The 141,411-nt window shown below is 40.5% G+C and overlaps 8 protein-coding genes and 1 long non-coding RNA gene across 15 annotated transcripts in view; 7 read left to right on the top strand and 2 right to left on the bottom strand.

Moving 5' to 3' along the window:
- The first annotated feature begins 4,265 nt into the window (after positions 1 to 4,265).
- slc22a5 (solute carrier family 22 member 5) lies at positions 4,266 to 10,899 on the top strand. Its single transcript, XM_029448178.1, has 10 exons — positions 4,266 to 4,872; positions 5,020 to 5,123; positions 6,831 to 6,985; positions 7,103 to 7,274; positions 7,393 to 7,519; positions 7,945 to 8,033; positions 8,197 to 8,411; positions 9,598 to 9,780; positions 9,923 to 10,058; positions 10,459 to 10,899. The coding sequence occupies exons 1-10, from the start codon at positions 4,483 to 4,485 to the stop codon at positions 10,523 to 10,525; spliced, it is 1,638 nt and encodes a 545-aa protein (XP_029304038.1). The 5' UTR covers positions 4,266 to 4,482; the 3' UTR covers positions 10,526 to 10,899.
- A 2,272-nt stretch (positions 10,900 to 13,171) lies between these two features.
- Positions 13,172 to 19,185, top strand: LOC115018796 (solute carrier family 22 member 4-like). Its single transcript, XM_029448012.1, has 10 exons — positions 13,172 to 13,579; positions 14,224 to 14,327; positions 14,414 to 14,568; positions 14,848 to 15,019; positions 16,653 to 16,779; positions 16,976 to 17,076; positions 17,191 to 17,405; positions 17,556 to 17,738; positions 18,357 to 18,492; positions 18,976 to 19,185. Exons 1-10 carry the CDS (start codon positions 13,172 to 13,174, stop codon positions 19,058 to 19,060), a joined length of 1,686 nt encoding a protein of 561 aa, XP_029303872.1. The 3' UTR covers positions 19,061 to 19,185.
- Positions 19,186 to 20,688: 1,503 nt separating this feature from the next.
- On the top strand, positions 20,689 to 36,376 carry LOC115019335 (uncharacterized). The gene is made up of 2 exons (XR_003833471.1): positions 20,689 to 21,021; positions 35,611 to 36,376. It is a non-coding gene; the product is annotated as an uncharacterized LOC115019335 (long non-coding RNA).
- Positions 36,377 to 43,191: 6,815 nt separating this feature from the next.
- Positions 43,192 to 47,219, bottom strand: LOC115018757 (interferon regulatory factor 1-like). Of its 3 annotated transcripts, none has more exons than XM_029447962.1 (10): positions 47,041 to 47,219; positions 46,282 to 46,383; positions 45,859 to 45,958; positions 45,605 to 45,772; positions 45,457 to 45,497; positions 45,096 to 45,228; positions 44,853 to 44,957; positions 44,682 to 44,719; positions 44,405 to 44,522; positions 43,192 to 43,897 (listed from the first exon to the last, which is right to left on the bottom strand). In XM_029447962.1, the coding sequence occupies exons 2-10, from the start codon at positions 46,366 to 46,368 to the stop codon at positions 43,791 to 43,793; spliced, it is 897 nt and encodes a 298-aa protein (XP_029303822.1). In that variant the 5' UTR covers positions 46,369 to 46,383; positions 47,041 to 47,219; the 3' UTR covers positions 43,192 to 43,790. The 3 variants fall into 3 exon arrangements, with proteins under 3 accessions (XP_029303822.1, XP_029303823.1, XP_029303821.1); XM_029447963.1 differs by having other exon boundaries at positions 45,889 to 45,958; positions 46,282 to 46,374; XM_029447961.1 differs by having other exon boundaries at positions 46,282 to 46,374; positions 47,041 to 47,218.
- Positions 47,220 to 49,329: 2,110 nt separating this feature from the next.
- irf1b (interferon regulatory factor 1b) lies at positions 49,330 to 53,432 on the bottom strand. Of its 2 annotated transcripts, XM_029447959.1 has the most exons (10): positions 53,271 to 53,431; positions 52,543 to 52,644; positions 51,882 to 51,981; positions 51,628 to 51,795; positions 51,476 to 51,516; positions 51,115 to 51,247; positions 50,872 to 50,976; positions 50,701 to 50,738; positions 50,424 to 50,541; positions 49,330 to 50,065 (listed from the first exon to the last, which is right to left on the bottom strand). In XM_029447959.1, the coding sequence occupies exons 2-10, from the start codon at positions 52,627 to 52,629 to the stop codon at positions 49,959 to 49,961; spliced, it is 897 nt and encodes a 298-aa protein (XP_029303819.1). In that variant the 5' UTR covers positions 52,630 to 52,644; positions 53,271 to 53,431; the 3' UTR covers positions 49,330 to 49,958. The 2 variants fall into 2 exon arrangements, with proteins under 2 accessions (XP_029303819.1, XP_029303820.1); XM_029447960.1 differs by lacking the exon at positions 50,424 to 50,541 and having other exon boundaries at positions 53,271 to 53,432.
- Positions 53,433 to 60,441: 7,009 nt separating this feature from the next.
- Positions 60,442 to 90,482, top strand: acsl6 (acyl-CoA synthetase long chain family member 6). The gene is made up of 22 exons (XM_029447762.1): positions 60,442 to 60,468; positions 60,597 to 60,721; positions 71,603 to 71,823; positions 74,113 to 74,227; positions 77,169 to 77,233; positions 78,375 to 78,476; positions 78,825 to 78,924; positions 79,502 to 79,680; positions 80,814 to 80,846; positions 81,513 to 81,564; positions 83,086 to 83,159; positions 83,393 to 83,470; positions 85,955 to 86,089; positions 86,526 to 86,660; positions 87,122 to 87,217; positions 87,588 to 87,660; positions 88,758 to 88,846; positions 88,974 to 89,090; positions 89,240 to 89,383; positions 89,585 to 89,686; positions 89,781 to 89,852; positions 90,164 to 90,482. The coding sequence occupies exons 2-22, from the start codon at positions 60,676 to 60,678 to the stop codon at positions 90,302 to 90,304; spliced, it is 2,169 nt and encodes a 722-aa protein (XP_029303622.1). The 5' UTR covers positions 60,442 to 60,468; positions 60,597 to 60,675; the 3' UTR covers positions 90,305 to 90,482.
- Positions 90,483 to 93,316: 2,834 nt separating this feature from the next.
- LOC115019010 (uncharacterized) lies at positions 93,317 to 96,676 on the top strand. Of its 4 annotated transcripts, none has more exons than XM_029448319.1 (8): positions 93,317 to 93,634; positions 93,866 to 93,930; positions 94,251 to 94,638; positions 94,723 to 94,862; positions 95,045 to 95,084; positions 95,279 to 95,334; positions 95,436 to 95,462; positions 95,585 to 96,676. In XM_029448319.1, exons 1-8 carry the CDS (start codon positions 93,544 to 93,546, stop codon positions 95,978 to 95,980), a joined length of 1,203 nt encoding a protein of 400 aa, XP_029304179.1. In that variant the 5' UTR covers positions 93,317 to 93,543; the 3' UTR covers positions 95,981 to 96,676. The 4 variants fall into 4 exon arrangements, with proteins under 4 accessions (XP_029304179.1, XP_029304181.1, XP_029304180.1 ...); XM_029448321.1 differs by having other exon boundaries at positions 94,723 to 94,854; positions 95,585 to 95,784; XM_029448320.1 differs by having other exon boundaries at positions 93,318 to 93,634; positions 94,723 to 94,854; positions 95,431 to 95,462.
- A 322-nt stretch (positions 96,677 to 96,998) lies between these two features.
- fnip1 (folliculin interacting protein 1) lies at positions 96,999 to 134,204 on the top strand. The gene is given in 20 exon segments (XM_029448109.1): positions 96,999 to 97,175; positions 109,242 to 109,371; positions 113,254 to 113,391; positions 113,617 to 113,717; positions 114,039 to 114,113; positions 114,381 to 114,472; positions 115,408 to 115,491; positions 117,494 to 117,565; positions 119,017 to 119,152; positions 119,820 to 120,021; positions 120,471 to 120,556; positions 124,983 to 125,129; positions 126,672 to 126,841; positions 127,686 to 127,696; positions 127,698 to 128,423; positions 128,425 to 129,428; positions 130,519 to 130,684; positions 130,890 to 131,090; positions 131,195 to 131,310; positions 131,838 to 134,204. Coding segments are annotated over 20 exon segments (3,828 nt in total). The 5' UTR covers positions 96,999 to 97,083; the 3' UTR covers positions 131,917 to 134,204.
- Positions 134,205 to 136,581: 2,377 nt separating this feature from the next.
- The window catches only part of rapgef6 (Rap guanine nucleotide exchange factor (GEF) 6), a 103,420-nt gene continuing 98,590 nt past the window's right edge, over positions 136,582 to 141,411 (top strand). Inside the window, exon 1 of the mRNA XM_029448110.1 lies at positions 136,582 to 136,656. Coding sequence (XP_029303970.1) covers positions 136,582 to 136,656 — 75 coding nt within the window. The remainder of the gene's footprint in view (positions 136,657 to 141,411) is intronic.

Raw genomic sequence — 141,411 nt, 5'->3', positions numbered from 1 at the left:
TTCCAAATCCAAATTAAATAAAACTGATCAAATTTCGTTTTTTTGGCCTCATATGAACTGGTATGAGATAGTTTTTTTAGTCATACAAAATGAAACTAATGAGTGGCCTTAGGCTTTGAAGCTCCAGCTGATCCAGAGAGATCAGCCAGCAAAGACAAACAGACAGCAAATATAGATTTCCAAATGCCTTACCTGCAAGAATCAGACAAAAGATCTGCACACTGTATTAAAAGCTCCCAGCAATTGTAACTAACAGGGATCTACTAATGCCTGACGAAGATCTCTGTTAGATCAGAACGTTAACATTGCTGTCAGCTTTTGATGAAGTGTGCAGATCTTTTGTCTGCTTCTTTCCTTGGTTTGATCTCTTGTATATTGTCTTGTACTGTCGTATTCTCCATATGCTCATCTTATGTTTGTCCTACTTACAGCGATTAGGACCAGAGTACACTCTGGTCATGTCAGCTTGTACTCTTGTATCAGCTGGATGTGCGTAGTGACACAGCCGATTGTATTCTTGTATCTCTATATGTGTCAGTTTGTAGTCTTGTATCGGCTGTATCAGTCACCCACTTGATGACTATATAGTCTAATTGTATTCTCTGTTCGTTGAACTTCACTGCAGACTACTTCACACTCTGTTGTTTGTTGTTCCAATATTGCAAGAATAAAGAGCTCCCTTCTTTAACTAAAGTATCTTTATTTCAGTATAATAGATTAACTTCTCACCACCCTTTGGTTTAGTTTGTATTGGCTGAATTCCACGATTCTCAAATACACTGCACCCTTTTTTCTCTGATAGCAACTGTCCTTGGACAGTTGCTATCAGATATCAGATACTTGTGTCACGTGTGTGACAGGAAAGAGAAATTATATTGATCTCTGCCATCTTTACCTCAACAGCTGAAATGATAAAATAACTTCAATGGGAAACAGTTTCTCCATTAACCCACCAGCAGCTCACTAATTGATACGTTTTATTTTGTTTGTTTAATCTGTACAAAAGCCAAAAGATAAAAATGAGAAGAGGTAAGAGTGGTGATGTTATGTCAAAGACGTCTATGTGTTGTGTTGCAGAGATATCTACTAGGTAGCATGCTAACTGACTAGCTGCGCTCCGTCCAGTCTTGTAATACCACTTGTTCCTCTAGAGGTGACAGTGAGTCACTGTAGCATCAGTGTGCCCTCAGTACAGAGAGAAGAAGTACAGGAGGCTGTTTCGCCTAGCCTTCAGTTAGCAGTTAGCTCGAGTTCAGCCGCAGCATGGGGGAACTGCAGACTCCCTGTTGCCGCTGTTACACAGCCGCCCGCTGTGGTTGCCGGCACTGGGGTCTTGTTCTGGCTGAGCTCAAGTTTCGGAGGCGCCTGCTGAGTGCCGGCTCGGCCGACCTCTGTCCTCCCTCGGTGGGCTGCTCTCCTGGCTGCGCTGCCACCGGAAGGATGAGACAAATATACGGTCGTTTTCCAGTTTGTGCCACCTTTGATTTAGTGTGTTTTCTTGCCCACTAACTGACTGACAGGTATTACAAAGGAGTAAAAAGCAATACACAATATATACATTAGAATACAATAAATATGCCAAACTACTACAACTAAAACATTACAGATCATATGGACCCAGTTTAGAGGTGAAAACTGTCCCCAATTTCTTTGGAGCAGGTGGCTCGGAAATGATACGTTGCACCTTTTAAAGCCTTTTACTATGTAAAGCATGACCAGTGTTCTCTGAGTCAGACTATTATAATGTGAAGTTGATAGCAAGCTGTGAAAGCCCAAGTTAATGATTATACAGGCTGGTTTCCTACTTTGTTGTGAAACTGAGGGATGTGCTGTCATTAATTGCTTTATAACTTCAGAGATAACAAACAAATGTATTGTACAAATAAATATGTATTTCATGCACAGCGATTGGTCCGTGCACTATGTGGATGATGTTATATCATCATAGTGACGGCGTGTAGAAAGAAACAGTTTTTGTGTCGGGTTGTTTTGGTGTCCTGTGCTCTGTAGCGCCTACCAGAGGGTAAAAGTTGGAACAAGTTGTGTCCAGGGAGTGATGGGTATGCAGGGATGGTTCCTGCATGTTTCCTGACTTTTGACCCTTTACTTCAATTAATTAGTGTAAAGGTTAGATAAACATCTCCACTGGAAGACCTGAGGTCAGTCCCTTGTATGGGTAAGCACTTGCTTTGCTACAGTGCTGCTGAAACCCATTCTGATGTCATGTGATTATCATAATAAATCATTTAAGCTTATTATGAACTTGTGGAAACCTGTTCTTTCTACAGTGACTAACTTACTCCAATATTAGTAGCATGTGAGCGTATGGCTTTACATCTGGCAACTAGTTCTTTGCATGCTCTTGTGAGAGTGTGTGTGTGGGGGGGAGATGAACAAAAACCCGTCTCACTGGTGCACACCTTCACTCACTGGGGGTTTCCACAGAATCCCAAACAAACTGGCAGCTAAGAAAAGGTTCCAAACATCTGGCTCTAACAGCATAAAAGGAGAATGTAGCCTACCTAAATATGTTCCATATATTTTTGCACTTTATCCAATATGTCTATCCTGTGCAATAAATATGGACCGTGTTTGGCCCTCGACGTATGTGGCCCTCTCTGTGATTGTGTGATTGAGTTTGACACCCCTGCTCTACTGGTTGCTTTGCGCAGTTTCTCCTCTGCTGTTTTGCGAAGGGCAGGGCTCCGCCCCCTACACACACACACACACACACACACACACACGGTCAGAGACTGAGCAGAGAAAAGGAGAGGGGAGAACTAAAACAAAATCCGCTGCTAAATGTTTTACTTTAAAATGACACAGTATAATTATGTATTACTTGTTAATCATGTTAATAATTGTCTGCGAGCCATATCGCATCATCGAAAGAGCCATAGGTTTCTGACCCCTGCTCTAGACTATTGATGAGTCCTTTATGAAAAACATTATGCGTCTACACTGATCAAAGATGATTACTTAATCTGGTGATGCATTAATGTTTAATGATCGTTATGTGAGGAAACTAAATATCAAAGACTTGCAAAACATTTCTGATTGTCTCCCTGAAAGGTAGTTCATGCAAGTACTCATTAAACTGATTAAGGAGAGACACTACAGGTGTAAATCTCCATTATACGTCCCCAGTTGATTACTTACATTAGGACAAATATGTTTAGTTTTCTGAGATGTTGTGTTTAAATATGCGTATGAGACATTATCATATGTGCTAATGTGCATACCTTTCTGGAACAGAATTGTAACATTGGATGACGCCAGGTTCAATACTTGTTTTATTTTGTTGACATATTATTTTTCAGATGGAATTTTACTCCTTAAATAAAAAGAGATACTCTCATTAGCCATAAAGAAATCAATTGTCTCCATGTTTTTGGGAATAAAATGTGATATAAATCCGACTGTGAATTATATATGAATAAACCCCTCTGTTGGATCCTTCAGAAAATAGATGAGAATGAAATTGAAAAGTTTGTTGTACGAACTGTAAATGTTACTGAAGTGGAGATTTCTGGCTCAGAATGAGAAAACGGCCTTTAAAGATAATGTAATTTAAAGAGTACATACATTTGGCAAGACATTACACTATTAAACTTCCCCAGTTATGTACATGAAGACAATTATCTTTTTGTATTACAAGTTTTCTGAAATGTTATGTTTAAATATGCAAATGAGGCATTATCTAATGCTAACTTTTAGTGAGTTTAGGAGAAATCTACAGACGCAAATAGACGAAGTTAGTCAAATAAAGACCTAAATGTATATTGTGTTTCTTTCAACTAGTCTGAAAGAAGACATGCTATGGAAGCAACATAGCCCAAACTCTCAAAATCGACCAGTGCATGACAAATAATGTGTAATAAGTGTCTCGCCTTAATAGTGTCACTCTGTGGCCTGAGGAGGAACACCTTCACTTATTTATGATACCATTTAAATCCTTGTACAAGATTGCTATAATTTCTACTGAACCTTTACACAAAGGCATGTTTGCTTCTGCAGTGGCTTGAAAACAGTCCAATTGGAGTCCTAATGCTACTTAGCAACATTTAGAGTACAGGCACGTGTACTTCTTTGGGGTATTTAAAAGTGTGGAATGCTGTTTAGAGAAAATACCCCTCTGGCCAGAGTGGTGCGGGGGCTGGGTGCATAGATTGGCTACTTTGCAGCTTTTGATCATTTAACTTTCAGTTAATCAAATCAAATGAATGAGTCATTGCAGATAAATAGTATCCCTGAGAGACGGTGGATCAAGCAGTCTTAAAGCACTTTCTCAGGACAGGAAACTTACGTTTTTCTATTGTGACTCCGTCCCACTGGGGGACCAGCTCTCTCTGCTCCACAGAGAGCTCAAACACTCTGGTACTAAGCTCAAGGGGATACCAAGGCTCATACACTGAAGATTTCACAGATTTGTTTTTGTCCCTTAAGAGAAAGGAGGTCTTTTTATATTTTATTTTATAAGAAATGGGAGACTATGATGAAGACACTGCCTTCCTTGGACAGACTGGTCCTTATTTCTGGACCACATTCTTCCTCCTAAACACAGTTTTTGTCTCAACCGGATTCAACGGGCTTTACATGGTCTTTATTGGGGCAACTCCGAAACATCACTGCCTCATTCCGGACATTAACTTAACTGAGGAGTGGACAAATGCCATTATTCCTTTTACAATGGTGAATGGGGAGAAGGTGCAGAGCCAGTGCAGCAGATACAAGCTGGATGTGGTGAGAAATCTCTCCTCTGAAGGACATATTCCTGGAAGGGATCTCAACCTCACTAACCTGGAGCAGGAGGGATGTTCAGATGGATGGAACTACAGCAAAGACATCTACCAATCCAACATAGTCACGGAGGTTAGTATGAATGGGCCTGTGTGTGTGTGTGTGTGTGTGTGTGTGTGTGTGTGTGTGTGTGTGTGTGTGTGTGTGTGTGTGTGTGTTTCAGTTTGCCTTATTCTGTTTGTTTTTTTAGATATGTATTTAAATCACGTCTTTTCCCAGTGGGACCTCGTTTGTGACAATCAGTGGAAGGTTCCCTTCGCATCCTCGACTCTCTTTGTGGGATACCTCTTTGGGTCCCTAATCTCAGGCCATCTTTCTGACAGGTATGTCGTCCTTCTTTATCAGTAAAATCCCCCTAACTGTGTTCATGTGATTGTGCAATATGAATCTTAAATGTATTTTCTTTTGTGATTTACTACATACTTGAGATATTTTATCTAAGGGGTTTTTATCATGTATGAAATGTTGGTAAATGCTTATAAAAAAATGGAGGATTTCACACTGTAATGAATGTTGCTGGAGACTTTTATTGTCATTTTAATGACAACAGCCCCCTCTACTGTTGAGGTTGATCTCCCCCACAAGAAGATCATCGTGACTGACATTGAAGTCTCCTTCTTTTAATTCATCACCAGTCTAACTGATAGTTTCCCAAATATCAAAACACCTTTGTCTTTATTAAACTGTCTGGGATGACAGAAAGACATTCAGTCAGGAGGCCTCCACAATGTGACCCTGAGGGCACATTTATGTAATAATGATGGTGGATGGTGTTATGTAAAATCCATTGAACATCATTTATCGAAAGATGTAGACCACACAACCATGTCATTAGTGGTACTTTAACTGCTCTTTTGTTATGGTTATTTATTTAAAATTATAATTTAAATGCTAAAATACTAAATACAGAGAGTATATGATGTTAGCTGTGGTAAGGGTTGTGACAGTTGTGTGCCTTTGATTGTAGAAAAGCTTGGGGCTTAGGACACACACAGCCGTGTTTAACTATTTAGCTCATTTGCAGCTGTGAAAACTTTCCTCCCCCACCCCACCCCTCCCCCCAACGGTTGAGAAAGAGGGGGTGAGGGCCTTTGAGGATTGACAGCTTTTTGATTATTGTGTCACATTGGGTGATTTTAAAGACAAAACCAAAGCAATTGAAGAGTATACCTGTATGTTCCGGAAAGACGTACAAATGTACCCATTTCTGTTAGAAAAACTCGTTTTTAAACAAGTCTCTCCTAACATTCCCTTTTTTATTTTAAAGCAACAACCCAGTTTATAGTGTGTAGTTGTGGTACTGTGGCCATCTGCAAGGACATGCTTGAGTGGGAAGGGTGGAGAGGTCAAGGGCACAGTGTCCCGTTACGGCGCTACACAATGAAAGAAGACTTGAGGAGTGGCATGAACGCCACAACAAACAATCCAAATTAAACAAAGCACTATTTGAACTTATTGAAAGTTATTATATAGCCCTGCAATGGGTTTATGTTTGGCAAAAGGAGGTTGTCTTTACTAACCTTCAACTAGCCTTCGTGTAATTCACGGATCCTTTTCTGCCGTGCGAAGTCCACTTACAAACTATTAAACTATTTATTTATTATTTAGTATTGTCTTGGATAGCAGTACGTCACAGTTGTACCTGATCAAAAGTCATGCAGCATTTTATTTGGCTGTTGCATTAACCTAGGACATAGGACAGCGTAGACCTTTTCACATGTGTCCTCCAGTTTTAAGAGACCGAAAGAACTGAACAAAGTGAATCATATGTGTTTGGCTGCTGTCTACTCACAGACATCAGCAGATACCTGCTGGTCCTTGGTATCTACTTGGTACTCTGGTCTTCAGCAAGTGAAACAAACACTCGGTTGGATTGAAGTTCGGTGGCTAGTAACGAAAATGAAACATAGAAAACTCCTCAGTTGTTGTTTATGACTGCTGTATTGTCCTCCAATTAGGGACAAAGCAATCATAAAAATAGCGCATATTTATCATATTTTGTCTGTGACGTACAATTCTCTTCCGTTCAGGTTCGGGAGGAAGAAGGTTGTTTTCATCTCTCTCGTGGCCCAGTGTGTCTCCGTCATGCTTCAGTCCTTCTCTCATTCATGGAAGATGTTCTGCATCATGTACCTCTTTGTCGGAGCCTCCCAGATATCCATCTATATATCTGCATTTGTTCTAGGTATGAATTTGGTCTTTTATGCAGAAATGATTGCTCATGCATGAATAGATCATTTGGCGTATCTCTTTTTAATCTCATGCTCTTCATTCATAACATTTATGATTTTATCTCGGGCAGGAACGGAGGTTTTGAGTAAAACGATGCGAGTGCTCTTCACAACTCTCGGGGCCTTCCTTTTCTATTGTATTGGGTACATGACACTACCCTGGATTGCATACGGCATCCGAGAATGGAGGACTCTGCTTGCCGTTCTGTCCGCAACTTCCATTGTCTACGTCCCACTGTGGTGGTACGTCACTCATAACTCATCGATAAAGTCATATCTTGAGCATGAACACAACATGTGATACTTAAAAAAATAACTTATTTTTGTCGACATTCATAGTAAATGTGTATTGACTGTGTAGGTTCATCCCAGAGTCTCCTCGGTGGCTGATCACTCAGGGAAGAGTGGAGGAGGCTGAGGCCATCGTGAGAGATGCTGCAAGGAAAAATAAGGTGGAAGCACCTGCTGTAATCTTTAAAGAATCTGAGGTGAGGTTCACATCACGCCTTTATATTACCATATCGCCCCCGAAATGAGTCTTTTCAGACATGGATGCATTAAATACAGTGTCAGCACATGTGTTCCTCTTCTAGTTCATGTATGCTAGTTGTTGTTATGTCTGCTTCTGCCTAGCCTGAGTCAATGCTGCTTCAGAAGTAAAGGAAAGTGACGGCGACATTTCTCCGTCAAGTTAACACAAACCAATATTCCACATTACTGTTTGAGACAAAGATGCTGTTCCTGTTTCTTGACATCTTATTAGAAATTGTTTTCTTAACCGTATGGGTATGTAATCCCATAACCTAAACCTATTTAAATTAATGGGATCTGCTCATAACATGTTTGAGATATTCTGTGTGCATGTCTGTAAAATGCAACCACATGAATTCTCTTGCATTGATTTCTGCTACAGGCATCTACCCAAATCAAGAAATACACCATGCTTGATATCCTAAAATCCAAGAACATCAGATGTATAACATTGATGTGTTTCCTTTTGTGGTGAGTGTTTATTGTTTTTTCATCATTCTGACATTAGATGTTGCTATCCTTTTACACGCATATGTGTGTAGTGTATTAGTAAACCAAGATATAACAATGTACAGTGTAAACCTGCATGTCATGTGTTTACTTGATAATATAAATAGCTGTTTTCTTTTTTCAGGATGGCAATAAACATTGGTTATTTTGGATTATCCCTGAACACCTCCAACCTGAGCGGCGACCCCTTCATGAACTGTTTTTTATCAGCTTTGACTGAAGTCCCTGCTTATGTTGTTTCTACTTGGCTGCTCGGGAGATGTCCAAGAAGAGCCCTTCTGTCATCGTTCCTGGTCATCGGAGGAGGAGTTCTTCTTCTAATCCAGGTCATCCCTGAAAGTAAGATTTACTAGGATTATATATTTAACACACACACTGTGTCTTATCACATAGTGAACATAGTTTATACTGCAGATACAGTTATAGGCAGGAAACACAGCCATGTGTGATGAGCATTCCCAAGTACACGGCTGCATTTAAAATAAGATAAGAGCGAACTATAAGTATCCCAAAGGGGCAAAAATGTCGAGCAGCAGCTGTAGTACAAACTTGGAAAGGGTGCAAATATGTATAGGGTGAGTTCACCTAAATTACAAAAGCATGCAGGTTTTTTAAAATAAATTTGCTCATGTTTCCTCCTCAATACAATGAAGATGAGTGGAATTTAGTTTGTGGCGTTCACAGGTGGTGGAATGTAACTTAGTACATTTACTCAAGTACTATACTTAAGTGAAAATTCAAGGTACTTGTACTTAACTTGATTATTTCCATTTTCTGCAACTTTATACTTTTACTCCACTGCATCGCAGCTTTAGTTACTTTTCAGAATACAATTTTCCATCCCCTTCCTGTCCAGTGAAAGACGCATCTGAAGATGTGTTGCTTTTGAATGTTTGTGATAAACTGAAGGATGAAGTGTTCCTTTAAGCGTTTAGAAAATGTGCCTACGTCTTTAGCTAAATAAACTATTTAAAACTCCTCTTGGATAATCTGTAAAATGCAATCACATAGTTGAAAACCGGGCTGTATATTAGAGGGTGCAAGCTGAAAGGCAAAATACTCAGAAATTTGATTGCAGACGGTTTTATCACATTTATTATCGTCTAAGTGTGGTGTTAGAAGAATGGAAGTGTGATGATTACATAAGTGGCCGTTTGGTGATAAATCTGTTAAAAGGTTACTGTGTTACTAATGTTTCTCTCTCAAGGCAAAGAAAGTTCTGAAATGTACTTTTCCTGTTGTCATGTTTCTAATTTTCTTTACTAAACCAGTTTAGATATATATTTTAAAGAACATACAGTGTGCTCTGTGAAATGATAAAAATGGATGGTATGAAGCTACATATTTAGCAACTCGACCCTTCCACCAAATAAACTTACGTAGCAATATGGGAGTGTAAAATGTTTCCTTGTGTGTGTTCTATAATGTCATGTCACACTGTAGATCATTTCATCCTCTGATCAATGACTTTGATTTCATTCACAACTCGCTTCAAATATCCTCTCTGTGTCTGTCTCCTCCTCAGACCTTCAGTATCTTGCTGTGGTGCTGGAAATGACTGGAAAGTTTGGCTTCACCATGGCCTTCAGCATCGTCTACATCTACACCGCTGAGATTTACCCCACTGTACTCAGGAATGTCGGCATGGGAATGTGCTCCTCTGCTGCACGCATTGGCAGCATCACAGCTCCTTATGTCATCTATTTAGGTAAGAAGATGTTGAGGACATTATCGCACATGGTCACTGCATTGATAAACTATGTGCATCTAAAAGAATAAGAAAAAAGTCTGCACAGGATAATATCAGTGATGTGTGTAAATGTAGAATTTTGCTCCTTTGTTATTTCCAGGTACTTATAACAAGGCGCTGCCTTATCTCCTCATGGGAAGTCTCACAATTGCCTCCTCTGTTGTGAACTTCTTCCTTCCTGAGACCCTCAATAGAGATCTTCCAGAAACAGTGGAGCAGATGCAAGAATGTCAGGGGTAGGTGCATTTCACTTAGGTCACTGTAGTTCACAATTACAAAATAGTTTTACAATGTACATGATTAAATAAGACTTAGATTAACTCAGTCACAGAAGGGGGAAAGGCCCTCACAGGGAACGAAAAACCTGTTCTCAGAACTCGTAAAATGGTCAAGATTAGTTGACGTACTGATATGACATATCTACTCATTTTTTGCTTGCTCCACAGTAAGTCATGGTTCTCTTCTGACACAGGGAATTCAAATAATATGAGCCCAGTTTTAACCACTCAAAAATGAAAACTTACAGCACAATGAAAGAAAAGAAGACGAGTAAAACATGTTTGTATGTCAACTGCCTTTTATGTATCTGTGGAAGCTGTGTTGTTATTTATACCACGATGTTTCTTTCCATTACAGGTTGTGTATTGGTCTCAAAAAGAGGAAATATGTAGAAGATAAAGGAAGGAAGAAGACACTTATATAACATGAGGTCAGATCTGATCTGCAGACTCTGACTCCGTAGTTTTCCTCAACGGCCTTACTACACTTTTAAGACAGAAAGACAGAAAAAACATTTCTCTTGCTTCTGAATCTGAAATCTGAAACTAAAATCCAAAACATGCAGTTGGATCCAAAATATTTTTAAAACCCTTTATTTTTCTACTCAGTTGTTAATTCAAGAATCCTTTTTGAAATGGTGCAAAGCAAAAATGGTTAGATCTTAACATGTTGTATGCAATTGAAATTGTCTGATTGGTCTCAAATCTTTTGTCACATGAAATATGAACATATGAATCCACCCAACACACAGCAGTTGTTTTTGTTTTTTAACAAATAAAGGATCCTCGTTTCTCAATGTGTTTATCGTTGTTTCTCCGAGTGAAAAGACGTCAATGAGCGGGCTGTAGTTTCCATTTTTGGAAACATATGAGAAGAACAATACCACTCTCATGCCTGTAAGGTAGATATAAGGCTGCAGCCAGCAGTCAGTTAGCTTAGCTTAGTATAAAGACTGGAAACAACTTGAAACACCAAGCCTGGCTCTGTCCAACAAAATCCATCCACCAGCACCTCTGGAGCGAACTGATTAACACATTTCATCTTACGTGTTTAACAAATAATGTAGCTCCCTCCAGTAATGAACACGAGGCCGAGGTCATGTTTTAAAATACGGGGTTTTATTTCTATCCATAACATCCTAGTCAACCTGTGAGAACTGGGTTAAAACAGAAAACATAGAAGTGAACAATATATCAATGCCGCTAAATCACACAAACGGCACACATCTAAGACTTAGCACATGGCCCGAGCTAACACATACAATAATGTAGCACGTGGCATGTAGCATTCATATACACACATAACATTCAACTCAAACGCAGTTGCCCAAACATTATACAAACATACCTCGTAGGCTGCTTGTCATTTGGAGGGGCTGATGTCTTAAACTACATTTATTGAGCTTCATACTCGAAGAGATCGCTGTGCTGCTTCGGTCTGGAGCCGCGATCACCAAGTGCATCGATTAAATAAACAGTGTTACACAAACACGGCAGATTAGCTCCGCCTCTATGAACTTGTACTTTAAAGGTAGGAACCAAAATTAAAGTACAATACAACTACATAAGCAGGGAAAACTTGAAGACAGTTATAAATAATACAATACAATTAACCAGATGTACAAATGAATCAAAGTCTAAAAACTACAGTGAATAATCCAGCGTTGGTGACTTTCTCAGACTCGACCATGCACAAAGGGAACTTTCTCCGTTTTCTGTGGAAAAAATGATAATCAGTGCCGCAAGACATTATTAATAAATCCATGTGTTGTACGTACTGTAAGACACACAAACTAGCACTGTTACCTTGTGTTGATGCAGTTGTGTATGTCCTAAACGTATAATAATGTCAGATTCCCATTGCAATGACTCTAAACTGCGACGACCAAACCAGATAGTAAAAGGAAACGGATTATTCACGAATCTTATTGTGTACGAAATGAAGGCATCTGCATGCATTCTAATCAAGTTTGTCTTGAAAATAACGTTGTAATTATATCTGCGACCAAATCGATATCTTCTCCTCCTTCAGCCATTGTCTACATCTACACAAATTTGCTCGTTCAAGTTTGCTAGCCCTGTATAGCTCTGCCTCTCAATAGTGCGTATCCAATCAAAAGACGTGCACGTTCTGACGTTATCGTATGCCTGCTAGCTGGCCCCAGTGTCGCCAACTTGAAATCTGATTGGTTAACGCCACAGTTTTGTTTCCGTTCACTTTAAACTACAGGCGCCCGCACTGTTGATTCTGAAGGCCTCAGGGCAGATCTCTTGGACCCTGGCAACACATCATGGCTGAAATATGATTGGATAAAAGCTCTAACATAAAGGCCAGACCTCCAAATCTCCATCTGAGGCTGGAAGCAGCGCAACCAAGAGGAAAGCTATGAAATGAAGAGAATAGACTATGGGGAATAATTTAATACATATTTATGGTAAAAAATAGATCAAAATTAAATTTATATTCTGATGATGTTTAGGCCAGCAGAGAAGGCCTTGCTGGCTCTGACGGTCAAGCTTGTTTGATTATTTTTTATGACAAATAAACTGTATTAAGAAATTAATCTAATTCATGAGTACCAGTCTAGCAACACTTTATTACTTTTTACCATTTATTTTTATTAAAACCATACTTTTAGCTATTTCAACCATTTACCCATTACAGTATGTTTAACTAATTATTTCAACTGATAATGTATTCATACAACACATTGTCCTTATACAATGAGAAGAAGGTGACATAGTTTTGTAATATTGTATCATTGCATGTCTATGCCAGGATGTGTGATATGGTGTTGAATTCCAGCCTGTACTAACATATCCTTAAAAATGTAAGCACATTTGAACAATTATCACAGGTACCTGCAGTCGATAAACCAAACCTACATTGCTGTGTAACTGATTAACTTCAGGTTTCAGGTTATGCTGCCATAAAAACCCTGAACTCAGCTTAATGGCTTATAAGTATGTCACAGAGCAGTAGAGGAGACACTAGCTTGTGTCTATCAGTATCGACGTAGTGTCTGCTTAACTTTTTTTCTTTTTTATAAACCAATAATTTAGGGAAGGTAATGGCTAGCTCAGAAATTAGAGATTATGACAGCATCACATCTTTTCTTGGATCTTGGGGACCCTTTCAGCGAAGGATTTTTTTAGCAATTGCTGTCAGCATCCTCCCGAATGGGTTCATTGGCGCCTATATAGTATTTGTAGGTGTCACCCCACCTCACAAGTGCTATATCCCTGAGAACGACAGTATCAGTGAGATGTGGAGAAATGTTACGATCCCATTGGAAATGGTTGATGGCGTAACGAAGCACAGCTCTTGCTCAAGGCTCAACCTGGAAATTGTCAGGAACTACTCTCAAGACAACATCATCCCAAATGTGGACGTGAACGTGAGCGACATTCCTTTGGAGAGCTGTCTGGATGGATGGACATACAGCAAAGAGATCTACCAGTCAACCATTGTCACAGAGGTGAATGATCAATTAACTTCCCCGTTAACATGTTCTCATGGTTTCCACAAAGAAATGCTTTTTAGTAGACTTTGAATGTCTTGTTTTCAGGGAGCAAAATGTTACTATAATGAATTGTTTGCATAGTTAGTATTTTATTATCTCGTTCTATTATTTAGTGTCGGCTGTGTAGGAGAGCTTGATTTGATATTATGGTTGCAACAGCTGTTAAAACTCTAGTTATAATGTAACGAACGTGTTTAATACTGTACGTGGAAATTAAACATCACTGAATTGCTCAATCTATTTGACTATGAAAGGTGCTAATACTAATGGTTTTATTACTTCTAGGAGTTATAGTACCGTCTATGTGATTGCTACGACTGCTGCTACTTCTGGCACGAAAAGTATTACCTGTGTGGTTGTTGGAACTATTACTATCAATACTGATAACATTACTGGTACTAATAATAAGACTGACTGCAGCTGTTAGTTCTAGTACTGGACTGTGGATATTTTTACTATTATATAATATTAGTTTCGTAATTTACAGCTTTAAAAATGTGGTTGTAGGTTTCACAAAAACGAGACCCACATGAGACGGATGTTACGAATATTTACAATGTCAGTAGGTACGACTTAAAGACAATGTGTTGATGTTGCAGTGGGACTTGGTTTGTGAGAATGGATACAAATCTCCACTGGCGACCTCTATCCATTACATCGGTGTGCTAGTGGGAGCGTTTTTCTCCGGCCAGATGTCCGACAGGTCTGTACTGTACACGGCATTGGCGGAACATTTTAACTGTGAGAGATAAAGCAGTTACTCAACTATAAACTGTATTTCATACACAGGTATGGAAGGAAGCCAGCTCTCTTTCTCATGATGATTCTTCAGACCGTTGCAACTACAGCGCAGATATTCTCCCCAAGCTGGGAGATCTTCACCTTTATTTTCTTCTTCGTGGGTGCAGGGGGATACTCCAACTATACCATTGGATTTGTGCTGGGTATGTTTTCTAGTGAGGATTTCGAACTTGTAATATTTGATACTCATGCTTGATGTGTTTGGGTGCTGTATGTCTTAATGATCCATCTGAGCTGGTAGGTCAAACAGAAAAAAAGAATCCTGTTACCACAAATATTCTGCTTCGACATGTATTCGGGGCCCAAGTGAAAAAAAGAACACATGGATTAAATGACTTAGTTATTGATCTTACACAAGAGCTCAGAAACCTGGGTCTCAGGTTTAAATTGATAAGTTCTCGTTTCATTTGTGACACCGACAGGTACAGAAATTCTAAGCCCAAAATCCCGAGTGGTCTTCTGCTCCCTTGGGGTCTTCATGAGCTCAGCTTTGGGCTACATGGCATTACCAGCTGCTGCTTATTTCCTCCGTGAGTGGCGGATGCTGATGATTCCCATGGCTGCTTGTGGCCTGATCTACATCCCTATATGGTGGTAAGAATTAAGCCATTTTAAATCATTTCTATATTCAAGACTTGCAGAGTTGCGTCGTGTAACAGCGGTCTTAACCCCCACTTGTGAATGAAATAGCAAGTGACCGTTACATATGATGTAGTGAGAGCTGTCCACGAGTCTGTAGTCATAGCTTCCTTGTCAGCCCTCAATCTTATATGTTTCAGGTATCATAAAGCAGCCCTGTTTTAGCTTTTATGTGAAGTCATTTGCAGATGTGAGCTCGTTTAGAAGGCAGGAAAGTAGGAGAAACCCCGAAAGCTCCACATTTCTCTGTAAAAGTCAGATTTTAGATTAATCAGAAGACACATCTTGTTTTTATACATTCCTTCCTTTTTATACATTGATAGGTGTTAGGACCTGGACACTTATTTTTAGTTTTCTGCATTTACTGCGGTCTGAGGCATTAAATTAAATCCAGTGACAGATGAGACTTCAGTCTTTCTCTGTTTCAACAAACATCGCTGTGAAAAATAGTGGAAGCAAATCATCTGACGTCATGAGAAGAGAAGAGGAGTTTTGTGTTTTGTTCAGAATTAAACAGATCACTTTTGAGTTGCAAATAAATATATATATATATATATATATATATATATATATATATATATATATATATATATATATATATATATATATATATATGTATATATAATGCACTCCTATACAGAAACCTTTATATTGCTTGAGATATGATTGGGGTATAGGCACAAACAACAGTCAGAGTGAGTATCCCCACACCACCCGACGCCTCACACCTTTGGGCAACTCCGGAGAAGAATAGAGTCCAACCCCTATCCAGGAGTACGGTTCCAGAGCCAAGACTGTGTGTAGATGTAAGCCCCACCAGATCCAACTGGTAGCGCTCCACCTCCCGCACTAGTTCCGGCTCCTTCCCCCACAGAGAGGGGACGTTCCATGTCCCCTGCCTCTGCTGCCCGGGTCTGGTCCGTCGAGGTCCCTGATCATCACTGCCACCCGTGTGACAGCGCACCTGACCCCAGCGTTTTTTCCCATGAGTGGTGGGCCCACAGGATGGATGGATGGGAGGCACCACGTAGCTTCTTCGGGCCGACTGGGCTCCGTGGCAAACCCGGCCACCAGGTGCTCGCTATCGGGCTGCCTACAGACGGGGGCCCCGGGCTTCCTCCAGGCAGAATCTCTCCTTTCCTTTCCCTTTGTATCATGAGGTTGTTTTTGAACCATTCTTAGTCTGGACCCTCACCTGAGACCAATTTGCCTTGGGAGACCCTACCAGGAGCACTATGCTCCAGACAACACAGCTCTCAGGTTCATAGAGACACACAAACCTCTCCACCACGATAAGGTGATGGTTCCTGCTTTAAATCACTATTGTATAAAGCTCACCCTTGTAGGGCATGTTAGGGATGTCTTTACCACTTCCAATACTCACCTCTGATGATAGAATACCACACCGGGCTAATGCTGTCAAAGCAGAGTTATATATGCAATGACACAGTGATAGCTTCCTGCATAAGGTTTACCCTTAAAGGTAAACATCGTCAAACTGGTTTGCATTTGGTCCAAATGGTTAAGGACTTTAAACCTGCATCTCTGTGTGTATGTGCTGATATTGTTGCATTTCTTAACTCCCCAGGTTAGTCCCAGAATCACCTCGCTGGCTGTTCTATCAGGGAAGAGTGAAGGAGGCGGAGGCCATACTTAGAGATGCTGCCAAGAGCAATAATGTCGAGGCTCCAAAGGCCATTTTTACACAAGCTGAGGTAAGGTATTTTTTTGTCATATCATGAACATACAACGACATGTGCCTGTTAAATATTACAAAATAAAACAAAACCTTTTGTCTATTACAGCCGTGTTCCTGTTATGTATCATGTTATATGTTATAATGTTTCATTCACACAGATTCAGGATTGGACCTTTTTAATTGTTGCAATTGTTTCTTCTTCTTCTTCCCAGATCACTGATGTACTGGCTATGAAAGGCAATAAATACAACATTTTGGTTATCGTGAGCAACTGCAATCTGTTCTTTGTTACAGTCCTGTGTTCACTTCTGTGGTACGTCTACAGTTTCCTCTCAACATTACTCCTTTAAGCATCCTTTGATGGTTTCATCTTTTTGTGTCTCCCATTCTTTGTGTGTTCAATGTGTGGTTTGGATTGTCTCTGCAGGATTATCGTCACCATTGGCTACTATGCTTTAGTCCTCAACACTTCAAACCTGCACGGCGACCCTTATTTGAACTGCTTCTTGTCTGCCGTGGTAGAAGTGCCGGCGTACGTAATTGCCTTGTTGCTGCTCCATTACTGCTCCCGGCACTTCTGCCAATCTTCTACACTCCTCGTTGGAGGTGTCATGATCCTCTGCGTTCACCTCATCCCAATAGGTAACCCTTTGCGTTCTGTTGATAAACATTTTCACATGGGGGAAGTAAAAAACAAAGCTTATTAAATGGACTTTTGATATGTTGGATGTAACTCATTTGACTCTTTCAGTGTGTGCTGTAATTAAAGTTATTTGTTTTTAATTTCCTCAGATGTACCAAGTGTGCCTCTGCTTTTTGAGATATTGGGGAAATTCGGCATGACATCTGCATTTTGTGTGGTGTACACCGTCACATCAGAGCTCTTCCCCACTGTTATCAGAAACACAGCAATGGGTAGTTGTTCCATGGCTGCACGCTTTGGAAACATCATCGCTCCCTTTATCATTTTTCTGGGTAAATATATTAAGTTTTCTATTTTGAGCATTTAGTCAGTGCCAGGGACAACTACTCTAACCCGAATAGTTTCTTATTATGTTCATTATTTCTGCAGTGCAGAGCTGTAACTATTAATTGATATTCAAACAATTTCTTCAGCCACTTTTAAGCAAAAATATCAAAGATTCTCAAGTTCCAGCTTCTCGAATGTGACGATTACGTGTTTCTCTCTGTATATATGACGTAGGTAAAGAGTAAGTGGAACATCTTAGACCAACACATAGTTAAAAGCAATTATATCTTTAAGGTTTTAGATTGTTAGTCAGGCAAAATGAGCAAAGTGAAGACATTACTGTCATTTTGTCTTCACTATTTTGTCCACATTTCATAGACTAAACAAGCAATCAATCATAAAAAATGATCTTTAGTTGCAGCCCTACTGCAGTAAGATGTCTGTGGGTCTCTTGTCTTTACCTCAAGATTCAGCATTCTGGGAAATGTGTTTCAACAATGAGTGTACAGGAAGCATAGAACTTAAGGGTTTATAGCTAAATGACAAGTAACTTAAAGGCTTTTTGTGTAGTTTGTATTTTTCCCTGCCTTTCTTATGGTATATGTTTGCTTCTTTTTTTGCAGGACAATACTACAAGTCACTCCCATACATATTGATGGGAGGTTTTGCCATTTGTGGTGCCGTCTTATGTTTCCTGCTGCCAGAAACGTATAGGAAGAGTTTGCCAGAGACCATATCACAAATGCAGCTGATATGCGGGTGAGTTTACAAACTGCACACATACTGTACGTTTACTGTAGAGGTTGCAGCTTTCCGTTTAAAGTTAACAATTTGCTTCAGTGACGAGTTCAAAGTCCTCTTCCACTATTATATGATCACATCTAAGTAAAAAAATCATTTTACATTTTATGCCGTATCATTATTAGTTAAGGAGAAGCTCGTTATACTGTTGCTTGGAGAAAAGAATAAAATTCAAATGAATAAAATTAACATCTCAGTACATTTTAAAGCTTGCTTTTAACTTTAATGAACAGAGATGATGCATACATCGGTAATTGGTTACTATTTACATGTCATGCATATCTGTATCCTTATATAACAGTGCATATGATTCATAAAAGGGCTTAATGATTTGCATGTCTCGTGTTACACATCTGAGAGCATGTTGCTCTTACTGATGCAACAGGTCAGACTGTTCGGACTGTCATACTGTTGCTAAATGTTCTGTTAATGTTCAAACAGGAGAAGAGGGAAAAAAGAAGAGGAAGCAGAAAATGAAAATGGAGAGAGCCCGGCTCATTGTGAGAGTAAAGAATCCAAGTTATAGTTAAGTAAGGATTGATGTTTGTAATTTCTCTAAAGCATTTCACTCACATTTGTGCTTATAAAGATGTAGTTATAAATACATTATGTGAAATTCTGTTAGGTGTATTTTTTGATTGTTTTATATTGTAACCCACTTTAGTTTTTGTGAAGCACATTGTCAGTTCATAATTAAATAAATGTGTTTTTTGACCAAGGAAATTGGAGACTGAATGTTTTCCATGTCTTATTATATTATATTTATAATTATTTTGTATAATGTATAATGTATTTTAAGCTACTGGATGCATAAATTTCCCTCGGGATGAATAAAGTATCTATCTATCTATCTATCTATCTATCTCTCTCTCTCTCTCTCTCTCTCTCTCTCTCTCTCTCTCTCTCTATATATATATATATATATATATATATATATATATATATATATCTATTTAAGATTGAGGGTCTTAGGTGTGTTTATGAAAGCATTTAGCATTTTTTTAACCAAAAATGGCTTTCATAAAGGACATGGATTAAATAAGACATAAAGACTTGACAACACAAGTAGCACGAAGGTGTTGCAGGACAGGGAACATAAAACACATTATAATATAACAAGATAATAATGCTTTTATCAGTCATATTCATACCTGTCAACATTGGAATTTCAAAATAAGGGATATTTTCTGGCGGACTCCACCCATACCTTAACAGCTTTGAGCCAGCCAGCCCCCAATGTAAATGTAAACACATAAAGGATGGGTTCATGAATTACATGTTTATTTAAAGTATGTATTACTTGTACAGACATGTTTATAAGATGTATGTATTTTAATTGCATATATACATTTTATTCAGTGTGGGAGTCCCTAGCATCTGCAAGGGACTTGTTGTAAACATATGTTGCAGACTTTGCCTGCCTCAAGGCTAGCTGAAGGCTACATTATCTCTGGCACAAAGCATTGACTTCTTTCCCTCAGCTTTGGTCACTTGGTCTGCCTCCGACACAGTTCTTGTCACACATGAAGTCATTGACAGTGTATGTTTGTGTCTCTTGGGCGTGCTTGTGCTTGGACGCTTTCTCCGCCGTGTGCGACGCTAACATCTGAATGGCACACTTTACAAAAAGCACGAGTTTACCCGACTCTTTTTATTAAATGAGGGAAGGTCTCCTCCCATTTGTCTAGGTACTTGCATCAAGTTTTAACTTGTTTGGCAGGTTAAACCGCGTCTCCATCTCTCTCCCGTTCACTGTGACTCAGCCATATGTTTTCTTCTTCTCTGTGTTATTGTTCCTGTTTTCTTCTTCTCTGTGTTTAATGCCGGATAACGTTTTTCAGCTAAAGTTAAACATAATACTGCCACCTGCTGTACCGGAAGCCACTTTACCACTGTACACTTTTTTAAATTAGGCCTATTTTTATTTTTGAAAGGTTAGAAATACGGGATAATCCCGGGAAAAACGGGAGGGTTGATATTACAGCAAAACTTGAATCGCTGCAATATGCCCTCGCTTCCATGTTTTTATAATTCTATATTTTATTTTGAAAATATGAATGGAAATAAAACGCTGTGCTATGAATGTTCAGGGGGAACCCCATAAAGACGTGTAAACCTGTTTCCGTGGAAAGGTCACAGACAATTCACTTTCAATTCAACTCAAACAAAGCTTTGTGCATTATTTTCACAGTCAAAATAAATCAATCCAGCATTTTTTTTTATAAATGTAAGTTGTTATTTCCACTGTGGAGTAAAGGAGCTGTGGGTAAACTGACTCCATGTTGCACAGCAGCTGTGAGGTAGGCAACGTTTTCTCCTGAAGGGTTGGCTAAAATAAAAATGAAACTAAAAGCTGCAGTCTCCTGGCACACCAGCCAACTGTTGGCTTCTTTTGTCGGTTCATCCAACGTTTACCTCATTTCTAGATGGATTGTTTTCCAGAGCATCACCTCCATATGGAATAATAGGATGTCTGCATAACGGAAGGTGAGTTTTCTGCACAATGTTGGCTCTATATATGTAGAGCTACGCCCTGTAGCCCTTTGGGGATACACTATGCTAGTTATGTTTGGAAAAAAATTACCTCATGCAATGTGATTTGAAAGGCATTACAACAATTCATTGATAAACGATTATGCTTTAATATACATGTCTGCAATACATAGTCATAGTATACAAGCTTTATTCTATTTTTGACTAAATCTATTGAAAATGACAAAGTGAAAGAGAAAGCAGAAACGAAAGTTTTTTTACAACAATGATCTACACTCTCAGCTGGATGATCGTCTTTTTCTTTGTCTTTTCTTTCTTTATTAAGATCGGAATAATAACGTATATAAGCATTCATACTTAGCGACAGGCAAATATTTCGCTGTAAGATTGTTTTGTCATATTTAAATGGCTACTCCCAGAACAGGCATTTGTTAGTGCGATCTGCGCAGTTGGTCAAAGTGTATAAAAAACGCCATATCATGAACCGCCGCTAGATGTCGCCAGATACGCCCGACTCGTGGGCAACATGTGTGTCTTATATCTTCCGTGATTATTCACATTTATTTCCAAAAATATCTTTAAGCTAATGTATATCTTAATGGATAAGTGTGTCCATATCAAAGACGTGCTGTAGTTAATAACAAATGTAAGGATACTGGTTACTTTTAAGTTTTTCTCATCTGTATTTATCTGATCGCTGACACTTTGCACTAAGTTTGCAACTAAAAAGTGGAAAGTACATTTAAGCTACTCCTACTTTCATATTTACAGTTTGTGCTACTTTATGCCTCTACTCTTCTACATTTCAGAGGGAAATATGTTTTATTTTACTCATTGCGTCACTCATTGAGTCCTTCTTCCACCACTGATCCAAAACATGAAATTATCTAAAGAAATATAAAATAAATATCAACAGTAATTTGAAAGTTTAAACTACCTAAAATAATACAAAACTACATCTATTTGATAACTTTAATTACTATTTACCAGTGGTGGAATGTGACTCAATACATTTACTCAAGTACTTAAGTACAATTTTGAGGTATTTGTACTTTACTATTTCTATTTTATGCTACTTTATACTTCAACTCCACTACATTTATTTGACAAGATTACTTTCCTGTTACTTTGCAGATTCATATTATTAATACAACATGTAAATCAACTAATAAATGATGATCTAATATTATAGATTAAACTATCCAAAAGTATTAAATATGAAATATAAGTTGAAATGTTCTCCAACTTTATCAGCTGCAACATGTGTGATGCTTACATGCATCACTACCACATAATGGTATTATATAATGTATAATATATATTATTCTGAAATGGGCACTTTTTGTATTGTAAGTTTATTTTGATGCTAATACTTTTGTACTTTTACTTAAGTAAGATTTTAAATAAAATACTTTTACTTGTAACATAGTATTTCAACACTATGGTATCGTGCTACTTTTACTTGACTAAAATATCTAAGTAATTCTCCCAACACTGCTAGTTACTTTGCAGATATGCATTTATAACAATACAAAATAATGAACATTATTTTAACATAAGTTAAGACTTTATTGATTGATATTTGCAAGCTACTCAGCAGTGTATTTAGCACCTACAGTAGAATTAGTCCCACCTTTACCAGCTGCAACATCGAAGTGATTTGCACATTAATGCATCATTGAAATGGTTTATTCTGCATAATGAGTGCTTTAACTTTTGGTACTTTAAGTCTATTTTGATGCAAATACACAAGTACCTTTTGGTAAGCAACATTTTGGATGCATACCTTTTACTTTACCGAGTATTTCTTCATTGTGGTACAGTATAGTTACCTTTACTTAAGTAAACATCTGAGTACTTCCACCTCTGCTTAACATTTCAATAATGTAACCCTCTGGCTGTGACCATGTGACCAAGCTTCAAAATGAGTACTTTCGAGACTTTAGCACACTGATACTTGTTTCAGTGTCAGGTTTTTCTTTTTTATTATTATTTATGTATTTTACTGTGGCATTGTTTCTTTTATTTGAATAAAGGAGTTACGTGCTTTTTGTACCACATACATCTTGCACAGGCTAAACTGAGGTTGGGGTCAAAACATCAGATTTCATAGATAAACCCCAGATAATACAACAGCTTTAGAGAAACATTGTCTCATGAATAACCACTAGATGGTGCCAAGACCTTTGATATTACCAACATGAACTTGACCTATTTGACGCTCTGTTCATGGTATGTGATAAAGGAAGTATCATGGTTAATGAGGGTTAATGACTCATAGGGTGCAATCCTTGTTTGTTATTTACTCACCGTGAAACTTAACTTTCCTGCCGGACCGATTACATGATTGGAATCTGCATGTGTGAATGTGTGTGTGGAGAAGAGTAGACCTCGACAGTTCACCATAGAGGCATAACTTTTTTAATCACAATTGCCCTGCAAAGCTGTTGAATAAGAGCGCTAGTGTACAAACAGGAAATAAAATGTTTTAACTGGGGCGGTAACTGTTGAACTCTAACCAGGCATTTTACATAACAGCAGTACAGGAACCTTTGTGCTAAACAAACATGCATCAACTGCAAGATATCCCACACTTAGATTTACTTCCCCATACCATCATCTGTTCACAATAAACTAAAGATTTCTAAAGATTACTCACGTGGCATAAAAGCTTCAACTCTTGCAGGCCTGTTCGCGTGTGTATCGGATGCTTGAGCCTTAGGTATGCATTTGTCTCATTTCTCTGGAATATATGTTGTTGTTTTAATGCCTCTGTTATCGGTTAACATCAGTAACCAAATAAGATTTATCAAAAGTAAGACACATAAATAACAGGCTTTAGCTCTGGTGAGACAAAGAGTATGTGACTTTAAAGAGAACTGAATAATAATTGTATAAGTGTGCAATAGGACAGTTCAGTCAGTACTAACTTATAACCCTTAGAGCTTGAAGTTGTGGTTCTGCAGTGTCTGTATCAAACCCTGACTGTCTGTCTGAAGGCACAAGACATCAGAACAGGTGGCGTTCCCCTTGCAGTCTCAAGGCAAACCCGTCTCTTTTTTCGCGTGAGAGGCTTAACAACAATATTATATTATCTGACCATCATGTTTACTGGTATTATCAGGCAATGTGCAAATGGTAACCCCACCCATCTGGCGTTCTGAGGAGTCTAAAACTAACACAAAGAATCATTTGCTCTGGATAAAAGTGTCTGCTATATGACCTGTAATGTAAATTGCAAGGACAATTTGATCTGGAGGAAACCCGTCTGCTCGTCTCCTCAAGTATTTTCATTCACAAAACAAACAATTCATTTATTAGATACAAACTTGTTCAGTTCCCTAAAGACAAAGTACCATATTATTATTTGAAGGCCATGGTTACAGTTGCTTCTTACAAAGCTGCTCCTGCAAAAGGCAGTTCCAGAAAAGGTCCAGGTCCAGAATTTCAGAGTTTCTTAGAAATGCCTCAGCATCCCCGGTCTCTAGCACCGCCCCCTGGTCAGACGACAGAACTGCCTGCAATGCCTTCTCTCAAGTCACGTGATTTATAAGAAATCATCAAGCCTCCAGTTTACAGCAGTCCACACTGGACTAAAACCTGTGACTCAGCAGTTCCTTTATCCTATTATTGCACCATGTATTTGTGCAGTTTTATTTCTCTTATCTCCAGAAAGACAGACTTAAGAATTATATATAGTTTATGAGTTGATCTTGAAATTTCATCATGCATTCATACCGAGGCGATTTTGTCATCATGTTGGGGAATAAATATAACAATGAGGGGCATTTTTTCGAGGCTTTCATCACATCCAAATTTAGAGCTGGTCACTCCTAGCATATGAGTTTCTCATACAACAGTTTTACAACAAGGCTGGAAATAAAACTCAGTGCATGCTTTGAGATGTTATATTTTCCTAAAAAAAAGCAAAGCAGATGTGCTTTATGTTTGACCACCATACATTTTTCAAATCCTCCATCTTGGTGTGAAATGGTGCCAAAAGATGAATTTATTTTCAACTTCAAAGAAGAAAAAAAGTTATGAAAGTTATGATGATAAAGAAAACAAACCCGCAACTAGCAGTGTCTTTGCTAGTACAGTGGAGATTTTAGCAGCCCATGTGTGGAGAGGACTAACAACAAGGATGTACAGCAAGAAACAATGAAAGAATGGAAAGCATGGTAGCCTGAGGTTGAGATTAGCAGCAGGCACAAAACCGACTACTGTAAACCACAAAAAGAAACACACGAATGCATGCTTTTCTAAAACGGATGAATTTTTATCCTCACCAAGCTTTGTTGGCTTCCTGTGTGCTGCGGTCATTGTTGTTGCTATGACTTTTACAATTCAAAGCGCCAACACTTCTCACCTGTGTGCACACCCAGAGCAGATGGCATGGCAGACATTTGCAAAGTCAGGATATTTCGCCAAATGGAGGATTTAGTCTTGTGCACTGGCTCACACACACACACACACACACACACACACACACACACACACACACACACACACACACACACACACACAATTTTATCTCATGACATTATTTTAATGTCAAAAACACAACATACAGTAAATCTTTAAGCACCAACAGCAGGAAAGCAGTTGAGGTATGCACTGGAACATATTAGCAAGTGTTTCTTGTATCTACAATAATACTTTTTGTACATTGTATTGTATTGTATTATTGTACAATGAATACAATAATGTTAAATAACACATACCACATTGCAGGGAACGGCTGTAGCTCATTCCAGGAGTGCCGTTTACGGGGCCGACAGCTGTGTCAGGGATCTGCTTACTGAGATAACCTTTTGCGCTTATATATATATTATATAATGTGACACACATATTCTAGATTGTATATTCGTCTAGGAGTACAGGAGGGTCAAGGATTGCTGTTGATCAGCGACGACAGTTTAATCCTCTATCTGCCACTTTAAGTCACTTTTTGGTTCTTGCAGGATATTTACTACAGGTCCTGGCCTAAAAGACTGTTCAGGGCCATAGATATTAACATCAAACCTCTGTTAGGTTAGTTGATTGATACAGGTTTTTTGGAAATGATGTGAAGATGTGGCAAGGTGTCAACATGCATTGTCAAGGTTCTCCGGTGATTTCTTTCTCGGGAAACCAAACCCTCAGCGATTGTAACATGTTCTGATGCAGTGGGCTGATGTCGATATTCACACATCACTATGGTATGTTGGCACATTGCATTGGTGATAGTGACATTCCTGCATGTATGTTAGGTTAATGAGTCAAATAAACATCTTATTTGATGTCCTCCGACAAAGCCATCTATCAGCCATAGTAATCTCTAGACCATCAGGAGCAAAGGAAGAAGTTGTAACAAAGTCTGAAGGGGGAAGAGCTCGGACTGGATGGCATTTCAACAGGAGACTGCAATCTGAGTTGGGTTTTTTAACGGTTAAGGAACCATGATCGTTCCTTAACCGTTATTTTACACGACGACGGACGTCCTGTAACCATAACAAAGTAGTTGGGTTAGTATGGGTTCGGATTTCTTTGTAACAAATACACAAACAGGGGTGTCACTAAGAGCCAATGTGTTAACTTGTTTAGGCTCAGCAAGACTTCCTTTACTCATGATTTATGACAACAATTTCATCAAACCTCCGTTGTTTAAGTAGTTACAGCTACACACACACACACACACGTGCACTTTACTCATGAAATGCATTCACATATTCATATGAAGCAGGGAAACACCAAAATGTCAGTTATGTTATGTATGTCTAAGAAGATTTGGTTGACTCACAAGATTATCCAAAGCCTGCAGTGTTATTTCAAATGCATCATAAAGTGTACTATTTATAATGTGATGTGTCATCTCTTCTCTGGAGTAGTCGACATGTTGTTATTCTCTTGAAATGGTCATAATACAAACACATGTGATCAGTGAGTGGCTGATTAAAAACCGACTGCTGCCTGGTTTGTTTTTGCTAGGTGTCGTATTGCGGGCGCATTGCCAGAGCACGGCAGTGTGTGTGTGTGTGTGTGTGTGTGTGTGTGTGTGTGTGTGTGTGTGTGTGTGTGTGTGTGTGTGTGTGTGTGTGTGTGTGTGTGTGTGTGTGTAAGATATAGAGAGGTGACAGGGTTCAAGTCTTTCCAGTAAATCAGCTGACTTTTGTAAACTCTTCCTCTTTTTCTCTCTCTCTCTCTTTTACCGTAGACCTACCCTTGCCAGCTCTGCACACCCGCACCAGCATGCAAGCCAAACACAAACCATCTAACCATTAAGCAACATTGTCCCACAAGGCAGCCAGAAATATGGCTTAGGTCTTTCCAGAAAGTCAACTGACTTATTCTTTCTCTCTCTCTCTATTTGGGTATCTCTCTCGCCCACACCTGCAATACACTCCCACGTACGCACACACAGCTACACTCACATAGCATGTTTGGCACAGCAGGCAACTCCTTTTGTAAAGTAGTTTCAAGTCAAACTAACTTGATTATATTAAACAAGTTTGCATGAATCCTCTGTCCAATGTTGATGGAGGGAGTTTTTAGGCTTAAGTAAATACAACACTCTAAAAATAAGTAAAAGTAAAAGTGCGACATTGAAAACGTTACTTAGTATTGAACTATTATTAGTGCTTAAAGTATCAAAGTACTCACAATAAACGATTTTTTATACTATTATTATTATTATTATACTATTAGGTTGTACAATCTGTAACAATGTATCATATTTCATGAGATCATTTGTTTTGTGTGTAAAATATTAATCTAAAAAGTAAGTATGATAAAGAATAATCAAGAGTTGAACGACGGAAACGTTTATCTCATTTTCAGGCCTGTGCAGAGAAAGAAGGTTATTGTTAGAGACATACCTTCATTGTAGACATTATTAAAATGATTTGTACATAACTTTTTAAGGACACGAGAGACCGTGAAACAATTATACAATAAAGAGTGAAACCAGATTAATTATGTAAAATCATAAATAAATAGCAAAGTCAGTTAAAAGACCGTTTTAAAAGGAAACACAGGAGTATCCGTGCAGAATGTGACCAGACATGTATTCCATGACACCTGACTGAAGACTGCTGACGTCAGTGTCAATCCATGTCAGTTTGGTGGATTAGATATGTAGCTTGTAGCTAACCTAATAAACACTTTGTGAGTAAAGCTAATGAAGCGATGCTAAAATCGGGGTAATGTTGTGTGTGTGCGCTGAGTATAGAGAGTTAAAATAATCCAGACGGGATGAAGTAAAGGTGTGAATAACTTTTAATGATAGACGTACATTGTTTTTAGAGATGCTTCTCAACAGAACTAACTTGGTTGGATGTCAAAGCTCTGATTTTAAATATAGATTTCTGGTAGGTCGGTATCGGTCGGCATGAAGCCAGGTGCCGGCACATTCTTTCTTGGTGCATTCTGCTGTTTTGTTGCACGGCGGGACAAATTAGATGAGCCATGAACATAACTGAGAAGTCAAGCTCATCATGTAAATGAGGTTTATCTTTATTTGACACCTTTGGATTCCTGTAAATCTCTTTCCTGCTGAGCACTTACACACAAGCTCTCACACTTCATTTTCATTTCCAAAACAAACAAATAAGAAAATAAAATGCACAAAGAATGTAATGAACTGCAGCTTCTAGAGGTTTTGATTTACAGTTGCTGTGGTCACTCAGCAAGATCCACATCAGAGGCATATCACACCTTTGACAGTAAATCTCGATGTCACAAACCTCACTTTTCTTATCGTGCTATCCTCACAATTAACCCAACAGAAATACTTTAACCTCAAGTGAACAGCTTTATCTAATCATATCGCTACCCTAACCCTAACCCTTGTTATGTATGTTACTTCTAAAGAAAGCGCTGGTGTTTCCAGTAAATCACAAGACTAATTCCCACTATGTGTGTCTCTATCTCTCTCTCTCTCTCTCTCTCTCTCTCTCTCTCTCTCTCTCTCTCTCTCTCTCTCTCTCTCCCTCCCTCCCTATCTCTATCACACACCCACAAATACTCACACACACAGACTCAAGCATGTCCACATAAATGCAGAAATTAAATCTGTCTCAACCAAAGTGTTCCCACTTCTTCTCACTTTAGCTTTCAAGCCCTCGCATGACACCACATTCCAGAGTGTGGTCTCTCCATTATTCATCCACAATTATAGATGGATGATTCATTCATTAGTCCACATCAGGTTGGTATCAGTAGTGTATGTTGAGTCATGTTGAGTCACCTTGAGATTAATAGATCTAGTAAATAACTTGGTGTTTACCTTTGAATGAAGAGTATATCTCAATTTAACAAGCCCCTTATGTAGTGACGGATATTGAGATTATATCATGGATAACTGAGATAAGACCTCCGATTAGGCCGATTTCTGCATTCTGCTTCCTGCCATTGTTTTCTGCTATCTCAGTAACATCTGCCAGACTTCTTTCCTTTGCTGCTCCCGCATGAGCATATTGCAAAGACACAGTAGGTGTGAAAAAAAGACTATTTCTCCGCTAGATTAACCTTTAGCTCAGTTATTGTTAGCTGCTATGGATACGTGCGTCTGTTGTAGTAAATGCTGTTGAATCAGTGTCACATGATATGAACTCATACCTCCTCAAGGCATGAAACAACTGTTTTTAAAATGGGAATTGAACCACTAACCTTGAATTCCTAAACCTAGTTTGTACATGTCTTTTGATGACATCACTTCTTAGGGACAACACCAACGACTTGGGATAACTCCAGCTGTGAGTGTTCAGTTTGTGTTGAGTTACACTGAAACTAATAGATAACTGCTGCAGATCATTTTATTATTTGTTGGGGTTTTTTGCATGCAGCTTGTGATGATTAGTTGAGTCATTAGATCGTAAAGTCAGTGAAAACTGTGTGAGTACTGCATTAACCTTTTGTATGAATCTTTGCACTTGTTCTGCTTTATTTCCTTATTTACACCAAGCAAATTCACCTGCATTTACATTTGCAAACTGTTTTTATCAAACAATAAGCAGCATGGAGAATGCAAATTTGCACACACACACACACACAAGAGCCTCACACTTCACACTTCTTCTCGCCCTTTATTTGCAATGTTGATACTAAATAGAAATCCATTTGTAAAGATGTGGATCAACCTGCAGACACTAGTGAGAACATGTCAGCAAATGAAACCTATAAACGGATCAGATGTTTACTCGTTAATTATTACTTTTTTTGTGATGCAATAACGCTTTATCCATGTGTGTGTTCTGCATGTATTTTGGTATGTACTGGATGTGTGTGAAAGCAGCATATTTTATAGCCTAACAAGGTCATTAAATCACACGAGATGACATCTCCAAACCTGAAAATCCACCTCCTCATTGGCTTTTATTACTTTTAGCTTTCATCTTCAGGGATCTTATTAAATTCTAGTCAAACCATTTGTTTTTGCAACCACAAACACATAATTTACATCCTGAGCTACAGTATACTTTTTCCGAGCACACCCATGAGAAATGTTTAACTGACGGTCTGTGGCTTTGAGATGACAGACAGTTTGAGAAACACTGCTAAAAAAAAACACAGCAACGATCGTTCACGTAAGCCTTCTTTGTTGTGATTTCTCCCACTTAGCAGGAAGAACTAGAGACGTGTCAACAAACTGGTGGCAAAATGGCTGCAAAGCGGTGGCAGCAACCTGCAGCACAAATATGTGACACAGTAAAAGCTGATTGGGCTTTTTATAAGGTTTGACTACAAGGATAGAAATGGGAATAATGATCTTGGACTAATGTGTGAAAGCCCTTAAGTTGCAATAAGTTTCTGAAGAGTTTCCCTCCTTACGTTTGGCTCATTCTTCGCAATGATATCATAACATGGTTGCTGCCAAATATGTCCCTTTGTGGAAATGGGCGTTAATCCCACTGAAGGGAAATACAAACAGGAAAATGTGTATTTTAGCGATAAGCAGCAGAAGTTGTTAATATTCAGAAAACAAAGAATTTATAATCCACTTAAAACCAATTACTTTATATTCCGCTGTAGCTTTCCTTAAGGCAGGTTATGTTCCCAGTAAACTGGCATCTGTTGACTAACACTTATTACTTATTACTACACAGATTATACATTTGTATATTTCCTACCATGGCTCAGTAAAGGCAACAAAAGCACTTTTAAGTTTAAGGAAAGATTGTAGTTTTGGGTAATTGTACACCAACACGTTGTGTCTGAAGTCACTGGATCTTCCTCTATACTTAACCAAGTGCTGTTAGAGCCCAAACGTAATAATAAGTATATTGATATTGGATTACAAGATCTAGTGGTGAAAAACAAATTAAATCCGTTGTCAGTGAACATTTTACAGAAACGTTCAGTGTCAATATTTGTATGACTTGCCAGACACATTAATTAACATCTTGTCATTGAGCTAATAGAAACCTAATCCATTCAGCAGTTTCCTTCTAAATATATTTGCTGTTGTAGATTAGTTGTTTGTATATAAACATCTTGACTCAAAACAGGAGACTTTGTAGCTAGGAAATGAAAAAACAATAAAATAAAGTTAAAAAGATTTATATATTTTACAAAAATAAAAAAATTCACTCGTCACCAAATACGTGTCAAATTGTAATTGTCGTAAATTTAGAATTGAAAAACAAACGCACACACACACACACACACACACACACACACACACACACACACAGTTTGTTGACTGACGTGGCTATCTTTGCTGCCTTTTGCACACTAAGAACTCTAGTTGAGTTGGAGGCAGGGATTTTACCGCTCAATCACAGCACCACCTTTGTGAAATAATTTAAAACCTGCCTTTAATGTCAGTTTTCCCAAAATATTTTAGTTAAATACATATTGTGTCGTTTTTGATAAATAGCATGAAATTCCTGATTGCAGTACAGTGCTGTGAAAAGTATTAACCACAGTGTGTGAGTGCCACGAGAGTGAACGACCAAGGGGAAATACCAAGCCCGATTGATTTGACCGCTTCAGGGGAAGTAACCTTGCATTTCTGTCATTTCACCATTATAGTTTATATTTTATCTCTTTTTTTCAGTTTAAAGTGAGTCAGTGTGTTGTGTCATTGGAACTCATGCATGTTCAAGTGAAATGCTCGCCAGATGGAAAGCACCAGAGATATCTCTCTAGTGTGCGCGCGCACACACATGCATTAGCCCCTCCCCCTCCCCATGTCCCCGCCACAGTCTTGTGGCTTTTATATTTTAGGTGTTTTTATCTGTGCACCACAAGGAACAGTTTAGCATTGTGGGTTTGGTATCTCCCCTCAACACCTTTTCCTGAGAGATTTTCAGAGTACTTCATCGTATTCCTCTGTGCCATGACAACCATGAAAACACTTATTTTAAGTCAAAGCCACATACATCGTCCTGCTGCTGTAAATACTCTCGAGTGCACTAAATGTGTGTTGAAAATAGTCCACATCAAATGTACTATTTATTTATGTTTAGGAAATCATTTTGCCTTTTTTAAAGTATTTAAAGTTGGATGTAGTGTACTGTGGATTCAGTGTTCAGTGTTTTCTCTTTAACAAATACAAGGTAAAGAAATTAATTTTCCTATACTATTATACCTAATAAAATAAAAACTATACGTCCACATACAGGAGCAGGAATAATATAGCAAGCAGCTTGAATACACGCTTGATATAAACACTTTGTTCAAACTCACAAATTCTAGCTGAGATCCCAAAAATGCCTAAAGATAGCAAACATTTCATCCTTAAAAAAGTCTTGGGTTTGAATATTTCACATTAAAAATCATATAGTTTCAATGAAGCGCTAGCTTATGCTGATACAGAACATGTATATGTGATAGTGTCTAATACTATACTATACTACTTGTGTATAAAGATATACATTTTGACAGTTAGTTGGTTCTGTGTTATGGTAATTACAGTTGAGGGTGAGGAAATTCCAATACATCCATCAATCACCATCTGTCTTCTGCCCAGTCTCAGAAACATTATAAGCTTCTCTTGGCAGTTAAGACACTTCCCAGGAGGCATTTTCTACTTCCTCCTTCCCTGACCTTTGTTTGCATGAACCAGTTGTGCTGCTGCCAGCACATTTACTCTTTTGAGTTTTAATTGATTTATGCAATTGCAAAGGAACTGCAGCACACAAAACATATTACTAATGACATATAGACTATATAGTAACAACAGAAGCACAAACATTATACACACTCATTTAAAGCTAGTCACCTCACCTATATGTGTAACTTATTTTGATCTCTTTTAATCTGCCATGAACTACAAAACTAAAATGAAGTTGAAATCACAATTATATTCAACTTGAACTTGTAGGGTGCTGTTGTCTGGATTCAGTTTCTTTATTTGCATGTGTGTCTTGTGTGCATCAGTGTAAAATTGGAAAATAAAACCACCAACACCAAAGAAACCCATTGATTTTAACATATACAATAACCTTTTAAATGTGTTGAGTTTGTGGTGTTTGTAAAATGAAACTGTACAAACAACAACATATTTTCAAAAGGCAGGAAGCATCCTCCTTGACATACAATCAGCCATTGTTGGTGGAAGCTGCAGAAAAAGGTTATGTTGTGTTTTCCCTCTTCTTTAAGTTTGTACCAAAACCAGCACCTGTTCACTTCACCTGGTCTGAGTTTACTCTACTCATTCTACAAATTCTAAATCCTTCTCCTGACTTGCAAAGCAATTAATGGTCAGGATCCAGCTTATTTTAAAGATCTCATAGTACCTTATAAACCAACTAGAGCATTACGCTCCCAGACTGCAGGGTTACTTGTGGTTCCTAGAGTCTCTAAGAGTACAATGGGAGCCAGAGCCTTCAGCTATCAAGCTCCTCTCCAGTGGAACCAGCTTCCAGTTTGTGTTCGGGAGGCAGACACCCTCTCCACATTTAAGAGTAGGCTAAAGACTTTCCTTTTTGATAAAGCTTATAGTTAGGGCTGGCTCAGGCTTAGACTGCCGGAGGACACCTCTCTGCTCTCCTTCTCTTCCTCTCTCCCCTCTTCTCCCTCTCTATCTATATGCATTTATGTAAATATATGTTGCTAAGTTTCAGTTTGGCAGGTTGCCACTGTTAAAGTTTACGTCAGGATCAGGAATCGTGGCTGCGCCTGCTGCCCTGGTCCTGCCTGACACCAGGAAGCCTTTTTGACATTATCCTTGATTCATCCATTACTTTCTCTTTTTCGATCACAACATCATTTCTGTCAAATGTTGTATTTGTACTATGTTGTTTATCCTGTGCACACGACATCTATTGCACGTCTGTTCCGTCCTGGGAGAGGGATCCCTCCTCAGTTGCTCTCCCTGAGGTTTCTTCCATTGTGGGGTTTTTCCTTGTGCGGTGCGAGGGTCTAAGGACAGAGGGTGTCGTATGCTGTACAGTCTGTAAAGCACACTGAGACAAATGTGTCATTTGTGATATTGGGCTATACAAATACATTTGATTTGATACAGTAGCTTCTCCTGCAGTTTTAAGATTTATTTTATGCTTGATGTTGGCCACAAAAGTTATCTGGTGACCAACTTCCATGTTGCAAAATGTTTTTACATTAACTTTGTTTCAGAGTGATATTATTAATAGAAGAGTTTCTTTTATGAAAGAAATGGTTGAAACATATTTATTTAAAAAGGAAAGTGTTTAGCAAATAATACATTTTTCGACGGTAGTTCAGAGACACAGATCAGCAAGTCAATAAACAATAAAGATTTACTTTCAACACCTGCATATTTTAAGAGGATAGAGATGTTTCCATGTTGTGCAAGATGCAGCTATAATATGGAAAATGTTGGTATTTGAACCCACGATTTATAGTGTAATTTGGGTAAACGACACTGATATTTAGAGGAACCTATGAAGCATGTCATAACATATTTCACAGTTACGATATGTAGTAAGATAACAAAATGGAAAATCTTCGTTGGTGTTCTTAGTTGCAGAGAAGCATGAAGAATTAGGGGTAACAAATCTTGGAATAATGAAAGTCAATCATTCCAGAGTCCAGAAACAAACGTACAGGTGAATTCACTACTGATATAGTTGCTATAGATGAGAATCACTCTGATTAAAGAGTAGAAGGTGGAGAGTAACTCTTCAGAGGTTGTATTTCACCTCACTTGTGTAAGTCTGCTGTCGTATATTAAGTGCCCTCCTTCTTTTCTTTATGGTGCTGTTCCACCTTCTTTGACCTCTGACTGCCTGTTTTGATTGCCATTATTTTCATTTTGTGGTTACTATTGGTTGTAATTTTGCTCTATCCAGCAAATGAATGCAACAATTACAAAATGTGCTCACATATTATTGGTACTTCCACTTCCTTCTTATTTGGGTTATTTTGGATCGACAATATCACTGGAAACCACATTTCCAGTTATTTCTTTTTTTTTAACTTCCTTCTAACTTTCCTTAAACTTTTTTTCTCTTTCTCTTTTTTGTTGTCAGATTTTACGAATGCAATCAAATCTACCACACATATGTCAAGTACAATTATAAGATCAAACTGAGATGTGTAGCACAACATTTGAATATTTGCTGTATGATATGGTAGAAATGTGTTTAATTGCAAACACTTTGTTCTTTTTTCTGATAGAATAACAAAGTAACCAAAGCAGTCCTGGTGCCCTCCGACTCTACGTCTGAAGCAGAAGAAGGAAGACGAAACTGTGGTGGCCGTCTGTCCGTAAGGGAACTATGTCTGAAACTAAGATAGAGACTGGGAATTGTGCAAATATATATATTCAGCAACAAAATGTGTACATACAGAGTTCTGAAGTCAGTATATAATCTGTTTTTCCAATATCTACAAAAAGTTAATACAAAATGAACTCAATCTTCCTCCGTTACATGTTCACTTGATCTTTGTTGATCCGATATTTACTCTATCGTGATAAAACATGAACTTAGACCCCATAAACTGAATAAAAGGGTTTATTTATGTACAGTTATCCCATCAAATGTTAGTAGTGATGGTCTTGTGGTCCGGCTTCCAAATACGACACCAGATGGTTGTGAGTTTAATGCCAGGGCGGCCACCATTGTACCCAAGAGCGTCTGCTAAATTACCTGTAATATAAAGTAGCACATCATCAACATGTCCTCTGTTTAGTTAGATAATGATTAATCTTTTATTTAGCCATATAGTTAGCCACTGGGTCTAGTTTGTTTAAGGTAATATATGTTTGTGTAGGTACAAACATCAGAGCGAGAAGTGTCTTTATACAGATGAAATATTGCTTTATGTTAGAAGTTATGGTTTGATGATACAAACACACGAGATGACAGAAGCTCGTTCATTTAATAAAGTGTATTGTGTGCTGCTATTATCCATATGTTATAATAAAATATACATTTCTGTAGTAATGTTGCTTTTTTATGGTTTCTTACAGCTGATATGTTTTATAGTTGGAAGTCTGTGAGTGATTAATAAAAAACATTTAAAAGTAAATAACAAGTGAGATGACTGATTTATCTTTGAGTGAAAAGCCATGTTTACTTTGTGTGTGCATGTGCATCAATGCATCAAACTGGTTTACTGTTTACTGTCCTTGTTAACGGCAGCACCAGCTGCAGATCATTTGTTTAAGCACAACCGACTGAGGAGAGATTCAGGCGACCAAATTCACCGTTTGTTAGGCGCACTTCCCCTTTTTCTACTAATGTCTAACAGAGATTAAATAATTATAAATCCTAAATATGCCTATAATATTCTCAAAAACACCACAGGGATAAAATAAATAGATAAAACCATTTTCAGATTTGGGGTGCATTGAGAGGTCTTGGTCTCATGACCTCAGTACTTTTACAATACTGGAAATGGCTCGTCTTTTATTTACTATATCAATGGAATATTATAACTGATGCATTCATATGTAAGCAGCATTTCATTGCTGTAGTCCATCCATCCATCGTCTACCGCTTATCCGGGATCGGGTCGCGGGGGCAGCAGCTCCAGTAAGGAACCCCAATCTTCCCTTCTCCGGGCCACATCCTCCAGCTCTGACTGGGGGATCCTGAGGCGTTCCCAGGCCAGTGAGGAGATATAATCTCTCCACCGAGTCCTGGGTCTTCCCCGGGGTCTCCTCCCAGCTGGACGTGCCTGGAACACCTCCCTAGGGAGGCGCCCAGGTGGCATCCTTATTAGATGCCCGAACCACCTCAACTGGCTCCTTTCAACGTAAAGGAGCAGCGGATCTACTCCGAGTCTCTCACGGATGGCTGAGCTTCTCACCCTATCTCTAAGGGAGACGCCAGCCACCCGTCTGAGAAAACCCATTTCGGCCGCTTGTACCCGTGATCTCGTTCTTTCGGTCATGACCCAGCCTTCATGACCATAGGTGAGGGTAGGAACGAAGATCGACCGGTATATTGAGAGCTTTGCCTTCTGGCTCAGCTCTCTTTTCGTCACAACGGTGCGGTAAAGTGACTGTAATACCGCCCCCGCTGCTCCGATTCTCCGGCCAATCTCTCGCTCCATTGTCCCCTCACTCGCGAACAAGACCCCGAGGTACTTGAACTCCTTCACTTGGGGTAATGGCTCATTCCCTACCCGGAGTAGGCAATCCACCGGTTTCCTGCTGAGAGCCATGGCCTCAGATTTGGAGGTGCTGATCCTCATCCCAACCGCTGCACACTCAGCTGCGAACCGATCCAGTGACTGTTGAAGGTCACAGACCGATGATGCCATAAGGACCACATCATCTGCAAAGAGCAGCGATGAGATCCTCAGGTCACCGAACTGCAACCCCTCTCCTCCACGACTACGCCTCGATATCCTATCCATGAAAATCACGAATAGGATTGGTGATAAAGCGCAGCCCTGGCGAAGGCCAACATTCACGGGAAACGAGTCCGACTTACTGTCGAGTATCCGGACACAACTCTCGCTTTGGGCGTACAGGGATTGGATGGCCCTCAAAAGTGACCCCCTCACCCCATACTCCCGCAGCACCTCCCACAGTATCACCCGGGGGACCCGGTCATACGCCTTCTCCAGATCCACAAAACACATGTAGACCGGATGGGCGTAGTCCCAGGCCCCCTCCAGGATCCTTGCAAGAGTAAAGAGTTGGTCTGTTGTTCCACGACCAGGACGGAATCCGCATTGTTCCTCTTCAATCAGAGGTTCGACTACCGGCCGAACCCTCCTTTCCAGTACCTTGGAGTAGACTTTACCAGGGAGGCTGAGAAGTGTGATACCCCTGTAGTTGGCACACACTCTCTGGTCCCCCTTTTTAAATAGGGGAACCACCACCCCGGTCTACCAACCCCTAGGCACTGTCCCAGACTTCCACGCAATGTTGACAAGGCGTGTCAACCAAGACAGCCCCTCAACACCCAAAGCCTTCAGCATTTCTGGACGGATCTCATCAACCCTTGCGGCTTTGCCACTGTGGAGTTGTTTGACTACCTCAGTGACTTCCATCAGGGAAATTGACGATGATCCCCCATCAGCTTCCAGCTCTGCCTCAACCATAGCGGGCGTGTTAGTCGGATTCAGGAGTTCCTCAACGTGCTCCTTCCAGCGGCCGATAACCTTCTCAGTTGAAGTCAGCAGGGTCCCACCCTTGCTGTACACAGCTTGGATGGTTCCTCGCTTCCCCCTCCTGAGGTGCCGGATGGTTTTCCAGAAGCACCTTGGTGCCGACCGAAAGTCCTTCTCCATAGCTTCTCCGAACTTCTCCCACACCCGCTGCTTTGCCTCTGACACGGCAGAAGCTGCCGCCCTTCTAGTCCTTCGATACCCTGCAACTGTTTCCGGAGTCCTCCCGGATAACATAACCCGGAAGGACTCCTTCTTCAGTCGGAGGGCTTCCCTGACCACCGGGGTCCACCACGGTGTTCGAGGGTTACCGCCCCTTGAGGCACCTAAGACCTTGAGACCACAGCTCATCACCGCAGCTTCAGCAATAGAGGTTTTGAACATTGCCCACTCAGGTTCAATGCCCCCAACCTCCACAGGGATAGCTGAAAAGCTCCGCCGGAGGTGTGAGTTAAAGATCACCAGGACAGGGGCTTCTTCCAGACGTTCCCAGTTCACCCGCACTACCCGTTTGGGTTTACCAGGTCTGTCCAGAGTCTTCCCCCACCCCTTGATCCAACTCACCACCAGATGGTGATCAGTCGACAGCTCCGCCCCTCTCTTCACCCGAGTGTCCAAAACATGCGGCCTCAGATCAGATGATACGATTACGAAATCGATCATTGACCTTTGGCCTAGGGTGCTCTGGTACCACATGCACTTATGAGCATCCTTATGTTCGAACATGGTGTTTGTTATGGCCATTCCATGACTAGGACAGAAGTCCAACAACAAACGACCGTTCGGGTTTAGATCAGGGAGGCCCTTCCTCCCAATCACGCCTCTCCAGGTGTCTCCATCGTTTCCCACGTGTGCGTTGAAGTCTCCCAGCAAGACTACGGAGTCCCCTACTGGAACCCCCTGCAGGGCTCCATTCAGGGTCTCCAAGAAGGCCGAATACTCAGAACTGTGGTTTGGGGCATAGGCACAAACAACAGTCAGAGTTTTCCCCCCCATAACCCGAAGGCGTAGGGAGGCGACCCTCTCGTCCACCGGGATAAACTCCAACGTAGCGGCGCTCAGCCGGGGGCTAGTGAGTATCCCCACCCCGGCCCGACGCCTCACACCTTGGGCAACTCCGGAGAAGAATAGAGTCCAACCCCTATCCAGGAGTACGGTTCCAGAGCCAAGACTGTGCGTGGAGGCAAGCCCCACCAGATCCAACTGGTAGCGATCCACCTCCCGCACTAGTTCCGGCTCCTTCCGCCACAGAGAGGTGACGTTCCACGTCCCCAGAGCCAGCCTCTGCTGCCCGGGTCTGGTCCGTCGAGATCCCTGACCATCACTGCCACCCGTGTGACAGCGCACCCGACCCCAGCGGTTTTTCCCATGAGTGGTGGGCCCACAGGATGGATGGATGGGAGGCACCACGTAGCTTCTTCGGGCTGTGCCCGACTGGGCTCCGTGGCAAACCCGGCCACCAGGCGCTCGCTGTCGGGCCCTCCCTCTGGGCCTGGCTCCAGACGGGGGCCCCGGGCTTCCTCCGGGCAGGGTCTCTCCTTTCCTTTCCCTTTCTTTCATAAAGTCGTTTTTGAACCATTCTTAGTCTGGCCCCTCACCTGAGACCAATTTGCCTTGGGAGACCCTACCAGGAGCACTAGGCTCCAGACAACACAGCTCTCAGGTTCATAGGGACACACAAACCTCTCCACCACGATAAGGTGATGGTTCCCAGAGAGGTTGCTGTAGTTGTTGATCAAATTTGAGCTGATTTAGCTATTCTATATGTAATTGCTATTCTCTGTTTAATCTGAATTTAGGAACTAGTAGCTTTCCAATAATCTAATTCATAAAAAAAAAGAAAAAAGGAGGACTATAATGCATTGCAGGTACAAGGCAGTTTATGATACACACAAAGGGCTGCAGTTGCAATTACAGACACATAAAAAGTGTTTTCACAAAACACGATTGTTGCGTACTGTGGTGCGTGTGTGTGTCTCTCTCTCTCCCTCTGCATACGCTCTCCCCAGCTGCAGCTCCCTCAGGTGCCGGCAATTCATTATCAGTGCCTGTACAAAAGGCTGGGACCAATACCACTCTCTCTGCTTCTTCTCCTGCTCAGTGTGTGCACTTGGTGTCGGTCCTCTACAGTGGTGGAGTGGCTAAGGTGCTGTGGAGCAGAATTATGCATGTGTGGAGATACTTTTGTTTTACCTGTATATTAATTAAATGCTCTTTTCTTTTACAAATTGGTTGCCTCGTTCTCCCTTTCTTCGCCCGGGTTATTTCATTTCTTGTTGTTACTTCCCCACCAGGCCTAGACTAGTAGGGAACGTAACAAATGGGGGCTCGTCCGGGATTTTGAAAAAAGGAGCGTGAGTAACTGATTTGTTTTTGTGTACTAGTGTGTGAATGTGCAACATTGTCTCAAGGTCTGTGTGTTAACAACTGGTAATTCCCTATAATCAAACTTTTATTGATAGCATTAAGTTATTGCCCTGGTTTGCCTTTATCTTGAATGCTGAATGTTGAAAGGCAGTCTAAGAAATGTTCGTAATCACTTTTTTCAATTAACACAGTTAAAGCAGTTTGAAGAAAAGATCAAGATGTCTTAGAGACCAGAGTACAGCAGGAGAAATTAGTGGAGATAAAGTAACAAGTCACACTGAAGCACAGCATCAGAAACAATCCCAGACGTCTCTAAAAAGGTCCTTTGTTTGGATATCAGGTAACATCTCCTCATTATCGTCACGTTTTCATCTTTGAAGTGGATTAACAAATGTATTTATGCGGTTTAGACACCTGGACAAACCTAAAAAGATTCATGAGATGAATGAAAATAATCTCATTGTTCTGCCAGCACAGTGGTTTATTATGAAAAGAAATATCCAGAAAGCTTTATCAAATTAATCAAAATCCTTGCTTGATTCCTCTCACCCTGCCATTGATTGACTGTGAGTAATGCCAACACTAAAGTGTGTTTCACAACAACATCATTTCCTCAAAATCTGTGGAATAATAGGGGAACCCCAGATAGGGAAGGAGAACTAATTGATGCAACTAGTTACTACTATGAGAAAATACCACGTTAATCAATAACATTATTTATTGCAGTATCAGGCTGGATGCAGAACATCTTCTTCTCTGTCATAACTTAGTCTCTTCAACACTCTGTTGAAATAAGTAATGGTGGTTTGTTTTAAGTTAGTCCATCCCTCCATCCATCGTCTACCGCTTATCCGGGGTCGGGTCGCAGGGGCAGCAGCTCCAGTAAGGAACCCCAAACTTCATTTCTCCGGGCCACATCCCCCTCGGGTTCCCCCAGCTCCGACTGGGGGATCCCGAGGCGTTCCCAGGCCAGTGAGGAGATATAATCTCTCCACCGAGTCCTGGGTCTTCCCCGCGGTCTCCTCCCAGCTGGACGTGTCTGGAACACCTCCCTAGGGAGGAGCCCAGGTGGCATCCTTACTAGATGAACCACCTCAACTGGCTCCTTTCAACGCAAAGGAGCAGTGGCTCTACTCCGAGTCTCTTACAGATGGCTGAACTTCTCACCCTATCTCTATCTCTAACCCATTTTGGCTGCTTGTACCAGTGATCCTGTTCTTTCGGTCATGACCCAGCCTTCATAGGTGAGGGTAGGAACGAAGATTGACCGGTAGATCGAGAGCTTTGCCTTCTGGCTCAGCTCTCTTTTCGTCACAACGGTGCGGTAAAGCGAATGCAATACCGCCCCCGCTGCTCCGTTTCTCCGGCCAATCTCTCGCTTCATTGTCCCCTCACTCGCGAACAAGACCTCGAGATGCTTGAACTCCTTCACTTGGGATAAGGGCTCATTCCCTAATGAGTAGGCAATCCACCGGTTTCCTGCTGAGAGCCATAGCCTCAGAGGTGCTGATCCTCATCCCAACCGCTTCACACTCAGCTGCAAACAGATCCAGTGACTGTTGAAGGTCACAGACTGATGATGCCATCAGGACCACATCATCTGTAAAGAGCAGCGATGAGATCCTCAGGCCACTGAACTGCAACCCCTCTCCTCCACGACTCTACGCCTCGATATCCTGTCCATGACTATCTCAAACTGGATTGGTGATAAAGTGCAGCCCTGGCGGAGGCCAACATCCACTGGGAACAAGTCTGACTTACTGCCAAGTATCCGGACACAACTCTCGCTTTGGCCGTACAGAGATTGGATGGCCCTCAGAAGTGACCCCCCCAACCCCATACTCCCACAGTATCACCCAGGGGACCCGGTCATACGCCTTCTCCAGATCCACAAAATACATGGGCATACTATCAGGCCCCCTCCAGGATCCTTGCGAGAGTGAAGAGTTGGTCCGTTGTTCCACGACCAGGGCGAATGTTTTAAATTAGCCAAATAGTTAAATCCAGTTTATCCTGTATGCTTGTTTGTTAAAAATAGAATATTGTGGGATTTTGTTTGAGCTTTTTAACACTGTTTCAGGATTTAATTATTAAAATAAGCATGTACAGTATATTGTTTTGACTTTTTCCAATGAGACTTGCCACTGCAGGGGAATTTGTTGGCTTTACCATCTGGTCCGAATCAGTTTTCAGTAGAGCGGAGAACTCGTCTAAGTCGTCTCTCTGCACATATAAACTTAAAGCCCTTCATAATAAAGAGTCAAATTCATTGATGAATAGATTTTTTATTTTATGAAAAAACACAGACCAAAAAACACAACTATATACAAATATTGTTTACAAATGAACTGCCTGAAGCAAACGACTGTAAGATATTGAAGTAGAGCTTTCACCAGAAGTTTATCAAATGTATTCTCATCCCTTAAAATGTAATGTACTGGTGCACATAACGGAAAACTGCCTGTTAAGCGCACTGAATATGATCTTAAATTTTTATATAACTTAATATTGTTTACCTTGTATATATTCATGGCTGAGTATGATCCTGTGCATGTCCTGCCTGAGCAAAAACAATTCCTGTTTTATTACAACTCATCGCTACAAAGAACTGAGCACCAAAATGCCTTGATCCAGCCAATAACATTGAAAATGAACAGCATGTGAGTTCTTCTAAAACAGTGCACTTCATAACTTCACACAAAGGTTGAGGGAAAGCTCTCTGAATTGCTGCCGACACTTCCCATCAGGAACTGGAGAGATGATGATGGGGATGGGTGTTTTCTCAACTGAGAAGGGGAGGATGGTGGGCGGGATGAGCTCTTTAAAAGTCCAAAGTGTCAAAGCACTATCCTGTCCAGAAGATCTCAATGCATGGGCATAACTTGAAATATGTTGTTCCAGAGGTTGTCTGTGAGATTTGAGAAGTCTGAGCCCAAAGTTGTGTAATGTGGCATCTCATCTAGCTCGTCGACTGTAAAACAAACAGAGGAAATCCAAGGTCAGGATGGTGAAGAACAATATACATTATGTTATAAAGTACTAAATATTTCATAAAGTGACATTTGTCGTCCCTCTCATCAGGGTCGTCTCAGATTGGATTTTAAATTGTGTTATGAACTTGACCCGCGTACTTGAAAGACGTGGACATTCAAAGGCTACTAAGTTGCATTATGGGAAATGTAGGATCCAGTGTTTTTGACTCTTAAAAGGGACTAAAAGTCAGAATACCCCAGCCTTAAACCTTAAGCTTTAAGGCGTTATCTTGCACATGAATATAAAGACAATTCTCCATCTAACCCAGGCTTTCTCTAAGAGTGCTCCAACAGCACCCCCCTCGCACGGAGCACCCCTCCCCCCTTATGTTTTTGGATATTTGGGGAGTTAGGTGGTCCGTGAGTGTTTTTTTATTGGTTAAGTGGTCCTTGGTCTGAAAACATTTGAGAAACACTGATCTAACCCATCAACTAGTAACATTTACCTGAGGAAGAATCACTCCACTGGCTCCCTGGACTGGTGCATGCTTCATTGCTCAGGAACCCCTTGTAGTCTAAACTGCTTGTCGTCCGGTTTGAATCTTTCTCCAGTTGCTGGCAAATCTGAAAGAGCAACACTGGACTGAGTATGGCTATAATATTTTGAGCAATTTGGCTTATCTTATTGTTTTGGGTATTCATACAAAAGCCAAACAGATTAAGACAAACATGGGTATTCCTGTCAATGAGAAATGCATGCTGGGTGCCAAAGGCAATGCTTACCTGGATTATGTCGTCGGTTAATTCGTACGCTGGAAGATCTGAGCAAAGAGAGAGGGAGAAAAAAGAGACGGGGACATGAGTACAGCACTGATATCATTCCATCTGAGTGAATTAACTTCACTTATAGTAAACCATTTATTAGAAAGTGTATCATATGTGTTGTTTTCTTACCGTGCTCGGGTGAAACTTGAAATCTGTGGCTGAATGGAAAGCTAGAGTCGATCTCCACTGACGAAGACCAGTCAGGAACTTCAGATGGAGCCATAAATGAGAAATCTGCAAAGATGGTAAAATATAGAATTAAATACAATTTATTCTCAAGCATTAAATTACAAATTCAAGGTTTGCCTTCACTGCACCCTGGAACCTAATACTAACAATGTATTATCTATGTACTTGTTTGACCGTTCTCACCTGGCTGCTCAGTGTGCACTGTGCTGTCGACTGTGTTCTCCTGAGTGAACGAAGAGTCTTCCGGTGTCGACTCTTTCATGGGAAACTCGGTATTACTGCAATCCGCTTCTTCCTCCATCTTGATCACTGAGCTCTGCAGAGGCCAAGATAGTCACATTCAGTGAGATTTATGAAATTTCCATGAGATTAAAAAAAAAAACACACATCTGCAGCTGTAATTCTAGCTATTGCACAGATGCCATTAAAATATCCTGATGTTATAATATATTCTAATGTGAACTGGCTATGTATGCAGACAACAGTCTAATATCCCTGAAGCAGCACAAAAGTAGAACGGTCATAAGATATCTGCAGTATTTACCTTCTTTTTTGGCTTTGTTTCCTTTGCTTTGCTTTGTTTATCTGTGCAGATGAAAGAAAGACATGTTGATCAAACAGCTCATTGTGTGATTATAGAACAAACTGACTTCATGAGTAAACTATAAAAAGACTTCCTGTCAGTTTCTCACCTTTAGATTTTGGGCTGGCAGGCAGCATCCTGAACACACGCACAGCTTGGTGGCCTTTGTTGATGCTCTTGTCTTTCACCCCCTCGATGTCAGGAAGCGAGTTCATTGCAGCGCGGAAGTTAACTTTCCATGTCTTTGGGTCACAAGTCTGACCTTCGACAAATTTCCCTGCAGAATGCATTTAGTTTAGTCTCAAGGAGGAATTGTATGTGTTATTATGTGCAGAGTTTGCGTGTGTATTCACACTTTCTCACCTGTGTGGATGGCCCATTGTTTGAACAGACTTGCGTCTTTATCCATCTCCCAGCCTCGTCGAGCTGCATGCTTCCAGGGGATTGAGAACATGGTCTTATTCTGGAAAATACAAAAGGAAACACTAAATTAGAACGATGGTTCAACATAGAACAAACTATACTTTTTTCTGTACAGCTCCACAATTCATCCCAGCACGTGGTTCAAACAAGCTACTCTACTAGCTAGTAACATGCAAATATTGTGGGGTCAGGTTAGAAACAAACATAAAGAAGGACACATGCAGCCTTCCAGATCACTTCCCTGATTAACATCAGTGGCACTCCAATTATATGTCTGTTACAGTAGTTGTTTCAATATACTAACTACACGCTTTCAGTAAATGTCATAATGCAATTTGTTTCAATAGGAAATAAACTTCTCACCTTGTCTATCCAAGTCACACCTAAGACTGAATTGGACTCGATCTTCTCCTGTAGCCATGGCCTCATCCTCATCCTATTCACGGGCATGTTTGCCTAAAATATGCAGCAACAGAAAAGAGGAGTATTTAGATAAATCAGGAATGCATTGTGATATATACAGCTCCAGTGAGAAGAAATCAACTCCCACTTCTGCCTGAGCGTTAAATTTAGTGCCCGTTAGCCGGGGTTCACAGCCAGGGCATGCAGGCGGAGTCAGAGCTACTTATGAAGGTCACAATATCAAAATGTATTTCCTTTTAGACTTGTATGGCTTTTGCATTGAATAAAATCTTCAAATACACGTGGACTCATTATGCAGTCCAAAAGTTAAAGAAAAAAAGTCTTGCAACTCGATGTTATTGGAGAGCGCGATCAAAGATCCGTGCGAGTGCACACACCTCCTCCTGCACTGCTGCGTTCATGCGACAGTCTACATATACATTCAAATAAGTCACTTTGTCTCTGAATCAACTCCTGTCAAAAAAAAAGCTATTCTAAACGCATGGTGTGCAAGAATAACAAAAACGTTACTATTAGAATAAATAAACGCATCACTACATTAGTTGTTAAGGCGTGTTAGAGGCTAACAAAGTTATCTCCCTGTACATGGATTCAAGATTTACAATACGTATTCTCAAAAGCAGCTCCCGGCAAGAAAAATGTTTCAATCTGAGGCATAACATGCAAACAGAAGTGATACATTGATATCAAATCACTTACAGATTATGCTTGTTCTGTGATGATCCGTATGAGGACAATTCTCAAGAATAGTCCAATCGGTTTAAGTTTCTTTTGTTTTGTTTTTACAAAGGAAGCTTCTCCTCGTCTTTGTCTTATCCACTTGGAGACCTGTCTTCATCTGAAGCGTGCACTGAGGGTTGACAGAAGAAGACCAAGTTTTATAGTGAGGATAGGACTATGGGTTTTCCCTGGTTGAACGAGGACAACGTCAACAAGCTGTAAAAAATGTCCGTCATGAAACATTGTTATTTTTATCATTTGGATTTATAATTTCAGTTTTATAGAGAGCAGTTAAAAATGCTCTTGTGGAAACATTACTTATCATGTTTATACTAATGCAACTTCATGCTTGTCGTGTTTATTTTTCAAACGCAAATTTACATATCGTGAATAGAGGAAGAAAAAGCAGGTTACACCAAACTACTTAATTTCTACCAGTCAAATAAGCATCTTTCAACGGGAATGACTTGCACTGTAAACTACTGATCTCATCTCTGCATATGTGCCCGTCAATCCCCACCTGTCTGACAAAAATGTGATTTAAAGACGCTACAGGATCAAATATAAAAATGTAGTTAGGTTAAGGTGCACACTTTTTACAGCGCTGCAAGCGCATGCGCAGCTGTCAGCCACTTTCAGCAGTAGACCTGTTTCCGAGAAATCATGCTGTTGAACGCAAAAGGAAGTTTATAACAACATGGATTGATTACTGTAGCTTGCAGCACGTATACTGGGCTGAACCACATACCTGAATGAGCCAACTCATCTGTATGTCACTCTCGTGTTTTTTAAAATATGTATCATGGGACAGTTCTGGAGACTTCGCTATTGGCCTGCTTATTGCAAACGTTTAAATATGTGCAGGTGTTGTCTCATGTTGAAGATTTTTTATTTAAGAATGAAATATTAAAGTATAACATGTATTGGTTTAATTAGTATATATATCAATATGCCATATACAGTACATAGTTATAACAAGAGGGATATCAATAATAATAATAATTATAATTTCCAGTATTAGGCTAGTAATATCAATTAGTAGTATGGAGATTGTGCAAAGTGTAGGCTACCTTATTAAAGTTAATAATATGCATATAAACTATCATTAAACTCCCTGCAGACAAACCCAAGCATTTATTTTAAAGTGTTTTGTAATTTAAAATTACACACATTAAAGATTAATCTGTAGTTTTTACTTTTAATTTGAATTTAAAAAAAAAAAGTGTAGTTTTCCCTCAAAAGGCTTTGCACACAACAATTAATCCAGACTTTAAAAAAGTTTCTTTGTTTGTATATCAGCTAACATCTCCTCATTATCATCACATTTCAATCTGTAAAGTGGATTAGTCTACTTATGCGGTTTACAGTCATCAACAGACACCTGGACAAACCTGAAAAGATTCTGCTGACATTTGAAAAGAATCTCATTGTTCTGCCAGCACAGTGGTTTAATAGGAAAATAAATTGGCAGACATATGCAGACATCATTTAATTTACTGCCATTCATTGATTGTGAGGGATGTCAACACTAAAGTGTGTTTTGCAACGACATTATTTTCTCAACATCTGAGGAATAATGGGGGAACCCCAGATATGGAAGGAGAAATAACTGATGCAACTAGAAAGAAAGATAAAAACTTTATTTAGAAATTGTTGTGCAACAGTTGCATTACACTGGGGCGGCTGTGGCTAAGGAGGGTAGAGTGACTGTCTACCCGTAGGACGGTTGGTGGTTCAATCCCCAGCCCCCTGCAGTCAGCATGTCAAAGTGTCCTTGGGCAAGATACCCCAAATTGCTCCCGATGGCCAACAGTGTGAGTGTGTGTGAATGGTTATCCCTACTGACGAGTTGATGTGCACCTTGTATGGTAGTCTCTGACTCTCTATGTGTGTGAATGACATGTGTTGTAAAGCGCTTTGAGTGCTCATAAAAGATTGGAAAAGCAGTCCATCTACCATTTACATACTGTATAATATCAACATTAAACTAGTTGCTACACATAATGAGAAAATACCACGTTAATCATTAACATTATTTATTGCAGTATCAGGCTGGATGCAGAACATCTTCTTCTCTGTCATGACGTCATACCTTCGTCTTTTCAACACTTTGTTGAAATAAGTAATAGTGGTTTGTTTTAAGTTAGTTCAATCCAGTTTATCCTGTTTGCTTGTTTGTTAAAAATAGAATATTGTTGTCCGCGGAGCATTTAAAGTCATCTATCTCTGCACATATAAACTTAAAGCCCTTCATAATAAAGAGTCAAATTCATTGATGAACAATTTTTTATTTTATGAAAAAACACAGACCAAAAAATACAACTATATACAAATATTGTTTACAAGTGAACTGCCTGAAGCAAACGACTGTAAGATATTGAAGTAGAGCTTTCACCAGAAGTTTATAAAATGTATTCTCATCCCTTAAAATGTAATGTACTGGTGCACATAACGGAAAACTGATATCAATTATTTGACACGATATATTAACTACCTGTTAAGCGCACTGAATATGATCTTAAATTTTTATATATCTTAATATTGTTTACCTTGCATATATTCATGGCTGAGTATGATCCTGTGCATGTCCTGCCTGAGCAAAAACAATTCCTGTTTTATTACAACTCATCGCTACAAAGAACTGAGCACCAAAATGCCTTGATCCAGCCAATAACATTGAAAATGAACAGCATGTGAGTTCTTCTAAAACAGTGCACTTCATAACTTCACACAAAGGTTGAGGGAAAGCTCTCTGAATTGCTGCCGACACTTCCCATCAGGAACTGGAGAGATGATGATGGGGATGGGTGTTTTCTCAACTGAGAAGGGGAGGATGGTGGGTGGGATGAGCTCTTTAAAAGTTCAAAGTGTCAAAGCACTATCCTGTCCAGAAGATCTCAATGCATGGGCATAATTTGAAACATGTTGTTCCAGAGGTTGTCTGTGGGATTTGAGAAGTCTGAGCCCAAAGTTGTGTAATGTGGCATCTCATCTAGCTCGTCGACTGTAAAACAAACAGAGGAAATCCAAGGTCAGGATGGTGAAGAACAATATACATTATGTTATAAAGTACTAAACATTTCATAAAGTGACATTTGTCGTCTCAGATTGGATTTTAAATTGTGTTATGAACTTGACCCGCGTACTTTAAAGACGTGGACATTCATCAGGCAGAAAGGCTACTAAATTGCATTATGGGAAATGTAGGATCCAGTGTTTTTGACTCTTAAAAGGGACTAAAAGTCAGAATATCTCAGACTCTGCTGAAATACACATTTACATCTAGATTTCTCTTAAGGCATTATGTTGTACATGAATATAAAGACAGTTCTCCATCCAACCCATCAACTAGTAACATTTACCTGAGGAAGAATCACTCCACTGGCTCCCTGGACTGGTGCATGCTTCATTGCTCAGGAACCCCTTGTAGTCTAAACTGCTTGTCGTCCAGTTTGAATCTTTCTCCAGTTGCTGGCAAATCTGAAAGAGCAACACTGGACTGAGTATGGCTATAATATTTTGAGCAATTTAGCTTATCTTATTGTTTTGGGTATTCATACAAAAGCCAAACAGATTAAGACAAACATGGGTATTCCTGTCAATGAGAAATGCATGCTGGGTGCCAAAGGCAATGCTTACCTGGATTATGTCGTCGGTTAATTCGTACGCTGGAAGATCTGAGCAAAGAGAGAGGGAGAAAAAAGAGACGGGGACATGAGTACAGCACTGATATCATTCCATCTGAGTGAATTAACTTCACTTATAGTAAACCATTTATTAGAAAGTGTATCATATGTGTTGTTTTCTTACCGTGCTCGGGTGAAACTTGAAATCTGTGGCTGAATGGAAAGCTAGAGTCGATCTCCACTGACGAAGACCAGTCAGGAACTTCAGATGGAGCCATAAATGAGAAATCTGCAAAGATGGTAAAATATAGAATTAAATACAATTTATTCTCAAGCATTAAATTACAAATTCAAGGTTTGCCTTCACTGCACCCTGGAACCTAATACTAACAATGTATTATCTATGTACTTGTTTGACCGTTCTCACCTGGCTGCTCAGTGTGCACTGTGCTGTCGACTGTGTTCTCCTGAGTGAACGAAGAGTCTTCCGGTGTCGACTCTTTCATGGGAAACTCGGTATTACTGCAATCCGCTTCTTCCTCCATCTTGATCACTGAGCTCTGCAGAGGCCAAGATAGTCACATTCAGTGAGATTTATGAAATTTCCATGAGATTAAAAAAAAAAACACACATCTGCAGCTGTAATTCTAGCTATTGCACAGATGCCATTAAAATATCCTGATGTTATAATATATTCTAATGTGAACTGGCTATGTATGCAGACAACAGTCTAATATCCCTGAAGCAGCACAAAAGTAGAACGGTCATAAGATATCTGCAGTATTTACCTTCTTTTTTGGCTTTGTTTCCTTTGCTTTGCTTTGTTTATCTGTGCAGATGAAAGAAAGACATGTTGATCACTTAAACAGCTCATTGTGTGATTATAGAACAAACTGACTTCATGAGTAAACTATAAAAAGACTTCCTGTCAGTTTCTCACCTTTAGATTTTGGGCTGGCAGGCAGCATCCTGAACACACGCACAGCTTGGTGGCCTTTGTTGATGCTCTTGCCTTTCACCTCCTCGATGTCAGGAAGCGAGTTCATTGCACACCGGAAGTTGGCTTTCCATGTCTTTGGGTCACAAGTCTGACCTTCGACAAATTTCCCTGCAGAATGCATTTAGTTTAGTCTCAAGGAGGAATTGTATGTGTTATTATGTGCAGAGTTTGCGTGTGTATTCACACTTTCTCACCTGTGTGGATGGCCCATTGTTTGAACAGACTTGCGTCTTTATCCATCTCCCAGCCGTGTCGAGCTGCATGCTTCCAGGGGATTGAGAACATGGTCTTATTCTGGAAAATACAAAAGTAAACACTAAGTTAGAACGATGGTTCAACATAGAACAAACTAAAGTTTGAGCACAAATGTTCAAATATTGCAAGAGGCTGAACTGAGCATCTAACTTGTGGGCTACTGTTAACAGTTTTCTATTGCATTACCATAAATTGTCTAAAAATATTATTTGCCTTAGCACAGTCGAAGTAGTCAGGGAAGACACAACACACACACTAGACAAGCTTTTGTCATTATCTTTAGTCTGAACCACAGCATGTCACATTTGGAAGAGATACATTTGGTATATCTCCCACTGCAGCTCCACAATTCATCCCAGCACGTGGTTCAAACAAGCTACTCTACTAGCTAGTAACATGCAAATATTGTGGGGTCAGGTTAGAAACAAACATAAAGAAGGACACATGCAGCCTTCCAGATCACTTCCCTGATTAACATCAGTGGCACTCCAATTATATGTCTGTTACTGTAGTTGTTTCAATATACTAACTACACGCTTTCAGTAAATGTCATGTACATGAACCAATGCAATTTGTTTCAATAGGAAATAAACTTCTCACCTTGTCTATCCAAGTCAGACCCAAGACTGAATTGGACTCGATCTTCTCCTGTAGCCATGGCCTCATCCTCATCCTTGCCACGGGCATGTTTGACTAAAATATCTAGCAACAGAAAAGAGGAGTATTTAGATAAATCAGGAATGCATTGTGATATATACAGCTCCAGTGAGAAGAACTCCCGCATCTGCCTGAGCGTTAAATTTAGTGCCCGTTAGCCGGGGTTCACAGGCCAGGGCATGCAGGCGGAGTCAGCGCTACTTATGAAGGTCACAATATCAAAATGTATTTCCTTATTAGACTTGTATGGCTTTTGCATTGAATAAAATCTTCAAATACACGTGGACTCATTATGCAGTCCAAAAGTTAAAGAAAGTCTTGCAACTCGATGTTATTGGAGAGCGCGATCAAAGATCCTCCTGTACTGCTGCGTTCATGCGACAGTCTACATATACATTCAAATAAGTCACTTTGTCTCTGAATCAACTCCTGTCAAAAAATAAGCTTTTCTAAACGCATGGTGTGCAAGAATTACAAAAACGTTACTATTAGAATAAATAAACGCATCACTACATTAGTTGTTAAGGCAGTGTTAGAGGCTAACAAAGTTATCTCCCTGTACATGGATTCAAGATTTACAATACGTATTCTCAAAAGCAGCTCCCGGAAAGAAAAATGTTTGAGGCATTAACATGCAAACAGAAGTGATACATTGATATCAAATCACTTACAGATTATGCTTGTTCTATGATGATCGGTATGAGGACAATTCTCAAGAATAGTCCAATCGGTTTAAATTTGCTTTGTTTTAGAAAAAAAAAGGAAGCTTCTCCTCGTCTTTGTCTTATCCACTTGGAGACCTGTCTTCATCTGAAGCGCGCACTGACGGTTGACAGAAGAAGACCAAGTTTTATAGTGACGATAGGACTATGGGTTTTCCCCGACTGAACGAGGACAACGTCAACAAGCTGTAAAAAATGTCCGTCATGAAACATTTTTTTTTTATCATTTGGATTTATAATTTCAGTTTTATAGAGAGCAGTTAAAAATTGCACCGTAAACTACTGATCTCATCTCTGCATATGTGCATGTCAATCCCCACCTGTCTGACAAAAATGTGATTTAAAGACGCTACAGGATCAAATATAAAAATGTAGTTAGGTTAAGGTGGACATTTCTTACAGCATGGCAGGCGCATGCGCAGCTGCCAGCCGCTTTCAGCAGTAGAGCTGTTTCCGAGAAATCATGCTGTTGAATGCAAAAGGAAGTTTATAACAACATGGATTGATTACTGTAGCTTGCAGCACGTATACTGGGCTGAACCACATACCTGAATGAGCCAACTCATCTGTATGTCACTCTCGTGTTTTTTAAAATATGTATCATGGGACAGTTCTGCAGACTTCGCTATTGGCCTGCTTATTGCAAACGTTTAAATATGTGGAGGTGTTGTCTCATGTTGAAGATTTTTTATTTAAGAATGAAATACTAAAGTGTGACATGTATTCGTTTAATTATTATATGTCAATGTGTCATATACAGTACATACACATACATACACAACAAGAGGGATATCAATAATTATAATAATAATAATAATAATAATAATAATAATAATAATAATAATAATAATAATAATTTTCAGTATTAGGCTATCAATTAGTAGTATGGAAATTGTGCAACGTGTAGGCTACCTTATTAAAGATAATGATATGCATATAAACTATCAATAAACCACCTGCTGACACACACATGAACATGGGACCTAAGCATGCATGGGACCAGCCCTTTTGTATAAACAGCGAGTGAGCAGAGAAGTAGGGCATTTACAAGAAATGATGTAGTAATTTCAGTCACCAGCAGGAGCAGTGTGGAACAGGTTTGAATGTGTGCCGTGCAGTATGGTGATCTGAAGCCCGGATGATAACAACGTGGGAAGGAGCAGTAGTGAACTACACGGAAGCAGCAGCTGTGTGTGCTCAGTAAGGCAGGCAGCAGAGCTCTTTACACATATACATTCACCAAGAGCGCAAAACTGCAATGGAAAGAATGAAAATGACAAGACACAATGTATATTCAAATATTTTATTATGCCTTATTATACATTTTGAGTTCCGGTGCTCGGGTTTCTCACTTTTTATTGCTATATAACATCATAAGTGCACACACCTCGCTTGCTCCTTGGGAATTTGGGAAACTCCACACCGGTGTCGTCCATCTAAGGTGTTCCCGCGTGCTGTGTTTGCGCGCTCGCGCCGTCTGTGTGCGTGCTCGAGCTCGCGCCTGGAAGGGAATAGCAGGGAGTTTTCCTGCGGAGTTTTCACCGGCAGTCAGTGTGTGGGATTTCCCAATGAAAGCAGAAATCTGGATTTGTAGGGGAAAATCATCCCAATTTTCCCTCCAACTATTGTTGTCAACTCCCTGTTTATGAATAATAGTAGTGTGGAGAGAAACACGTGATTTATAGGAATTCACTAGAGTGGCAAAGGCAAAACGCAAGCAACTGTGTAGGGTTTAGTCTCAGATTGGACTGTGTTGTGTTTTCTGAATTAGTTATTTTAAAAAGGCACTAACTTTTGAGTATTAGACTATAATGGTGGTGCCTTACCTGTGGGCAAGATACATCTGTCTCAATATTAATCAGATAGGAGAGATTTAAAAACTCAAAAACAATTAGGCCTTATAGACTAAACATAGACATCTCTGTGCAGTGTTAGCATGTAATTGTGTTAAAACACATCTTTGGGTTTTATTCATTTATTTAAATGTATTTCTTCAACAATATCTAACAAACATAAAAATATTATCCTTAGACCAGTGATCGTATATGTTGTACTGTCCTTGTTAAACTGCATTTAAGGTGTTTTCACACCTATAGTGACACATTCCTACATGTATTGCACCCTGTGCATACAGGTACAGTGATTCTGATTATTTAGGCCACCTGCATGGGTAAGACAGTAATTTGAGGCTTTGGGATGAGACTAGCAGCTTGAGTATTGAATCTTCCTCTGGACCATCTGCTTTGACAGCTCGCTGACTCTGGATCAAGTCAAAGCCTTCGTTAGTTAGCCAGCAATTACACTGTGACCTCATGTAGGTGGGAGAGTGGGGGCATAAACAGCAGGTTAGAGTATCTACTTTTTGTTTCAGGTAACATATTTTAGCCCATTTGATCAGAATTGTATGAGGATTTAGTCTTGCTTGGATTTTTGTACGCATGCTTTTCATTTAAATCCCACAGGTTAATGTCTTTTTTGTTTAACTATAATTGATTGACATTTCTGTTTCCCTTCTGCCTTTGTGGTTTCTTATTTGCTAACTTACAAAATATTTTTTATATCAAACACCTGCCAAAGCACCTGCAGTGACCCACCCATGTCACATAGCTATTTGGTAAAGTATAAAGTTAACATAATAATTTACAAGAAGTCCTGGGGGAAAGAAATTGTCCTAATTATGTTGAAAAATAGTCGTTATTTTCCCTATAATTAGAAGCAAATACACAGCTCAAAACATAGGTTTTCTTTTCCAGGAAACTTATAGAACATTTAAAATGTATGTATCCATAAAATAAAATGATGAAATAAGATAAAATGTGCTAAAATGAGAAAAGAAGAATCCGTCCTCGAAAATACCAAGACATTCATGGCCCATGCTTCCATAAGCAACGTCCTGAACGTTGGACGGTTTTCCCCTCAAGTTTGTGTTGGTTTGTGACTCTGGGGTTGGTGGAGAGAGGGAGGGAGTAAAGAAGGTGTGGAACAAAGAGGGATGAGTTGGGTGGGGTTAGAGAAAGGCAAGATAAAAGAGAGGTAAACAAAGGAAGTTATTGCAACAAGTTCTACAACAATTGCTTAAAAGCTTTACAGACATGAATTAACAGGTGGCTTTTCCATAAATGGTTTTAAAGTGTAGCACCCTCATCAGTCCAGTAGGTGTACTGTTTGTTAGAGACACACCACAGAGACACTATGCACCATCCTTTGAAAGTGCATCAAGAGTAGACTAGAAATGTTCTTATAAAAGTAACCAGGTATAGGGAGGGCTGGAAATAGTACTCAGATCCTTTAAGTACAAGTACCAATACCACAATGTAAAAATACAACAAGTAAATGCTGCTTAAGTAAAAGTACAGACGTTTTATAAACTAAATTGACTTCATTAATTTCATTATATTATATTAATTAATACGTCAGACTTGTGAAATATTGGAGACTTTTACCTGATTTTGTCAGAAACTGATATTTAAAAAATAATTGGAGGGAAATTTGCTCACAGTGAAACTGCTAACAACCCGTAGACATCTGAAACGTGACAATGAGCCCCAACTAGACACCGCTTTTTAAGCTTTTCAGTAAGAGATCACGAGCCAAAAAGGTTGGGAACAACAGGCTTTATCTTTGTCAATGCATTATATTAAATAAACATATCTTGTGTTTTTTGCATGTATGAAGTAGCATGAAATGATAGTACTCAAGTAAAGTTCAAGGACCTCACATTTGTACTCAAGCACTTTATTGTCATCATAAACATATTTAAGTTTCCTTTTCCCTGTTTCCCTCAGTTAATAAGCTTTCGGTGGGATCATGGGATTTGAATGACCTTAAATTAGAATAACTATGGAAGCAAGTTGTTTTAACTTTAAGTGTTTGTACACCGTGTAATACTCTGATTGTGTTCCTTACACTTTCATGTTTTGTGTTGGATTAAATCTGTGGTTTTGTTTGCTGTTTTGTTCTTTGGATGAATATTTGGACAAGTGTGTTACAGTAGATATCTCCTCTGATTCCTTACAAGGAATGGAGTTAGTTCTCTGAGTTGGTACTCTCCATGAGGTTATTTGTCCTCTTAACACCAAAATAAATCTGTTTTATCCTCTTCGGTGATCTTATGATTCCACTTATCCACACAATTCTAAAAGAGCTCTTACTAACCCATTCATAAGTTTTATTCATTTGCTTATTTACTTTGTTTTGCTTCAGTATCGTGATGTCATTGTTTGCTCACGCCATGATTGTTAGTTTGTTTAGCCATGCCAGCCGTAGTTGAGGTCACGTTGACTCTAAATGTTAGTCTGTGTGTTGGTCAGTCCACCACTTTGGACCAGAACTCATTTTTCTCAACAACTGTTCAATGGATGACCTGTCCTGAAACCTTTTACAGATGTTAATAACACACAGGATGAATCACAGCCTGATTTTTCATTTTTTTCCTAGACTGGATTCCAACCACTACTTGAACTTATTTAAACTGTTTACCAATCAAATTGAACTCTGTCTCAGCGTAATACTTAGTCAAAAAACGAAGGTCTCAGTCAGAAAGATCACTGGAGAAGTTTGAAGTCTGATACAATAGAGTTTAATCTCATGTACAAGTACAAAAATCAACTCATGAGAACATCCCCGGAGATGCACTGACCCCCTGGCCTGAAGCTGCCTCTTCTTATACCCAACTTCACATACAAAACCAAGGTTGTAGTCTAAAAGGTTGTAGAGTGGTGCTGAGTCCAGTAAATTAACCTGACATATTCTGGCCTACGCCCTTTGACTCATCACCTGGCATGGCTGTTCTGCCCTCTACACGTATCTCTGGGTCTCCTCTCCAGTTGACGCTAGCTCTGCCATTTTAGCAGGTGTCTGGCCTGTTAATCTCACCTTCATCATATACTCAGGACTTCTTTACCTCTTCACTCTTACCCCACTAATGCTGTTATTCAGGCCATTCTCCAAATGTTTACAGAGGCTGTTCTCTCACACTTTCATTGATCATGATTGAATATTACACATGTATATATATATATTCATAATACAAACCATATACTTAGTAAAACCTACTACAATTATGTACTAATAAAACCTATTACAGAACACACTTTTATTACACCCTATAATAAAACGCATACTTATTAGCCACAACATAGCATGCTAACATGCTAACTAATATGGTGAACGTGGCAAACAAAATTAGACCTGCTTAACATCAGCTTGTTAGCATTGTCATTGTGAGCATGTTAGCATGCTGACATTAGCATTTAGCTCAAAGCACACCTGCTGTATGCCTAAATACAGCCTCACAGAGCTGCTCACGTCTGCACCCCGAGTTGTGTTAACCAACAGTTCGGTTGTGAAATTTCAACCACAATTCATTTTATCAAAACTTTACAAAACCTAAATGTATACATGCACATAAGTCAAACTAGCTCCTAGGATATCTCTCTTGCTCATAAAACATAATAATGTCACTGTTTGGACCATTTTATGTTAAAAAGAAAATTACATTTTGACTTTTTGGAATTCACAATTTATTACCATCCTGTCAGAGGAGGGAAAGTTCATCTCTGGTAATGATCACTTTTGACCTTTGACCTTAACATAAACCTACCATACCATGTGGTAATATGATAACATTTTAATTTTAGTGTTATATTTCACATACCGAGCAGGATCTTTTCCCCTCTTGCGTGTACTTTGATCACATTGCAAAAATAAATAAACTAGTATCGGCGCCCTCCCCTAAACTACATTCACTGTTCTGGAGTCCTGCTGGCCGATCACAGGTAACTTTGTTAAGATGTCCAAACTACATTGAGATAAATAGACTTTGTGTTTGTAATTTGATTATTTCCCCTCCTTGTTCATCTATTTGACCATTTTCCCTCCCTCTCAGTCAATGAACAGCTTTACTTTTTGACCCAGTGCACCAGATAATTCTTTGCTCTCTGGCTTGTGGGTTTTCTCTGCAGTAGGATCACGGAACAGAAGAAGAACAGGAAGGTGGCGTGTGGCTCTGCTGCGAGTCACAGATTAGAGGTCCTGACGAATGACCCATTTAATAAGGTCAGTCACGTGAGACATGCACAATAAGACATAAGCGTGTTGGCCACTACTAGAGACGCTTGTAAAGGAGTTTTGTGCTCAAACTCAAAGATTGAGTCAGTGAACTAATAGCTAGGGCACACATAGATGTGACTTATCACATGCTTTTAATATTAAATATTCAGACAAAGTTGCCTGGTGTTGCACGGAAAAACGTGCATGTGGCGTTAAAGGTATTCAGTATTCACAACGCAATTTATTTTTTGCTAATAAATATAGTTAGGGGATGAAATTGTGTTAAAATTAAATAATCAAATAAAAGTCAAAGCAGCCAGTCAATACTTAAATAACATGTGATGCATTCACATACCAGTTTGAACATGCTTGAGATAACAGGATAGAAAATGTAATCACTTTAAATGTAACCACTGAAGTGCCAGCGAGCTAAAACAGTGAGCTCCCCTAATGCGCAAATGACAAAAATAAACAAAATAACAAAAATCATATTAATTTAAAATTATATGTAATACTGTTTTCTATCTCATCCCTGATGTCAATGATTCACCGCCTCTGTCCCTATGTCCTAGGCCCTTCTCAAGGTTACTTTAGTTCATTGGGAGTGTCTTACTGTACCACGTGATACTGATGCAAAGTTACTCTGTGTCAAAGCTGTGCTCAGCTGCAGGGGACGTTCAGGCTGGATGGTGTGATGTGCATGGACCGAAATAACACAGCTTCTTTTCAAATAAAACAATATATATAACGTTTAAAAAATATATGAAAATACTCAGATATATGTTTTACTAACAAGCATATTTACTCATGGTATGTTTTTTTTGTTTTGTTTTAAAAAATTCATAGCCCGGTTTTTAGGAACGATTTCACAGATTTTCAAGATTATTTTACCACCAATATAATAATAATTTAAATACATCTTGGTTTCATAACTGTGCATCCAGAAAATACATTTCATCCCCAGTAACCTTGGCGTCCATTGCATCTTCCGTCCGACCTAAAAGCCCTTTCATTTCAGCAGGGGTGTCATTGCGCAGCAGCCAACTAGGTGAAGGTGGAAAATCCACCAGGAGGAAGGATGCTCTAATAGGCTGGGGTTTGTTTCTTCAGTCAACACGTTTTGCTCCACATTAAAAATCCGCTGGACATCGCCATCTCCTGCCCAGCTCCCCCACTGTGGTCCGTCTCAGATATATTGTCGCCCCCCCCTCCTTAATCTCCCAGATTGTCGGCGACTTGCTGCAGTCGATGCTGCAGTTTTGAGCCGCTCCTGCACTGGGACAGCTGACTCGATGAGAAAGACATGCTCGCATTCGTTTTGGTGTCTGGCTCGCTCTGGATTATATTAGGTGAGTTTTTAATATCTGTCAGTGTTTTTTAAATTCATTTCTATGATTTAGCGTCGCGTGGATGGGGCTATAATAGGCGATGCACCTGTCTCGCAGAGGGCTGAGGCGCATCGTGTGTCATTCACTGCCGGCTTTTTCCATTCATCAAGCATTGTGGTATTTCTATTCTTTTGGCAGAACCTACTTCGTCGAGTGTTTAATCATATTTCTGCAGTTTGCCTGCACGGTAATGACGCCAGTGACATTTTCTCAGACTACACGTGAAAGAACCCAACATGGATGCAAAGGTGTAACATCTCGATTTTAGCAGGCTTTAGCTTCAACCACAATGCATTCCTGCTCCAGGGTTGTTAGCTCAACATGGAGGGATGCTTCTAGTTTGGCTTTACCTTTTAATAAGGTACGATGGGGGGGGGGGACAAACTGCCATGCGGCTCAATACATGCGCCTTATTCTGCAGATCAGTTATTTAATTTCCGCGTCGAAGTATGAGTTTTATATGGGCAATCCAGCCATTAAATAAATGGCTGTTCTCACTATAAGCCAAATGGGATCAAACGTGTGCATTTTTAGGCCGGCCAGCTGCTAAGGTCGTGTGACATTGTGCGTAGAAACCGGACACACGTCATTAAATAGGAGTGCACAGCCTGTCTTTCCCAACCTCCTGCTGTAGCTCGTGTTTCCACCTCAAGGATGCTGTAACAAACATCAACCTCCCATACTTATATTTGATACTAAAGATGTCAGTTTATAAGGAAGCCGGTTGTGAAACTCAGCGTTTTGTATGTGTGATGTCCTCCGCCATGCCTCAGTCGGTGATGGAGGGAGGGAGGATGAAGAGGATGAGGAAGGATGACGCGCTGCAATTGGCCGCATCTGATTGGACGGAGCTGTCCAGGCGATAGGGGTGCTGAAATCCTGCGGCCTACCGGCAAACTAGAGAGCACAGCATGCTCAGCTCTAACCGACTGAACCCACCCCCACCCCGGTTTAAAGAGCGAGTTTAGGGGCATCGACTCGTTTCACAGTCGTTGACCTCTAGTTGTCTTTAGTATAGAGATTTGCGTTAAAGATATAATCCCATTCGACATGTGTTTGATAGTAGTGTTAAAGAGCAGATTAGAGGCACAATAGCGAAGGGTTATTGCTTTTATGCAATGTGTCATGAAAGAATAAATGCTCAGTGAAGGATTTGTTTTAATGGCAGAAGATTACAGCAAGGCTAGGTTTTAAAAGCAAATAGACCTAGGTGAGTATAGGTCTTCAGCAGCTGCTGCACGATTGCTAAATGACAAACAACCAGTAACAGTGGAGATTTAGGTTGGTGCATGAATATTAAAATCTGCTGTTACAGTTGTTGTATATTTAATAAGGGAGCAGCCAATCAGAATCGAGGCGCAAAGTTGTTTAAAACTATATATTACAAAATATACACTACAGTGACTCTGAATGGGGCATCTTGGGGAGATTCATGACACCTTAAAGCTGTCAGCACATCCCAACACCCTGCTGCTCGTGAATATAAATAATTCATTTTAATCAGCATATAGTGCCGCCCCACACAGCGTGTAAACCTATTCTTTTTCCCTACTCAATATTTGATAAAAAAGGATGGCGGTAGAGTTGCACTACCCTTTGGCATATAATAACCAATCATGTTTTAGTATTGTAGCTCCTCTGCTTATCATATCACACCCACCAGAGGAATAATGAGGTGTAAGTGTTTAAGTTTTACATGTTGCCTTTTTGTCATTCAAATAACTTTTTGGATGGTATCAGATCAGAGAATGAAACACGACGGAGGGAGGGAGGGAGTCAGAGGGAATGTGAAAATGTTGAAAACCTGCAAATTAAAGAAACACTGCATGACTGCACAATCTGACGGAATACATGTCGAGTGTTGCCTGCTGTTTAATAAATGCCTGTCATTGTGCACTTCCACAGAGTGTTATGACTTATGAGGCAAGTTGTGTGTATCTCAGCAAGACACATTCCTGTAGTTACATGTGTTGTTTTTTTCTGACTTTAATTATTTGTCATGGTAGGGATTTTAAGATTACATAAACACTACTTTAAAAACTCAATCGTGGTCTAATCAATATTATCAGCCAGTCTGGATGCTCTCAGATCCACATGGCAGCTTTCTCTCTGAGTGGCGTATTGCTGTTTCAGCATTCAGTGCATCCTCTTCCTCATATTGTGGGATGCTGGGCAGTAATGGCTCAGACCAAAGTGCTGAAACAGTCCATCTGCCTATCACATGCCCAAGTAGTTTCCTTATAGATCAGCCTTCAGAGTAACGTACAATGATGCTCGTCCTGAAAAAATGTTTTCATCTAAAAGAGAATTATTTCCTTATTCCTCAAAAAAAGAACGATGTAGAGAAAGAAGGCTTTCACCAGGAAGCAGTAATATGAAGCCGTTAGCCTGGTGGTTGTTCATCATCCTTTAAACTTGAGCCGCACCAACAACCATCCCCATGAAAGGATGCACATGCACAGAGACTGACAATTGAACTTGTTTTTCCCTCTCCCATAAATTACATCATGGCCCTGAAAAGAATCGTCCATAACACCTGAGGTTGAGTCTCACAAGCTCTCATTTGATAGTCAAAATCAAACTGGGAGCAGACTAATTTGTTGTCAGTGTGTGTAATTTGTTACATGTGCATACGTCAACCGTGTAAGCAGAAGTGTATTTGCATGTGTGCCCACTCATGTATGTGTATTGTGTGTCACTATGCCAGTGTGCGCAAGTGTTTCTTTAGTGGAGGGGAAGAGGAGGGCTGCATGTGTAAGTAGGGGGAGGATGTATGAGAGAGAGAGAGAGAGAGAGAGAGAGAGAGAGAGAGAGAGAGGGAGAGAGAGAGAGAGGAGAGAGAGAGAGAGAGAGAGAGAGAGAGGGAGAGAGAGAGAGAGAGAGAGAGAGAGAGAGAGAGAGAGAGAGAGTGGTGGAGGGAGGGGTGGGTGTGGTGAGAGAGCGCAGCGTCTGTCGAGCTGAAGGTGGTGTGATACGGAGGCCAGCCAGGCCCAAACTAGGCCAAAACGCATCTAGCTGCCTTCCTCTTGCTTGCCTCAGCTTAATCTGGCCAGAGGCAATGTGAAGGTAATCACTAGTTTGCACAGGGTGATGTGATATCCGCAAGAGGCCTCTTAAGTCACCACATACACACCACATACACACACATATACAAAGACATACATCACGCCTCACTGGCTGCATGGCTGCCTCCGACGCCTTTGTAAGTGCCGCCTTGACGCCAGCGGTTTTAACCCTCCTGCAATGCAATTACATTTTAGATTTCTGCCTGACTTGCCTTTTTTTTTTTTGCCTTTGCGAGCTCTGTTTGTCTCTTTTTACTTTAACTTCAGTGCTGCATTTTTGTATTTTATTTATAGCAGTCCTTCCTGCTTTATCATACTTCTTTCCTCTGCAGCTCGTATCTTTCACTGACGTTATGTTATGAATGATAATTGCAAGAAAGCGTGGCTGTTTCGTGCACACAGGATGTAAACTGTTATACTACAGTGACAATGACAGGAGGAAGTTGTGGTTGACTCATGAGGGGTGGTCTCAGTAGAGGAATGGCAGAGAGATATAAGGATGAGTGAGTGGGAGAGAAGGTGATGTGCAAGGAGGATTAAGCATTGGTGGTTAAAAAGAAGAAGCAATAGCAAAAAGAAAGATGAAATGCATTGAAGCCGGGCAATAATAAGAGATATCTTTAAATAGAGTGCGGTTGTGAGGTTATTACTGGTCATCCGCCTCTGTGCTAATAGGCAGTAATCTCCCCACGCTGGACTCTAATCATTGGTGATGGCCCTCAGATGGGCCGATGAGGCGGGACTTAAGAACGCAGGGCTGCGTTTCCTCCACTTTAAGCCCCAGAGGTCACAGGAAGTCTAGCTGGCCCATTCGCAGGCCCTCATCCCTGCATGTGTTGCAGCAACACTGCACCAAAAATATTTCTAAGTGGAATTTATTCCTGAGAGATGAAAGAGCAAGTGTCCTCATGAACAGCTGACATAAAAGTATAGATGAGGAGTCGCTGCATTCTTGATGCAACAGAGGTTCTAATAATCAATATTACTCACGATGTTAAAATGGACTTAATAAAGTGACTCCAACCTTTCACAGGTTCTCAAGGGAGCGATTATTCAGAGCCACTTTAAATGAGCCATTTGTGGAAACATGTATGTCAGCCAAATTCCTATCCCAAAATACTGCCACTTCTGGACCACATTTAGCTTCTGTGTGAGTGGATACAGCTGGGAATGGGCTTCTTCAATCTGTAATGTTCAAGTCAAGAGCAATGGTTAAATTAATCTTACACCTCAGTATATCCAAGTGCAAACTAAGCCTTTTGTGTGAGTTGATAAGCGTTAGGATCCTCGCACTCATACATTGTAGTTGAAGTCACGTTATTCATCTTAAGCTAATGTAAGCTCGTTTAGACTGTTGAGTCGATATGTACAGCTGTTAAGATTATACTTGCTTGTTCAGATCCATCTTATAGCTGAAATATTGGCCCATGCTCACAGTTGTGCTCCATCCTGACATCCTCTAGCATGTACAACAAGTTCAAATGTTTATTTCTTTTTTAACCCAGCTGTTCATGCACAGTATGTGCACTACATGTTTTATAATAGACACTTTGTATTATGTTCCCTCAGTTCAGTATTTGCACATCTGTCAAGACGTTCTATCCAAGTGCATAGTGATGTGTACAAACTAGATAAACTGAAGGAATCCAACCTTCCCGTGGTAGCACAAACAAGATGTGGTTGAGCATCTAAATGCATCATTCAGTTGAGAAAGTTGACTTTTAAATTACACTTGTACAAAAGAACTTAAAAACGTAACCACCTTTTTCTGAACTTTCAACCATGCTTACAGTCTTCATCTTTATTCAGTTGTCTTCACGTTTATTGTAAGTACAAGTTTACAGCAGTGTCTTACAATAAATCTTTATTACTGCTTTGTAGTTGCGATCCAGATTACTTTGAAGCACTCATATCTATATCCCACATTTTGGCATGTATTTATCTTTACAGGGATTGTCCTGTAAAATGTAATATTGCAGTGTCCTTCATCCTACGCATTAATTTGTCAAACTAAACACCTGCACTGTAAATGCAACAGGGATTTCCGTTGAGGAACGATGAAGATGACCCACTTTTCATGGTGTGATTCCACAAATTAGAGGTCTTTGAGTTCACAAGCTCACAAAGGTCATTGTTGTTGCTGACCTGCTGTTCTTCTATCAAACCAGCTGAAGCAACAATCTCTGTAGAAGGCAACAGGGATGGACTTAAAGACCCATATGTGCACGTGCGTGTTAGTGTGTACCTGGGGTGTGTTATTTATGTGACTGCAGGACAGAGAGCTGGACACCAAACAAAGCCATCGGCTGCAGTGGAGAGGAGGTTGAAACAGCTGAGCAAATGACCAGGGTCATTTATATAGTCATTCATAGTCGTGCAAATGCAAGCACACAACCTGCCTCAAAATATTAAGGTACATTTTTAATTACATTTTAATGTCAAATATGAGCGACTTTCATTCTGACATTAAAACTGTAAAGGCTGCACGCTCAGATGTGGCCTTCAGATGCCTGAATGCACCCCCTCCCTTAATGAGACTGTGCTGAGAATGCACCTCAGAGTCTCCTTGAGTGGCGCACTGGGTTGTCATCCAAATTAGGGGAAAAGACAACCGTAAATCGGACAAGCTTTTCATGTCGTTGTGGTGTCTTCAGTCTGGAGTTATTTACTTCCAAAGGAGTCAGACTTTGAAATGGGACACAGACACTCTGTATAGTGGAGGGATAATTGATTCTTTAAGACCTTTCACTACCTCCCACCCAGCACTGAACCCTGCTGTCTCACTGCAGACTACACTACTGTTTAAGAGGAAGCAGAAGTGTACAGTGTAGGTTTAAGTGAGTCATCAGAAGTTGGCACGATCATTGTATGTCAGATTATGCTAAAAACATTTCCTGTTCTGTCTTGTTCTCATGTCTGATCTTCTATACCATAAGAAAACTGAGAGTCAAACAGGAAGAGAAGAGAGCAGAACAAATAGAGAGAGTGACAGTGATGGGTGGTTAGATTTTTTGCATCTCTCCTGGAGGCCAATTAGTTGTCTGGCAGACTGTGAGTTTCCTGCTGCTGTCGGGCTTTGTCGTGGTATGAGGATGTTGTGTGCTCGCATATCTCAACTGTCATTTTTTACTGCTTCAAACTTTGTTCCTTTACAAACAGGTTCCAGATGAGGGTGTTTAATTATGAGTCCGCAGATGTTCCTGATGTTTTCCCACCACAGCACAAAAATGTTGAAAGTTTCCAAAATCTGTGTTTTGCTCCCACGCAAATGCTTTGCAGAGATGGGCAACAGAGACGTAGAGTTTGTTACAACATGAGCTCCATGTACTTATTAAATCAACAGGAAACTTAAACTGCTTCATATAATACAGTTGAACAAATAACATCAGTAAAGTTCTATATAAAATCAAGTCTTACAGACTTTTTTATTCCTGCAAGTCTGTTAAGCCACATCCAGCCTCCCCTTTTGCAGCTATTTGCACATTGGTGTCAGTAAGCTATGGAGGGGAGTCTGTCTATATATAGTGTTGTTTCCCCTCCTCTGCCTCTCTTTTCAAACACTGTGCCTCTGTCACCACTGCAGCCAAGCCTTATCGAACACAACTCACAGCACATGCAGTGAGCTACGTCACATGTACGTCATCTTAGCACCCAATGTCTTATTCATTCCCACAGTGATGCACAGAAGTTTAGTTTATAAAGAACATTTTGACTTTGCTGTGATTTCAAAAATCAATCAAGCATGCAGGAAGCATTTTGTCGATGTTGGCTCATGTCTGAGAGCAGTGAGGTTTGTTTTGTTTTTTTATACGACACTGTTCTGCTGTTCGTGTCCTGTTGGCACGACAACGACATGGAAATGATCTTGTCAGCGTGTGTGTGTGTGTGTGTGTGTGTGTTGTGCTGCCTGCCTGTCTGGTGCTTTGTCATTGATCTTCCTGTCAGAACTGCTCAGATATCAGCTCTACTGTAATATGGAACAATACACTATGAGATGTAGGATATTTAGCTTCTGCAAAGTGTATGAAAGGGAAACATTCACTTTCTCTGCAGATAATGCATCTGAACAACGCTAACGCTAAATCAATGTGTTGTATGTAGAGAAATGTATGTGGCAATGTGCATTACAGCTGGAGACACTGACGTACTGGGCAGATGGATGGAGTGCTGTCAATCAAGAACTCCCTCTTAAATCTTTAGTTTTTGTACGATTTAAGATACGAGCAGTTTCCCCCTGTTTACAGTATATATGCTAAACTAGGCTAAACCTGTCCTGACTGCAGATCCATATCTAACCCACAAACTCTATTATTTAATCATTTAATCAATTCTGTTTATTCATAAACAAGTACAATCATAATGTATATATGTGAAATGGGACTCCCTGATGAGCCGTGAGAATAGAGGCCAAGACAATAAACAGATGGTAAAACGTAAAATATGTTTTATATATGTTTTTTTCTATAATCAATATTTAACGCCTCACTTAACTTTTAGAAAAAAAGTTATTAGGTTATTTCCCCAAATATTAAACTATTCCTTTAAAAAAAAAAAAAAAGTGAAATAGTCAAAGGTTTTTAATACAATAACTTTATTTCCATGTTTTATATTTCTAACTTTACTTTGTACATGTCAAGAAGCAGCTCTAACCCTAACCCATCAAGATTACTGGAACTGCAGAGCAAGAGGGTACAACAGAAAGAAAGAGGAACTACAAGATCAATGCAGTAAAAAATAACGAGAAGCAGTCCTGCGGTGTTAGAAAAGGCACGTTACTGCTTTCACACACATCAGAGGGATATGTCTTGCTGTGGTTTCTCAGTTACAGGTGATAGTTTCTGCCTGAACAGAAACTTGAGTTTCGTTGAATTAAGAGGATTCGAACCCAAGTAGAAGTTTGGGAAAGCAGCGTCCGGGAATTCACTGCGGAGTGCTTCTGACTTGAGCAGTGGAGACGATGAGTGATATGTAAATGTTGTGTCATATGTCAGAGCTGTTTTACAAATGACTAATAGCTACATCGCTGATGTGCTGTACAGTATTTAGCTGAACTTGAGACTCTTCAGAAGTACTCTGACTTTATACTACACTGGCACATACTTGTAGTTCTGTACAGGAAGTGATGCATATTTATCTTTATGGTAACCTGTACTGTTTTGTTAACCTATTATGCACGTGTTTCTCAATCCACCATGATCTGCAAGCCCTAAGCAGCATACATGTGTTTGTTTGTCCTATGTGCCATTGTGCAAAGTATTCACACCTAATGTGTTATTATGTCTAACACTTTGCAAGGTTTTCACGTAGTACTTTAAGGAGTGTTAAAATGTACAACAGAATTAGACATGTGAAAACAGATATTAGAGGTGCTACTTTTCTAATATAATAGCAAGTTTGTTTTGCTTCTTAGTCATTGGTGTTTTGAACTAATACAGCAGCTTGGGTCATTAGCTGTGTTAACAATTAACAACCTCTGCATTAGCTACAATAAAAGGTACTGAGGCCATGTCATTTGTTATGGAAATTATCGTTGTTTCAGCAATTCAAACTTACTTCATGGATATTTTACAGGCTGATTACAGCTTTCATTTATACTTTTATGTCAGGTCAAAGGATTGTGAAAGGTGTTTGCGCTCTCCAGGCTTTTGAAAAATAGAGTCCGGTATGCGTAGCCAGAATCAACAGGCCCATTTCCTGCACACGGATGAAAAAGAAATGGATGAAGCTGAAAAAATACTGAAAAAAACGTTTCAGTCAAAGGAGCAACGTCAACACAACAACAAGGGAGCTGTACTGTAGAAACACGTTTAATAAGTTACTCTGTCGTCAGGGATAAGCTTAACATAGGTTACGAATAGGTTATCCACTCGTTATCGATAAGTTGGCTGTAGGGTTCACCGTCAGCCGACGTAGCCTATATCTAACGTTCCTCTAACGTAGTCACGTAGGTATTCAGTATTCACGTACGTGTAACGTCTGCATAATATATGAAGCTCACGTCGGGTACATCCGAAAACTTTGAACATGCTCAAAACATTTTCACGGCCTCAGCGTTCAACAACGCACCCCAGCGTAACGCCTCCTGCTCTTAACGAATACTACTTATACCTTACCTTATATCAACGTACACCAGCGTGTTGCCGATATTTTGTATACGCCATATTTTTGTATACGTTATGCATCCGTTGGGCATTCGTCTGATACATTTTGTATAAGTAAGTGATACTCTATCAATAGGTTAGACATGCGTATCTGTATATGTTCACTTTTCCGATCCGATGAAAAGTTGGACGTATTTGGAGCTATTTTTCGTATACTTTAGAACACAAAACTAAATAATTCTAATGTTAACAATTTTAAATAATATTAAAGAAATAAGACTTTACTTTTTGGGGACTTTGACTTCGACACAATCCTGGATGTTAGCAGCCTTTATCCAGCGCTTTTATACATCACCATCATTAGGTCTCGAGTTTCGAGAGACAGTTGTTGTCTTGTCTCTAAAGTTGGTCTTGCATTAATCTTTTGTGGGTTTTGAAAGTCATGCATGTGGCTTCCTGAAACCTGTGCAGGTTGATATGTTTCAGCTTCCTTTGGTTAAGTGTTACTGCTTCTTCTCAAAATAACGGGTGAATGAGGAGGTCAATGTTTCCCACGGCTTCAGATATATTCAGATATCAGTCTCACTGTCGGTTGGTGTCTGCAGCTCTTTGCATGTGTGTGTGATGCAGATAGAGAGAGAGAGAGAGAGAGAGAGAGAGAGAGAGAGAGAGAGAGAGAGAGAGAGAGCAGACAGGAAGTGATTGTGATTGGCTGTGAGCTGCAGCAGTGCCCGGACGCCATTCGTCTATTCGGGTGGTGCTGTCTCTGACTCATTTCCCGCGAGAGGGAAGGAAACCCTCCAGTCAGCTCTGCAGCCATCCTCCCCCTCAGATCAATTATGCATCTCACGGCGTGTGTTTCTGCGTGCGCGCTCGCGTGTGTGTGTGTGTTTGTGTGTGTGTGTGTGTGTGTGTGTGTGTGTGTGTTTCACGGAGGCTGAGCCTTGATGAGCACTGTGCATGGTGTTTGTGTGTGTTGTAGCTACTTTCTAGTCCCACCACTTCTCAGTGCTGTAGGCTAGTGTATGTTGTCTATTCTGAGCTGGTTTTACTGTAAGAGCTAGAATGCGGGGGAGGACCCCTCATTCACCCTGTTGTGGAGCGTAAATGATGTGTTTAAGGTCACAGGATCTGGGTGGATGAGCGTGAAGGTTAAATGTATAAATCACTGTTATCAGACAAGACCTTATATATACAGTCTATGGACAGGACAGGTTCAAAGGGGTTTAAACTCAACCCAGAGAAACTTGTAGGAGATTTTGGTAAATGTTTGTGTCTGCATCTGGGCCCACTCGCATATCTCTTCCTTGTTTCTGTATTTGAACCCCCAAAATGCGAATGTGAAGGTTTCCTCCTGCAGTAAACAAAATAGACACATTAGAAACTGTAAAACTACTGCTCTGATGTGGTTGCATTTCGTACATTTCTCCGATTGCAGAACTTAATACATTTAGAAATCAGACCCTGAAAAAACAATTGTCATGAATAAAATGTGGCCAAAATGTTGGAATAATTTTAAAACTTGGAACTATACACGTAAACTGTAAACACTTTTGTATTTCAGATTCACATAAAACAATGTTTATGTTAGATTTTCACTGTCATAACATTCTACTGTTAAAAATGTTTCTAGAAATCACAAGTCAAAGAGTCAAACAGTGTCCTCTTTCCTGCAGAGCTGAGTTCCACCCTGATGGAGAAGATGCAGGCCCAGGATATAATGAGCGGCCTGAGGATACCGGAGATGGACGAGCTGGGACAGTTCTTTCGCTCCTTGCCGACCTCCACGCTGGTGGGGATCGGCGCTCTGACTGCCGTGCTGGCGTACTGGTTGGCTACCAGACCCCGCCCCATCAAATCACCCTGCAGCCTGCTGCACCAGTCCGAGGAGGTGCTGGTAAGATGGAGCTCAAATGTATTCATAGATGCATGCATAAGTAAGTATATTAGGGTCTTATTCACAAATGCTGACAACATTCATAAATAGTTTTACCTTTAATGTGCACCTCAATATTTAAAAGTTTTATTTTTGCTCCCCACGCTTCAGTCTGATTCACTCGCTGAAGCCTGCGCACACGGTGCTCTCTTACCACCCAGCTGCCAAAACCCAGATGAGAGCAGCTCTGAGGTTACAAAAAAGTGCTGACACGCTCATTTAGGTCACCTTCAATGGTTATGATGCACTCACAGCAATACGTTCCCCCTGGGTTTTACCTGTCAGGCTACGTACACGCTGCCCTAACCATCAATATAGTCGAACATAAAGAGAAAGACCTGCCCACACTACTTCGATCACCTCAACCTGTATTTCATAGAAACAAACTTTGTTATACTTTGATTAAAGAAACACTCGATCTAAGCACCAGTCAAAGATAAAGCAGTAAAGGAAAGTTTGGTAATTAAGTGTCAGGCCTCTTTCAATATGATTTTAAATAGGGTTTGGTACATTGTTACGTTTACAGTGAAATTGTTGCAAGTCTGCAAAATGGTAGTAAGTCACCCGGAACATTTCATTCATGCTTATTGTGGAAGTTAATTGGCCATAGCAACCAAAATGTTTCGATTTCACCACGGCAGTTAACCCTGGAAATGTTTCTCGTATACAAGTCTCAGTTCTGTTGACACTGACTGCTTACTGTACTGTAGAAGAATGCCAGTTTTGACTAAGTGAAAGCTGTTGTGTGCAGAGCTTTCTAGATAGCGGTTTTAACAGGAGGTGAACAGTCCGTACTGTACAACACTGTAGTACACAGACAAAAGGATGCACATTTTGTATGTATACAGTACATGTGTTTGTGTAGCAATGTGTTACATGTACTATAAAATTCATCTTTGATTTGTCATATACAGTGAAAAGAAAATTTGCCGCAAAAACAACAACGATGAAAAACCTGCAATAGTTCAAAAAACACCAAATTATTACGTCCTCACAGTCTGTGACACGAAGCTTTGCAGTTCTTATCTTCCTGTCGCTCTTGTTGGTCTGGAGATTTTCTTTAAATGTCACATTATTATATTTATGGAATATACATTTATGTCTGAGAGATTTTGATACTTAAATGGATCCTTTTGCATGTGATGGCTGAAGCATGAAAGAATGTTTAGACGCTGTGAAGAGTGTGACAATCAACTCATCAGCCACGTGCAAGTGGTTATTGTGCAAATTAATTGTAGATAATTGTACTTGCTCTTTTGCACACATGTGCTAAAACACGTTTTGCTTTAATGAATGATAAATTAAAATCTGTTGTTCAGAGCTTATTGTTTGTGGAAAGATTCATTCTCAGTGAAGAATTGAGCCAAAGCGAATGAGAAAAAACTGCAACGCAGCAATTTACATAACATTTCTAATACTTTAGTTAGACAGACATTAATACAGAACACACATATGCTGAGCCAGCAAAGGTGTTTAACCTGTTTTGTATTTTTTACCTTCAATATTTATATTCTTTACTTGTTATTTACTTAATAATAATATGTTAGTATGTTTGATGTGTTATTTTCTTTACCTTAATACCATCCGAAAAGTTTACATCAAAGTTACACAATTAAAGAAAATGTCAACAAAGGACTGTTAGCCGTTACTAAACGTTTCTGTGTGTGTGTGTGTGTGTGTCCGAAAGCTTGTTGTGACGTAATTTAATACACACAAGCTGTGGGTGCAACGGGCCCTCGATTCCACCCCAACCTGTTTTATCTTAACCACCAACCGAACCAAAGCAAACACATGCCCTAGATTTTTACACACACACACACACACATGCACACACACACACACACACACACACACACACAGACACACACACCACAGTCCTGGCGATGAAGTGGCTTAATCTTTACAACGTAAATGACTCATTTGCAAAATAAATTTGCATCGACAGTTATTTTTTGTCTTCATGTGAATTAACTCTAATCACCCAGAATGCATCAGGAATGCACACACCGGGGAACGAAACAAAGCAGAGCTCAGATATTTCTTTCTTCTTATATGCATTTGTCAAAAGAGATAGATTATCATTTGGAGAACAATGAAAACTATTTTCTTCTTACTCTCACTCAGGCTTTTGTATCTATTTAACGTTATATATATTTATTTATTTTTTTCCTTTTGATACCGACACCAGCAGAGTGTAGAGAAAAAGATGTTTGGTGTCATTCTGTTTCTCTCTCTCTCTCTTTGCGACAGCAGGAAGATGGAGGTCGCAGGTCCATGTTGGGTGACGGCTCCAAGCTGCTGACTCATTACCATGATGACGCAAGGACCATGTACGAGGTCTTCCAGAGAGGCCTCCACATATCTGGTGGGTAGGATGTGAGGCGGGGGAATGAGCTAGTGCTTACTCACACACATACAGACAGACAGACAGGGTGATCTACGGGACAGCATATACATTTATCTAATCAATAAATTATTATTTCTGAGATTATAAATGTGTTTTGTAGGAGTGGCCGGGCAAAGGTAGTGTCGGGGGAAAAAGTATTTTCTCTTCCTCGAACACTTTAAATCTAATAAGCTATAGAAGTTCTGGTCTAGTTCTAGTCTTAAAGTTCTAACAGAACAAAGTCAGATACAATAGAGTTTATTCTTATATGAAAATAAGAACTCCCTCGAGGTTTCAACCGGCTGAAAACAGTCAATTATAACGTTCTGCGCGCTCCTCTTATACACCTTTGGCCACACCTCTGTGACAATACTGAGGTTAAAAGGTCATTTCCCAGACAATAAATCAAGAGACTGTGTTTCTCCCCTTCCCGTATGATCTAACACGTGTCCACATGACATCTCCATACATGAGGCTTATCTAGCATAGTCAGGTCTGTCATATGCCCTCTTCACAGACTCATGTCCCTCCTTTCCTTCGCGATATGCTAAGAGCCTCATAAATCGGTCTTTTATGGGTTAACTTGTGGGGTGGGGCCTTTTCTTCACTCCTACATGCTCAGCGCTTTTCAAACCTTCTGAGCTTACAATATAGTGTGCTGTCACATCTACACATCCACACCTCCATATGTAGATGTACATCTGTAGATGTGTCATGAGTGTTTTTGAATATCATAGTCTTTGAAATATTACACATCCATCCATCCGTCCATCGTCTACCGCTTATCTGGTGTCGGGTCGCGGGGGCAGCAGCTCCAGTAAGGAACCCCAAACTTCCCTTCTCCGGGCCACATCTGCCAGCTCCGACTGGGGGATCCCGAGGCGTTCCCAGTGAGGAGATATAATCTCTCCACCGAGTCCTGGGTCTTCCTCGAGGTCTCCTCCCAGCTGGACGTGCCTGGAACACCTCCCTAGGGAGGAGCCCAGGTGGCTCCTTACTAGATGAACCACCTCAACTGGCTCCTTTCAACACAAAGTTACACATTATTATCATATATGTTAAATACAAAGTTCTTGTTGGGTGAATATTTACTACAACAGTAGGTAGGTAGGACATAGAGGTTAAAACACATTTAATACAGACTAAAAATGAAATATATGAGATAAGAGAGGAATCTGGGATCAGCAAAGCAAAATGTTGAATTTATTAAATACCACTTGTCAATATATCTTTAGTGGGAATATGAAAACAAACATGAGGGCATGTCCACCTCTCTTTTCAAAGTTCATCTAGTAAGGATGCCACCTGGGCCTCCTAGGGAGGTGTTCCAGGCACGTCCAGCTGGGAGGAGACCCCGGGGAAGACCCAGGACTCGGTGGAGAGATTATATCTCCTCACTGGGAACGCCTCAGGATCCCCCAGTCGGAGCTGGAGGATGTGGCCCGGAGAAGGCAAGTTTGGGGTTCCTTACTGGAGTTGCTGCCCCCGCGACCCGACCCCGGATAAGCGGTAGACGATGGATGGATGGAAGTACATTTGTGTCCCTCATACTTTTCTACTTTCAGTTTTATTTTCTCACTAAAATCCAAGTGAGAGAAGCTTGGAGCTGGATTATCTGTCCATATTTGAAGTCTGATGCGGCACGCTATATAACTTTATTTAACCAGGAAAGGGCTTCACTGAGAATAAAAGTTATTCCACTGCGGTGTCCCGGCCAATGTAGCAGCAGCATATTGAACTTCTTTTTATATGTGTATAGTATATCACAGTAGAAAATCAGCATCTCGTCATTTTAAACAAGACAAAACAATGATGCACTTACAAAATGCTAACGAGAGTAACAACTACAACTCCCAGGAGTCTTAGCCATAGATGTACAATCAAAACCTAATGGGACCATTCAGTTACGATGAGTGAATTGATATTGTCGCTGTTTAATCTCGATTAAAATGACAATGTGCTCAAATTCGACTGCCCCAGTACATTTGTATATTTCCATTAAGTTTATGGAGAAAACCACAGTATCATGTTTCAGCTTTTCAGAAACACTGATGAAAGAAAATCATTTGTGGGAAATAGATATAATTCATCTATAAAGAACTGAAATGTAAAAATCCCAAAGGGAGACAGGGTGTACACACACATACTTGTTTCCAGTATGCATGATCTAACCTCTCATCGCACAGAAAGAGAAACAGAAACACACACACACAAACTGCAACACACACATTTCTTCGTCATTTCATACACAAGTGACTCATTTATTGTTTTATAACTTTTTATTTATTTCTATTTATTCACCATTTTTGGAAGAATGATACAACTGTCAAGTGTGTGTAAAAAAAGTGGCCAAACAAAGTGAACGATTAGTTACTTAAGCTAGAGGACGTCAAGCATTTGCTTACAAAATACTGTGTTATGAGTGTTTTATAGATTTTATTTTATTTTTTAATGGAATGAAGCTTTAAACCTGCAATGATACTACTTGGTTTGACTTTACAACATCAGGATCAACCACAAATACCGTTCATCTCTCAGGACTCACCAGGGAGGGAACACACACACACACACACACACACACACACACACACACACACACACACACACACACACACACACACACACACACACACAAACACACACACACGCGAGCGCGCACGCAGAAACACACGCCGTGAGATGCATAATTGATCTGAGGGGGAGGATGGCTGCAGAGCTGACTGGAGGGTTTCCTTCCCTCTCGCGGGAAATGAGTCAGAGACAGCAAGATGTGGTTACATCGGTTTATCCCCACCAGGGCTGCTTCAGTGTTTTGGTCATATATCTCGACGTGCAATGATTTGTTTAGAAAAGAATGAGTTTAAATGACATAGATTTTATATTGGGGTAGTACTTTGATGTCGCACTGTGTTTTCAACAGGTGATGGACCTTGTTTAGGCTCGCGGCTCCCTAACCAGCCTTACAAATGGATATCCTACAAAGAGGTTAGTGCCATTTAGGGAAACATTTTCATCTCCGACAGCGTAACATCGACAGGTGTGAAGGTGTTTAAAAAAACGATGTCCAGCATGTGAAAACTACCTCAGCCATATGCTACAAAATGCTTTTTACAGTGGTGATAAAGCAGAATTTAGGTTGCTTTTACATTTGCATCTTCATTCTTATTTCTTATTTTTGGAGAAAGAAATATTTATATATATATATTCATACATAACATTTTCTCATCATCAGCTTTGAAATGACATTTGATTACCTATAATCTGCCCATCCAGTCCATTTAAGTAACTGTGTAAGTTGACACTCAGGTGTAGTTTGCAAAATGTGCACCACAGAGGCTTTGTTGCACCAAATCTGCCTAGCAACCAAGCATGGCAACGCCAAGGTCCACAGAAGAACTGCAGTCTGCAAACATTGCTATATATAGATTACAACCAGTCTAAATAAATGTTGCAGTGTGGGTGTACTGGACAAATATTAGAACAAGTAACTTACTGAAATAAGACAAAGAAAGGAAGCAACAACTCACAAATGAGAGGAATGTTGATTCATGTTAATCAACTAACCAACTAATCGACTAATCGTTTCAGCTCTAAATGTAAAATGGGTTAGTTGAAAGAAGATCTTTTGGGAAATGGTTGGAAGGGAATCTGTGATGGGGAAATTCTCACAGTAAATGAATGCCAACTGAGAAGAGAAACCTTCAACATGTACTGTGGAAATGACATCATGTTACTTCACAGGGAATGGTGGGTGGAACACAAGTCCAGGTGGGAAAATAATGACTTCTGCAGAAACATGCACATTCTTGTTCTGCAACTCTCTTTGTTGCCCTTCCACAGTAACACACATCAATCACCGTAGCCTAGAGAAATAAGAATTAGTCAATTCAGTAGTTTTTATAATAGAGGGCAAAGCTCTTGTCCAGATATGGGCTTAAAATTAAGGAAATAGAATCAAATTAAGCCCAAACACCACACACTAACTACTATAACTGTTTACCAAACAAGTGAAAAGCAGAAGGGGGTTATAAAATGTGCATTGTTCAAGAAGACGAGAAGACCAGCTCAGCATTCGTTTTGTTCCACCTGGTCCAATCAGCTGCTGTCCCGTCTTCCCACTCCATAGGTGACGGCCCGAGCTGAGTATCTGGGTTCAGGTCTTCTGCACCAGGGCTGCCAGCCCAACCCCAACCAATTCATAGGAGTGTTTGCCCAGAATAGGCCAGAGGTGACTCGCACTCTTTGTCTCGATCTCTGTCTCTGAACTTTTCAGTGCTGTCTCTCTCGCTCTGTCTCTTTGAGTCCTCACGATCTCTGTGTCAGCCATTGGCTCAGAAAAGGAAAACCAGATGTTTCATTCAAACAGACCACTGACATAAACACACGCACACTCAAAAAACTGTACACACTTCACATGGAGATCCTCTCTCGTGTTTTTGGATGAGCCTTTTCTGTCTTGAAAAATGTCAAATCTGTCTGCTTTAAAAGATGTTTCTGGGTATATATGTATGTTACATTATTTGAGCATACAAATTTAAATTGTTTTGATTTACAAGTATCTTGTGTGTGATTTTAGTGGATCATCTCAGAGCTAGCATGCTACACCTACTCCATGGTGGTGGTTCCCCTTTATGACACACTGGGCCCAGACGCCATACGGTTCATCATTAATACTGGTAAGAACACGCACAGACCAACTACTCACGCTAACGCTGACTGACAGCAATGCTAACACACTCACACACACACACACACACACACACACACACACACACACACACACAGTATGATAATGTTTTGTTTTAAATGTAAATATGACAAACAGCCTTCTCCTATCTTGTTAATGTGCTCTTTGGTGGAATATGGTCTCAGTTAAATAACTTAATTTATTAGTTTTTAACTGACGGCAGATACAGTTTGTGTCTGGATTGTGAAACAGCGACTCGTAACAGTGAGACTGACTCAAGCAGTAGCTTTAGCCGAGTGAGCTCCTCTCACTGTTGACTGAGAGCACAGCTGTCAGCTCAGCCATGGTACAGTGTGTTACCTTCCTGAATAAAAGCTTATCTAAAGGGCTGAGGCTGCTGAGTCATTAAACTTACAAAAATGGCTTATACAGGCCTAGTTTTCTACTGAACAAATTTCAGCTGAATCCCGACTTCACATCTCTGTCATTTTGTATTTTTTTGTTCCTTTTTTTGTTTTGTTTTTTTCCCCGCTGATATTCACACATGTGCTCTTGTGTCATTTCAGCTGATATCTCCACGGTCATCTGTGATAAAGTAGATAAAGCTCAGGTGCTTCTGGATAACGTGGAGCGGAAGGAGACACTGGGCCTGCGAAGAATCATCCTGATGGATGACTTTGACTCCGCCCTCATTGAACACGGCAAGAGCTGCGGCGTCCACGTGCAGGCCATGCAGGAAGTCGAGGTATGACATGTAGGACCAGTACAGTATAATGCTACTTTCACTTGTTTACTGTAATTCAAACAGTCGTATAATATTCCCTGTCATCCCTGTCAGCTTTTACGTTAATCAGATATATTTCCAAGGTTTGCTGGAACAAATAGTTCCGTGCAAACATTTACTCGTAAACTGCACAAAGATAGACATTTAATATTGTCATACAGACGTTAATAAAGGCAGCATTGTATTCAGGATCATATATACCCTTGTATACAAAATGGTAGACGTGCTAATTTGATTGTAAAGTGTTGAATATTGCAGGATGCTTACTTTATGTTTTAGTTATTGTCAATGAGTTCAATCTTAAAAGATGGTTCACAGAAATATAGATTCAATTTAAAAGTCTAATTAATTCCCTAAAACGTAACAGAAGTACACGTATGCTTGTGTCGGGGAGTGTATGGAGTCGTTTGACTGTCATGTGTGATTACAGTACATTACACTAATGTTTTCCTTCCTATAATTGGAGTGCTTCATTTGCACAATCACAACAAAAATAGACATGTGAAACTGGTCCAGCAGCTCACAGCAGTGTGTGTCAGAAAGGCCAGCTTAAGATACTGTAGATGTCGATGTCTTTCTTTCTTTCTTTCTTTCTTTATGAACACATATTAAAGACAAAGAGCCAGAGAAGGGAAGAATGTTCTGGCATAATTAAATAAAATGAACAATGAGGCCATTCCAAAAAATGTAGTAGCTGGCCACATGTGGACATAACTTTCATTTTTCTGTGATGATCAACTTTAATTGAACATGTCAGAGCTGTGCCAGCGGGATAGACACCCAGCTCGTCTGGTTTACCATGTGACTTAAAATAAATGAGAGGACTTATTCTAAATGCTCCCGAACAACAATAACTTCAGTAACAAAGCGTAGACACATGCAGGGGGTCTCTGGAGATGGCTTTCTGCCCATGTTTGCTTTCCATCAACATAGAATCACAATGGCCCATGTGTTGGATTTATAAAATGTACTGACAGAACTCAGGAGGCACTCATTATTCAAGGATTCATGGACACTAAAGATATGTCTGATAATATCATTTTGATGTCATGTCCACTCGTAATGGTTATTTTCATGTTGTTTTTTTCTTGCAGGCTCTGGGCAGAGAGCACCACAGAAAACCTATAGTAAGTACGAATTCAAGATTCCACTAAACATAGAGAAAGATGGCATGGCTCTGCCAATGCTACTCTGTTTAAATGCTAATCAAGACATTGTTTGCATGCTAACATGCTAAATTAAGATGATGAACATGGTAAACATTATACCTTCTAAACACCAGCATGTTAGCATCGTCATTGTGAGCATGTTAGCATGTTGACATTAGCATTTAGCTCAAAGCAGACAGAGCTCCTAGCATGGCTGTAGATTCTTAGTGTTGTTTTGACGGTAAATAAAGATGTGTCACTTCTTTTTTGGTGTAAATATGAACTTGATTACACTAACGTACAGTATCTTATGGCTTCATTCACATTTTGCTGGTGTTTATAGAATAAACATATTGACAATTCAGCCCCACGCCTCGAAGCAAGTATTAAGTCTCTGTTGAATGAATGCACTAAAGAAACAGCCTTAACTGTTTTTGGGCAACTTACACATAAACACTGCATGCACTACTGTTGGTATGATGACAGAGGAAGGGGACAGAGCCAATGACTAAATACAGTATGTTTCTACTAATGTTAACATTCCCTATTCTAGGTTTTGGTGCAGGTTGCTGTAAAGAAATCTGCAAGAAGTAGAAGTTCATCTCATGTTAAGTTACATGGAAATCTCATGCTTTGTCTCCACAGCCACCAGCACCAGACGACCTTTCCATTGTGTGTTTCACCAGTGGAACCACAGGTAATAATTATAAATTATATTAAATTAAATTATAAATAAATATAATTATAACATGCATTGTTTGTGTTCAGATACTATTAAGATTTGAATGACAGGCATGTTACAGCCTGTTAACAACAACACCTTTAACAAGGTTTCCCTTGCTGACGTCAGTCCAAGCATTTCTTTCAGCTTATTACTTGCTGCACTTATATGTTTACAAAGGGATTATGATGCTGCTCTCTTACATTCCAGTCAAACAGTAGTTTGCTCTCTGTCTCATAATCAAATATACTCTCTGGTCTCCCTGTTCGTTAAGTGTTTATAAGCTAAAACACAGACTTAACCAATATTTGCTTACACATAGAACTGCAGAGGTCAGACCTGTCAATGAATATATTTAGCATTTTATGGCACTTAATATGCACTTTTCTAAGAAGAACTTCAGTATATGGTCATTTTTCTGTGATGCATTTAGATTTTCTTTGCTAAGAAAAACCCAAGACAAAAGTATACCACATTAAAGGAAGCTCTCTATGTGTTGTGATTATGATGAATGTTGGATAGAAGTGGTACAAATACTCCACTTGAAGGGGAGACAAGCATTTACTGTAAATTAATCCAGTTTCTTGCCTCTTTTCATTATATAAATGTGTGCTCTGGATTCTCCAGAATGTTTTGTATGGCCAAGAGGGCGGCACATACTTGTGAGTGAGGAAGCCCCGCAGGTTTTCGGGAGGTCCTTTTAACACAACAGGCCGGTCATGTGAGGACACGGTGTCATTTTACAAGTTGCAGTTTACAGCTCCAGGGTTAAAACGATGCCATCTGCTGGCTTTCGGAGAGATGGTTACATTTCCACACATTTCCACTCTCCATTTCTCAAGAAGGCCCTCCGTCTTTGTTGCAACATCTATTCAGCTCTCAGCCTAAACCATATCGTTATATATAGCTGCGGGAGTCAGATGATACTTCTGGAAAGAGGAACACTGTATTTAAGAGTCATTGTGTCACATATACCACTGTCTGAGTGGACCGGACTGAGCAATGGTGTTACAGTTAATGGGAACAGAAATGTTCATTTTAGTTCTCTGTTGTAGGGCTTACCAAACACTCAAGAAAGACGTAATTTAGGGATTTTTTTAAAGTGTATTCATACAGCACATATACATTATCTGTGTACAGATCACATCATTGCAGGTTTTAAAGTGTGCAAATAATTAAAGATTTAAATTGGGTGAAAAAACATGAAGACATCCATGTCGCTTTGGAATCTATTAAATTAAATGATGTTGTATATTTTGCTCCCGATGGTTTATTAGTCAGTAGCCGACAGTTTGTCTCTGCTTTGAGATTCACACCTGATTCAAAACTTAACAGCACAAAAAACACAACATAGAAGTAAAATCCAGAGCAATTTTTGCAAAACACAGCTTTGTCTTTCCATGTCTGGTTCCTTGGGTGATCCTCGGGGCAGGTGAGGGACATTTTTACCTCATCGATGTTGGTGTGTGTGTGATTGTTTTCTGTCCGCTTACACAGGAAACCCAAAGGGAGTCATGCTCACACATGGGAACGTGGTGGCAGATTTCTCAGGATTCCTCAAAGTAACAGACGTGAGTCACCTTGTCTTCTCTCCCCGAGAAATCTTTTGCAACAATCCCTTTTAGATGCAATCCAGTCAATCGAGATGATTTAATGATGATGTTTGCTAAGTGATTCATCAGGCTGGTTTTATTGTATGCGTTTATTTTTCCCCTGCATTTTCTGCTTTTATCGTGAAGTCTGCATGTTGCAACCTCATTTTAAGGTCTTCTAATTGTTTTTTTTCCCCTTTTGCCTCCTTCAGAAAGTCATTTGTCCCAACCAAGATGATTGCCTCATTTCCTTCCTGCCACTGGCTCACATGTTCGAGAGGCTCATTGAGGTAAATGAGCTGATCTGTGATCTCTGAACACAGGAATGAGAAAATGTGTTAGGATATTAGGAGTGTGGCGGGGGCAGAGGACCACCTTCAAGTCAATACAGGATCTGTGTGGTGGGCGTTCATTTGGAACAGTTTAGTGTGTGGGAGGGAGGAAGGGAGAGTATGTGTTCTCCCTTTCCTTCTCATTTCCTATAGTTTCGTTTTCCAAATATTATGATGAATGCCATTCCTGTTTTGTTTTTGTTACCATTACTGGTGTGCATGTAGCATCATACACACGCTTATATACACACACAAGAAACTCCCTTATCAAACAGAACGTTGTCATAGAACATATTAAAAAGTGCTTCAGAAACCTGTTTACTATTCTCCTCTATTGTACCTCTTACCATTTATTTTATCATACAGCACTGCTGCCAAACGGATACATTCCAAGTGTTTTTGTCACGTACATACCCTTCTGTTAGAAACCCAATTAGAAACCCTGATAAACGTTTACAAGTCAAAGAAATCAGGTTTCTCCTCCAGGCATGTAGCTGAGTTTCTCTTAATCCCTCACAACAAATACAGAAACCAGGACTCGACATGTAAGAAATCAGGTATGAGACAATTATTGCACACATGCAGAGTGATATCAACACCAAAGAAAGAAAGAATCAATGAAGGATGCATCAGATTATTTAGGGACCCCGGGTATTTGTGTCTTTTTAGTCATCTGGATTACAAATAGCACCTGAACAGCAACACACAGGATAGCACACGGCACACACACTGTCGGTCTGCAGTGCACTCATTCTAGCGTTTCCTGTTTTTTTACTATCAGCATAACCAGATGCATCGGTAGTTTGGTGAGCTGCCATTTTTAATCCATCTGGCTGACAACATACAATGAGCACATGTTAAAAAAATGTTTAAAAAAAAGGAAAGTTTGTTCCTTGATGTTCAAGGTTTCACAGACAGAAATGATTATAAAAACTTAAAATGTTTCGGTCTGAAGCAAAACTGGTAGCTAATTAGCTTCAGTTTTTCATCCACTGTAGGGTTTTTAGTTTCACGCTAAATGTTTCCATCCAAGACTCTAAGAAGGGTGCTTTTTATTTCTCTGTAAATCCTAGTTATCATTATTTCATTAAGTGGATCATCAAGTATATATATATATATATATGTACAGTATATGTGTGTGCCTTGTCATGTGGGTGTCTTGTGCCATGTGTGTCTCATACAGTCGTGTTGAACCAGGTTGAACCAGGCTGCTTTGTTTGCCTTGATCATTTGTCAGCATCGTGAGACTCAGACACAGGAAACCACCTAAGTTCCACAGATAACAGCGCTTCAGATCACACAATTGAAGCAAACTCTAGAGTCTCTCTCACGCACGCACACGCACACACACACACACACCCACACACAAACAAACATCTTCATTTCTGATAGTGATGTCCCAATCGAAGCCAAAAAAGAGGGTGGACCTTCCGCTTCGCTGTGTCCTCAGATGGCTCCAGAAACAGGAACAGGGTCACATATGGTGTATGTTTTCAAAGGCACTTGACCACGAAAGCACTTGTGCTGACTTAGTCTATCCTGCCTGTGGAAGTGACACAATCTGTAAAAGGGCACGCGGTGATGTGTGTGGGAAACACTTTTAAGATCAGGCCAAATTAACATACAGTAGTTCTCATTTTAAATATGTTTTGTATTTGCATGTGTGTAGGACTGTGAGGTTGAAAGGAAAGGTGTTGTAGCAGTCAGGCTCTCATGATTATGATTATCACTTCTGCTGCTGTTAACTTGAGTTAATCCTCTGTGAACGCTGATATTTCCTCTCAGTGTCTTGTTGCAAAACAATTATTTTCAGTTCACTTCAAAGACCAAATAACTAAGTTGTTGACCACCTTAAACATTTTGCTAGTTGCTGGAAAGATAATACCATCCATAGAAAGCAGTGGTGGAAAGTAACTATGCACATTTACTTAAGTACACTTCTTTAAGTCCATTTTTGAGATACTTTACTCGAGTATTTTCATTTTATGCTAAGTTGTGCTTCTACTTTGCTCAATTTCAAATATTGTGCTCCACTATTTATCTGCAGGTCACACTAAGACATAGAACAAGTTCATTCTGTGAAAGATTTTGACACAGTACAAAATGAAGTAGTTGAAACATCATTTGTTCAATGACATACGGTTTGTATGTAGTATGTATCACTGATGACTGGTTTCATGGTTTCTCACGTGTGCAGTGTAATTTACGTATTTGTGATTTTTATCCGGTGATCCCACAATTACTAGAGTGATTTTAATACGCAGTAATCAACAAGATTATGTACAGAATTGTATAAATATTAAAAGGGGTTTATTTTCTCCTTAATGTACTTTAAACTGCTACATGAATTGTATCTAAAATGTCAGTGTTAGTACTTTGTATGTAAAAGATAGCACACAGCCAGTGGTGTTAAGCTGACTGTTTGCGTGTCTGTTTCTGCAGTCTGTGGTGTACTGCCATGGAGGACGGATCGGGTTCTATCAGGGCGATATCCGCCTCCTCCCAGATGACATGAAGGCCTTGCGGCCGACCATTTTCCCTGTGGTGCCTCGACTGCTAAACCGCATGTACGACAAGGTGAGATGAGCAGATAAAGAAAATGCTTTTAAAGACTGTTATTTGCTTCTTCTGCTGGTGGTGAAGCAATTTAGCCTTTTGAAGTTCATTGTGTGTTTTGATCTTACAATGAAGGCTGTGTGGTATGAAAAACAAAAGGGAACGTTTTGAGCCCTGTTAAGATATTTTCCATTCATTAGTTGTGGTTTAGGGTTAAGTGTTGGTGTTCAACCGTGACTAATGCATTCTCCAGAAATGCATGTTGTGTAATAACATGCATTTCTAAATTGTAAGAGAGAGGTGTTTACGGAGAATGATGTCAGTGAAGGGATGAGAGTTTTGCTCTTGCACTTGAATTTCAGGCCATTTTACATGAATAAATGTTTTCAACAGCTGTAACCTGAAGGGCCTGTCCCTAACCAAACAAACATGTATGTTGTCTTTGTCTCCTCTGCAGATCTTCAGCCAGGCTAACAGCCCGTTGAAGCGCTGGCTGCTCAACTTTGCTGCCAAGAGAAAAGGTGCTGAAGTCAGCAGCGGGATCATTCGCAGTGACAGCTTCTGGGACAAAATCTTCTTCAGTAAGATTCAGGTAAACCCAGAATGATCTCATGTAAAATAATCAAAACAGTTCAAACGTAAAAATAATTTTCAGAAATATTTTCAGGGCTCATTCATTCTTTAAAATCCATTACAAACATTCCTTCATTGTTTGGCACAATGATTAGAATCTTCCGAAAAAACCCCAAAACAATGTACGGTCTCAGAAATAAACCTTCTTAATAATCTCTTATGACCCACTAGAAGTGCGTCACAGTGTCTGTATCTGCAGAGCCCTTTCTGCCCTCTGCCATTTTTTATTTTATTTTTATTTGGTGGTGTTCGGGACGTGTCTGGGCATCATCCGCTATGAAAATATAGCAAGGTGAAATGGCAAACAACAAAAGCTCGTTCCGAAAACTGGCGTTGGTTTTCGCCCACACCCCTTGTTGAGCAGGGGAGGTGGGCTCCACTCTGACCCCGTCTGTATTGATAATGTGTTTCTTTGTACAGGCCAGCCTCGGAGGAAGACTGAGGATGATTATAACAGGAGCAGCTCCTACCTCACCATGTGTCCTGGGATTTCTCAGAGCAGCACTGGGATGCCAGGTCAGACACACACACGTGCACACACAAACACAATTATTTAGGCCCTAAACCATCACAACAACATGCCTAACCCTAACCCTTACTTTTGCCAAAACCTAGCTGTAACCTTAAGTCTGAAACTAAGTGTAAACCTTAAGAAGTGTGGAGCAGACAAAAGATCCCCACTCTCAAAGCCTCCACTGTAATTAGTCCTCACAAAGATAGGTGCATACTGTACTCTGTATTCATGTGTGTGTACGTGTATTTGTGCATGCACTGTACATACAGTACAGTGCATGCACAAATACACGTACACACACATGAATACAGTGTGTAGGTGAACTCAAGTTCTTCACACAGCCCTCTCAGAATCACCTGTGTCTTTGTGTAGGTGTACGAGGCGTACGGCCAGACAGAGTGCACAGCTGGCTGCACCTTCACCACACCCGGAGACTGGACCCCAGGTGAGCATCAGCATTTATGTAACAGACCTAACAGATGAGGAACACATATTTTTATCTCTGGCAAACTGATCACTGATCTTGTTTACGGGACTCAAGGCTCGGCTCAAAGGTCTAAAAAGTGATAATGACATAAATGCTCAGACACTAAGGCCTTATCAGCTCGGCTCGCAGTGAACGTTTTATGGATCACACAGTGGAAAAACAGAATGGTGAGTGAAGAGGAGGCGGTATCGTAGATTGAGGAAGAAAAAAAAGAGGCTGGGAAACACCGAGAAGAAAGGGTTGTTGGGCCACATAACATAATGTGATTGCCAAGGTTGCATAAAGTAAGTAGCTGTCATAACTGCCAGTATTTCCTTCTGGTGTGGTTTGTGTTACACCTCTTGGCATTAATGTTCATTTTCCAAGTGAATCTTATCCACTTCATGTCTAAGCCTGTGTTATTATTTGTCTGAATTAATAATCTAATAATAGATTTTTAGCTCGAGCTAAACCAAAATAAACCCGTTCTTTTCTTTTCTCAGCTTTACATTCCAAAGCAATGAAAGATGTCTTTTGAAGGTTAATAAGTGAAACTGATCAAAGCTGTTCATTTACTGCTATTCGACTGGAGTAGAAGGAAACCTAGTGTCTGTTTATGTAAAAGCTCCTCATTTAAAATGTGCCATTAGTTTCCTTGACCCTTAACTTCTTTGCGAGCCCTAAAGAACAAGAGTAAAGAATGGATGAAACAGACACTGATACAATTTGTATCATTATATATCTGCCAAAACATGATGAGTATGGTGTGTGCCTCAGCCTGGCAGTAATCCAAAGATGACTGTTGGCTAACACTGACTATGTTGACTAACATCACCCCCTGCTGCTCAGTTCAGATACTCCATGAGACATTTTCTATGAGAAAAAATATATTTATTTTATTTTATTTTATTTTTAGAAATTTCATGGACATTAAATTTGAAGCTAATTTAGATAAATGCAACCAGATGTGTGCAGGCGAAAATACATATATTATTATTGTTGAGCTTACATATTGAAGGTTTGTTGATTATTATGTGAGTTTTAAATGTATTTGCTCGTTCTGCCCCCATGAATAGGTCATGTCGGGGCCCCGCTGCCATGTAACCTCATCAAACTCTTGGATGTTCCTGAGAAGAACTACTTTGCCTCTAAGGGAGAGGGAGAGGTAAGTGACATGATCGAGAAAGACAGAAACATACATGCTGTACAACCTGTTAAAAACCTGTGTTTAGTGTTTGCACAGGAGATACCGTGTATATATTTCACCTCCGACCTCGACCCTGTTCCACTAGGTTTGTGTGAAGGGACCAAACGTGTTTAAGGGCTACCTCAAAGACCCGGAGAGGACGGCCGAGACGCTGGACGCAGACGGCTGGCTTCACACCGGGGACATTGGCAAATGGTTGCCTGTATGTACAGCTGACTCCATTACTTAGATGATTACTAAGTATTTTATATTACACTAGTTGCTTAATGAATTGTTTTTACATGAGGACTTCCCAGAATGTTCATCCTGTTTCTTCTTCTTGTCATTTATTCAACCGCTCCTCTCCTGCAGAACGGCACACTGAAGATCATTGACAGGAAGAAACACATATTCAAGTTGGCGCAGGGCGAGTACATCTCCCCTGAGAAGATCGAGAACATCTATATTAGGAGCGAACCTGTGGCACAGCTCTATATTCATGGAGATAGCCTGCAGGTAAGAATACTTATTGTCCTATTGACCTTAATTACCTCTAATTCTTCGCTAAAATGGGTGGCTACTGAGAATCTGCGAGTATTTCCGTGCTCTGGCTCTTGTGCTCCATTTCAAACAACAAACATGAAACACATATCTGGTGCTAATCTGGTGCACAATCTTTTGACTTTCTCCTCTCACGCTTGTGTTTGCTCTTGCCAGTCCTGTTTGGTGGGAATTGTGGTTCCTGACCCTGAAGTCATGCCTGAATGGGCCAAGAAAAAAGGCATATTAGGCACCTACAAGGACCTCTGTAAAAACACGGTAGGTGTCACGCGGCTCAAATGCTTCAAAATGCTGTAGATGCGAAAACAACTGAAGAATTCTATGGAAAATAACTTTCTTCTTTTGTCAACAGGAATTAAAGAAGGCAGTCCTTGAGGATTTGGTGCGTCTGGGTAAGGCCAGTGGCCTCCACTCTTTTGAGCAGGTAATTAGTAATTAGTTATATCATTACGAATATGAAAAAGGGTGTTGTTGAAAACTTTTAATTTGCTAATTATATTAAAAACAAATACAGTTAAAATCAGCCAAATTAAAGAGCGTTATTGACATAGATGCTTGTTCCTTTAGATAAGTAACAGTTTAGCAGAGAAATACTTGCTTAGACTTGTGTCATCTATAATAATATTCCTTAAAACGACACTAACTAGGGGTTCTTGTCTATTCCTAAAGTTATATAACTGAAGAATCTTGGTCTCACTCAACTCTTTTTCTATTCTTTCCCATTTCTCTTTGCAGGTGAAGAACATCTACATCCACAGTGAGATGTTCTCCATCGGAAACGGCCTCTTGACTCCGACGCTAAAGGCCAAGAGACCGGAGCTGAAGGAGTTCTTCAAGGAGAAGATCGAGCGGCTCTATAGCAGCATCTCCATGTAAAGAGCTCATTTTCCTTCAAGCATCTTAACACTTTGACCATTGACCTGCAGTGGGACAAAGATGTGACAATTTAGGCTTAACATGCTTTGGGAAAGCAAGCCAAACCTGCCCCTGTTGTGGAAGACTTACAATGTCAATAAAGAAAACAAATCAAAGAAATAAAGTGAAATAAAATACACATTGATATATGTATGTCCTTTTTATGTATGCATTTATGATATAATTACACTGAAGCATATGTTAAAAGGAAAATAAGCTTTTAGTCTGTTTACTGAATTGTTTATTCATTGTGATTAAAAGTAAAAAAAGTTGTGCAATACAAAGCGGATTAGTTTTTATGAGGAGGTCCAACAAAGCTTTTTCTTTTTTGAAATAGAAATACATTGTCAACACCAAAAGGCAATCAAGTTTAGAGGGGCCGGTCAGAGGGATACTACTATTGAGTTTTAACATGTGTTTTTCATTTAACTATGACACACTGAATGCATACAGAAAAAGAAAATGCATATAACAATGTGTTTTGTAATTTGCTTTATTTCTTTGTTTAATTTAGGCATTTTAAATCTTCCATATCTTGCTACCTGCTATCCACCCAAACAAACCATCAAATGCTCTGTCCCCAGCAGCAGCAGCAGCAACTCATCAACACTTTTATGTTGAGCAATCTATTCCTACTTCCTGTCAAGCTGCTTCTTCTTTCACCTCCATCACTTTAAACCCACCAGCCAAACACAACCTAAATCCACAGTTGTACGACAGCAAGCGTGATGTCTTTGTGTATAGTGTAGCTGAAGGAGATGTCTTGCTGAAACCTTGCGGGACAGTAATGGACTTTGTCCTCAGTGGGAAACAGAAGATTTTCCTTTAATCGAAACAGCTGCCGACAGCGGTGTCACTAAGCAGGGCCTGATACATTTTTCCTGATCCGACAGAAAAGAGATTAAACATTTAACCAACGCTTTGTGCAATTTGACCAAAACCACACCCTCATGTTTGAGGTCAATATTAAGATAACAAGGTAGCGAGAGTAGCAGCTCCTGCCTTACTAATCATTGCTGTCTACACTGCTCCATGTAGAGCATCTCAATGTTTGAGCTACCAAACCACTGTTTGTGTCATGTATTCACTCATTCATTAAGTCACCTCTACATGGCTATGATCAGCAGTTTAGCATGCATGCTCCTTGTTTATGTGAAGGACTGGCCCACGTTAACGATCGTCACGGTTCACACTCTACAGTCGGTTCATTCACAACTTTCTTTACATCCATCTTTGCGCAAATAGTATGTCAGGTAAAAGAAAAAAAATGAGACAATGCAAAACCAGGTCTCAGGGCAATGCATGCAGTTTGCCCTGCAATGCTGGCACCGTTAGCATTTGACCTGCAACAGATGAGTATTTCTTTGTGGCCATTAATAGCAGGTTGTATGCAGCTGCCCACAGCCACTGCTGCTAGTGCAAGGCTTTGTAATGTAGGCAAAGCTGATGAATTCCACTCACTGGAGGAAAATAGAACAACCATCAACTTTTAAAGAAAATAAACACATTTTTTTGGAGGGTTTACACATAGAAGTAATGTATAGGCTTTTTAAGTTGATTACCGTCCCAAAGCATAAACAATGTGGATGTATATAAATGAGGACAGCTAGATGTAAGCATATTTATTAAATCAATGGTTTGAATGGATTTTCTTTCTCTCTTTTTGCGTGTAGTGAGATGAATTGTACTTATTTATTTATCTATTCTGCTGTAAAATGGAATCGGCACCATATCCTTGTAATGATTGAGTGCAGCAATAGGGATGAGGGAGGGTGGGGATTAGGACAAGGGCAATGAAATAAAAGATATTCTGGAATGATTTTAAACAAATGTCTTGTTTCTTTCTTGATGGTTCATTCAATTCTATTTGCATACAGGTTTTATTTTTGAAAGGTTTCCCTGCAAGTACTAGCGACGATCATGGAATGAAAAAATAATTGGACCGCTGCTCTCAGAGAAGTACTCAGATTGTTTACCAAGTACCAATACCATCATGCTAAAATACTCCACTACAAGTAAAAGTCCTGCATTCATCCTTGAGTAAAAGTATGGAAGTATTATAAGCTAAATGTCCTTAAAATATCAAAAGTAAAAGTACTCTTCTTTTGTACTTTTTTGTAAACAACTGACATATTGTTATATACTAAATTATTACATTTTCAATAGCAGAGCATCAGTGCATAAGTAGCATTTTGGGTAGGTAGTTTTAGGATATTTCATATACAGTTAGGGCCTCATGCCACAGGTTGGGAACAACTGATGTAAGTATTGTATTCTATAAATGTCATTTTTCATATAAAATCTCAATCTAAAATTGTCAAATGTAGTCGAGTAAAAAGTACAACAATTCCCTCTGAAATGTAGTGAAGTAGAACAATAGTAGCACACAATGGAAATACAAACTTTACAGTAAGCCTACTTAATACAGCTGACCAGAAAGCAAATATATATCGGATATTACTGTTGTCATTTGTAGTAGGACATCCGTTCAAGACTTTCAAAATAAAACATTTATTGATTTTTTAAGTTTTCTAAATTTTCTTTTGTGTGCAACAAGTTTGCTGGTTAATAGCATTAAAGATTTTGTTTGCCTCGTTATAATTTATTATGTATTGAAAAAAAAAACATTAAACTGTACAAGCATTTCAGACAACTCAACATAATGGATTTAAATAAATAGAATAATAATTAAAAAATCATAAAAATCAAATTATCAGAAAAAAGATTAATACATTATTCCTCTTTAAAGATTTCATCATACAATTTGACACTTCTTTAATTAGTAAAAACATTATATTCCTTAAACTCACATAATAATCCTATGAAATTGTATGTATATAAAATGTACCATATAAAATCAACAGTTTACCATTATATTCAATGTTAAATGTATCATGTATCATGTTCAACATATGTAATTACACAATCACACGTGACATGATGATGATGGAGGTGCGTGTTCATCATCAGCTGATTGGCTACAGGTGTGTTCGGTTGCTAAGCACCGCGCAGAGAACAGAGAGGAGAAGCTTCAGTGTTTGTTTTTTGCATCCCGTCAGATGTTTTAACCGTTTCTCTCTCAGTCTTTATGAAATAACATTACACATCCGGGTTAAATGTGTTCGCAACAGTTCCTCTAACGTCAGCTTTCTATACGAACAGATCATCGACCGTAATTTGGACGTCGTTTTCATCCGGACATGGGTCGACACAAGTACCGTGTCAGACGTGACAGCGGATTACCCAACAAACGAGATACACCCGTGAAAGCAGCACTGAACAGACGAGAGAGTAAGACATAAACATTCAAACACGGAACACATCAGCTTAAACCTACTTTGACAATGAGGATTGTATTTAAAAAAAGATAATGCACCATCACTTTAATATCTAGGCTACTGATCAGTTTAGTTTGTTAAAGTGCTCATCTGTTTATATTAAAACTAGGCTACTTTTAATGTAGTCAATACTTTAGGAGACATTAATTAACTGCATCTAGCTACTATTCTTCAAAACTTTCAGAGTACAAGACGCGTTATGAAGCATTATCTGAGGAGATGACTGTCAGACCAAACAATCCAGTGTTGGTGAGTATTTAGACTCCAGGGAAATACAGATATATGTCTAAATAGATTCTATGTATGGACAACAAACTCTATCCTCTTCAGAATAATAATAATAATAATAATATGCACATGCATAAACCACATTCTCTTTATATGAGCATGCTGGATAAAGGGCACAGCATGGGGACATTAATATAGCTGGGCGAAGAAGAGTAAAATTAAAAAAACACTCAATTCTTTTCTCGTCTTTCTTTAATTTCAAGTAGTTTGTTTCAAAGTTTCTCAACTATTTTATTTTTTTCTCTCTCCTTATTTTCCATGCTCATCCTGTACACACACAGACAAGCATTAAGCCTGTCCACTGCAAATCTGTGTTACGCTCGAGCAGCCTTCCATTTACTGAAAACCCCAGAGACAAAGCCGTCTCGCCTGCTGCGCCAGCTACTAAAAAATCTGGCTACAGAGTGTCACCAGCAGGTCACACAGCCATTTGCATGACTCCCGAGCCAGTGGCTTTTAAAGGTGGGGATATTCCAGGTAAAGAAGAAGAGCAAAGCTTGGCAGTGACTACGGAAAGCATCACGTGTTCTAGCATGGAGTCAGACAACACTTGCAGCTCTGATGATGATGATGATGATGATGATGATGATGATGAAGACTGTTATTCCTCTGCCTCTACAAGTTCCAGCAGTTTTCCTTCCCCAGAGATATTCAGAAGAGAGAGCTATGGTGGGTGTGCATTTATGTTTATCCAAAACCAGAATTTAAGTTTATTCTATTCTAGTTTTTTTTAATCTTCTCTTCCCTTCTCAGTGGAAACCTTGACTTTCCCCATTAAGTTGGAGCCGGGTCTCCATCTTCACATAAAAAACTCCACCCTGCTGGATGAGAGCCACGCAGAGGGCATCTACATGTATCATCCCCCCAACCTTTCTGACATCACCGGTAATAGTGTGAGAAAATTCCACACAATTAAATATTTGTTTTACTAAATGAAAGCTGACAGTGTTAGTTGCATGATGCTTGGGCCTTTCACAATTTAGATTTCCATTTTTATTCTAACAACAAAATATAACTTTGATGAGCGAGTTGGTATCCTAAACAGTCTGCTATTGTCTAAACCCTCTGTCTGCAGATAGCTCTACGATTGTTCCTGAAACGAACTGTGAGATCAAGTGAGTTCGTCATTGGAATTTCTATTTAGTGGAGTCATTTTTCCCAAATTCGTAATAAGATCTTGAGTGCTAATACTTTTGAATTGGAGGGTCTTCACTCATTTAAACCAGCAACACAGAAAGATTTAGTGTAGCTGCCTGCTCAACATCTCTACGACCAAAACGGGCTCAATCACTGTCTTTTCTCTTTGAAGCCAAAACAGAGAACCTGAAGCTGAGACCAAAATACATACGGACTCTTTCAAATCAGGTACAGACTCATTAGTTGAGATGTGTATCTTAATTAAACTGTAAAATGTCATAATGCACCTAATTATGTAAAAAATAATAATTTTGTTTTCTGTAGAGAAGGATGTCAAGTGGAAAACCCCATCAAAAGTAAGAGTCACCTGGCTATCTATCACATGTAATCTAATATATGATGTTCACAACAAAAATGTTGTTTTAATTAAAAGCTAGAGGGATTGTAGTTATAGTAAAGTATAACTTTACTCCCTCAGCTCACCAACAGAAGGCCCATTTTGTACAAGAAGAAGGTATGGTTCAAAAGCCCCATCATTGCTGAGACCGTTGAAGCAAAACACATCCTAGCCACCAAATTAACTATTTACAACGCCAATGAACCGGCCCACACATCCAGCACGGCTGAGCAGATTCAGCCTGACGCAGACACATTCACAGCGGGTGAGATCAGTTCTAAAGAAGCATTACAACTGACGGGGGTGTTGCAAAGGCCTGTAAAAAGTAACCCGGAGAAAGTCACGTTCTTTGACTTTATCGATGACAGTGAGAGGGATGCGTTCTTTGAGGAGATGAGAATAAGGTGTGTCGAACTGGAAAGTGCTCCTTTATTTCCTCTCACAGCTCCTAAGTACACTGAACCTTCTGTTCTGTGACATATGAAGCCAGAATATTGTATATTAAGATTTGGGCTTTCTCCCATAATCGAGATCAAAGAGGTCTGTATGTGAATTATCCTGTTAAAGAGTAGCCTGAGTTCATGAGGCTGTCTAAATATGGACAATTAAATTGGGTGTACAGTTTAATCAGTAAACAGTTATTATAATAAGAATAATTCAAAGGGATGCCACATCCTGCCATGTATGTAAAGACCTGCACATCTGCGATCATAGTGTAAGTGACCTTTCAACTTTTATTGCTTGTCAACCTGGTTCTTATTTTTATTACATCATTTACTCTACAGACTGTGGCAGACATCTGGTTATGAAAATGCATCCAAATCAGCCTCTGATATCTTTGTATTTTGCAGTTATCAAACAAGTGTCTGGTGCAAAATGACCACTAGATGTCAGACCTGCATTTTCTTAAATAGTCATATTTTGAGTGATTGTTTTTCCATTTTCCATATATGAAATATACATGTTGTTTGTGCTTATCTGTATTTATTATCTTGGCATATGTGCCTAATCTAAATGTTTAATGTAAGCTAAAAGATCAAATATTCGTTCATTTGACTTTGTGGTTTTCTATATTTGTGAGTCAATGGCTTTGCAAATTTACACACTTCTGAGCGTCAAAAATAAATTAATGTACAATAAATCGCCTTCATAAATAAATAATTCTTGTTGGACCCCGCTTTGTGTGTGTTTAGCACAATTCCGGCTTTTCCATTTAACTCTTTTCTCATGTAAGACTTTGAATGATATTCGACCCTGTCTTGCAAACACCTCAGCAAGTCGCACTTGTAAGATTTCTGTGAATACATTCATGCTGTCAAGATTCCCGACAAAACATCAACACAGCGAATACACTGCCCACGTGGTACCGGACCAAAAATACCAGCCAATCAGGTATTTTGTAGTAGCAGCAGCGTCCGATAAGCCAATCAGAAAATTGTAGTGGGTTACCAAGCAGCTCCCGTGACTAATGCCTGTCATATGACTGTGACACCCATGGAGACAGTTACAAGGAACAAGATTTGCTCTCGGATTTGAAAAGAAAAAGGGACCTTCTGTACCGAATTTATTTTTGGTACAAAATGCCTCCGACTCTCTTCCAGAAACTTTTCAACAAGAAAAATGCGTTTTCGTCGCCACCCCCGAGATGTAACAAAGATGACCCAGCTTTCAGGTAACGTTAGCTATTTTGTTTGTGTGTGTGTGTACATGTTTCTGGTTTTGTGTTTGTAACGTTTGTACATTAACGTTATTATGTTTTACTTTCGCTGTGGCGCCTTGGAAGCATGACAGAGTTTTTGGCGTGGTGAATATTTTGTACTCGCTGGCACTTTACAAACCAACGCTGTTTTTAGTTTTGTTGATTTGAAATTGATCTAGCAAAGTGTGGTGACTGGAGACGTGTTGTGCCTGTTGGTGAGGTTAGCTAAAAATGCTAATGCTAGCAACCAGACGTTAGCGGGGGGCTGCTGCACGCGCTGTCTCTCGTTTGGGACTTTGCTTGCCTCATTAGCTCACACTTCTTGCGCGTTAACACAAGTATAACAGCTCGTGTGCAGTTGATAATAAAGTGTTAATAAGTCAATGATAAACGCTTCCTCCCTCCATTCCTGAAATGTGTTATGACGTTAACCAGCTAAACCGTATCCTCGCTTAGAAGTTGCAGAGGCACTGTCCTCCTTTCCCCTTTGTCTCCCCCGTGTCCCCCTTTGTGTTGCTTTGGTAACGGCAGTAAAGCCTGCGTGGGAAGAAAAGCAAAAAAAAAAACACAACAAGGCTGGCGAGACGGTACAGTCGCACTCTTTTGTCGCTTATCTTGAGCTATACCACCGATAACTTGGAGCAAAGTACAGCTGGCTTCTCTCAGTCCTGCGATGGTACTGTACTCCTCGCCAGAGCCGTCAGACAGTAGAGGAGGACACAGTGTGCTATGTGTTGGAGCACATGTGATCACTTCAGTCGGTCACTGATGACAGACAGCTCCACGGCAAACTGGGCTTCAGCCTCCGTGGACATTAGTGCACTCTGGGGATGCACATTGTTCACATTTTCTGATAATCGAAAGCGGCAAACACGAATATTTTTCGTTTAATGGAAATCTATGTCATGTGTCTAGATTACAAAAGTGATGCCCCGCATAAACGAGAGATGGTATGGCCCGATTTAACGCGGCACTTGTGTACACTAGACAAATAGCTTCATATATCTAGTTTATAGCAATGATGCTTGGAACAAATTCAAGATTAGTATAATTCTGATTTGTAGTACTGTAGAACTGCACTAGTTGCAGGTGTATTAACAACAGACATAATGATTCAAAACGCATGTGCTCTGTTTTCTTTATTTATTCCTAAAGCTATCATGTCACCACTGTATGAACAAACATGCATCATATTGTTACAATTGGGCAACATTTTCGTTTTTCTGGATTACAGTGACATGTTGTAAATCAGACATTTCCCAATACTGATATACTTACCATGGTATTGTGCATCATTAGCAGGTTACAGCTGGTTTTAAAATAGAGTACCTTGCGAGTAAAGTAAGACATGTTATGTCACTATAAACAATATAAATACTTGATAACTAAAAACTAAATTCAATCTGACTGAGCAAGGCATCATTAAGCTGACTATTAGGATACTCTATACTCCCTGAGTTGATTTACAGTTTCCCTGTATATGTTCTTACACACATTCTGGGTCAGGGTCAGGGTCAGGTTCGCCACCATGGGGAAAACGCTCTTTTTAGTTTTAAAGACACTTGCATTGGCAAATTTTGCTCTTGGCCTGCAACACATGGATATATTTTTCAAAGGACCTGAAAGCTTACTCCTTGTGATGTTACTTGCACTTTGGCCCATGTCTGTGCCAGCTGCACGTTCCATGGCCATAAAGGTGTGTGTGTGTGTGTGTGTGTGTGTGTGTGTGTGTGTGTGTGTGTGTGTGTGTGTGTGTGTGGTTGGCTTGCTTCAATCCTAGAGCAAAGAGGCAGACAGCAGGCATTTCTGTTAACTCAGTGGTCAGATGTGCTCTTCATACCTCTGGCATGAGCTCCCCATTCATCAGGCATGAATTGCTCTGGAGAGGGCAGCATTGTGAGAAGACAAAGGCAAGGAGACATGGATAGAGAAGACACTTGGGTGGTAGCAGGAATAGTCTAGAAAGAGCCAGTATTATAAGTTTACTGTTAACTTGTCACTAATAGATCGGATATGTTGTGTATTTGGGATGATAAAAGTAATAAACTTAAATCAGGTGATCGCTCATTTTTACAGCACATTCTATTGTTTTTAATACTTTGCACTACCTGAGCTGTGAGAGTAGCATATTACATTTGTTGAGTGCATTTTGTATCCAAAATATATATTTTTTTCATCCATATATCTGATGTAAAAAAAACCTAAAATATATTATAGGCATCAGCCCAAAACAACCAATAACGGTTGGGCTTTATACATATAGTGCACTATTAAACTCTTAACTGGGTTCTGCTCTGGCAAAATCCTTGCAGGTCCTTGCTGTTTTGCAATCCTGTTGCCCTGCATAATGTATCACCCGAAGCTCTGTCATAGGTTCACACCACCGTGCCCGCCGGAATACCACAGAGGGCAGCAGGTTGGCTAACCCTGGGAGGAAAGCCTAAAAGGCCTCTCTGGTTTCCCTGGCAGAACCAGGGACAGCATGCTGTACATTACACTGAGAGCTCCTGGCTCATCATGTAGCAGTCAGAAGCTTGATCGTTAGCCAGTAGCTTTGTCCTTCCCACCCACAGCCAGACTGCTTTTCCTGGCTGCCCCCTGCCACTGCTGCCTGCTGAGGAAACTTCCTTCTTGACCCAGGCCATACAACTCAATATATCTGTGTTTGTGCTAAGAAACGACGTTGTGTGTGTGTGTGTGAGAGAGAGAGAGAGAGAGAGAGTGTGTGTGTGTGTGTGTGTGTGTGTGTGTGTGTGTGTGTGTGTGAGTGAGAGAGCGACTGAAAGGCTGAGATGGGTGTGGCCAGCCTTTTTTGTTTTTTTACACTATTTTGTCCTCAAAAAAACAAATCAGATGTATTTATATAAAAATAAAAGAGGGGTAAAGTGATCAAATAAGGTACCCTTGTACTGAATATTTCAACCATATAATTGTGAGGAAAAACATTTTTCTCTGCTGTTTATTGTATAGATTATTATTTCTTAATGAGAAAATAAAATATTTTTACAAGCCAGCTCAAAGCTTTTATCCAATTCAGTTTGTAGGTGCACATTGCAATTTTAAAGTTTGTATGAAATGGGCAAACGTCTGGAATAAAGATAAAACCTTGTGGTAAATTTGAAATATACTGTAGACACACTAAATCATATATGAACATATCTCAGAATCCTCCTTCCTTTGTGAAAATGTATAACAAAATGAAACACCCCATCAGGTTTATTCAAAGTGATACATTTTTCCTTGATAATTTACAGAAGAAGTAGTGTCAGGTTCCTGATTGGTGTGGTGTCCTTCCTCCATTGCGTACTTCCATAACTCAGTGTGTCATGTGAGGCTTTCATCAATCTCAGGCTGTCATGTTTGTGAGGCGATCACATGACTGAGTTCTTAGTCAAGTGTGTGTTAGTGCGTCCTGCTTACGCATTGAATACTTTTTTAACTTTTGCATATTTAAAGTAGTTTTCTGATACTCCCTTTCAACTAACTGATAATCCCAGTGTACAATATTGCAGTCTTTCAGTCTATTGCGCAAATGGACATCGCAATGCAGATTTTATTAAAAGACCCTCCCCCCCACCCAAAAAACAAACAAAACCGATACCGCTACTCTCTTCTGCGTGTGTTTGTGTGTGCATGCTGCAGGCCTGCCAGGGTTCTCTAAAGACAGCGGCTGTCATCAGGTTCCTATCATGGCTATTCTAAGTGGCCACGCTTGGCCTTCTCAGAACGGCGAGGTCAAGGTAAAGATATAGTTTTACGTAAAAGCTGCACACGCATTACACACACAGTAGCATTCCGGTGAGAGCTAGTATGTCGGCTTAATGTTAGGATTTAAAATTAGGACTGCAGGATATCGCTCCTCTCGGTTTATTAGTTGGTGGTTGTTGTTGTTGATGATCGCTTGGTTGGTTGACCTTTCTAGATCATAGTAAACTGGCATATTACCATATCAACACATGACACATTTGTACAAATCTGCATTTCTTGAGGAATTTATGTATCTTTCTTCGCCAATTCCCAGAATCACATTAATCACAAAGTGTTTGTTGGTAATCGGTTTCCAGTTTCGCAGTTGATGCTGATGCGTGATACTGAGGGCGGCAGGACGTCACAAACGGTGCAAAGATAAGGTGCAGCATATACTACAGACTGCAGACGTTTGAGACAAACTCAAAAGAAAATTTGTGGCACTGACATTCCAAGGAAATTGGTTGGTTGTTTTTGCCTACATTTACCTTAAGTAATTTACAGGAATTGCATCAATATTTATGTATATCAGTCCATTTATCTGTTTCACTGCGATGACCAATTCTAAAAAAATGTCGTCCGACTCTGGTAAAGTGCTTTGGATGACAACTTCCATCCATCGAAAAGGAACTTTTTTCTTTACCCTTGAAGGTAAAGTTATGAATAAAAAAAATCATACCTGCAACCTTGTTTAGGGCAGACATAGTGACGTGGCCTTGGATGTCCACAGATAACCAGCAGTGCGATTAGTTTGTCTGTTGGGATCTTGAAAGTCAGACCAAAAAGCTACATCACCTAATTAATTAGCCTACTTTCAGCCTCTAGATGAGAAAGTGGGGGAGGTGGTTTGACTGAGGCAGGATGTGCTGACAGGCAGTATCACTTTGCTTTAGGAGTGAGCAGTTAATCATGACTATCATATGACACTTTATTTACAGCTGGTTAGTAAATGAAGCAAAGAGGAAAGAAGAACATTTTAATTTTCATGCAGTTATCGCATTGTGGAAGCAAATCTGCTTTTCACCATGAAAGCTACATTGACCATACGCCCTGATTTCTACATAGCTTCCACCACTCCTTTTCAGTCTGATGATACGTTCATGTGTTACTTTTTAGGAAAAACAGTCATTACTCAGTCTCATCACTTCTTTTCTGTCATGTGTTGCTAATTCAGAAGAAGTTGAGACGGACAAGTAAGCCATAGTGTACACATTGTCATTGAAATACACATGCACACACAAAGATACATACATAATATGTAAGTTTCGAGACACTATGAAGAGAATACCAGCCAAAAAAAGTTTCCAACAGACAAAACTTTCTCTAGGATGAACAAAATTTTCACAAAAGTATACTGATTAATCCACCGATTTTCTTTTCTTTTATATAGTGTTCATATTATTCCTGGATTTTTATAAACATATAGACTTTTAGCTAGCATCTCTATGATACAGTACTAACAGACCTGTCAATGTTAGACTGCGTTGTAGCTGTGAGTGGGCTCGGGGCATTGCAGCATCTTCCCCCACTTAGAATCATGTGATTGCAGGAATGCAGAAGTCCTTGATACAACATAGCCAACAGGAAAACCAGCAGGTATGCAGGTAGTCATGTGCTTTTTAGACCATGTGTGCCAGTTTCTTGAGGGTGTAGTTTTTTACCAGATCTTACTCGGACCAAAACAATTATTAGCTCAAGGAAGTGCTGCACTTGTGTCGCTTTGGCAAGAGGTATATACTGTATTGTGTTTCACCATGGGACTTGGCCTCTCCAGCAGCAAAGAAGTTTTCCATCTAATAAGAGGTTAATTTTCAGCCCATATAGCATTACACAGGTACAGCAATCTGTACATGGGAGGTTTCAAATTTGACAAACAGCCAGGTGGTGGGAAGTATCATGCCTCTCTGAGAACTGTACATGCAGAAGGTGCCCTTATAAGGCTAGACAGATCTAAAAGATTAGATGTGTTTACTGTTCTTCTGTGTCACTCCAGTGATGCATATCTAATACACTTCCATCATGGGAAAGTAGCATGTTGTCACAGACGAGCTACAGCTTGCAATTAACAGTGCAGCTAGGACTCATACATGTGTATAAATCCTGATGCATCATTAGTCAAGGTGCAGGATAAATGTGAGAAACGTGGCTAGATACATAGTTGCCATGCAATCTGTTGATGAGTGATGAGATATCGGTTTGGCAATATTGCTGTTCAACGTTCTCGCAGGACAGGTCACCTCAGTCAGCAATCGCCTACAGAGCAGCCTGCCCTTATGGAAAACCAGCCTTAATTCATCTGGATTGTTCTGTGATTTGTTAGATATCACACATGCATTTTGTGCTCAGTGTTAGTGGTTTTCACTCATGACCTTTTGTCATATGTGGTTACAGTGGTTAAATACACTGGGGCTAGCAGTGAGACCATAACTACCCTAAACTGGTACAAGACTTTACCTTAAATGCTATGATGCACCCATAGTAGCAAATTGGTGAAATTGCAAGATGATTGATTGCTTACTAGGGTAATGTAGCCATTTATATAATGTGTGTACAGTCAAAATCTATTTTATGTATGCACTGAGCACAAAGCCGGAAGAACGTCACACAGCTTGGACTGAGAGGATATTTATGTAACTGTCACAGACACACACAGACACACACACACAGACACACAGACGTTCCTGTGGCAGTGGAGAGAGAGAGAGCGCGAGGGCTCTTTGAGGTCAGTAAGTAAGCTGATGTCAGACTCTCTGGAATCTTGTTGTGACCTTTTATCATTATACACATGGAACCTGTGCAGCTATGGATGCTTATTTCCCATTGTTGCAGACTTCACTGTCAAATGTTAATATATTTCTTGTTTCACCAGAAATTGGAGAATATCAACATATGTGCCTTCCATTAGTATGCAATTAAAAATCACAGTGCATCGAATGAGTGCCTGACTTCTTGGGTGTACTTAGATAAAAAAAAAAACGTCATATATTAAATTTGTATGTTCAAATATCTCAGATACACATTTATGGTAGAATCATTTATTTTTAGGCTCCTGGATTAATCAAAAGATGCAGCGTAAAACGTTGCCTACAGTCACCAAAGTTCAGTAATTTATATAATAACCCATGTGTGGAAAAAGTTTCAGTTCTCTGATTTACTGTTAATTGTTTTACTTTGCTACAGATTTTATTAAGCTGTCACTTGTCACAAAACTAACCACCATCTATGTATTTGTAAAGGACGAAAGAAGAGGAAACAACATCTGGGGAAGCTTTCACCTAAAACAGATTGGTTTCTTTAAGATGTTTGTTTCCCTGCTCTTTCTTCTAAGACGTCTTTGTTCGGAGGACACATTATACATTTACGCATACGTGTTTTTAATTTATCGAGGGAAGACAAGGGAGAGCGGAACAAAATGAGTGGGATGAAGAAACGACACACAAACAAATCCCCACTGTCACTCTTATCACAGGGCTTTGTGGCAGTCAGCAGTCCGGGCTCGCTGCTGTTGCTGCCTCTGTACTGTCCGGCACACACAGTGCTCCTGCGATCACCTGACAGTCTCATGTTGTTGTGTGAATTTAGTTCACCGCTATTCTTAGACCTTGCTTTGGCTGAGAGAGGAGAGGAGAAAAGAGAGAGGAGTAGAGAGAGAGAGAGAGGAGTAGAGAGAGAGAGAGAGAGGAGTAGAGAGAGAGGGAGAGGGCTGGGGAAGGACTGGGGAAGGACTGGCAGACTCGCAAAGATGCCCAGGTAGGAGTTGGTAATATTTAACCAGGCTTAGGTACATCCAAGAGGGTTTGGTATTGTTGTTTAAAGGAGTTTTGTTTGTGCCGTTGTTTCTTTAACGTTCGTCTTCTGCCTAAGTGGCAACCTGTGGCTGTTACCAGCTTGGCAGCACTTGCAATTTGAGGTAACCTGATTGTAGTTTAAAGATTGATTCTATCATTTGAGGTCAATGTTGTATAATGAAGATTAAAGGATTTGTGGAGACTCATACCTTTTTTGTTTGTGTGTTGAATTTGGATAAGAAAAGAATTGTGTGGCATTTATGTGTTTGGGTGGAGTTGTAGTTCAAAGAGTTTCTGTTTCACATACCTGTGATCAATTTGGATAACTTTTTGTTCAGGACTGTTGAATCATTTAAAAAAAGTAAAGGCCCTGTTTGTTATCTTCTTGGCATTTTGAAATGAACCCTACATAAAACTGTTGCTGAGGATTTTCCTTTTAAGATAAACAGGTTGTTCAAAATGATTACTTGTATGCGTGTATGTGTGTGTGTGTGTGTGTGTGAGAGAATCTTTGAGTCATTTTTGCTTCAGATAATTGAGGACAAAGCAGTACAAGTATGTAACAGTCATGAAGTCATGTGCTGCGTTTATGAATGACTCTCCTCTCTTCTGTCAGCGCTGGGACTGTCACAAGCTCACTGATGGAATACTTCCTCCTTTACACTCGTTCTGCCTCGTCTTTCTTTCAAATGCTTTTCTCTCTATCTCAGATGTTTTTGTGTTTCTGTTTTGTATGACCTTTTCTCTTATGTAAGCTCAAATCTGCTTTTCTCTCCATCAAATTCCAATATTAGCTGCATTTTCTCATTCAATATTCTTTTGTTGTTCTCAGTTTTTTTCTGCTTTTACAAAGGGATTTCTTTAGTCTGTTTGCCGCTGTTTATAAAAGGACGCTTTCTTTTTATTGCCGTCTTTCTAGCTTGGTCTCCTGTTTTTATTCCTTCTCCCTTGCATCTCTCACTCTGTGTATTCCCTGTTATGTTTAAAACAAAGGGAGCAGTGAACTTGGTGTCAAATTATGCAGATCTCCTCTGTGCTGATCTGAATATAACACATGTTGTTTTTGTAATTGTTGCACACATTTTTTGACCATAAATTGAACAAGATCACACAACTTCTGAGTAAATTTAGATTTTGTTCATTCAAAATTGTTTTAGTACAAAACATATTGGTTTAAACGGGTTAAATCAGTTAAGAATATATTTTTCTCAATGAAAGAGAATGGGGTCATCCAAAACACATAAAGATGCACAAAAGCTGAACACATGGAAACCAACAGCACATTTATAAATAAACCACTCATAAGGGCAGTAGTCTAGTTGCAAGGAGGCATGTGACTAAAACGACCGCCTGATGTGTAATCTTACACACAAGTCTATGAGCTGAATATCGACCGAGCCTCCATAACAATGCAATTTGAGCTCATTATGTAGGCCAGGCAGGCGTTACGTGAACAATATAAATGTCAGACTGGGTAAGAGGTTGGGTCTCTCCCTGGATAGAAACCAGGAGGAGAAAACTGAATGTTTTTGAAAAAAAATGCTTGGCCTGAACAAAAGAGCAGAAGAACAACAAACAGCCATTTACAAGCCGAGAAGAGACGTATGCGTTGAAACCATGCACGTGGTTGATTATCATGTAACCAGAGTTCTTCCTAATCTTGGGTTGGTTGGGATGCCTCCTCTTGCTCTGCTCGGTATTGCTAAATCTCTACCGGTGGATATATTTCTACGCTTGGTCTTAAGGAGTTTAAGATGTCTGGAGTTTCTTACAATCAGTCCTTGTTTTTGAGAATAGTGTAAGAAAATCTTCTAAACAGTTTATGGTTAGAATACCAATAACCTTTTGCAGGAATAACCTGTTGTACATGGAATGACTCCACCAGTGTATATCAGTTTCAACAAATGGTGCATGTTTTTGGTTAGATTGTGATCACTTGTTGCAAAAGAGGTCAGTAATTAGGCTTGGTCCACAAGGACCTATCGAAGCCTCCTGAGCAGATGGAGCAAGTGTTACTTGCTACAAGAAGACGCAAGCTTAATATTATTCTAAATGTGAGAGAGATGGGTGTTTGTTCAATTCCCTTTTAGGCACAAAGGGCAAGTAGCATTATTCTGTAGTTTCAGCATTGGCTTGGCCTCAAGGCAACCCATACACCTCTTCTATTAGGATTAGGATTAGGAAGCCAAAAGCCACTTGTTTCCTGCATGTGTTTTATGTTTTAACGTAAAGGCCTCCACTGATCACTCAGGACGTGTTTACACGTTCAACAAGGTTAGCTAATGTTTCCAAGTGTTGACTAAACACATTTTTATTTAAAAATTTGTTTTGACATTAATCTGAATTTTTTGTCTGAAAGTTGTCGTAACTGTATAAGACAACTATAATGCAACAGCATACAGTGAAATGTGGCTCCTTCTGTTGAATGCCCACAAATCCAAATTTAAATTCAGATGTAGGTTTTGGTCCCTATTGGTATTCGGCAAGCTCAATCCTTGAGCTACTGGATTGAAGGCTGGAGATGTTTCAGAAATAGTGAGGCAGTTTATCGAACAATGTTGCCCGTATGAGTCCCCAAAAATAAATTCTTGTATGACCTCTTGTAGGCCCCTTATGACAAATGACTTTGGTTTGACATCTTAACACCGCAGGCTGTAGCACATGACTTCCCTCCCTCATACTCCCCTGCACGACTGAATCATTTTGCGCCGAAGAATGCTGACCATACTTTGACACCAGTGTTTGGTAATTATTAGCTCACATGGTGGGTAATGTACACGTAGACTTTCTCTCTAACATACACACACAGAACCACACACCAACACAAAGGTATTCCCTGCCCTGTCAAGGCTCCCTGACCAACAACTGAAATTCTGTTTTTAAGTCTGGACTCGTGTGTACAGTTTTGTTTGCAAGTGCAATGGACTTAACTGTTCCTTTTCCACCCCTCCCCACCAACCCATTTACTATAAACACTTGCGTTTGGGGCGAGTCCCTACTCCCAAATAAAAGGCTATATTTAGGTCCAGCTCTGTGTCCATCTGCCCATCAGGTTAGACAGAAATCCTGTCTATTTGTTGGTCCATTCCCCTGTCAACTTTATAGCCCCTACTTAATCAACTAGGGACTGAGTTTCACCCAAAAGCAGAGGGGAGTGCCAAAGTGCTGTGAAGGCTAGTTCCCACAGTGAGATGTAAATACGTAACCACATCCTCACAATATTATCTGAGATGACCAGCATTTATAAGATGAGCTGAATGAAACTACAGGTTACCTAGCAACAGCCATGGAGCAGGGGCTGCCAGGGAAAACAGCTTAACTGTTACTTAACTATTGGACAGTGTTTCGTGCCAGCATAAATGTACCACTACTACAGTCTATATTAGTTCAAAATCTAACGGCCCACATCTCCAATATGGCTTTAAATCGAATCCTTCTCGACTGGTTATACTGTGTGAATGTAGTGCAGGGAGGAGCTGCACATTTAAGAACATGCAGATATTCCCTGGATTATTAAGGAAAAGGTATTTTATTAAGTTTCTTTGCTATTGTGGTACACTGTACCTCTGTTGTGGTGTGTAGGTAGTAGGTTGGCTTGGATCTTTGTTGCTCTCTACTGGTTTAGGTATGATGAATGATAGCTATGGCATAGAGTCTGTTGGCTCAGCCCTGCCCACTGGGAGAGATGAGGGCTTAATCAGATTTATTTTAAGCTGGCTAGTACTACATTTCAACCTTTTCCCTCATGCCCAGAGCATAGCCAGTTTTCTGATAATATGGATATATGGCAGATACCTTGTAGAAATGGGGGTACTTTGAGCTCCTCCACTATGGCTTACATTTGCTACACAACATAATCTGTTTTTAAAAAGCTGTCCTCTGCGACAATTGCAATGCCAAATTAGTAAAGTACTCTTAATGAAATGTCCCAAGTCTCAAGTATTTCATTTTTTTATAATGCAGAGTTGTTTATTCTAATGTGCGTATATTTTGACAAATCGTAGGGTTAATTGAATACCTGCAGTTGGATATCCAGAAGTATTCTTTTCCTTGAGAGACCAGTAAGTAATGTCTATAAATGTCAGAAACATTTTTAAATGAAAGGAAGTGTTTGCCTTTGTCATAAGTAGGAGTGTTGCGTAGCAGTTATTATTGTTATTGTATTTTAAAGACAAAGTTATAAAGTGTGAAAGTACTCAATTTCATAATTAAAAGGTTTGTGCTCCGAATTTGTATTTGCTGTGGAAAAGGTTTTATTGTTGCTCCACTGTTTCTTTCAGGACTTTTTTGGAAGGGTTTTGTTACTGGAGCTTGACCTCATTGTCTCTGATGTGCAAATGTTCTGGAAAGAATGCTAATTTCTTCCGCTTTGTCAGTTTATTTGTACTAATTGCCTTATTTTCTCTCGCCTTCCCTCCTCCTATTCCTGCATCTGTCTATTCCAATTGCTTTTGACCCCTCTCTCCTCCATCCCTCCTCTCTGTCCATTCTTGCTTCAATATAGCTGGCCAATCCCCCAGCTGGATCCCAGTCAGATCCGACTGATAGTGTACCAGGACTGTGAGAGGCGTGGCAGAAATGTCCTCTTCGACTCCAATGCCAAAAAGAGGGGCACGGAGGAAACCCCCATCACCGTGAGTAAAACGTTTTGTGTGTGTCATTTGGAGGCCCATCCTTGGTTTGTATATGCCAGATAGACACTGTTTGTTACTGGTCGTATTGTAATGTCTGCAATTGATCTAGCCAGGACTCAAACTGTGTACATGCTGATGCAGGACATTTGGTTCCATGTGGTATGTGCTCTAACCACGCTGGTGTCCAAAGCACAGACATATAAAATTACACATTTATGATGTTCAGAAGCCACAGCACCTTATCGTGCGTATCCTGCATCCTCCACAGTTAACAGCGTCTGATTGAGGGATCAAGAGCGGAAGGCAGGGAATGTGTTAGACAAGGTGCAAGTTGTTTGTGGGTGTGTTTTTTGTTTATGAATCGCACATGTATTTGTTGTATTCATTTACTTAATTTCTTATTTATTTTAAAGGGCAGTAGTGAATAACTTAATTCCTTTTGCTGTTGTTATTATTGCCTCCGCCAAGCAGGTAATGTTTTGGTTTGTTGGTTGGTCTGTTTGTCACCAGGATTACAGGACAATGTTCATGAAGCTTGGTGGAAGGGTGTAGCATGGGCCAAGGAAGAACCCATTATATTTTGGAGCAGATTTTAATCACGGGGCGGATACACACATTATTTTTCACTTATGGAAAGGGCCTCGGAGGAGCTCTGCGCTCTCAGAGTGCCCTTCTAGCTATTTGAATGTTTCTATAGGTTTGTAGGATTTAAAAGGTAATTTGACTTTTTCACCAAAACTCTGTTAGTCACAAAAAGCAGCTGAATGAGTACTTGTCAACATTATAAAGTTTATTTTCTCTGCAGTTTTAAAACAAAAGGTCTGTTTCCCCTTATGACTCAATGGATGTCGAAAGGTCCTGTGATCAATTTTCCAGGGCAAGGCTGTCCTGAAAGCAGATATCACCTTTAACTGTTAACATAATGTCAGAATGTTTGTCTGTGTGTGCGTCAGGAAGTGCATGAGATTCAGAATTGGTAAATTGTCAACTCAGCCACTGAGAAACTATGATAGCAACTGTTTTACCACAGCGTAGCAGTCTTTATCCGGGTGTGTGCAACAATAGCTTTCAAACACGTCAATGATGTATTTTAAGTGTATGGCCTCTCCCATACTGCACCTGCTAGCTGATTATTTTTTTTATACAATCGGTGACACATGGTCAACACTATTTTTCCTTTTGTTGATTTTTAATAATGCTGCTGCATGTTCCTGTCTGAGTGACCGGTTTGTTCTGGAGCGCTTATCTCCAATAATAATAGCCTCAGCTGACAACCCATGTGTAAGCAGCATTCTTTCATCCTCACATGACAGCCCTGTCACTCAGTCTGTCTTTCTCTGGCTCTCTGTATGTCTTAGTCTCAACCTCTCACTCTGCATCGCCCTTCTCTACCTGTCTCTTGTCCTTTAGTGTCCTGATTGCTGTCCTCTGCTTGATTAATACATTTATCTGGTTATCTTACCTACATTATCTCTGTAATACTTTTATTTATCTTTACCCATTTGCCTTTCTCTCCGTCTCTATCCACCCTTTAAAATCGCTCTACCCCTCTCCATTTAGAAAATGCATGCTTTCTCTACTTCTGCTCCTGAATCTAGATGTATTTCTAACTCTGTCCCCCTTCTTTGTTGTTGTTCCTTCCTACCATACTCAACCTGTCTTCGTAGTGTTTGTTAACCTTGTCACTCTACACCTCCCTGTCCCTCCTATCAGTCTTTTTTTATCGTCATGCCTTTTCCACCTCCATCTCACCTGCGTGTTTCACCTGTGTTTTTGCTTCCTCTTTGGCTCTCTTTTTTCCCACGACCAGGATCTGCTCTCTTTCTGTCCATCTACTTCATTATCATGTCCATAACCCTTCCCTCACACAGAAACACACTCATGCTGTCTTGTGACACCCTGACATTGAAACTTAGATTGTCTGTTTGCTCAACTTTCTCAACTCGTGCACGTGGATTTACTGAAGCTCTACATTTGGATTGTACTGGTGCCAGATATAGATGCACAATAAGAGAGTGTGTGTGTGTGCTGTGTGCGCGTGTGTGTGTGCGTGTGTGCGTGTGTGTGCGTGTGTGTGGTCTTAAAAAAACAACAACAAGATAATGCATAAAGAAATGTAGTTCTAGAAGTCAGTGCAGTGTGAGAGTGTTGCCTGGGCTGATGCTAATATTTTGGTGCATTCTGCATCGTTAGGGCTTTGCCAGCTACTGCGTAACTTCTATCACATGATGGCTATTTTCTTTTGTATTTTTTTCTTTTTTTTGTCAACTCAGGCAAATTTATTTTAGAGAGACCAACAGCAGGAACAATCAAAGCACAGAGGGCAAGAGAGAATGAGGAATAGAGAAACAAGGTATGGATGGAGCATGTATGGGATGGTGAAAAAGAATAAAAAATGAAGAAAAGGGTGGGTTATGGGAGAGAATACAATCTGTAAGTAAAGAGGGAGCGAGAGAAGAACACACATCTGTTCCAGGAAAGAAATGAATATATTAAAGGAGAGGAAGAAAGCTGCAGGAATTAGAAAGGGACGAAGTTGGAGTGGTGGAGGGAGCGACGGAGAGAAAAAAGGGGAGGGAGGGAGGGAATGATTGCAGTGCTGCTCGCTCACGAGTTCCCGAAAGAGTCATATGACTGGCAGTCACATGCTGCTGGCCTCTGTGTACACACCTCACACTGCACTGCAGCGAACACACACACACACACACACACACACACACACACACACACACACACACACACACACACACACACACACTCACACACTCACACACTCACACACTCAGAATCAGCCTGGCTTCATAAGCATGAGGACGTGTGTGTGCTACAAAATCCCTCAATAGAGGATAAATGTACTTTAAAAGAGCAGAATGAAGCAAAAAAAAATCCTTCCCTCTTTTCATTCTGTGTCTCTTTGTCTCCGTCTTGTTTTCCCTGCTTTCTCCTCCTCTCTTACATTGGCAACAGCAGTGGTTTCAAGTGAGCCATTACCAGAGCCTAGCTAAAAAACACACCCACACACATGCACACAGACAGACACACAGACCCCCGCTCCCCGCCCTCCCAAATGCATTCCTCTCGAATAGGCTGCCAAGTTAAGAAAGCACATGACACAGGCTGATTGAGCTCACATTGCTTTTAGTTTGCTGTTTACACAAGTGCTTCTGGATCAGCTTTTTATTGTTTCTTTGACCTGAAGAATTTAACTTTTATTTATGTTTTTCCATTAACAATTTTACTTGAAATGGGCCAGTGACTTTTTATATTTGGCAATTGTTAACGTGCCATGGCATCATGGTGAAATTAGACAATTTTTAACTTTTTATAGGTGTTTGTGTTTTGAGTCTTCCATTACCGAAATCCTTTTAGTAATTTATATTCCCACATGTATTTGCTATTTCCACACCCTAAGAACTAAACACACACATTTCTGCATGTGTCCTGGTGACTCCATGTGCACAAAATAGGGTTCAAGCTAATTTTAGTTGCATTAATTATTACACATTCTTTCTTGTTTTGTCCCCAAGTATTTACAAGGATGAGATGTAAATAACAACCAAAAAGCAACTTAATATGTTTAGCCATTGTTGCTGAATGCACTTTAGCATACCAGCCAAACAAGCTTTCCTTTTTACTATGCACTCCACCAGTTAATTATGTTTTCAGAGGCAGCTAAAGTCTGTTTACGTCCTTAATGGCTGCAAACTAAGCACTAATGAAGTTGTGCTCATGTCTATATGGGCGATGAGGAAATCTGCCGTTAAGTGAAAGTGTATTGTTATTTTCTGATATAACTTAAACCTTCTTCAGAGTTAGATGATCCTGTGTTCATGGTATTTGGCCTTTTAATATAGTTTTTTCTTTTTTGTTGATATCCCATAGACCACTGAGGGCCAGGTGAAGATGTTCGGGAAATGCTGCCAGCTCCGTCCTACAGGAGGCAGCAGCAGTTCCCTGGACAGCTCGTCCTCCTGCACCTCTGAAACCAAGGAAACTAAGGAGCAGGGCATCCGCTTCCAGGTTACACAGAATTTCATGCAACTTTTACATATGCACTCTCCTGAAGTTATGTATATTCATACTCATACATCACAGCTGCATAAGCAGGTATACAGACAAAACGCTCACGTAGACACTGTAGACCCAATCTCCAGTGTTAGACAAGAAAATCTTCAATTCACTGTGGAGTTCATGTCTCTGAGGGGTTGCAACATAACACATTTGTGCTCCTCCTCTCTTCACCAGGGTTCGAGGTGTTCGTCCGATGTGGTAATGCTGGGGGAGATGATGTTTGGCTCTGTGGCTATGAGCTACAAAGGTTCCACGCTAAAAATCCACCAGATAAGGTAATGACAATAGGGGTGCATCAGTGGCGTTTCCCTCACAGCTGATACTGGCATGTAAAGGAAACACTTTCTTTTGACTCCCCCCCCCCCCCCCCCCCCCCCCCCCCATTTAATATGGAGATGAAACATACGCAGTGGAAAAGGCAGAATAATATGAATTGCTTTAACATTTTAGGATTACATTTGTGGATTTGTTTTCTAATGTGGGCGGTTCAAGAAGAAACAAATGAGGTCGGGTGTGAAAGACGCACAAACGTGCCCAAGCACATGAACTTGGAACACATGCTGATGATCTTTGTCCTTGCACTATCGTTATATCAGATCGCCACCTCAGCTGATGCTGAGCAAGGTCTTCACTGCCAGGACGGGAGGCAGCGTGTACGGCAGCCTCAACACGTGAGCACACACGCTTATCAACACACACGCACATCTCGCCCTGTTTCCTATGGCAGCTTCTTTCATCTTTCTCTCGCCCCCTCTTTAACTGTCTCAGTTATTGTTTGTTTCTTACTCGATACTCTCATACAAACTGTGCCCTAACTGTAGTCAACTTTGAATATATATGTATATCTTTTTAAATACCCACAATTGTGTTGTGGGTACATGTAAACATCATCTGTGAAACCTCCTAACTTTTATTCTTGGTTTTCTGATATTGTGCAGGTTGCAGGACAGCCTAGAGTTCATTGGACAGGACGGCAACACCCTAAGGCCTGATCAAAACACAGCACCCAACAGTCTCCTAGGGAACATAGGTAACCACAGAAACCCAGTGCCACACACCAAACCTTCTTTAGCCACCAACGACAGTCCTCCTGCTTTTTCTGTTCACTTATAAATGAATAAGTTTTGATCATAGCCAGAAACTCTGTGTAGTTACGTTCTTCTTGAAACGCCATGTAGAGCATCTACGACTACATGCTCAGTAAGTTTTATTAAGTTTCTACTGTCAGTATTTTTAACACAGTTGAAGTGACTTGGAAGTACTGTGAGGAATCAACTGATTTATTTTCTGGCTTTTTGACTCCTTTTTAACATTCCTGTTTGAATACAAACCAGGCTGCATAGACTCTGCCAACAGCTCTCCCCGACTGCTCCCCGGCACTAACCTTGTAAATAAGTTCTCTCAGTAAATTTACATAACCAACTGCGATCCTATCAAACACTCGTAGCAGTATATCTCTGCCGTGACTCAACCCTGAAAGTCATGGTGACTCTACTTGTTACTCGTGGTGAAACTCACGTCTGGAGAAACTAAAACCAAGCACCCTACGAGTTCAGCATAGAGAATGACAGGATCCCAATAGAAAGAAGAATATCTTTATTTATTCTTTAAAGAATGTAAAGAACTGTTGGCAAATTCGGTGAATTTTCTCTGTGTCATCTCTCACAGAAAAGACAAAAATGATCGACTCTCAGATGTAAAGTCTGTCATAATTGTTTGTGTTTGATGCGCTGTGTTGTAATACCAGCCTTCTTGTTTGTCTCTATGACTGACTGACCCACCAGCTGATGGTCATTAATTCATTCCATATTAAACGGCTCTTGTAACTCAGCTCGAGTTGGTCGGACAACAGGAGGCAGCCAGCTTTCCTCCTTATTCATTCACTAACCACGGGTCATGTTTTTTTTGTCTGTTTTCCCTCTTCCTCCCTTTCTTCTTTTCCATGTTTTTGTCTGTGCTGCGCAGGATTTACTCAGCTCTGCAGCCCGCGAAGGGCCTTCTCTGAACAGGGTCCTCTGCGCCTCATCAAGAGCGCATCTTTCTTTTCAGGTTGGCGCTTAAAACTGGCCATGACTGATGTGTGCCAGTTGCATGCGTGTGTATAGACTGTAGTGGCAGTAGCAGTATTGTACAGGCCTTGGGTCTCAGCGGCTGCATGCCTGTGTGGTGATTCTTGCACTAGAAGTGGTAGCAGTAGTCATAGCATGCAATTTCACAGCACGTCTGTAAATAACTTGGGTCAGATAGAAGCTGCAGAAAATGTTCTCGGTTGACACGTTTGTGATGTTCTTCAAAAACAAGATGATGTCTTCACTTAAATTTGTTGTTTTTGGCAGACGAGAACATTTTGATTCAAATCCAAGTGGATACAAATACCTGTGAAAATGCCGTTCTCTGCCCTGCTCCAAAACATCCACGCCAATGAGCTGTGAATTTAATTTACAAATGCTGGTTCACTTGAAGTTGGCAGTGAACATAAAAAACACTAACTGGTGTTTAGTCAACCAGAGGTCAAATAAGATAACCTCACCCGTCAGCCACAAAGTTTTTTATAATATATCTGCCAGAACTATCTGACCCAGGCCTGCAGGTGTATGACGCACGCACAAATGTAGTGCATGGGTTCTCACTGGTGTTGGTGGCTGTTCAAGTTTTTGCAGTTTCTTCTCTGTTCTTTACTAACATACCTTCACTTACTAGTCTTTGCCAGTGATTGCGACACGTAGGGAATGATTTTTGGCTGTATGCGCATTTTTAATCAACTATGACAACATCTTTTAATATTCAGCCAGTATTTAGCTTCTGTTTTCTTCCTTTTATGAAGCTTTTTAATGATGCAGTAAAGATTGTCTGAGCATGTATGTACACAGTAAGGAACATCCTTGCTCACACCTTTACACAGTCTGCTGTGGGCCAATGAGGAGGTGAGGAAATGCCTTGTTCAAGGGCACCTTGGTGGTAGTTGATGAAGGAAAGGAAATGGCTACTTAATATTCCACTTTCTCTGCTTTTATTTAAACCAGTAATATACTAAGCTCAAATTCCCATCATTCCTTACATCATGCTGATCAGAGAGCTCCTTTTTCAGAATTATTCAGTGCCATTGCTTTAGTGAGGTGGTGGTGAGTTTTATTTAATTATCATACCCACAATCCTGTTCAGGGCACCCTTAGGTTGGCATGGCGTTTAGTTGAGCAATGTTGGTATGGTCATAAAGTACAGTATGCCTCAGGAGTGCCTGAATACACAAACACTCAAAAGCGTTTCAACAAAAGCTCATGTTCACTTGCTCATTTATAATCTCAGCCAGAGCTATGCGCTCAACTGCACATTGAAATGCTGCGTTAGTGGTTTTCACACCTCTGCTGTGAGAATCATTGACATTTTTCCCATTTTACACCGAAGTGTTGACGAGAAGGACATTTGAGAACAAGCAAACAGGCTCGGTGACGTTCGTATTATGGCGTCTGTTGTAGAAGGATGCATCAAAGCTGTAGCAGCTGCTGTAGCTAGTTACAGAGTCTATTACAACAGTAGTGCTTTTTGTTTGTTTTGCTTGTGATACTTCCTGTTTTTGGTGTTTACAAAACAAAGGGTGCACTAACAGCATTAGAATAAATCAGTCATTTCACAGTAGATATTAGTCAAACATGTCACTTTCATTGTGGTACATGCTCAGTTGTGTGGTTTATAGTCTAAAGGTGTTGATACTGTGGTTTTGAATAAGCCACTAGAATAAGAGTATTTTGTTTAGAGGTGAAGCATTCAAAAATAATTAGTCTCTGTTAGTTTGTGGAGTAGAAGAGCATTCCCAGGCTCTGACTTGGTGGTGAGAAGAGCATCATCAGTATGTTTGGTGCTCCATTTAGTTGATTACATTTCTCACGTGTTATTTGTCATCCCTCTCTCCTCTGCTTTCCTTCTTTCTCTTCATCTATCTTTTTCTTCTATCTCTCTGTTTCTTTGTCACCCTCTGCCCTCTGTCTTAAACCCTTTCCTTTTATCTTTAACCAACCACTTCACTCTCCATCTTCCTCCTCCCTTCCTGCAGGCCACAGTCACCCAATGGACATGCCTGGCCGAGGGCTTCACGACGAGAGGGACAGCGGCATCGCCAGGTCAGGTATGTTAATAAGGCTAAGAGGTAAAGCTTGGATTGACCTACACTCAACCACAGCTAGGTGTGCTTTCCGCCTTACAGCTATGCTTTGCATTACATTTATTCTAGTCCAGACCAAAGAGGTCAAAGAACGGAGAAGATTAAGTCGGGAAATGATTTGGATTACTACACTTTGGTGTCTCTTCCTTTTCACCACATCACAACACATCATAAGTTCCCACAAATATTTTTGGCATTTCTTTCTCGCTGTCATTGTTTTCCTAAAATGCAAATAGTGCAGGTAATGAGTTTATTTAAAAATAATTGTTTGACCTTCTTTAACTTCACTGTTCCGATGTTGCTTAAGCTGCCACTTCTCTAATGTGGAGTGCTGAGCACTTTTCCACTCATTAAAAGCTTCCATAGGTGCAGCCTCTCAAGGCTAACTGGGTTGTGTATGGAAAAAAGGGTGAGAAAGGTGATGGCTGCAGAGTAATTCCTCTCTCCACTACCAATCCTGAAATGAGTGGAAGACACTGGAGATGTTTACATGACCTCTAGGGTCCGGAAAACCTCCTGCAATGGAAACTCTCCCCCCCCCCCCCCCCTCTACAAACACCACCATGCCCCAATGGCATGACTGGTATGAGGGGAATTGTGCTTTCTGCTCAAACCCACGTCACATGCAGAGGATTAAATATAGCATCTCTCAAAAGCTGCTACTAGTAAACGAGCTTCTAATTCAAGCCTCGTCCTCTAATCTCCACTTTCTCCACCTCCCCACTGAGGTTGGGCCGGAGAGCTCTTTATCTAACTCTGACACACACAAATACATTCCACGTGACACAAACTCTCGTCAAATATTGATTCTTTTACTACATAGCTCTTCCACTCTTTAGCACGGGTTTCTCTTATTGCATCATAGACATTTACTCACCCCGGGAAGCTATTTCTCTCGATCTCTTCAAACACACTTAAGGTCACACACCGTCTATATAGTTCACGTGACCATTGATCAGTACGTGGTGGCTGGGTGTGGGTTGTCATATCATGCCTGGTGTAAAGCCAGGTTGTCCAAGCATGTGACTGCTAGCAGGCTTATATTAGATCTCATATGAAAGCCATCCCATAATTAGGGGAAAAGAGTTGAGAGGAGTGTGTGCAGTTCTGTGTCTTGGATGTGTGTGTTTTGTGTGCTGTATATGTTTGCCCTTTTCAAGTTATTTGTCTTGGTCAGAACAGTTATTGTCCTCTAGCTCTGTGTGTACAATGTGTTGTTCAGAATGAGTAGCCCTACACACTTGTTGTCTGACTCACTCTTGTCCTTTTTCTCTTCTGTCACCCACCATTCGCTCCATCTGTTCCCTATTCCCTTCTTCTCCTCATTCTTGCTCTCTTCATTTCTCCAACCATCCTCTCTCATCTCCTTCACCCACCTCCAATCTTTCTCTCCATACCTCCGCCTTTCCCTTTAGCTTCCCTGAGCAGCCTGTTGATCACTCCCTTCCCGTCTCCCGGCTCCTCCCTAACCAGCAGCTGTGCGTCCAGTTACCAGCGCCGATGGCTCCGCAGCCAAACCACCAGCCTGGAAAACGGCGTCTTCCCCCGATGGTGAGACATATTCTATCTTACATGCACACACACTTGTGCAAGGTACATGTTCAAATGCATAGTGATTGTACAATAGGTGAAGGACAACTATAAAGACTTTCAAACGTACACATGCACATAGGAGAGGGAGACAACCACTCAAACACTGTGGGGCTTTCTTCACAACTTCCCAAACACACTTAACAGATTCTCTGCCAATCACTAACCCCCCTCCATTTTTCTTCCCTGCTTAGGGCCTCTGATAGGCTTTAGTGAAGTTTATTCAGTTCACAGGACTTCCTCAGAATCCATCAGGCAGCTGGGAAAATGACACACGCTGCTGCTATGCACCAATAACCGTGTTCAGAAAAACACACGCATACAAACACACACGCGGTGCTGGGACTAGACAGGATGCTGTGTTGGCCTGTCACTGTACATGCAGCTGTCAATCTCTGAGTGCTCTAACCTACCAGGCGCTTCAAAGCCAAAGCACCTTCTTTACCAGCTGCAACATTACAACAAAAGTATTTTGACATGTTTCCTTTGCTTAAATGATGTGTCTAACTGTTGATACAGATAAAAGGTTTAACTTTATTGAGCTTCATGGGCAAAAGTACTCCGATTCAGATTTACGTATTTGTCCTCTGCTCTGAAGTTGACTCCCGGTGTACTCTACCCTGATCAGGTCAGTCGAGGAGAGCTTCAACATGTCTGACGAAAGCGGCGGACCAAACCTTGGCGTGGCTCGGAAGAAGAAGATTGCCATCGGGGTCATCTTCATGCTGTCCCCCAACACAGAGGAGAACAACCGCTTCCAGGATTTCTTTTTCTCCCACTTCCCTCTCTTTGAAAGCCACATGAACAAACTCAAGAGCGCCATCGAACAGGTGAATTAATGTGTATGACGGTGATTTCTTTCACTGATTTATTGTTTTTATTTACTCCAAAGATTATTGTTTTGATGTGTTAGAGGTTTGTCTTCCTGTGATTACCTCCCTGACACTGAAGATAAGCCTGTCAGTCAAATGCATTCAGCAGTGAGATATAAATAGTATTGAATGCAAACCTTAAAGCCTTCACTGTTGTAATGAGCAGTGTTGCTGTCAGATTGACCTGTCAATGGTCATGCCTTGTATATCCGAGCGTCTGCCTACTCGTGTCTGCTGTTGGCATTGTCAAAGCTGTGGATGACTTCCAGTTATTTCCTCCATCTTTCTTTCGGCCCGCCTCCCTTCCTCTCCCTCACAACTTCCTTGCTCCACCTTTCCTGTAACATTGTTTGTGTGCTTCACTGCCAAATAGCTCAAAGTGCATGTGTGTTTGTGTCATTCTCAAGGCCATGAAGATGAGTCGGCGGTCAGCTGATGCCAGCCAGAGGGCCTTGGCTTACAACCGAATGGTGGACGGACTCAACGAGTTTAGGTAGGGCAACATTTCACATTCACTCAGTATGCCACAGACGATAATAGTAACACAACATAAACTAGGGTTGGGCTCTTTGTTGTTGAAATTCCTCTACGTTTATATTGTGTTGCATTTGCGAAGGCCCCGATGATTGAGGGTCGATTGCTCACTGCGTTAGAATCTTCGATCCGGCCGCTCTTTGAGGATGGAGTTGGTGGCAGGACTTGTGTATTCTGCTGGATGGCGAGTTTTAAGATGGGAGTGGAGATTCGTGGTGTTTCCATCTTTAGTCCCGACTTGTTTATGGCACAGTTTGCTAAACACTTTGTTCCTGCTCTCTCGCTCTCCTTTTTGTTTGGTTTAAAACCAAAGAATCGCCAAATAGTCGCATTTGCATTCTTTTTGCTCACGAGAGCAGACATCTTTCCTACGCTACAACAATCCGTAAGAACCGCTATCGTGGACATTTGCAAACTTTGTTCATTCACTTTCTGTGTCCTGTGGCCAAGCACATCTTCTATCCCGAGCTACATGTGTCGTTCATTTTGTCGATATCAATCCTCACTGCACACCGTGAGACATTTGCAAGCAAAGAATTAGTAAAGTAATGTTTGTCATAAAGTGCTTAAGATGCATGCACGGTTCCTTTTTAAAAAAATAGGTCATCAAGTGCTCCTACTAATCACGAGTTACTGATGTTATGGCTTTTACCATTTTGGCAGCTTTAATGACATGAGAAGTAGATTTCAAATGTCACTCATTCCAAGTTAGATTTCCGTACATATTAGTATATGAAGCAGGCAGTAAACTGTGAGCAGAGCAGCATCTCATCTATCAACAAGGTTTACAAGAGAACATTTGTCATGTCATATTTCTTATGTTCACAATGTTCACATTACTTTGGAGCATAACTGTCATAAATGTACCCTAAAATGCCTCTTTGTTAGTTTACACATTCCATTTAAATGCAGCGTTTCATGGCTATAATGTTTGTTAGTATAGGCTACAAGGACAACTGTCGGTGAGCAGGTAGCGTCTCTGTATAACAGGGTGAATTGATGGAATCTGAAGGTAACAGAGATGAGGTCAAGGGATTGTGTAATTCTGCTCCAGTTACTGATGCGGCGTGCTGAGGTGTCGCAGCAGTCTATAATTAATGAACACTCGCTGGTTTATGTGTGAGGATAGGGGGATGCTGACGGTCTCTGCCCGTTCCTCCATGTTAAAACAAATGTTGTTACTATTCAAATCAACTGAGGGTTTAAAATGTAATTGATAACATGTATACCAACTAAGCCCAGCGAGAGATGTTGAAATATGTTGGGTAAAAGAAAGGAGGAACACGCTGTTCCCTACCTGTCATGAGGAAACCACAGATGTTGCATTTGAACAGTTCTTGCTCTCGGCCCTTGTTTGTGATTTTAAGGAAGCTTATTTGGCTGAAACTTTACTTCTCAACTCTGCACCACAACTACCCTCTGTATAAAGACGATGCTTTATTCAGTCGTTTTTGGAAACGCCAGTTCTTAGAATGATTTAATCTTTTATGTATAATGACATTAATATCAAATCATAAATGTGTCATGATACGGTTCAAATAATGTGTATGACATGCTTGTCAGCACCGTATGACTGTTTGGTACTCATAAAACACACAAACTTATTTTAAGTGTGTGTGTGCACGCATGCTTGTGTTCACTACTTTCACTTGCCAAACACTCACTTTGCAGGCAGTCCCCTGTCTGAGGTTCCCTCATTGCTGCAGTCATATGCCTGTTGACAGCCGGCCACAGCAACCCAAGCCTCCGGAGTGGCAACCCTATCTTCCTCAGACACTGGCCACGAGCACCAGAATAGTAAATAATATGCGAGTTCCCAGGACAAACTAAATATCTGCAAAATCTCACCTTCAGACAGCGGCTAAATATAACTGTAGCCACCTTTGCCATTAAGGGGTTTTGACTTCATGGAACATTACAGAAGGAACCAGAGGAAATGCCTTTGCTCGATGCTGATTCTGCGTTGACGTAGTTGGAGGATGGGCATGCACGCATACACACGCATGCTGGCAAAGATAAGCTGGGCACTTAGCAGAGGCATGTGCACATAAAAGTCACACCAGCCTATATTGGGGTTATATTAGGGTTTGCAGTTAGAGGAAAAGCACGAGTACTGAGGGAGGCAAAGCCACTTCACACACCAGGGTTAGGAGTCAACTTCCCATTTTAGCACACTTGCATAAAAAGTGCACTTATCCTTCTCTTGGATAAAAGTATGCACCAAATGGCAGCCACCAGAAACTGTGGGGCATTTGCTTCAGAGTTGTTAATGCCCAACATGTGGGTTTTTAGGGCCTATAATAGCATAAAAGTGAACTGAAACAAAGAAAATGGCGAGTGTTAAAGAATTGTTACTTTTATCCTAAACATCTGACTGAATGGTAGATCAGTTAAACTGACACATTCCTTTTGACTCAGAAATGACTTTACATACATGTTTGCACGAAGGTGCTAATATATGCCTCTAAATTTTAATTTTGACCCCTATGGAGATTATCGATTAGTAATCGCAACCAGAATATTTCAATGACTATAACTCTGCGGCTATACAAATATGTAGGAAGCTCTAAATTGGAAAACACGGCACAAGTCAGAGGCCATGGATGAGGTGAGAATTGTGTGAATTGCTCCCTTCCATCGTGAGGTCCTTTTTTTAAATCTGTCTTCTCAGCCTTGATTTCACATCACAGCCACGCTCTTTAAAGTTCACCTGAACAGCTGCTGCAGAGAGTCTGAGGTGAGATCTCACACTCCTCTAGCGCTGGCTAGGCGTCATACCGCCAACCCACTGGGGGGCTTTCAGGTGAATGTACACCAGACACAGCCGGGTCAAGTGGGACTTAAAAAAGGCCACAGATAAGTCAATCCATTTATAACACAGGAATGAATAAAGCATTATTAGGTCATTTGATGCTGCAGTCCAAATGAAGGACCATGTCTGTCACCCTGCTAACAACATGATGTAAAGAGAGTCGGACACATGTTTTGGATGTGCTGACTTTCCATTCGGCTTTACCCTTCTATGGCCACTCAGTGCTGTGTTCAGTAATGATTCACCAATGATTAATTCATTCTTGTCCAAAGTTTGATCAGCCAAGCAAAGATGATCAAATGCAAATGCATCACTCAATGCAACAGTCTATTGTAAGTTTCTCATGCATTGGTTGAATGATTCATTTTTGGAGAGAGAAAGCAAGACGGGCACCAGTTTTGCTAGACAGAAATTAAATATTTAAATAAACTAAAGACAGTCAATCAAGCAATTTTGTCGCTACCACAGTAACTGTCATCGTGTTGATATTAATCAACAGGGGACAGCTGTAAGGATTACAACACTAAACTGTTAAAAGCAACTATTTGCAACAACTATAATGCAATGTAGTTGACTCCATTAGTTCTTCTTTTCACACCCAGTCGATAACTTCTAATTGTGAAGCCATGAACAAAGACTACATGGTGTTCCTGTTTTTTTGGGAAGAATACATCAACCTAAAATAGCTTGATTACTGGGGAACTAGTGAAGGTCACTTTCCCTGTGTGACACCTGTGTTTTCTCTCAGCCTGCAGCCTGGCCACATCTCCCCTGTCACTGGGTTCTTTATAGGTCAAAGAGGTTGTGAGTTTACTCCAGAATTAACCTTGTTTACAGTCTTTGATCTCCCTGCAGTTTCCTGTAAGACGAAGTCAAGCACAAGTTTTGATTCTTTATCAGTAGAACCTGCCAAGTCTTGTGACAGATCACCATGGGTGATAGCAGCTGGTAAGGTTTATTACACTTTACTTTTCAGTTAACCCGGCCATGCTGTCGTTATAGTTCGCTGATGATTGCACTTGTAATATGGTTTCACATGATGGAGTATTAAGAGTAAGCAGATAAAACTTATCCACAATCCAGCAGCTGCAGTCCATATTTGAGCTCCGACTAAAAACGCCTGATTTTCCACATTCCTCAGGCTGCAGAGATTCCCCTCTGCCCCTGTGTCAAAGCTTGGCCTGCAGCCGAGACATGCTCACCAACGCGCCCCACGTTCCATGGAAACTCCACTCCTTCTCAATGGACAAATGCCACAACTGAGCCACATACAGATAGATATACACATGCACACACTGTACAGAGCAAGAGATAGGGTTGTGTGTGTGTGTGAGTGAGTGCGTGCAAGTTCGTCTGACTGTAGCGAACACACACACACAACCAGGGTCTCCCATGGCCTCAGTGCAGACAGCGAAGCTCTGTGAACTGAGATCTCTTTTGTTTACCCCACGAGACAATAACGTGTCTGTTCTCTCCCTGTCTGTTTTCTCTCTTTTTCCCCTCCTTCCCTTTCATTCGCTCCCTCCATGCCCTCTCCCTCTTTTATCCCTGCCTCGCCGTACCTCATCTCCAGGATGACCATCTGTGACCTTTACACCATGCCCCGGGTGGCTGAGCCCGTCTGGTTGACTATGATGTCTGGAGCATCGGAGAAGAATCAGCTCTGCGGTCACTTCATGAGGGAGCTCTCCCTGCTGATGGAGCAGGCCTCCAAAAACCAGTTGAGTGTCTGCTTGGGGGAATTCACTTCTAAAAATGTTGTATGGCATCATGGGAACTATATTACAATGCATTTTCAAACATATCCATCATATAGCATCGTGGTTTTCAGGAGTTGCACGGCCACAGCAAACTCACCTGTTGTGGAAGTCAGGCTGTCAGTCACCCCCCTATTGATCTTCTTTGAGCTAAAAAAAACAGAAATCAAGCAAGATCACAAAAATAAAGAGAGAAAGACATGCACAGCACCACTCAAACATTAAGAAATGTTACGCATTCATAGTGTTTCCACATCTTTTGTTTGCTTGTACTTCCTGGACGAGCAGCATCAACAGAGAAACGTATGCAGGTTCACGCACACTATTCATTCTGCTCAACGCAGTCTATGGTCTTTCTCTCCCTTTCTTACACTTACACACACAAACAGTGTGAATGTTTCACCCTCTTTGCATTTATTTGTCTGCCTCAGAGGGAGCAGTGAATGAGAAGATCCCTGCCAGTCTCTAATGACTTATTGTTGCTGTTACAAAGCCTTGTCAAACCACTGCTAATTGTACATATATGAATTGGTAGCAAGGCCTTTTATTGAACATAGCACCCGTATTCAGTACAGTTGAAGTATAAAATACAGAAAAGAAAGAAATGCTCACATTTAAGAAACTGGCACCAAAGAATATTTGGTATTTTTGATTGATGAAAGTCTTAAATGAATGATTATGATAATGATGTTCACTGTGTTTCTTGCACCAATAAATAGTTGTTTTGAAAAACAGCAGCTGACATGGCTGAAGAGTCAAAAGTAGAGAATGGAAATTCGAACATTAGCCCACAATGTTTGAATAATAGATTTTAAATAATGATTATCAACAGTAGTGCATCTACAATGTAACGTTCTCATGTTCTGTAAGTCCCTGCACACTCTACATGTTGCCCATGAATAGAAACTGTGTCTCCTCGGCAGCCATTAGTGGTTCTTTATCAGCACCACTCTGTAAAAGTCACTATTTCCACCTACACTGGTTAGGATGACTAACACACAACTACTTCTACGTAATGTTGACTCCCTATTGAAGCATTGTGTCTCCCTGGCAACCGTTGCTCCTACTGTATAACATCATGTCTTTTCTGAGTCGTCCCGTCAGTGTTCACATGATGGTTTTGATGAGTGTCGCAGTCACAACTGCGTTCGAGCACATGATTGACCTCTACTACCATGAGTGTTGTGTCATGAGACAGGAAGGGAAGTAGACACTTGTGGTCAGGACTGAGAAGTGACTCATTCTAATAGTGTTTGTCATTTATGTGTGTATCTGCATACTACTGTGTATGTGTGTGTTGCAAAGAATGGATGTGTGTGTGTGTGTGTGTGTGTGTGTCCAGTCCAGCAAGTAAACATCTGACCCAAAGTTTTCCGGGTTGTGTGAGAGCATCTGACCTTACCAAACGAGGTCAGGAGGGAAGCTGAGAGAGTACACCCAGCTAGGAAGTAAATGTTTGGATTCTCCTCGACTCTCTGCTGACCGACCCATATGTGATATTCCAGATTCCTCCCTGCGTTATTGACAGCCATCCTGACCAATCATCTGGCCTGGGTGCCCACCGTCATGCCCAATGGGCAGCCTCCAATCAAGATCTTCCTCGAGAAACACTCCTCCAAGAGCGTCGACATGCTGGCAAAGACGCACCCTTACAACCCGCTCTGGGCACAACTAGGTGAGCCAGACCAACACAAGTTTTACTTTAAAGGCTCCTATCTTCATGTTTGTTAAGGCTGGAACACATCCTAACATGACATTGTTTATAATTACAGCACACAAACAGGTTGGGACTTGACTTCTCTACATGCAGCTCCATTAAGTCTGCAATATGTTTTAGCTATTTGTGTCAATGTCATCGGTGTAATGCAACACATGAAAGTAGAGATTTCAGCTGTGATAAATGTGCAATTTTTATATTTAGATGCAATAATACTGCAATGGTGTACACATTATTTCTGTGGAAACCATCAAGTTGCATTACTGGAAATCTATTCATGCAGTTCTGCTCAGTCTCTCGTGTGTGTGTGTGTGTGTGTGTGTGTGTGTACGTGTATACTGTAACTATAGTTGATTTATTGGTGAGTGTTGCAAGTGATGATATCCTATAAATACTCAAACATCTTGGAGTATGTTGAGTAGTCCACACAATGACCTTATGTGACATGGGAAACTCTGAGAAAGTGAGTTCATGGTGACTCCTAGTGTTCATAGGTGAGAACTGCATACCAGAAAATAATGAACAGATGTTACGTCTTAAAAATAAAAAGTGGGTTTGTTGAACTGATCATTGTAAACATACCTTTTATCAGTTTGGGAAAGTGTAGAAAAGAAACTTAAACAAAACAGAAATCAGAATGTAAATTGTCCAGTGTTTAGATACCAGGCCAAGCGATCGTCACGTTCCAAACACGGCACTAGTTTTTAAAAGGATTAAATAAACAATACCTGGTAAAGGAATTTGAAGCATCTAAAGACCCGTTCAGCAGTGCTAATGTTTTATTGTTTCCATCACTGTGTAGGAGACCTGTACGGGATCCATTGGGTCACCGGTGCGTCTGTCGAGGACAGTGGTGGTGGGCCGCAGACAGGAGCTGGTTCAGAGGCTCCTCTATGTTCTCACCTACTTTATCCGCTGCTCCGAGCTGCTGGAGACCCACATGCTGGACAGCGCTGAGGATGAGGCCATTGTCATTCCGGGCTCCCTCATCACCACCTCCCTAAGGAAAGGAGAGGTGGAGGAGTCGGACTATGTCTTGGTTACCGTCCATAAACCCAGCGGGGACTACTTGTCCCAAGGGAGCCATGGCCAGCAGACTGAAGCAGAGGACAGCAGCTACCCTTCAGACAACAGCCTCCAGAGCAGCACATACACAGACACAGAGGTGGAACATGGCGCCGGAGACACACCCAAAGAAGAAGATGAAGATGAGGAGGAGGAAGATGAGGAGGAAGAGGAGGAGGACAGCAGTGAGAGTCAAGGGTCTAGGAGCAGTGTTCTTCAGACGACACACAGCCAGGGAGACGGCCCTGTTATCAGGACTACAGAAGCAGCTGAACCCGGGGAGCTGCGCAGGGAGTCTGGCAGCCCGCTGATCACTGAGGCCCGACTGGAGACGGTGCTGCGCGTTGGCTCGGCATCGCCCAGGGAGCAGGTCTGTGTGCTAGATACAGAGACCAAGGGAGACCTGAAACTTATTGTCCCATCCACACCCACAACGCTTGCATCAAGTCCGTCACCAACTCCTGTCAGCATAGAGCTGTAAAAACTCTGGGGCAGAGGCTGGGATGGATGCAGGCATGGGGAGCCAGCCCACCAGAGGGCTGGCTCCTTGGCCATTGGGGATCCCTCTAGAGAAGAAGCCCCCAGATAAAAACCTGACTGCTGCAGTACCAGTACCAGTGATACCGGGAAACACTGTGACGGGGCCCATGTCTTTGATTCTAACAGAAGAAGACGAGCCGGCAACAAAAGTGACTTTCCTCATTGGAGACTCCATGTCTCCTGAGTCGGACACAGAGAGCCGCAGAAGGAAGGTGGAGGAGGAAATGAAGAAGCACAAGAAACACAAACATCTGTTTCAGCAGCAGCTGATGCTGATGCAGCAGCATCACGGGCAACATTATCAACCGCAACAGGTGCAGAGAGGAGCAGATTCAGAGACCAGCCACAGCAGTGCATCAGAGGACCAAATCAAACAGACCAAGGTGGCTCCGGCCCTGCAGCGGGTGTCCAGTAAGATTCCCCAGTGGAGCCCAAACTGTCTGGACGATTTTGATGAGTATTTCAGCGTGGATAACCCTGTGGAGACGAGAACTATAGACGATGTGGCTAAACGACAGGAGGCCAGCAGCACAGACAGTATGCACAAAGACTTGTTGGACCCCTCGGGAGTACCCACACCTGGTGAGCTGGGGGGTCAGGGTTTGGGTCTGTGTTTAGGTTCAGGTAATGTAGAGGTAGAATCTAGCAAGAAGGGAGACACTTTGCTGGTCCAGAGGAGGTGCAGGTGTAGCTCTACAGATTCCTCTGACACCTGCTGCTGCTGCAGGGGATGTTCTGCTGAGCAGGACAAGGGTCTTCTGTTGTCAGTCCCCATCCCACAGGATGGAAGCAGCAACAGCAAGGAGGACCAAAAGAGTAAGACGATGCCCCTCAATGACTGGGAGATCCCACGCAACGAGAGCTCAGACAGCGCTCTGGGGGACAGTGAGAGCGAGGAGACCGAGGACTGGCAGGAGGAAGTGCTGGTGCCCTTCCCAGGGTGAGTAAAGCACTGATCATTCATTCACACACACTTCCTGGTGTTCATTTTGTCAGCTACTTTTTTTAGTACAGTTTTTAGTCCTTTGTCAAATTTCTTAATTTCTTTCTGTGCAAAGAAAACCCAAACTATGTTAAACAAAACCAATATTTTTGTCATTTAAGTCGAACTTATTTATCATAAGATTTTATTTGTATCATTATCTGATGAAAAACACAGGTTGAATACTTATGATGCAGCTTTGCTACTTCAAATCCTCCTGACTGTGCTCATAAGTGATGCGCGCCACGGGTCAGTCACACCCACACAGCCCCTTACGAGAGCCAATCCGCAACATGCTAAAATAATCAACAGCTTGTCAGGACAGACTCTGCAACAGCTTCTTTCCCCAATCCATCAGACTGTTGAACCACAAATAACTTCTCCTGAGCAATGTGATGTGAACTCCTCTCTAAGAACTCTTAAATGTATATATTTTATATAGTGTATATATGTTATTTATATAAAGTACATTTAAATTTTAAGTACACACTTTATTTTATATTTCTGCATCAGCATCACAACACTTTAAAATATTTATGACCAATTACTCACTTTTACAGTAAGCCAGGACAAACGAAATTTCATTTGAATTGTACATTGTATAGCTCGAAATGACAATAAAGTTTTTGATTGATTGATTTAAGTTAAGGACAAGCGGAGACGGACTGAGCACGGTGTGTGTGTTTGTTTGTTTGTGTGTGTGTGTGTGTGTGTGTGTGTGTGTGTGTGTGTGTGTGTCTGAGAGCGAGCGAGAGGGGAAGAGACTGTGACAAATAGAGATTTTGGTACCTTCTTTATTTTTATAAACTACATTTTAATCTTAGTTGGTGTTTAATGATGTTGGTGCCGTCTCGCGTCTTAGTCATGGAAAAAAAGGGCGTTGACAAATGTTTTGCCCTAGTTTTCGTTACCAAAACACTGACACTTCCCCGCTGACTTTGTCTTCCTGTGTAACCATAGTAATACTGATGGCAGGTACAAAGTGACAGTAACAATCTATCTTTATCACTTTGAAACAAATCTCTCATGTCACATGTTTGATTTATAGGTCAAAGTTGGTGGAGAACTACTCTAAGCCAAGCATTGCCAATTTTGGCCGCTCTTTGTTTGGAGGCTACTGCCCCACCTACGTGCCAGACTTTGTACTGCATGGGTTGCCCAGCGACGAGAAGCTACGGCAGTGCCTCATGGCTGAATTAACCCATGCTGTTCAGGTAAAGGTCTCCAGTGTTTGGACCTATTCTTTTTCATTTCAAACATCCTGAGTGTGAACGCACCCTTGCATTGTCACAATAAAACAAGTAATTGTCTCTGTTGTGTACCATGCATGCATTAACATGTGTGGAATCCCTCCCTTTTTTTTTTCCTTTGCACGCGTTTCATTGGATTAAAATGAATGCATGTTCTTGTCCTCTGTAGCATCCAGTATTGGATGAGCCCATAGCGGAGGCCGTCTGCATTATAGCAGACACAGACAAGTGGACAGTGCAGGTGGCCAGTAGTCAGAGACGAGCCACCGACGTCAACAAGCTGGGGAAGGAAGTCCTGGTGTCCAACCTGGTTTCAAACCTATTGCAGTCCACTCACCAGCTCTACAAACTCAACCTCTCACCCAACTTTGTATGTTACACCTCTTAGTCAAACACTGATTATTCGTCAGTAATCACCACTTTGATTCTTGTGCCTTTCCAACCATGTTTCTGTCTCTCGCCTCTCCTCCTCAGTGTATAATGCACCTTGAGGACCGCCTGCAGGAAATCTACTTCAAGAGTAAGATGCTTGCTGAGTATTTGAAGGGTCAGACAAGAGTCCATGTGAAAGAATTGGGCATGGTCTTAGGGTAAGCAGTTAACCTTTATTCTCAACTCGCAGGTTCTTTAAAGCTGTACATTAAAATTCAGATTTTTATCATGAAACGTACCCTCTGGATTTAGCAGCGGGCCTCTGTTTATGTTTGTCTCGTGCCCATCTATAAAGATGCAAATGCTCACGCAGTCCAATGCAGGCTTCAAACCTTTATGAAGGAAGGAAATGCACTTGTCATGTTTATTAGATCCCCATGATACACACGGTGTGTTTTAGTGAGTTAAATTGAATGTAAACATAACTTTGCTAATGACACTCCACATGGCACCTTGTAATGAGAAACCTAATGAAGCAGAGACAGCAGATATGGGAGTTAGAGACTTTTCTTTGTTCAATCCAAATATTCAGATGTGTAGCTCACCCTTCAGTGTAAAGTTAAATCACAAGGTTCATTGCATCGGGGTTTATGGCCAAAGAAAAATGGGGCTCATAATGTTCATAATTTCTGCTTCTTCACTTGGATCTTATCATATCCTGATCTTTGCTCTTGTATTGTTGCAGAATCGAGTCCAGCGATCTTCCCCTGTTGGCTGCCGTGGCCAGCACTCACTCCCCCTATGTGGCTCAGATCCTACTATGAGACTGTAATGGCACTGAGGTCCCAAGCAGTGAGCTGCCCGAGGAAGCCTGTCAGACCTGGGTGGTGCCACTTTGGCCCCAAAAAACAGCCATCCATGCTTTGCAGCTGACCCCCGACATGGCTTCCTGACCTGCGTGCCTGGCCTAAATGGGATCTTTGCTCTGAGCCTGAGCAGCACACGTCTTTACGGATCACAGCCAGCGCCTCCCCCTCACCACCGCCGCTGCTGAATGTGGTGCAATGCAGATGTTGCACCACAGGGGGGAGCTAGAATCCCACAGATGGAGTGAGGCTCTGTGCATGACTGATCCCTGATTCTCCAGTTGTTTTGAATGTTTCTTTTTAAAGCAGGACTCTTTTAATTTTGGACACAAAAGCCAAAGACTTTCTAAATGTTTCCAGTTGAGAATGAAACTTTAAGGATTTCTACAGTATAATAACAATGGATTTTTACGGCTTTTTTCTTCCCTTCCTTTGTACAATCTTAAACCCAGTCGTACGAAGTGACGGACTTCAAGTTTAAAGGAAACGGATGGACTATTTTAAACATTACTTTTGAGGTAAATATCATTGAGGAAATTATCAATCTCATGCCAATTATGTTATTTCATTTATCTTGATGTATTTGTGTACAAGCCACATTTCCCTGAGATATCTCAATGACACATTTTTATTTTCTTGTCAAATCGCAACGCACACCTGACTTAAAAGCCTATTTTCTGGCCGCGTGTGGGTAATCGATGCACACCGTGATTTTTGGTTCGACAAACTAGTTTTGAAATGGCTTAAAGTGGCTTTGACATTCTTATCATAGGTACAGCACTACCTCAGATCTTCATATGGGCCGTGGATGACACGCATTTACAGTTGCCCCATAGAAAACCCTGAGGTGTACTTTTTAAGCTATTTTAATCAGAGGAATGTCAGCGTCGACTGCATGCAGACCCTATGCTGTGTTCTTTGAGAAAAAGGGAAGATGGTTCAATTCCTTAGGATGATCGTTACACACATATTTTTGCTTCAGAATGTGTTTAAGGGAGGAGAAGGGTCCCTTTCTACTGTGGAAAAGCTAAAACGCGCATCATCTACATATATTTTAAAAACCAAAATGCTGAAATATTTTCACACTTTTATAGCTTCGCCACCTTTTTACGATGTTTACGGCTTCGATGTTTGAGAGAGAGGAGTATAGGAACACGGGAGGCCTTACAAAGGATTCAAATATGTATCGGTTAACACTATTTTCATGTTTCTACGACGGTTTTACTCACAAAAAATGCGCAACATACAAAACTATAGTAGCACTCTCTTTTTAGTATTACTTTAGATTTTCCATGACATTGACAAATGGTTTTGGTTGTTCTGCTACATAGCCAGGGTGCGATTTTGGGAGGTTGCTTTCACATCTTCTGTGTTTTGGATTCTCTCCTGGGCATAAAGTGTAATCTGCAGTGGGGCCAATAGGACATATTTCCTTGTTAGTACTTTTTTGTCATCGGTTGACTGCATTGGAAATGAATCTATATTTTTGTTATGTCTTTTTTTGATTTCAGATTAAAAAAAAAAAAAGGGTGAGTTTTAAATTCCCCAATAATATATAATATAGGTAAACGGTCGGAAGCAAAGAAGAACTACTGAGTTTCAAATGTATATGCTCGACGTGTGTTGACAGGTAGCGGGAGAAAGCTTAATTTAGCCATTAATCTCAGTAAAACCTTTTCTAGAAAGTAACTTTCTCCAAATTTCTAAATATCTTGCTAAAAGACCGAAGTGCGTCTCAGGCTTGAGCTTGTTGCTGGGCTTTAGGTACACAGCATGTTGCTCTGTACGCTGAGAATGGCTTGTATTGTTAGAAAAATCAGGAATAACTGTAACCCTGAGAACAGTTTGTTTCTCTCTCTAAACTCGAATCGCACCCTGTACGTGACCCAAGTCTTAATGGAGATGTGGCATGAATGCATCGCAGGTTTCTAGAAAGCTCATTTTGCTGGTAAAATTGATATAGACATGCTTGTTGCATTGAAGATGCTCCGCTGTATCAGCCTACATTTTGTACAACCCAGCCATTATGTTTAAAAGGTATGAATTTATATATTTTTTTCCTTCTTTGTATATGAATAAATTATTTAGTTGCCCATGGTATGTGTAACGGTTCATGTAAACTGTACATATTCTGTTTATTTCCATGTATTTGTACAGAATATCTTTTAAGAATCGTCTCCTCAAATGATTTTTTTCCCAATTTTATGGGAATGTTGTGCAATAAAGATGCCGATGTTAAGAATTTACGCGTCTCTAGGGATGTTTTCTGTCACAGAATCAAAGGGAAAGTGAAAAATACTGGAATGTGGATATGTGAATATAAAATGGTTTTCCCAAAACTGAAAAGCAGAGAGCTATAATTCACATCCAGGAATGAATGAGGAGAGAAGGAAGGGGGAAAGAAACCTTGGTAGTTCTGTAGTGACCAGCGTGTAGTCTCTTGTATCTGTTTTGAAGACATTGCATTAATGTAACGTCCCAAACAAGCTCCATGTGAAACCACAGGTCTGACTCTGATTCAATAGAGCAGCTCCAAGTTTGTGTTACTTCACATCTCAGACGAACTGAATAAAGAAACTGTGAACTGGTTTTAGATTAGAAAGGTAATCCCATTTCGTAAATCTTATTTCCCTTTTTCTTTGCCTTTTTAAAAATGATTGATTTACCGGTGCACGTTTTAATTGTATATGCACAATAGTTTATCTGTGATAATTCATCCAGTGCTGTGAAATTGCCTAGTTTTTTTTTAAACAGTCTGGAAAGTGGCTATGAATCAGTGCAAAGAATAGCACTCTTGTTTAGGTTGGTGGTGGTTTGACTGCTAGTGCTCACCATCTGGATCACACATTTCACCCACCTTTTTTGGATTTACCACCCTGAAAACTGGTCTGTGGCTCCACCCCTCCCTCCTCACGGCACGGGAGCACGAAATGAGCACACACACACACACACACACCGCAGTTATGCAATAAAGGAAGGAGTGTCCTGTATTAAAGCAAACACACTAGCAGTGTGTCGCCTGTCAGTGACAGCAAGGCAGTAATCCCACTGATTTCACGTGAATAGCTATTTTAGGAGGCGATCAGAAAAGCATGTGACACTAAAAACACTAGTGGCTAAATCAAACATTTAATAATCTAAATTTAGATGAAACTAGGAAAAATTTGTTGAACCGGATATGCTTTTGCAGCTAATGCTTTGCCAGAAGACGTGAAGAGTGAGCTGTTGCTTGTAAATGCACTTCAATAGTGGGATTATTGCTCATGTTGAGCAGTCTGTGGAAGAAATCTGACATCAGAAGTGTCAGAAGTCAAAGGGAGGATCTATGCTGCATTGAGGGACTCCTTTCAAACCTCGTAAATTTAAACTCCACAACCAGTGAACGCGGCTTTTTATGCAATTGAAGTTAAACGAGCTACAACATAACTTAAAAATAAATATCACATTATTTGTCTTACAAATGAAAAACTAAATTCATAAGCAATACAATGCACTCTTGCTCAATTCAATACATGCAGGTATTTTGCTGATACAGACTTAATGTATTTAGACTGATAGCTTATTTGGCTAATATTTATGTCCAGGCTACTTGTGCTACTGTTACAGTACTTTTTATACTTAACTTTATATTTGAATCCAATAATTGTAACTGAACACTAAAAGGAAAACAATTCCACCTACAGTATAAAAATCTAAAATCCTTGTATAAATCTAAATATTTGGACCATACCTACAAAAGCAACTCATGTTATCTTTTTCTTAAATTATTATTTTTTACCCCTTTGGTGATATACCACATTAAGTCTTAACAAAAGACACCTCATGTAGGTTAAGAAAACTTTAGTTAATTTGTTGAATGTTGCCCTTTGTTGTGTTATCTTATCCTGCTTCTTTTCACAAGAACATGTTTATTTAATGTTTTTATTCCAACCAAAGTAAATATCAATTCATTATTCCTTGTTCGACTGACTATTATGACTAAATCACACTAACAATTAATTGCAATTAATTAATCAAAAATAGTATCACTTGAGCAATGTCTGCATTTTCCCTATATTTAGGACCAAATGACATAATCTTTTCTAAGTATTTTTCCTTTATATTTATATATGTACAGAACATAATAACCTATTCTCGCACAGTACCTATCACTTGAGTCGTTCATGTGTCGCTGCTGTCAGAGGTCCCCTTATTTCCGACGGGATTTGAATGCAGCATCATCTCCGTGCAGACAGATGTCGTCAACTCTCCACTCTCAGATCTGCAGGAGGAGGGATCTAAAAATCTGAACTCCTGGATCTGACTGACGCTCGCGACTGAGGTGGATATTTCCTTTACCAAAGATGTACAAAATTCAAGACCACAGGTCCCATAGATTTAACTTTCTGTCACACTTTACTGGTATTATCTACTCTTTCTCGGACGCACAGTAGTTAAGAGTGAAGTTCTCTGCTCTCTCCTGGAGGAGAAGGAGCTCCTGGTCGGTTAAACTCCATCCATGCTCGGCTCGGCGGGGACGAGATCCACGGGGATGTGAGTTTGTTCAGCTAAAAGAGCAAACTAGGAGACGGGGAAAGTGAGGATACCTAAAGAGGAAGTAAAAGGGGGATTTCAGCCGAAGTTATGAAAATGACCGGTACCATGGAAACTTCTTTCAAACTGGCTTTGAAGAAACCGCCCTCCCTGCGGACAGCAGAGGTAAACAAAACTATCGTATTCTTTTTAAATTAGCATCTTGCTAATGTTAGCCAAAAATGACTAACTGTTGCTTCGCTGTAGGAAAACTTCACTCAGCTGTCAGTGGAGTTTGACTGAAATTACTTCACAGTGTGTTGCTTGTGGTTCAACTATCTCATTAGGACTGTTCAATACAGTCACATGCTAATTAGTACACACTGTACATGACTTAATTAACAGCCTGTAATTCAAAAAAACATTAAGCTAACGTTACTTAACTAGCTAGCTTTTTTGGGAAAGTCCTATGTCAGTTAAAATCAGTCAGTTAAGCAACACTAACTTTATGTGTTGCTAAAGCAGTTAGCAGATTTAACACTCACATGGAAACAGACAAGTTTAAACATACAGGACAAAATGTATCAGAGGCTTCAGTGGTACCCAAACTGGGGTTGCAGGGCCCTCACTGGACCCATGAGAGGCTGACTGGGGTCCCCATTAAAATATTTGACACTACTTTTAGTTTTTTCACCTTTTTTTTTTTAGTTATGAAAGAGTTTTTGGTCCTTGACATGGTTAAATTTGAGATGACTCCCTTTTACTGCATTACACTCTGGCTCTGCAAATACAGCCTTACTAAAAAAAACACAACATCACAGCTTCCCATCAGAAGGCTTATGCTTAAGCCCAGGAGGTAGTTTGTGTAAACCTTAGCTTGAATGAGGCCAGTTAAATTAAATCACCACTGCTTTCTCATCCCTCCTCTTTCCCTCCTCCTTCCCTCCACTGCCTCCTCCCTACACGAAGCTGTGGAAACACAGCTGGCTTGTCACTGCTTTAGTTATGCCCTGTGCCCAAAAATAGCTTACACCCGACTACCCTCCATGTTCGGCTGCTGGTAATAGTTTTGAAGTGCAAGCGTTTTTCAAAGCACTATCATACACAGTACAAAAAATGTTTAGAAAAAACCCAGTACATCTAGCCTTCAGCTTTGCATGACGTTTTTGAAAAGGCCCTTTTCATATGGCTCGGATCCTCTGTTTGTTGGAGCATGGTGGGTTGAAAGCCTCTTTCACACCTTCATAGAGGGCTTTTGTGCGCTCTTGAACCATAACAACTCTGTTTAGCCCACACATATATGACACAGTCATAGCAGTGAAGTGGATCTGTGATTTGGTAAGCACCCACATGATAGGTAGCACTTTGATAAAGTAGCACAACGTAGCCCTATCCTTCCAAATGCAATAGAAGAATCCACTTTTTTCAGTGATGCTGAACACCTTCCTTCATTTATATATTCTAATAATACTTGTGTTTTGCGAGTATACATATGTCACCGATAAAATGCTTCTTTCCATAAAACGAGTACTGTACAAGTACTGCGGATCCGTGCCTGTAATTGTAAAAACACATTACACATGTGATTATGCTACACCTGAAATTAAAGCCAGATTCCGCTTGAACAAGAATGTCTTTTTATTTTCTGTCAAAGTTTAAAAGTACATTCAGTGCATCTGTATGGTAAAGCTATTTCGTAGTGTGCAGCTGTCTCAGCCTGTTGATCAAGATACATTGACTGCAAATATTAAGATATAAACCAGGGGGGTAATTAGGGATTTACGATTGTGGACTTTTGCTGATATCCAATATTGCGATTGCCGATATACGCAAGCAAGCGTCTGCATTTAATTTTAAAGCCTTTATCTGCCGATATCATCGTACATCCTTTATCATGCTTCATTATGTAGCAGACCGTCATACAGACACACACAATCAAAAACAAAAGTTATCACCGTCGTCACACTGCTGTTGAATGTGGTGCTGCAAGCAGTTGCTGGTATATTCTAATATTCCTCTAATTGCACCCACTCCAGGAGATTCAGCGGCCATTGTGGTCGTTAAAACCAAATTATTGTGATGAAAGACATTAAAGGAAGTGCCACTTGGATCTGATGAATGATGAAACGCAAAAGCAGGTGCTCCTGGTACACATGTGAAAACTAAATGTATAATAATATCATAAGCCTGGGAGTTAAGGCAACACGGGGATGACATGTGGAAAAGTGAAGCATAAGAATCAGGTGTATAGTTTTCACAGTCGTCCTTCATTAAAAGTCTTTCTGGGTGAGTCAGCTCAATGTCTTCTTGGATGTGAAAGTTTTAGTAGTGCTGTAGGTTCGTCCGTCTCCTATGCAGATGTTTGGCTCTGTGGGTAATCTCTTCTACCGCAGGTTTTATGCCTCGTCAACTTTTCCGTCCAGCTCCTCACTCCTCTGCCTACCTTTCTCCGTGCCATCCAGACGCCCTGGCGGTTTCAGACAACAAATCACGCCGGGTGATTTATGGTGGTTTTAGCTGCGCCCAGTACAGATCGGACGTTTATGGGAATTCCGACCATCTCAGAGCCACAGGCTCCCGAGGGAAGGTGCTAGTGAGGGAGAGAAAGAGAAACGCAGACTTAAGTGGTGACTTCTTGCTCTCTAAGCAAGCAGACGAGCCGCTTTGAACAGAGCAGGAGATGCAGAGCAGTGTGTGGTCGACGCTGTATTCTTGGAGTGCATGCAAAGAAACGTGTTTCAAAAGAGGCTGTGTGTGCTTTTAGTTACCAAAGAGGGTGGTTTGTTCAATGCTGACGCAGTTCAGCAAAGTTAAGGATAGCCTAATACTGGTGTATTCTTTTTTTGTCTGTCTTCATTAACCAAATTCTGGGCCATCTGCCGACAGTCATCACAGAGATGTCAGTCAGGGTTTGTTGTTTTCTCTTTAGAGGCCTTTGGCTCCCATTCATTCTTGTACAGTATGAAGAACAGCTGCCACAACTGCACAGAAAGACCATTCATCATATATATATATATATATATATATATATATATATATATATATGACACCTCAAACCTTCTCTATTTTATCGTCATTTCACTGTGTGTGAGGTGTTCATTGAGTTGTACATTCATGTGGAAATTAAGTTGCAGTCAAAGAGTCGGTCATTCACACCGGCATGAGGAATTGAAATGAGATGTTGCCACATTAACTTGGCATACCCAAATTTTCTTAATTTTTCTGAGAAGGATTTGCAGTTTACTGTACACAAATTGCAAGGTAAAAACACTTTTAAAAGGATTTAGCTATACCTAAACTCTACATGACATGTGTTTTCCTGTTGTCACTCAGTAACCCTACTCTGAATATGAAATTGAAGCCTTTTGGTTTGAGGCATTTCACTGTGGTGTGGACTGTTTAAGGAAGAACTTGTAGGTCACAGAGGACTGTGGGAACCCACAATAAGTAGACCTATGCATGCGTGTGTGTTTTCACAAGCCTCACTGTGTGTGTGTGTGTGTGTGTGTGTGTTTGCAGCTGGACATGTATGTTTATGTACAAAGTATGCACACACTCATACAGTAGCTTAGTGCATGTGTGTGTGTGAAACTGCGTGTGGACACATCTGTTTGGAGTAGTACAGGAGCGTGTGTGTTTTTACGTATAGTTTAGGTATGCATGAAAACATATCTTCAGTCTGCCTATCTAATGTTGCCCAGGGCATCATTGTGTTGTTGGTTCAGGATGCCTCAAATACCCTCCCAGTGGTATTTTCCATTCACTGATACACATACAACATTGTGGCCTGCCTTATTCACAAGTATGTGGAATTGAAGACACAAAGTTCTGCGCGACACTAGTGATTATAACACAGTTATTTTCAGCGTTGCCATCTGATTGGTCACAGATACATTCCAGCGCATTTCTGTAAAACACGCCTCGCTGTGATAAACAAGGACGTCATCCTCACAATATTTGATTCAGTGCAGGCTAGTGTTCTTAAATCCTTATCCTTTCCAAAATGACTGTGATTCACGATATTGTTAATTGTTGTCTAGATTAAAAGTATATTGAATGTTTGTTGTGACATGTTAAAGAATTGTGTCGTGCTAGGGTTCTGTTGCTTTGTTGAGGTGGATAACCTAGAAGTGTGGAAGGAAGTGTTTTTTTAAGAAGCACACACGACCTGCATTGTTGGATCCGTTGGTCGTGCTCGAGCTGAGTTTTGGTGAGAGTTTCTGCTTTAAGAGTTTCTCAGCACTTGATTGGTGTTTTGTGTTTCTCACCATGTGGAAGACCTGCGGGTTAGGCAGCTGTTGATATGAAATTGACATGATGACACTTGCTGTCACAGTGGAATACCTGTAACCACATTACACAGCTGATGACTGACCTGCTAGACAAACATATAAACACAGCAGTGGGAGGAACAGAAAGTAATGGGTTGTGTAGTAGTTGGCAGTAGTTTGTGCAAAATAAGAGAAAAGAGTTGATGGAAGGGTGATGGGATATTTCTTGGTTAAAAAACAAGTTGAAACGGAAGTAATATGAGACTGAAACAAGATTATAGACCAAGAAAGAGAGAGTGGCGACATAGGAAGTGTGGGAGATGCTCCCATGAGACGGATCCTGAAAGGTATATGAGGCTATCGTCTAAGATGCGGCTGTGAGGGAGACAAATGAGGAAAAGGGAGAGAGATCCCGGCACTTAATCGAACACTATGGCTGAGAGAGAAGTCGGAGGGGGGAAGATATGGATGTTCAAATTGAGAAAGCTGGAGATTGAGCATTTTTAGAGAGAAATAGCGACACAATCAAAAGCTGGGCTGAGAGAAATGTGAGCAGAGAAAAGGAGAGGGAAAACTTTAAATGAAACTTGAGAGCTGAAGCAATAGAAAGTGGGAGTGAGAGCTTGTGCTTATTTTATGAGGTGAAAGAGTAAATTTGAGAGAAGTGGGG

Source organism: Cottoperca gobio, chromosome 14 (assembly GCF_900634415.1).
Source record: "Cottoperca gobio chromosome 14, fCotGob3.1, whole genome shotgun sequence".
Lineage (NCBI taxonomy): Eukaryota > Metazoa > Chordata > Actinopteri > Perciformes > Bovichtidae > Cottoperca > Cottoperca gobio.
The sequence above is the reverse complement of the archived record's forward strand: the minus strand, read 5'-3'. Positions and strand labels throughout refer to the sequence as shown.

Coding starts and splice junctions, on each gene's coding strand:
- slc22a5 (XM_029448178.1), top strand. CDS start 4,483: ATGGGAGACTATGATGAAGACACTGCCTTCCTTGGACAGACTGGTCCT. Junction 5,124..6,830: donor TCAGGCCATCTTTCTGACAG/GTATGTCGTCCT, acceptor TCTTCCGTTCAG/GTTCGGGAGGAAGAAGGTTG. Junction 7,520..7,944: donor TAATCTTTAAAGAATCTGAG/GTGAGGTTCACA, acceptor TTTCTGCTACAG/GCATCTACCCAAATCAAGAA.
- LOC115018796 (XM_029448012.1), top strand. CDS start 13,172: ATGGCTAGCTCAGAAATTAGAGATTATGACAGCATCACATCTTTTCTT. Junction 13,580..14,223: donor AGTCAACCATTGTCACAGAG/GTGAATGATCAA, acceptor TTGATGTTGCAG/TGGGACTTGGTTTGTGAGAA. Junction 18,493..18,975: donor CAAATGCAGCTGATATGCGG/GTGAGTTTACAA, acceptor ATGTTCAAACAG/GAGAAGAGGGAAAAAAGAAG.
- LOC115018757 (XM_029447962.1), bottom strand. CDS start 46,368: ATGCCCGTGAATAGGATGAGGATGAGGCCATGGCTACAGGAGAAGATC. Junction 45,498..45,604: donor TGCCAGCCCAAAATCTAAAG/GTGAGAAACTGA, acceptor TCATCTGCACAG/ATAAACAAAGCAAAGCAAAG. Junction 43,898..44,404: donor GTGGAGTGATTCTTCCTCAG/GTAAATGTTACT, acceptor TTTGTTTTACAG/TCGACGAGCTAGATGAGATG.
- irf1b (XM_029447959.1), bottom strand. CDS start 52,629: ATGCCCGTGGCAAGGATGAGGATGAGGCCATGGCTACAGGAGAAGATC. Junction 50,977..51,114: donor AGTGCACACTGAGCAGCCAG/GTGAGAACGGTC, acceptor CCATCTTTGCAG/ATTTCTCATTTATGGCTCCA. Junction 50,739..50,871: donor TCAAGTTTCACCCGAGCACG/GTAAGAAAACAA, acceptor CTCTTTGCTCAG/ATCTTCCAGCGTACGAATTA.
- acsl6 (XM_029447762.1), top strand. CDS start 60,676: ATGCTCGCATTCGTTTTGGTGTCTGGCTCGCTCTGGATTATATTAG. Junction 78,925..79,501: donor ACGGTTCATCATTAATACTG/GTAAGAACACGC, acceptor GTGTCATTTCAG/CTGATATCTCCACGGTCATC. Junction 80,847..81,512: donor AGCACCACAGAAAACCTATA/GTAAGTACGAAT, acceptor TTGTCTCCACAG/CCACCAGCACCAGACGACCT.
- LOC115019010 (XM_029448318.1), top strand. CDS start 93,544: ATGGGTCGACACAAGTACCGTGTCAGACGTGACAGCGGATTACCCAAC. Junction 93,635..93,865: donor AGCACTGAACAGACGAGAGA/GTAAGACATAAA, acceptor CAAAACTTTCAG/AGTACAAGACGCGTTATGAA. Junction 93,931..94,250: donor GACCAAACAATCCAGTGTTG/GTGAGTATTTAG, acceptor GTACACACACAG/ACAAGCATTAAGCCTGTCCA.